At 38.2% G+C, this 118,660-nt stretch overlaps 13 protein-coding genes and 1 long non-coding RNA gene across 19 annotated transcripts in view; 10 read left to right on the top strand and 4 right to left on the bottom strand.

Annotated features, from left to right (window-relative positions):
• Positions 1-4,212: 4,212 nt before the first annotated feature.
• Positions 4,213-9,161, bottom strand: LOC131308873 (protein SODIUM POTASSIUM ROOT DEFECTIVE 2-like). 2 transcript variants are annotated; one of them, XR_009194587.1, is made up of 5 exons: positions 8,580-9,161; positions 7,435-7,510; positions 6,282-6,440; positions 4,868-4,913; positions 4,213-4,477 (listed from the first exon to the last, which is right to left on the bottom strand). XR_009194587.1 is itself a non-coding variant. In XM_058335914.1 (4 exons), exons 1-3 carry the CDS (start codon positions 8,955-8,957, stop codon positions 6,319-6,321), a joined length of 576 nt encoding a protein of 191 aa, XP_058191897.1. In that variant the 5' UTR covers positions 8,958-9,161; the 3' UTR covers positions 4,213-4,477; positions 6,282-6,318. The 2 variants fall into 2 exon arrangements, 1 of the variants encoding a protein (XP_058191897.1); XM_058335914.1 differs by lacking the exon at positions 4,868-4,913.
• An 8,205-nt stretch (positions 9,162-17,366) lies between these two features.
• Positions 17,367-20,519, top strand: LOC131308872 (uncharacterized). The gene is made up of 4 exons (XM_058335913.1): positions 17,367-17,949; positions 19,193-19,270; positions 19,844-19,915; positions 20,408-20,519. Exons 1-4 carry the CDS (start codon positions 17,861-17,863, stop codon positions 20,484-20,486), a joined length of 318 nt encoding a protein of 105 aa, XP_058191896.1. The 5' UTR covers positions 17,367-17,860; the 3' UTR covers positions 20,487-20,519.
• A 1,391-nt stretch (positions 20,520-21,910) lies between these two features.
• LOC131308869 (BRASSINOSTEROID INSENSITIVE 1-associated receptor kinase 1-like) lies at positions 21,911-30,441 on the bottom strand. The gene is made up of 5 exons (XM_058335909.1): positions 29,825-30,441; positions 28,930-29,061; positions 28,346-28,678; positions 23,006-23,400; positions 21,911-22,559 (listed from the first exon to the last, which is right to left on the bottom strand). Exons 2-5 carry the CDS (start codon positions 28,973-28,975, stop codon positions 22,125-22,127), a joined length of 1,209 nt encoding a protein of 402 aa, XP_058191892.1. The 5' UTR covers positions 28,976-29,061; positions 29,825-30,441; the 3' UTR covers positions 21,911-22,124.
• A 1,159-nt stretch (positions 30,442-31,600) lies between these two features.
• On the top strand, positions 31,601-38,288 carry LOC131307106 (uncharacterized). Its single transcript, XM_058333519.1, has 9 exons — positions 31,601-31,615; positions 32,538-32,606; positions 32,763-32,806; positions 33,088-33,380; positions 33,521-33,573; positions 33,659-33,968; positions 34,063-34,160; positions 34,269-34,373; positions 37,614-38,288. Exons 1-9 carry the CDS (start codon positions 31,601-31,603, stop codon positions 37,920-37,922), a joined length of 1,296 nt encoding a protein of 431 aa, XP_058189502.1. The 3' UTR covers positions 37,923-38,288.
• A 1,299-nt stretch (positions 38,289-39,587) lies between these two features.
• LOC131307104 (uncharacterized) lies at positions 39,588-41,790 on the top strand. Its single transcript, XM_058333518.1, has 2 exons — positions 39,588-41,646; positions 41,741-41,790. The coding sequence occupies exons 1-2, from the start codon at positions 39,588-39,590 to the stop codon at positions 41,788-41,790; spliced, it is 2,109 nt and encodes a 702-aa protein (XP_058189501.1).
• Positions 41,791-41,852: 62 nt separating this feature from the next.
• Positions 41,853-42,584, top strand: LOC131307103 (uncharacterized). Its single transcript, XM_058333517.1, has one exon. It carries the CDS (start codon positions 41,853-41,855, stop codon positions 42,582-42,584), a length of 732 nt encoding a protein of 243 aa, XP_058189500.1.
• A 238-nt stretch (positions 42,585-42,822) lies between these two features.
• LOC131308871 (replication protein A 70 kDa DNA-binding subunit D-like) lies at positions 42,823-43,826 on the top strand. The gene is made up of 5 exons (XM_058335912.1): positions 42,823-42,970; positions 43,062-43,332; positions 43,409-43,493; positions 43,573-43,696; positions 43,772-43,826. Exons 1-4 carry the CDS (start codon positions 42,824-42,826, stop codon positions 43,676-43,678), a joined length of 609 nt encoding a protein of 202 aa, XP_058191895.1. The 5' UTR covers position 42,823; the 3' UTR covers positions 43,679-43,696; positions 43,772-43,826.
• Positions 43,827-55,579: 11,753 nt separating this feature from the next.
• LOC131308866 (F-box/kelch-repeat protein At1g22040-like) lies at positions 55,580-58,475 on the top strand. Of its 3 annotated transcripts, none has more exons than XM_058335905.1 (2): positions 55,580-55,689; positions 56,612-58,475. In XM_058335905.1, exon 2 carries the CDS (start codon positions 56,747-56,749, stop codon positions 58,235-58,237), a length of 1,491 nt encoding a protein of 496 aa, XP_058191888.1. In that variant the 5' UTR covers positions 55,580-55,689; positions 56,612-56,746; the 3' UTR covers positions 58,238-58,475. The 3 variants fall into 3 exon arrangements, with proteins under 3 accessions (XP_058191888.1, XP_058191889.1, XP_058191890.1); XM_058335906.1 differs by having other exon boundaries at positions 55,626-55,689; positions 56,547-58,475; XM_058335907.1 differs by having other exon boundaries at positions 55,670-55,766.
• LOC131308868 (aminotransferase ALD1, chloroplastic) lies at positions 56,728-62,557 on the bottom strand. The gene is made up of 10 exons (XM_058335908.1): positions 62,444-62,557; positions 62,292-62,317; positions 62,132-62,211; positions 61,681-61,797; positions 61,452-61,514; positions 61,186-61,290; positions 60,943-60,993; positions 59,759-60,079; positions 59,113-59,319; positions 56,728-58,947 (listed from the first exon to the last, which is right to left on the bottom strand). Exons 1-10 carry the CDS (start codon positions 62,503-62,505, stop codon positions 58,654-58,656), a joined length of 1,326 nt encoding a protein of 441 aa, XP_058191891.1. The 5' UTR covers positions 62,506-62,557; the 3' UTR covers positions 56,728-58,653.
• An 11,411-nt stretch (positions 62,558-73,968) lies between these two features.
• Positions 73,969-82,875, top strand: LOC131308870 (protein RAE1). 2 transcript variants are annotated; one of them, XM_058335910.1, is made up of 12 exons: positions 73,969-74,041; positions 74,246-74,308; positions 76,947-77,033; positions 77,618-77,695; positions 77,802-77,989; positions 78,306-78,447; positions 79,052-79,132; positions 79,752-79,880; positions 81,092-81,169; positions 81,757-81,828; positions 82,296-82,376; positions 82,517-82,875. In XM_058335910.1, exons 2-12 carry the CDS (start codon positions 74,255-74,257, stop codon positions 82,565-82,567), a joined length of 1,041 nt encoding a protein of 346 aa, XP_058191893.1. In that variant the 5' UTR covers positions 73,969-74,041; positions 74,246-74,254; the 3' UTR covers positions 82,568-82,875. The 2 variants fall into 2 exon arrangements, with proteins under 2 accessions (XP_058191893.1, XP_058191894.1); XM_058335911.1 differs by having other exon boundaries at positions 73,977-74,308.
• A 436-nt stretch (positions 82,876-83,311) lies between these two features.
• Positions 83,312-91,862, bottom strand: LOC131308865 (BRASSINOSTEROID INSENSITIVE 1-associated receptor kinase 1-like). Of its 2 annotated transcripts, none has more exons than XM_058335903.1 (11): positions 91,494-91,862; positions 90,377-90,509; positions 90,184-90,255; positions 88,607-88,750; positions 86,924-86,995; positions 86,715-86,786; positions 86,546-86,625; positions 86,003-86,134; positions 85,404-85,745; positions 84,414-84,808; positions 83,312-83,967 (listed from the first exon to the last, which is right to left on the bottom strand). In XM_058335903.1, the coding sequence occupies exons 1-11, from the start codon at positions 91,573-91,575 to the stop codon at positions 83,632-83,634; spliced, it is 1,860 nt and encodes a 619-aa protein (XP_058191886.1). In that variant the 5' UTR covers positions 91,576-91,862; the 3' UTR covers positions 83,312-83,631. The 2 variants fall into 2 exon arrangements, with proteins under 2 accessions (XP_058191886.1, XP_058191887.1); XM_058335904.1 differs by having other exon boundaries at positions 86,003-86,131; positions 91,494-91,855.
• A 5,381-nt stretch (positions 91,863-97,243) lies between these two features.
• LOC131308864 (uncharacterized) lies at positions 97,244-101,274 on the top strand. The gene is made up of 5 exons (XR_009194586.1): positions 97,244-97,316; positions 98,264-98,417; positions 98,488-99,169; positions 100,385-100,454; positions 101,021-101,274. It is a non-coding gene; the product is annotated as an uncharacterized LOC131308864 (long non-coding RNA).
• Positions 101,275-111,966: 10,692 nt separating this feature from the next.
• On the top strand, positions 111,967-116,711 carry LOC131308861 (uncharacterized). The gene is made up of 2 exons (XM_058335897.1): positions 111,967-112,132; positions 114,311-116,711. Exon 2 carries the CDS (start codon positions 114,645-114,647, stop codon positions 116,511-116,513), a length of 1,869 nt encoding a protein of 622 aa, XP_058191880.1. The 5' UTR covers positions 111,967-112,132; positions 114,311-114,644; the 3' UTR covers positions 116,514-116,711.
• A 334-nt stretch (positions 116,712-117,045) lies between these two features.
• LOC131308862 (uncharacterized) overlaps positions 117,046-118,660 on the top strand; it is an 11,576-nt gene continuing 9,961 nt past the window's right edge. Inside the window, exon 1 of the mRNA XM_058335898.1 lies at positions 117,046-117,289. Coding sequence (XP_058191881.1) covers positions 117,271-117,289 — 19 coding nt within the window. The 5' untranslated portion in view covers positions 117,046-117,270. The remainder of the gene's footprint in view (positions 117,290-118,660) is intronic.

Here is a 118,660-nt window from a genome sequence, read left to right as displayed (position 1 = left end):
TCATTAACTTTTTAAAATGAAATTTATTATTATTGGCAAAATAAAAAATATACCAACTTTTACCGCTAGTTTGTTAAAAAATGAATACCTAGTAATTAAGAAGCAACCTAAAATTGAAAACTGAACTCTAAAAGGGACAATAGGGAATACATAAAATGCGTAAAGATCAAGACATTATGAAGAAAACCAAATAAAATAGGAACGCCAACCCTTCACTTGCGCGGCGTTTGGCCATAAATTAATTAGTACTCAGATTTGAGAAGCAAGAGGGATACCCAGATTGAGTCCAGGTTCATTGAATCTAATTAAAATCCTGCTGGATTTGTCGAGTTTTTCGTGGTTGAAGTTGTTGCACAATGCAGACTTCTTGTGGAACAATACTACTAAAATAGCTTTAAAATAGTACTGTAGGTGACAAGGCTCTCCATCGGCTGTATACCTTGAGCTCAGTTTGGATGGCATGAATCTTGATAAGGAATGAGAATGTGACACCATACTTCTATGATTCCGATTTCCAACATTTGGACTGAATAAGAATAGGAATATGATGTCACACTCTCAGGATTCCCATGTTTGGGAGAGACTGGAATGAGATTGTGATTTTTGACGACACATCCGATCAGGAATCACATTACTAAATTGAGTATGAATCCGATTCCTCCCTTACCCTATGGGAATATTAGATTCCTGCCTTAATCAATAAATAAATAAAAAATGTTGACTTTGATAAATTTTCAAAATAATTAATTCCTGTATAAGATTACTAAAGTAATCCAAACACTAGAATGAATTACTTCAGCCATTGTATTTTGAGGAATTTTATTTATAGTAATCATATTGTTATTCCCACTCAATAAAATTTCTAAAAATTTGATTTCTAGTAATCACATTTCTATTTCTACTGAAGATTTCGGTCATCCAAACTGAGCCTTAGTGTTAGAGTTGTTCTACTTGCATAGAAGTAGGAGCACATATTTTATGCACAAATGGTTTTGGAACCCGAAAAGGGTCTCACAACCATGATCAGAGCCGCTTATTTTGTTCAAAATATTTTGTTAATCTAAGGTTCGTGTAAAAAATTAATTCAACCGGATACTTGTAATGGTCTTTACGAAACATCCAACTTTGTCCCAGAATTCACGACAAAAATAGATGAATTCTTGGACAAAATTGGATGTTTCGTAAAGACCTTTACCGATACCCTAAACCACATATTTTGAACAAAATAATAGCAACTCCAATCATACTTGTGGGGCTCGAGATGGGTCCCAAAAACTATCTGTACATTGTCTATATCCTACGTCTGTGCAGATAGCATTTCTGTATAACTTCTCGGGGAAGTGATTAGGAAAAAAAAAGCTTTTTTTCAGTAGAAGAAAATTATATAATGAGAACGCGCATACAAAAAATAATAATAATTCAATGACATATCCAACCACAAGGATATATACAACAAACTCAAAAATCATAAGAGAAATCTCATAAATCAATAAGAGAAGACCCATTCATGGTGGGAATGCCAAACCCTAATCACTTCATCGTGAGAGGTATAAATTAAAATCTCTATGCCCAAGAAAGACCAACAAGCTAGAAATATTATTTGTTCTTATCTATGATACTTCTGTGTGAAATTTGTATCTTTATCGACCGGGTAACTATACTCCTCCGATATTCGTGGATGCATATGCAGGGTGTATTCTCAGTTTAAAAATTAATTAATGTGTCCTAGGTTTGACGTATCGCACACCTTTTGTATACGTCCCCAGGTCACGCATCCTGAATTTTAGCGAAATCAAAATCTTCAGGAGCGGCTGGAAAAAAACAAAAAACAAAGCAAAATCGTCAAGGTTGTTTTTGGATATGGATTTGATAATGACTTTACGGAGGAAAAAAGCTTTAATTAGTTTTCTTTCCGTTTCACTCTTCTTTCCTTGCCGTTCAAAAAAAAAAAAAACTCATCTTCCGATCAAAAAAAAAACTCTTCTTCCGATCAAAAAAAAAAAAAAAAACTCTTCTTTCCCTTGTCAAATCGGAACTAAAGAAAGAGAGAAGAGATACAAGATAAGGTTAATATTTTCTTGAACCACGAAGATTAGATTAAGAAAACATTTCCTCGGCCGCATTTCCAGTCATGTACTGATAGGATTACTAAGACGTTCAAAAGAATGATATAATAATTAGTATATATGTTTGTAAATTATTCAGAGAAGTGTTTGAGCCGAGCCGTCCAAAACACGCTCTCTCTCTCTCTCCCTCAACCGACCACTCTCTTCTCTTTCTCTCTCTCTCTCTCTCTCTCTCTCTCAAATTTTGGTCATCGAAAACACGTTTGGACGGCTCGAATGCGCGCTTCAATACCACGTGGACTATATCCTATTTGCACCAAAAAAATTCTGATCAATTATTCAACATTCAACTTGCATTATTCTAAGGAAAGGGAGTGTGAATGTACGTACGTACTTATCCAGCAAAAATGGATCCACCCACCATTCTGGTGTCTCGTGTGATTTATCTTTAGTGAAATTAACATTCACATCGTATTTGGTGTGTAAGCTTCTTCTTTTTTAAATATCAATTTATGTGCACCATGATTAAATCCTCAGGACGAATCCCTCCATCCATCGACATGATGTGTTAGGACCGGAGGGACACCACGCACGCAAACTCATGCAGTGATTTTAAAGAAAAAAACTCCCTTTGAATATAGATTTACACAATATACACAATGATGAACAAACTCTCCGAGAACCACACGCTGGTTCCTCTCTGGGACGCCACAGACCGGCCCTTCCACGCTCGTCTCACTCTCTCCCTCACATTATGTCACACACTAACCCTAATAAGGTTTATAACTATATATAAGGGACTCTAAGAGTAAATACGTTTAACATCCAACACTAAGGGTGTTATACAAAATAACCTAACCACTATGGGTGGACCCCAACAAGATGTCCAATTAAAGCGAAACAAAGCCCTAAATGAACTGGCCCTATAAGAGTAGTACTGCCTGGGAGGTTAGGAAATAAACTCCTAAGTCTTAGATTTTGACTATTAGGTCAACCATGCAATTTTAAGCTGGTTGAAAGGAAAATAAATCTATGATGAGCTCATAACATCTGATCTAGATAACAACTCATATTATACAAATATTATGAATCCTGCAAGGTTGAAGTTACAGACCTATGCACAAATATTGTGAATTTTTATACAGAAAATATGAATTCAAGATTGATTTATGAATCTATATTATGTAGTAGTATGTTTTATATAATTTTAAGAGTGCATACTACACACATTTAAATGTAAGCTGGACTGTTTTATGCAGCGCCGGTTTGGGAGCGGGTTTGGGCTTTATGGGGTTGGGTTTGCCGGGCAGGGTCTTCCTTAGCCTGTTTATTTTGTTTGGGCTTTATTGTATATTTGGGTTTCGGGTGGGCTAAATTGTAATATTTTTGGACTCCCATATCAGACCTTATGGGCTGGGTTTCGACCCTTGTGATGTACTATCCAAGTTTTTGTTAGATTCTCATTCCCCTCTTCTTGTTTTTAATAAAATTTTGCCTGTCAAAAATAAAAGCTGCCAAGCTGGACTGTATTGTTGAATTTTCCCATAAATAAGTATTCCTTTTGATCATTAACTGAAAAAGAGATCCAAGCATAAGGAATTAAAAGCAGTATCAGAACCAAAACAAGACTAATGAGCAATGCAACGCCCCATGGGTTATACTAATGTGAAGATAAAAATGCATGCTAGAGTGAAAAATGATATTCCCTCTGTTCCAAATTGGATGACAATTTTTAATATTCGTGCTAATTTCAATTCCTTATATTTTTTTTAATATGAATCTCAAAAAATATACAATATAGATCTTGTTTAAAAATTCTCAATTAGTTCTATTATACAAAGTTTTGAAACTTATGAAAAATACTATTGATTAAAAGATATAAGCAATGAAAAAATGGACAAATTTCAAAAATTATCTTCCTTTTTGAGACGAAGGGAGTACTAAAAAGTTCTATCCTGACCACTCGAACTGCCCAGCTATGTCAGCCATCCTAGTCGTCGCTGGTTTTTTAAGAGAGTGCTGACATGTCTTTTGCGGATTGGATATGTCACACTCTAAAATGAGAAGTGACTGGCCATGAACCACAAGACCAAAGCTCGTAGAACATGCAGCCTAAAAAGAAATTTTATAAAAACTCCCAAGCAAGGATCCACCAATCAGTCAACCGTTTTTTTATTTTTTCTAAACATCCTCAACCAATAAATTTCATAAAAATAATGGGGCACAAACATCCCATGAACAAAATAAAATCCAGCGATCCAACAGTAATAAAAGAATCCAGATGTTTGACAAAATATTTCAATGCGGAAGCGATGAAATAAAACACTAAGCTAGGATGAGACACTCTAAGGAGGTCAACAAACGGAATCTCCGAGATGCCGCCAGAGTCCTTTCCTAACTCTCCAACTTGCCTGAAAAAGAAGTTAGGGTAAATCTGTCAGCTGACGCGCTCAGTGAATGACAAAGCATGTATATTAGAATAAATTAAAGTTCTGAAACAGGGATCAAAATAATTTACAATGTCAATATAAATTTGGCATACAGGTGAACAACAAAATAATTATTTAATCCAATTAACGATTCATCTGAAATAAGTTCCAATGGTGATCACAATACAACCTCCAACAACAATGGGGAACCAAAAGTAATGCAAGTCGATTTCACCAAATGTTTTCCCGCGTGCCGATTTAAGTAACCAAATAAACAATTATGGGTTTCCAATTCCAATCATAAAATTTTCTAATCAATAATTTAAGGGACACGGGAAAGTTCGAAAATACGTAACATACTTAACCACTTACCTGGGTTCAAAAGTAATGCAAGTCGAACACGCAAAACAAGACTATCCTGTACAAAAATAGAGCATATGAATAACTAACTAATTTAAATATAATACTGACAACATAAACTAGGAACACTACTACTATAAAATTAATTTCCCAAACCTAAACATTCCTTAAGTTTCCTAAGCCAACATTAACCACCAAAAATCCACCTACAAACCCCTTCCAGATAATCACCTTTGTTCACTAATAAATTATGTACAAGGCATATGTAACTATATCAGTCCAAAACCAATTATCGAGCAACTTCGAAATCCTTTCTTCAGATCACCGGCCACCTCTTCACACAAATCCTCATGCTCAGCCACGCACACAAATCACGTCCAATCTCCATGGTCCAATAGAATGATGAGAAGAAAATAACTCTTGCAGAGAACTTTGACCAAAACTCGAACAAAACCCATTTATCCCATCATTATTAACTCCACTAATCTACTCCACCAATAAACCCAAGTTTTTCCATGACTGTGCATCTGTGCCGACCAACGGAAAAAAAAGAAACAGATTAAGAATTTAGCATTACCCTTAACTCCAATGTTTTATCCTACGTAGCGTATAAACATGAGGCTTTAAGTAGTACTTTTAAAACCACCAACTACTCACGTTGTACCCTAAATTATAGCTAACTAATTAATTAAAGTTTAGGTAAATAAATGGCATTATAAATTTACTTCATCTGACTTGTTATGAAATTCAATAATCCGACACGAACCACTAATTACCCAAAATCAATTTCATACTCCGAAGATTACAATCGCCTCAACAATACCCATAACGCGCACAAAATAATTAGAAGTAGTTGGGACCCAATCATAACACCAATTAATAACAGCCATATAATTAATTAAATAAATAAAAATGCTAGGCCGTAACAGGATACCCGAAAAAGATGTGGTGTTCGGGTAAGAGGTAGAATATCCTGTGCCGAAAATTCTTCTGCCTTATAAAAATGACACAATCCAACGGTCAAAAAATCTTTCGGTATAAGAGCTAGCACAAGAGTTTTGGAGACAGCGGAGATCAGACCCCATTTGGGCAGTCCGGATATTAACAATTTCTCGTGAAAAATATGTAGAAGATATTAATAATACATCGATAAAGGTATCCCTTGCGTTCATATGATTGAACCTCTGGGCACCCCATCAGTCTACATGTAGCTGCCAGTCACATGATCACTATTAATCTACCCATCTCTTTCCCCAGTTGTACTCTGGGACCACCAAATTGATTTCTGATTACCCATATACTTACCCATATATGGGTATAGGAGTAGAAGGTAAACTAGTACAATAAGAAAAAAAAGGAAAAAAAAAAAAAAAAACATTTCAAGCTTAATTTTGAACTTTAGCACCATGGGAATTAAGCATCCTACCATAATATTAAACTAAAAATCCAACTCCATAATCAGCTCAGCAGGGCCAGAACTCTGCTCTTTTCACCTTTGATATGCTCTCCAGCACTCCCACCGGTGACACGTGTCCCATCACTGTCACCCTCTTGCTCTCCAAATCTATGCTGAACGATGTCACCCCTGATAATAATATATTGATCCAAAAACCATTTTATTTACTGTATTTCAAACTTCAGACTTCAAAGAGAATTCATGAAATTTTTAAAAAAGAGTAGCTGTGAATTCATTTACTAGTTTACTACTGTGACAAATATTTAGTAGTGGTTGTTTTCGTTGGCACGAATAGTTGATTAATTTCAAATTAATATGAGCGAACCGATTGTGGGCATGGAGAGAGCGCTAATTCTAAAATCACACATAGATTTAAAGTGCTAGCGTGCGAAATTGCAAGGGGAGATTCAAATACCAATCGATATCGTGGTTTGAGCTACATGTCTCATCTTTTTTTACTGAGATATGTTCGTAAGATTACTCAATCAAAAACAGAAAGAACAAGTAAATATGCTCTCTAGCTTGCATGCCCTGACATAAAAGAGCAGAAATTAATGTCCCTACAATACCAGTAGTTCCTTTTGTTTGGCAGGGAAATCTGTTCCTTTTTTGTCACTTAAACTTGATTCTGGGCTAAAACCCTGGAAAGAATTCCTTGCAGAATAAGCTAGGCCTCTCGATTTCTATGCTTTCGGCGTGCTAATCAATTTCGAGCCGGTTACAGAAAAATTATCGCTACACAACTGCGTACAACATGCAGAAAAAAAAAAAAAAACATGAAAATTCTGAGGATTGAGCGATAATGTGTATTGTGAAATACAGGTTGTTCTAGCTTATTTTAGGGAATTTAGGTCAAAAGGTTAATTAATGGTCGGAACTCGGAAGGATGGTGAAATATTTCGATCATTCCTCACTTTTAAATTAGACTTAGACTAAGGATGGAGACTACATCTTTGTTGAGTTTTAATAAAATCTTTGTTGAGGATAAATAAAAAGAAAAAGGATGGAGACTACATGTATCAAGAGATTATTCGGGATAAAATTTCACACATGCCCGCGGCCGATAGGGGGAAAAAATAAAGAAAAGGTGAGCTATATTAAGTAGTAGAGGTGGCCATTTTACCTTCCATCTTGGATATATGTTTCTTCACTTTACCAGCACAGCCTTGGCAATGGAGAGAGACTCTCATAACCACAACCTTCAATCGTAAATACATTTCATAACACAAAATTAGTTTATTTTACTTTTAATCTTATTCCTATCTAGCCATAACAATCCTAGTGCATCCATATTATATATGCAGTAACATTTGCATAAAGAAAACAAAAAATTAGTTCTAATATATAAACTTACACAATGGACGAAAAGACACGGTTTGATTCGCAGAGCGCATGCAGATGTGGATATTGGACAAGATATTGCTATGAATTTTTTTTTTTTTCAAAGTTAGTCGTTTTTCACGTAACAATGTTAATTTGAAGATTTTTTTTTTCCGATGCCCATTCATAGGTAGTCACACATTTTAAAGCCAATAAATATATATATATATAGGGGAGTGTAAAAGACATAATTACGTGGCACTTTAATTGGAGACGGTCGATTTCGAGTTATTATAATTTCCATGTCATGATCTTATGGAGAGAGAAAAGTGGTAAGTTTTGTGACAAAAATTGACTGATCTCACTTTTTCCTACACAGGGGGTGGTCAAAGACTGCAAAAGTGGTGCTACCACAACCACCCGTATAGCTAGGAGCCCTGCTATTCGCGAGAAAGATTTACAGGAAATTACGCAAAGAAAAAAGTATTTGGATCCATTCTGGGTTCCATAAAAATTTAGAAAAATATTCATAAATTTTTGAATATTATTTTATGGGACCTTATAAAAAATCAGCTTCAACGGATATCAGTAAGTATTACTTTTGAATTCATAAAGGCGAATTGAGCAGTTTCAACATCGGTATTATTTTTAATTTGTGCATTTTCAAAATCCAAAAATATATCTTCTTTTTTTATTTTTTTATTTTGATGAGTACTTAAATTTCGTGTAAAAAAATAATATATATATATATATATATATATTTTTTTTTATGTTTTGAAAATGTACTAATTTCTGCCGGGTACATTAAAAGTGGGACGGAGGGAGCATTATATATACACAAGTTTGTTAATACATACCAATATTTTAATGTTTTTTTTCTTGATTTTTTATCTGCAAGTGCTGTTCTGATGAACTCCAATATTTTAATGTTCTCAAGCAATAGCTGACCTGAAAGACTTGGTCTGCAGATGAAGCCACTGCTGGAGCTGGTTTCTGGAGGGCCTTTCTGTCTCCGACCACGCCTGTATTCTTATGATCACCGCCGGGCCTCCTTTTGACAACCGGCGGCATTGGAACGGAATTAGTTAATTTCATTTTGGCAGCAGCATTGTTACCGAGTCTTTGAGGAGTTGACTCAACTAACCGAGCGTACTTGGCACTAGTACTGTTGTCGAGCGCCAATGCATTAGCACGGTCGACTAGGGTTCGGTCCGGCCGCCGCGGCACTATAACGGACAGAGGGTCTCCGGTCGTGCACCCTGCTGCTGACCCCGGGTACTGGCACATGAAACCCCTCCTCATCTTCACCCTTCTCTTCATGTTCATATTTCTAGAGAGAGAGAGAGAGAGAGAGAGAGAGAAAAAGAGAGAGAGGCGGAGGAGGAGGAGGTGGTGGTGGCAAAGGGTAGCGAGCAAAGTGAAGTGAAGTGAAGAGAGAGAGGGGAGATAGGAGTGGTATCTTTTATCACTTAGCTAACAGAACTGAGGTTGGGTGGCAGTGGGGGCAGAATCAGCTGTCCTATGTTACCTCATGTTTGGATAAAGCCAATTATAACCCCTCACCTCGGGGTCCGTGCAAGCGTGTGAAACGATCGTAGAGAGACTGTAGAGATTAGTCCGAAGTGCACGCAAACTGACCCGATACCTTGCATTATCCACACACAAAAAAAGAGCCAATAACCTGTTGCCACTAGATGCTATCTATAATTACCAAAATTGGTGTAAGAAAAATGGGAGCACGTGGGAATGCAACTTTGTTCACCCTCTTTTAAAGAGGATGAACATTTTCCTTCCTCTTATTAGTTGAAATGATGTAAGTTTCACACCTGCAATATATTTTTTGGTAAGCATATATGACACCACTCTGTGGCGGAATCCACATTATTTCAACCAATAGGAACGAGGGTAATATTAAAACTAAATTTGAGCACATGGGGTGGCTGCTAGGCACAACAGGCTGGGGTGTCCTTAAATGTTCAGGCCTTGTTCCACTAAGGCTTCTGTAATTTTTAGAAAAAATTTTAGTTTTGTCCTTATATAAATTTTTTTCGCGTTTGTTAGTTTTGTATCAAACTTTTTTTATTTATATTGGAAAAATAATTTTTTTTTACTTTTAGCCAATTATTTTGAATAAGGGCCACTTTTAAGTAAAAAAAAAAAATTGACTTTTTTTACTTAAAAGTAGTCCTTATTCAAAATATTTGGGTAAAAATAAAAAAAATATTCCGGATTCGTCTTGAAGAGATGAATCAAAAAACTAAAAAAAATAAGGCACAAAACTAACAAACGCAAAAAAAATAATTCAAATAAAGACAAATAAAAAAGTGAAAAAAGTTGTTATTGAAACGGGGAATGACTTGGCTTACAAATATAATTTGATTCAAACTGTTGACGACACAATTGTACAGCTAACCACACTCTTTTACTAGCTTGGACCTCGTTAACCACACTCTTGTACAGCTAATATTTGTGATCTACGTAAGTTGGTTTGGACATTTTAAAAAAACGGATGGAAACATTAACGGGATATCCAGTCCTGGTCACGAATAGAAAAGAAGCTACTTTAAACGCTATCAAAAGCTACACAGCCTCATTTCAAAAAACAAAAATAAAAAAAATAACTACATACACAGGCCTAGCTTCGCTAGGTAAAAGAACCAGAAAATTGAAGGGTTGGGGTCAGAGAGAAAAGGATGGTAGCATATAAAAAGCAGAGGTGCAAATAGGAAAAATTCAGTTAAAGTTGCAGTGCTTTTAATGAGCTTGTAATACGTAAGATTTCGGCCCCCCCCCCCCCCCCCCCCCAACGACAGAGCTCTGCCGAAAACAACTTTTGTCTCTGTCTTCACACCCCTCTCTCTCTCTCTCTCTCTCTCTCTCTCTCTAGACAAAGCTTAAAGTTGGATGTTTTTGCCCGAGCCTACTTTGGCCAAATTTCGCCATTATTTTTGGTTGTTTTACTCGAAAGTTACTCTGTCTATTACATGTTGAAAATCCAAGTTTTTGCTTCCTTCTGGTGTTCAAGTAGCCAAATTAAGTCCAGGGCTTAAGCTAAGTTACATAATAAATATGCTTAAAAAATAAGAATCTTAGCGAAGCAAAGTTTTAGTGGATTGTTTCATTCTTACTTCTCGAGAGAGAGGGAACGGTCCACATGGTTTACCTCGTGGCAAAGCTTTCTGTCAACCTAGTGACTACCAGTAAACAGTTGTACCTGCAACCAGCTAGATAGATAGGAGACTAGTTGGATAGAAGAAGAAGGGTCCACTCTAGCCTTCCCTCCCTATTTTCCTCGTGATGAGTCTATGAGTAGTACATATAACAACTACGGAGTAATTTACTATGGCCTGCTATGGAGAAATCATTTGGCCAGTGAATTAACACTGAATAATTACTGCCTCCTGTGACCCTTTTTAATTCCCCCTGCTTCAGCACTAGGGGTCCATATATCCCTCTCAAGCCCAACCTTCATCCTCTCACTTACCCCCTTTAGTACCCAACAAACGAAATGACAACAAAATAAGTAAGGGAACAAGCTAAGAAACAGTCCACTGGGCTGTTGTTAATGTTGAAAATGAGTATGTGATTTTTTACGAAGAGGGTACAAAAAGATGTGAAAATGTATTGAAAAATGCAAAAAATGTATTCGAGTATGTGTGTTTTTTTGTAATTTTCTTAACTTGTTGACAGCCTAGTAAACTAGTAAACTATCAACCATAAGAAGCCTTTTGAATCGTCAAACTACCCTGATCGTTTTATGGGCTTGGTATCGAAATTTGATGATTCTTAGAAGGTACCCTAACAATCAATTGTTATTGGAAGATGATTATGTTGGAAATTTGGTGAATGAACTTGGAAAATTCAAAGGGCCTCTAGAGACAACCAAAAAGATCCTCCAATACAGCTCAAAGGTCCAGTGGCTTTTTAATGGTTTTTTTTTTTACCAAAACATATTGTATACATCAACAGAGGTTAGTGGGAGGTGTTAGAGCTAGCACAGAGGGAGGGGGCAGAGGCTATTCATAACCCTAGCCCCCAAAGCCCCACCCTCTGTGGGACTCAAACCCTGGTCACCACTGAGGAAGGGAGATAAGCAACCAAATTCACTAGAAGTGGTTCTCTGTTAATGCTTGTTTTATGACCTCCATAATGTGAAATTTTTTGAATTCATTCCGACAGTTTTATGTATTTACTAGTTCCAAGCAACTCAAAGGTCTCAACTTGGTTGTAAGAGGACAGTCCCATTTTCTATCTAACACACTAATTTTTGTGGAAGGGAGGAAAACTTCATGGTGCACCTACCATCTTTAATTGTGAAAACTATGTGTGCTCATAGTACCGTACAACCTATCATTTGATGAACGAGAGATTTGGATACTAGCTAGGTAAAGATAATAAATAGGGTTCTGTTCTATTTTTTTTTGTTCTTTTTCCTTTTTTTTACGCTACTGTTATTATTACGAATATGACATGAGACAAAGGAGTTAGGTCTGGCCTTTAACGAGAGATTGGTCCTTTTATTTACTGTACAAATGGCATATGCATGCTATTTATGTCAGCTGCCCTACCAAAATTATTTAATTAGTGCAGGTGAAAATATATTGTCCATAGAGAGAGAGGGGAGAAAAAAAAAAGGATGGCAACGGCGCGTATCGTGGCATGAATATCAAATGATTGTAGTAATAATCGGATGTGGCGGTAGTGAATTTGTTGAAGTTGTAGTAATATTTTTTTACATCAAAACACTTGAAGCAGTCATTTATCTCGTAGCGGGCTGAATCGGAAAAAAAAAAGTCCGATATGAAGCGATTCATGATGGGAATCGGCGACAAGAGTGCAATTTTTTAGTAGCGCTAATACGTCAAAGTGTGATGGTAACGAAGGGTCGAAAAACTAATACGTGCCGACCAAATACATGTATATTGCAGCCACTATTTAAATCCTTGAAAGTTCCTTACATCTGTGCGCATATCCAGAGCTTCTATGGGAATGCTCTGTTTTCCTTCTTGTCTTCCACCTCAAGTGTAATTAGAGTATTTCAAGTTAATTTTCAGCAACAGAGGCTCCATTTTGTTAAGGTTTTTATTTTTTAAATACTTTTTTTTATTTTTTGAACGATGAAAAAGGATATTATATTAATAAAGAGATTAAGCACCAAAAATTGACAAGAGATCAATCTGAACAATGCCCAACAAGGCCACCCCCAAAAGGACCCAACGAAACCAAAACCAAAGGAAAACACACCCACAAACAAAAACACCCCCGCCTCCCACTTAGAATGAGACATCGCACCCACTCAAAAACCAAGACACACCCCACTAGGGCCCCACCCCAAGAAGCAAAAAAATCAGCATAGGCGACCTGCAATGAGATAGAAAGCTAGGCCTGTCCTGCCATTTTGTCAGCTCTGTCCAAGTCTTTAGCTATCATATCTGCAAATTTGCTTATGATTTCATCCTCTTCACCATCATACCCCAATCCCATGATCTTGTTGCAGGTCCAAATTGCTTGTGCTTCGTCTAGAATTATTCTGTTTCTGTTAATAACTCCATCTGAAGAGATAGATGCAGAGAGACCTCTTCTAACTTCATCTGAAGAGATAGATGCAGAGCTCTCCACCCCAAAGGTGTTTCTAGGCGTGTAAGGTATTCTTACGTATGTAACAACAGACCTCTTCTAATGTAAATCTAAAGGTCCTAATTTATAAGAACTATTATTCGTAGAGAGAGTGGGATGACTAAGGTCATTAAACGCATTAGATGCCACCATAATCTACACCGTTAAGTCCAAGGGATCTAATTCTAAAGCGATTCTACTTCTCAAACAGTTTTCAATTTAGTTATGCGGCTGCTGCTAATCGATTCCTTAAGCACTTATTCACACTATATACTTACAAATCTAAGTGGCTTAGGTATCGGAGAGGGGTTTGTTGGTGCCACTCCAATGTTCTAGTTCTTGCTTACAGGTTTGTTGGTCAATCTATAAAACTTTTTATGGAATCTTTTATGTGAATCTTAGGAATGGTAACGGGGTGGGGCGGGGTTTGCCATACCCCGACTCCGCTTTGAAACCGGACCGGATAATGTATGGGTACCTCCGCCGGTGCCCCCTATCGGGTTTACCCGCCCCGCTCTTTTTTCATTTATTGAGAATATATGTTCTAGACTCTGAAATAAGTGAGTACAAATAATAAAAGTTCACGAAAATAATTATTACTATTTGAAAGCAAAATGGAAGAAATAGTTAAAATTTTATGTGGTATTTAAGTTGTAAGGATAAAAACATGACAAGAATAAAAATAGATTTCCATGCATAAAATAATTTCGGGGCGGATACCGGGATGGAGTAATGCCTACTTGAACCCGACTGGATTTCTTCAATTTTCCCCCGACCCGATGCCCGGGAAATTTAACAAAAACCCACCATAATCAGAGCATTGGGGGAGCGGGAAATTTAACAAAAACCCACCATAATCAGAGCATTGGGTGGGAGAGAGAGAGAGAGAGAGAGAGAGAGAGAGAGAGAGAGAGAGAGAGAGAGAGAGAGAGAGAGAGAGAGAGAGAGAGAGAGAGAGAGAGAGAGAGAGAGAAGGATGGACTTTTTTTGTTCGATTATCCTATGAAAGTGCAGAAAAGTTATTTGAAAAGTGCTAAAATACACACCCTTTATTTGAGTGAGTATCATATGCACTCTCATTGATTACCATTGGATGTTTGAAAAATGATCTAGACCCTTCAAAATGTTACAATAGGTTACTAACAAATAACCTGTTACCAATGTAATAGGTAAACCCTATGAATTAACCAAAATGGAAAAAAAATCCCCTTAAGCCTCTCACTCTCTTCCCAATCAGCGTATATCTTTTTTTCCCTTCAAAAAATTTGGCCTAATTTTATTTTTAATAATTAATTTATGTTAAAAATAATAATTTTATTTTTTATTGAAGCTAAAATTATTTCAAGTGAAAATAATTTACTTCTTTAAAATATGTTGTTCTCAATAATTATTAAAGAAAAAAAGATACTATCATTATTATAATATAATAAAAAGTCAAGTTAAGGCATTTTTTTTTACAGGATTTTTAAAAGCCAATGATTTTGGCACTTCCCATTTTGTTAATAACACTCCCAAGGGGAGTGCCAAATTCAGCTCCGTCTTTAAAGTGTTTCATATATGTAGCCAATTTTTTTTTTGGAACTTTTTGAAATATTATGATGTTTAACATTTTTCACAATACCTCCAATTGCATAGTGAACTTTCACATGCATATCAAAAAAAAAAAAAATTTCACACAAATAGTCCAATTAAAAGGAATAGCGAAGTTGATCATCCGTATTAATCAAGTAGGAAACACTAACAAAGTTAATAGGTGATCAAGAGAGTGATGATGATGAGATAAATTTACCAATACATTTTAGAGTTATGTGTAAAAGACAACAATATTTAGGATGTGCTATTTATTTTTTGGTCAATAGACATACTACTAGAGTTTTGTAAATTAGTACTCACATCCAAATTACAAATAAGTAATACTCATATTTGATAATGTAATCGATTACAAGTATTATTGATATTAATCAATTACGCAATTGAAACCACAGAGAAATATAATCTATCATGTAATCAATTATTTGTTCGTGATATTCAGAACAATTGATTTTGAAATCTATTGCAATGTTGTTCTTAACTTATTTCGCAATTGATTAGAGTACTTACTGAGACCCATCAATTTGCAAATCAATTGAGTAATCGACTTCACATTTTTTCCCAATCGTACTCAATTCAATTACAAAATCGATTATATTGTCTGATCGATTACATAATTGAACATAATAGAATTGATTACATATTCGATTATGATGTCTAATTTATTATAATTTCTATTTACAAAATAGTAAAATCAATTATATATTTGATTATGATGTCTAATCAATTGAAAAATCAATTATAAAGTCTAATCGATTATGGAATTGAACACTGATATGGTAGATTACATATTTGATTAACTACCGTTAAAAAAATTGATTAAGTAATCGATTGCCCAATTGATTATACGTAATTAAAAAGTTATGAAATGGACTAAAATGTTACGATTCTGTAGTGAAAATGTTATGAACTGAAAAAGTTACGATTTTTTTTTTATAAAGTTATGAAACACACCAAAATGTTATGATTCTAAAAATGTTATGAATCTGTTGCTATAAAGTTACGATTGATTAGTGTAAAAGTTACGATATGCACTAAAAGGTTATGATTTGGAAGAAAAATATTATGAATGAAAAGTTACGAATTTTTTGTATAAAAGTTACGATAGACCTATAATGTTATGAATGACCGGTTTAGCAGGTAAGTTTTTATGGAGTGACATAATACGGATCATATAATAGGGGCATATGATACACACATTAAATAAGTGTGTATTGAAGATTTCCCACTTAATTTGAGCTACTATGGGGACTGTTCTTCCATGTGCTCCGCGTTTCTTCCCTTTTGATGAACACTTATGTTTTGTTTAATTTATTTTGCCGATTTCATTCTGTTCTGTGTCTCAAATGCTGTCTTGTACTTGTTAGTGTTCAAAATGCTGATATGCACTTATTCAGTTATTCTTCTCTTGTGCATTCATATAGGTGAGGCGGAATGGGACCACCGTTGGCAGTGTGCCCAAGGCATCAATGTCACATGACCAGCCGGTATGGCATCAAATCTCTCTAGGCCATATTGTTTGCAAATCATGCATCTGATTTTTTTAGTTTAAAGTGTGCATGGTAACTGATAAGTGTAAATCTATATCTGGATTAAAACTATTATGCGAAAAACAGATATAACAAGATCTTGAATTTAACACATCTCAAGAACAATAAATAGCGTACCTTTGTTGGCCATCAAGATTAGAAGGAATAAACCCCTTAATTAGAAACATCTTAATTATTGGCTCACCTTCTTTTCTCTGTTTCAACTTTTCTAAAATACCTCAATACTTTAATTGATGGAAAAACCGTAGAAATAAGGGGAGAGTATTCTACCTTTTATAGAGGAGAGAAGAGGGCCTTAGAGATAATTATTAAAAGACACCTAGCCCATCAAGGTCTCTTTTATTATCAAGAGTTTTCCTTCATCTATAATTCTAATTTGTTATCGTAATGAACCATATCACTTTACAAAAATGCTACTTGCACAACCGTTGTGTTGGTTGTGTGCGTAATTCTGACCGTCCAGATGTATTTGGACGGTCTAGATTTTAAAAAAACTCTTCCAAGGAAAAGTTTAACTTTTATGGGGAAGAATTTGAGCGAATTCTGACCATTTATTGCAGCAACGGACGGCTAGAGATTGGTTGTGTGTTGTATTTTACACAACCGTTGTGTGTGTAGCACTTTTGATCACTTTATTGGCTTATTTGACAGTAGAGTCCCTCATACACAAAACGTGAATGCTAGTGGGCCACACTAATGGGAAAAAAACTAACAATAAGTTCTTTTATTCTTATCTTTTGAAGGTTTTATGCTCAACTTGGAAGGATGACGGTACAACTGTTTTCTCTGGGGGATGCGACAAGCTAGCAAGTTAAAATGTGGCCGTTAGGTGCCCAACCAGTTACTTTGGCCATGCACGATGCACCTGTTAAGGATATTGCAGGGATCGGATCCCAGAGATGAACCTCTCTTAGTGAATGGAAGTTGGGACAAAACCCTAAGGTAAGCATTGCTTCCTGTACATTAATTTTCATAGCATGCCTATAAATGTTGCAAAGTGTATGCCAGACGGGTGTTGAACCAACCCTGCTGCAGAGGGCATAGAAAGATTCAGCTTTATCAGTGTTTCAGTAGTTCAATATGGGGATTAGGAACATCTTTGGTGCCAGAGAAATTTCAGTAGTTCAGTGGCTTGGTTTTCTAGTACTGACAGGTTATACACGTAGAATTATGTGTACAAATATCGTTAGTTATAAAACAGACATGTACAAATACTGCTAATTGAAGGCACATGTATCTTCTATGGTTCAATCCTGATATCATCGGTTCTTATGAGGGGAAATCAGATTTCACTTCGGGAAAGTGGGCATTTTTAAAGGGATGTGTACTTAGGATACCATCCCTGTAACTGTACTTCATCGAGACTCACTGTTCTTCACCAATCCTTGACTTTTGTACTATATTAATTTGAGCTTGGCATTGTTTCTTTTCAGGTTGGTTCAATTGAGGGCAGGGTTGGTGTACATCATCTTGATGAATCGCAGCAAGCTAAAAATTTTACTTTCAAATGTCATAGAGAGGGCAATGAGATATACTCAGTCAATTAACTGGACTTCCATCCTGTAAGATCTTACACCGCAACTGCAGTTTTTCCCTATAAAGTTGGTGATCTCAATTGCTAGTTAGCTTGCTGACACTTGCTACGTTGTAAATTTACATTTGTATTTATAGTGCATTGTGTTGCCTTACTAGGTCCACAAGTAGTTATATAAAGCATGCAGAGCTTTTCCATTAACTGAAAAAGTGGTTAGGTGAAATTTTATTAGCATGTCCATTTTAGATCTTATACTTTGGTCAATGTGCGAAAACGTTTTATGTGCATGTATATGATATAGTAATATGTCCCTGCAAAAGGACATGCGTAAATATGCATTTGACAGTCATCGGAATCTCACTTTTTATGAGCAAAGGTTAAACATTCTCTAGTTCTTTGCATCTTCAAATGGCACCCAAGAAATCGTATTTCTCATTTTATATAAGAACATAAATCGGTGGGAATCTTACTTTGGATGAAATGTTCCTGTCAATCTCTGAGAAAGGGGTATTGTACGTATTGCTATTCTCCATATCTGTATGTGAACTTCCGATTACATTTTAGGAGGCCAGCTAACTGCATTCCGTGTTTCATCGTGTTTCATGTCCACGCTGTCCAGCTATGCAGGTCCCGCCTTGTTCAACTCCTTATTTTGATCCATTGCCATACTCTTTCTCTTTGATCAGTTGCTATTCAAATTTAGGGGTGTTAACGAGATTTCATAATACCTAACATAAGATATGCTCAGAAGATAAACTTTGGCCAGAGTTTCTGAGCAATTAATTGTTAATAACTGGATTTTTGCTTGTGCATTCCTTTTCTTCAAATCAGAAACACGTCCATCGAAGCACCACCAATTACTGAGAAACTTGTTGCGATTGTTATGTAAGATCCTTGCATCTCAATCTACAGATATCGGGGTCGCTGGAACAAATTAGAAGTTAGAAATTGGCTGAGTTGAGTCAAAATTGATTTCTGGTTTCTCTGTGGGCTTTTGTAATTGCTCGTGGAAACTCCTCTCTTGTGTCGACAAGTTTGCCACCTTCACAATTTGTTTAATAGAACCAGAAGTTTATGAGATATTATGTCTCATGGATTTGTTATTTTCTAAACCTAAGTTATTGGATAAACCTATTTTTGTGTTTGTCATGCCAAGTGTGCAGGGCTTGAGCAGTGCAAATTCTTCAAGAATCTACTGTATTGGTTTCTGGTGTTGAATTGTTGTCCTCTTATGTGTATTTGAACTTTGAACGATCTGTTTCTTGTCCCAGGTCCATCACGCGTTCGCAACTGCAGGATCTGATGGTGCTTTTAACTTTTGAGATAAGGATAGCAAACAGAGGCTTAAGGTCTTTTCCTTTGAGGATTCATTACTTGCTTTGCTTTTTAACTGTCCTTTTGTTTTTCATGTACTTGTTTTGGTTTGACTAACCAATTTAAGATTGTATCTCTAAAGACTGATTATTCTCACAATTGTGCTGGGGTGAGAGATCTTTTGGATATCATTGCAAGCCTACACAAGTGACCAATTTTTTTTTTTTTTCAAATTATGAGCTGCTTATGTTTTTTCTATTTAGGCAAGTTATTATATTGGACGGACGTTTTGGGGTTATTTTGAAGGCCCATAGATTGGCATTCTCCAAACCTAAGAACAAATAATTCCATGTCAATATACTTGCCATTCGCTACACTTTCATGCTTATCAACCCCATTCGTTTTGAGAGAAAATGTCATTCTTTGGAGTTATTCACTCATTTTAAGAGAATGTAAAAAAAAGCAAGATTTACACATTGTGTAGTTGAATGCCCGGGGAAACTGTCATAACATGCTGTTATATTTGTTGTTTTCGTATAACGTCAATAGACGGCAGTTGTCGTGGGTATATTTTTAGTTTGTCTTATCTTGGTCTTGTTGATATCTAGGCAATGTCAAGATGCAGTCAACCTATACCTTGCAGTGCTTTCAATAGTGATGGCTCGATCTATGCCTACGCGGTGTGTTTCCTCTCGGTATGTTTCCTCTAAAATGTGTACCGTGTGTGTGTGTGTGACATTGTGAAATTGGATTACCATTGGACAAAGATCTGAAATCTTTATCCAATGCAATGATGTCATGGCTTTTTGAAACTTGGGGTGAAGTTATGTGGAGCATCGTAACCACATTACACGCTGCTTAATTTTTGCAAATGTACAATATCATTTTGTAAGCATGTGGGGATAAGCTAGCCCTACTAATTTTGTTTGACTTTGGGACTGGGTGTCTAAAAGCCTAATCACCAAAAAGGCTTGAGAAGGCTGCATTTCTTCTATTTATAATCTGATGTGGGTGTGAAAGCTGGATGTTTGCCTGGCATGGACCTGCTTCTTGTTATTCTCACGTGTGTTGTTACATACTATAAAATTCTGTGGAAATACTTCTGTATCAGTTTCTCCTCCGCCCCGGTTTGATTTGGCACTGGGATTTAACTGGATTTTGTTTGCCTACAGGTGTGTTACGATTGGAGTAAGGGTGCAGAAAACCATAACCCAGCCACCGCAAAGACCGACATTTTCCCGCACTTGCTAGATTTATAGACATCATCATGCATTATTCTCAAATATTTCCTTCCGTATTTAACGTCAGAACTTTCAAGAGGTCTAGATCCTTACTTGACGATTCATAATCAAGGTTATGTTTACTTGAATGTCGCAGGAGTCTGAGGTGAAAGGCAAACCACGAAACGGGAACCAGTGGCAGAAAGTGAAGCTGCTGCTTGTCAGCCTCGAGAAGAATACATAGTTGTTTCTGTAAATGGAGAACAGTTTTTTATCTTCCTTTTCCTACTTTACTTTTGGTCTATGAGTTCTTTTTTCTTTTTAGTTCTAGAAGTTAGGGGCAGAGATGAGGCCTCTCAGGTTTTTTCAATCTAAAATGTGAAGCTTCAGTCTCCTAGTAATATACTAGTTCTTTTCCCTTTTAGGTATGCAGTTCACCATTGTAACTTCATGAATTAGATTGTTACTTGTTGCAAGTACAGCGAATGCTTTTCTATGACCAGTTGGATTTCAAGTTAGTCGTGGATTGGGATTGCTTCTCTCTCTCTCTCTCTCTCTCTCTCTCTCTCTCTCTCTCTCTCTCTCTCTCTCTCTCTCTCTCTCTGTATATGCTTGCACGCATGCATGTATGTGTAAACTTTTATAATCCAACGGCCAACTTCAGTACGTTGGTTAAAAAAAGAACCTTGTGGTGGTTGTGTCTGTCCTACTGATGAAGATTTCCAGCAAATCTTTTGGAGACTGTTTATGTACAAACAGGCGGGATTTTGCTTTGTGGGTTCTAACAAACAAGGTGCAACACGGACACAGAGAGAGAGAGAGATTCCCACCCACACAAAAGATTAGTACTCAAATGCCTACAATCAAATGCCAGACATGATTTTTCCTGCACTAATCTTTCCTTGGCTTGAATCTTCCCAAAAGGAAAACAGCAAAAAAAGGACATACAACAATTGGACTTGTATTGTAGGTCGATGCAAACAAGTGTTATTCCCTAAGATTAAAAAAAAATTGCATTTTATTCGTGTACAAAACCTATACTATTCCGAAGCATTACAATAACATGTACTGGCACTACGGCATGACCAGACATGATTTTTCCTGCACCTGGAAATTTCATCATGCCACGCGATGACCTTATAAACATTACAGCAACCTAAAAACTCCGACATATACGTTGAGCTTTGGAAAAATGGATGCAAAAAGGAAGAAAAGCATATGCACAAAACCGATAAATGCCACATTTGAATAAGAGTGGTCGTCTGAAAACCACTGAAGATCATCCTTTGATGCAGCGGGAGCTAATGAAATACAAAACTACTAAATCGAGTCTGAAATCCGTTAATTCGTAACGAATACCCGAAGATCGAAATCCTTCTCTAAACCTATCTAGTCAAAAAATATCTAGGAATAAAGGCATCAAACACTTTGTTGATTCCGTAGAATACCAAAGAATTTGGCATAAAAGAGAACACTCTTTATCATTTCATTAATCATCAAAAACTGAATAGCCCTAAGACTTACAACTCAATTTATAGTAGGAGAAATCCTACACACTAGGAAATAAAGAAAAAGAAAACTACCAAAGTTAGAATCGAGTCTTCTTGATCAAATAATTCTTAAAAGGAAACTAAATAAACTAAATTGAAAAACTAAATAATGTAGACACTTATTTCTGTAATTGCAAGATTCCTAACAAAATAAATAAAACAAAAATAAAGAACTTTATATTCTTTTTTTTAAATAATATAATCTTTTCATTCTGTATCAATCTTGGACCGGATAATTCTTCTGGGCGGAGATTGGGAGTGGAATCGGGAGGGGCATTTCCATCAGCAATTATCCAATCATTATTTTGGTGGTGGGTATGGTTGAATTTTTGGCGGAAAAACTCTTCCTTCTGCCATCCTTCCCACCTCTCAGCTAATCCATCGCCTTCAAGCATTCTGACAACTTCAGACATCTTGGGACGTTCCCATGCGGTGCCCTGTGTGCAGAGTAAGGCCACCTGAATGAGTTTCTCCACTTCTACGTCAATGTAATTACCCTGCAGACCTGCGTCAACCACTGTTTCCAACTTCTTCTCTTTCAAAAGTCCTTTTACCTGAATTTTCAGAAACATTTATCAGGCAGTGAATTTGCATATGAAGTTAAATGCTTTTCTTACCAAGGAAGAGCAACCTCAATTTACATAAAAGCAATAAAAAGGCCTCATGATTTTCATTGTGTTTCTTCATTTCAGTACAAAATCCGTATCTTCAAGCAATTTGACTGTTTTTTACTTCTAAAAGTTCCAATATAGAATTTAAAAGTTTTCAGTATAGAATTTAACTGTTGAGATGCCTGGCCTTCAATTCTATCAAGCAATACATACTTTTCCCCATTAAATGTTTCATTTGATGCACTTCTAACACCTCCTATAGCCAATAACTAAAATACAGCTTTGACAGGAGGCCCTTAAGACGAATGTAGGAGTTGTAAAAAGATGGCCTATTTTAGAAATCTACTAACACCATGCAAACAACTCGAATGAGTGCAATAAAGGCTTACCCAATCAAGCAACATGACATCTCCGTCATTGTCAAGTCTAGCAAGATCAAAAGTCCTCTGTCCTGTGATGAGCTCCAGAAGCATGACCCCATAACCAAAAACATCAGTTTTCTCAGAACACTTTCCAGTTGAGAGGTACTCAGGAGCAATGTGCCCAATTGTCCCACGTACAGCAGTGGTAACATGAGTATCATCGTAATCCATTAGTTTAGCCAAGCCAAAGTCTCCAACAACTGCTTCGAATTCCTCATCCAACAATATATTTGCAGCTTTGACATCACGGTGAATAATCTTCGGGTCACAGTGATCATGCAAATATGCAAGACCTCTAGCGGATCCCAAAGCAATTCGCTTCCTTATTGGCCAATCAAGCGGGGGCTGTGTTTCAGATCGCTCTACAACAATGCACAAGCGAGATCATGCAAATATTTAGAGATTAAGCAGGTTAGGATTTAGGAATCAAGACTCTGAATATTGGTATTTATCGAAATTTCCCATTTTATCTGACATAGGGAAAACTACAATATATACAAATGGCATGTTTATTAGCATTAGCAAGCTTTGATATTCTTGTACAGAATTCCATAATGCAGAAAAATATTTCAAGCTTCCTTCACAGCATAAGCTGGGAAGTATGTTTGATCATGGTTTTTAAGTCTTAAGAATTTTCTTAGCATCAAAGCATCAATTGAAAGAGATTAAAGAAGATTTTTTTATTTTTTTTGACAAGTAAATAACTATATAGATGAAGGCATTAAGATAATGCCACCCGAATACAAATAGGCCACGAGACAAAAAGGCCCTATACACTTCCAAGAGAAAAGAAAAGCTCAAACCAATCTAAAAATTGGTGAAGAGAAGGATCACATTCTCTCTCGTCCCAACTAAACAAACTATTCACGAAAAAACTTTTGATTCTATATAAAGGTTTTTCCACCCCATCAAAGCATCTCAAATTTCTTTCCCACCAAATGATCCACATTAGACAAAGAGGGATCAAAAACCAAACTTGCTTCTGCTTCTTTCCAACTTTTGCACCTCTCCAAGCGATTAAGAGGTCCATCACACTCCTCGACATGACTCATCGCATAGCAAACCAAGAAAGAACCATAGTCCAAAGCTCTCAAGCCACCGGGCAATGAATGAGATGATCAACCGACTCCGCATCTCTTTTGCACATATAACACCAATTGACAATAATTCTCAACCTTCGGATCAAATTATCAATGGTAAGAATCTTGCTTTGAGCCGCACACCAAACGAAAAAACTCACCTTTAAAGGTGCCTTCGTCTTCCAGATTGCTTTCCAAGAAAAAGAAGTATCCCTTGCATGAAAAGATTCATAATAGGATTTCACCCGAAAGGAGCCATCTATGGATAAATTCCACCGAATTTCATACTCTCCTCCTCCTAGTCTTTGCAGACCATACACTATAGAAAGCAACGCCATCAAAGCCTCTTCCTCCCACTCATTCACATCCCTTCGCAAACGGGTGTCCCAAACCACAACTCCTTCACGAAAATGGAGATACTCGGAAACATTAACATTTGTGTCACTAGCCAAACTAAAAATACTCGGGAACTCTTCCCGCAAGGTCACTTCCCCACACCACACTTGCTCCCAAAACTTTACCCTTCTCCCATCACCAACCAAAAAATGGGTGTTCTTTACGAAGACATCCCACCCATTCATAATCCCCTTCCACAACGACACCCCATAAGGCGATCTCACACCCAAAGACGACCAATCTCCCCATCTGAAACCATATTTCGCAGCAACTACTTTCCTCCACCATCGCTCCCTTTCACTCGCAAACCTCCAAAGCCATTTGCCCAACAAAGCGTGATTGAAAAACTTTAAGCGCCTCACACCCAAACCTCCCTCTCTAATGGGAGCACAAACTGTATCCCAGTCAACGAGGTGACATTTGACCACAACCGCTACGCCGTTCCAAAGAAAGTCTCTTTGAATCTTTTCTAACCTCCTCGCCACCGAAACCGGAATGGTAAACAATGACATAAAATAAGTAGACAGATTTGAAAGGGAGCTTTTAATCAAAGTAACTTTACCTCCTTTTGTCATATCTTGGCGTTTCCAACCTGCCATTCTCTTCTCAAATCTTTCTACAACCGAATCCCACGCAGATTTAGATTTGAAAGAAGATCCCAAAGGCAAACCAAGATACACCGATGAGAGAGACGCCACCCAACAACCCAAAATTTGAGCAAGAGCACCAATATCCTCAACCGCCCCAATCGGAATCATTTCTAACTTTCCCAAATTCACTTTAAGGTCTAACACAGCCTCAAAGGACAAAAGAACACATCTAAGATAGCCCACTTGAGTTACCTCCGCATTGCAAAACACCAGCGTGTCGTCGGCATAAAAAATATGAGAGACCATCAACCCCGCACCGTCTGCCCTCCCAACTTCAACACCCTTCAAGAATCCCCCTACTTAGTACCTCCATGACCAAAATGAAAAGGAGGGATGAAAGGGGATCGCCTTGATGCGATCCTCTAGAAGTCTGAAAGAAACCGGCTGAAGACCCATTCACCAAGACTAACATGCTAACAGATGAGATGCAAAATTTTATCCATTTCCTCCACCGCTCTCTAAACCCCATTCGTTGCATAATATAGATCAAAAAGTCCCAGTTAACATGATCATAAGCCTTATCAATATCCAACTTGCACATGATACCAGGAATTCTGCACTTTAATCTCGAATTCACACACTCATTAGCAACCAGGGATGCATCAAGAATTTGCCTACCCTCAACAAAAGTATTTTGGGCTTCGCACACAGCCTTCCCTACTGTCTTCTTCAAACGAATTGCCATCACTTTAGCCAACAACTTGTATGCTCCCCCAAGTAAACTGATAGGTCTAAAGTTCTTGATGTCCTCCGCGCCTCCTTTTTTCGGGATCAAGGCCACAAAAGACGCGTTCAAACTCTCCAAACCTCCAAAAATAATGGAACATGCCCATCACTTCCTCCCTCACCACTCCCTAACAATGTTGAAAAAAGGCTAAAGACATACCATCTGGACCGGGCGCTTTATCTCCATTCATCGATTTAAGAGCAAGGACTTAGGATTCCTCAAACGGTCTTTCTAACCAATGAACCTCCTCCCCCGAGATAGATTCGAACTCCAAATTATCAACTCGAGACTGATACACTCCCTCCTCTTTGAACAAACTAGCGTAGAAGTTAGCAATACTTGTTCTTACCTCCTCTTCCTCCTCCAATAGACTATTGCCAATCTTGATCTTTCCAATAAAGTTCTTTCTCCTATTACAATTGACCATTCTGTGAAAGAATCTAGTATTTCTATCTCCCTATTTTAACCACAAGTTTCTAGATTTCTATCTCTAATTAATTTTTTCAAACTTTGCAATTTTTCCGAATTCATCTTTTGCCTTGGCTCTCCGAACCTTCTCTTCCTCCCTTAAATCCCAAACTTGTTCATCCAAATCCAAACGACTGATCTCATCAACCACCTTGGCCTTTTGAGCCGCCAAATTTCCAAAGATCTCGGTATTCCATATTCAGAAATCCTATTTTAACAATCTGAGCTTTTTAGCTAAGATAAAGCTTGGCTTCCCCACTACCTCATAACTATTCCACCATTCGCCCACTCTTTCTAAGAAGCCCTCGAACAACCATCACATATTCTCGAACCGGAAAGGGGTCCTTCCACGACAAATCCCTCCACTGTCTAATAAAATTGGGACATGATCTGAGGTAGGTCTTGGAAGCGCATGTTGAATCAGCTCCAGGCAAAGCTCCTCCCAAGAAGAAGAGATCAAGAATCGATCAATGCGAGACATACATCTATCATCCAAATTCCCGGACCATGTGAATCTACTACCATTACAAGCTCCAAATCATTGATAAAATCTGAGAATCTTCTCATGTTGCGCGAAATAGAATTACATCCCATTCTTTCATGAGGGAACCGAACTACGTTGAAATCTCCTCCCACACACCACGGAACGCCCCAACGAAATGCTACTACCAAAAGCTCTTCCCAGAAATCCTCCCTATGGCCATTAATCACTGGCCCATATACTCCTGTGATAGCCCATTCAATATCATCCTCCACTGTCTTGAACAAATAGGACACTGAAAAACACCATACTCCACATCAATTCTCTCCACCACTCTAGTATCCCACATCAACAAAATTCCCCTGCTGTCCCACACGCATCTAGATGGATCCACTTTACCCAACGACTCCCCCAAATCTCCTTAATTTTCTCCCTCAAAACCTCCTTTAACTTAGTTTCTTGAAGACAAACCACATCCGCCTTCCATTCCTGAAGAAGAGATTTAATGACCATCCTCTTCTCCCTAGCACTCAATCCTTTCACATTCCAACTAAGGATTTTAATTTTCATAGAAAGATACAAGGTTAACTCCTCCCACCCCTACGCTATCTCCCTCTCCCACCTTCTTACAACCCTCATAGTTAACAGAACTCTGTAACCTTTTTAATTCTCTAACTCTTTTGCTTACTTTGCTCCTCCCTTTTTTAACTTTCGATGCTGCCCCTTTCTTCCACTTTTCTTCAATTTTTGAGAATAACTGCATTGTTCTATCTTCAAAGCCATCAAAAGAAACACCCAAGAATTTACTGAAGCCTTTAATTATCTTTAGAACCCATCTAGAGACTTCCGCTTGAGACATTCCAGGGACCAGATTATCTCCCTCCTTCAACGTCCATTCAGGCTCCTTAACCGCCAACGGATTGGGCAACCCCTTACTCATTACCAGCATGTCATCAACTAGATCATGCACCCACCCCAAATGGTTGAGTAACTCCTCCTCACTTGCAACATCCCACGCCAAACCCTCCCTCTGATCCAAACCGGAAAAAGGAACTATTTCCAGCCCTACTGAGCTCGCACTCCCCTCCTCTACATCAGAAAAACAACCCCTAGACACCCTGCCCAAAACCAAATCACCCCTTGAAAAAACACCCCCATCAACGCAAGAATCTCCCACTTCACCTGCCTAAAGAAGATATAACCAAAGGAAACAATATTAACCAAATCCATCTAAGATTCACCCATAATAAAGGAAACAATATTAATGCTGCCCATTTGTGCACTCCCATTCCTTTTTGTCGTCTTTATTTAGGTGAAATCACAAAACTACCAATTCAAATAATGTAGTCCTCACCACAATTACTGCAAATTACAGGGCAACATTATAATTCACGTCAGTCGAGACCAAAAAAGGAGTGCAGTTCAAAAAAGAGGGGGCTAAATCATTCCCTGAAAAAAGCAACAGAGAAGAAAAGAAAAGCATATAAAGAGGCCACCAAGTATTACCTCTTAAACACGATGCAACACTGCCATTGGCCATATACGGATAGACAAGCAACCGTTCAGTTGGTGTCATGCAAAATCCACGTAAACGGAGTACATTTCGACCGACAGCCTTACTGATTATTTCCACTTCTGTTTGGAACTGCAGCTCCCCACCCTGAGTACGCTTCTCTTTTAGTCTTTTCACTGCCACAAGAGAGCCATCAGCCAAGCGCCCTTTGTAGACCTTACCGAATCCACCACTCCCTAAAATATTTTTGTTGCTAAAATTATCAGTTGCAACTTGTAGTTCACGCAAAGAAAACCGCTTGAGCTGTCCTAGATGAACCTCTTCGGCTGCAACAAGAAGGTAAAATGAATTAACTGCTCTTGTTTCTCTTTTCCGATTTGAGTATAGTTTGAATAGAGTTTTGATGGTTGCTACAATTGTTTCGCCAATGCAAGAATGATTTGCTAGTTTTTTGTTTGTAGTTCCAGGAGCATGTCCCCCTGTTGATCCTTTTGTAAGGTCTTGCATTCGTGAAACGAGTTTTAGTTACCAGAAAAAAAAACAACTTTATAAGCAATTTTCTGCTTAGCCCACTGACCAGGTTTATCAAAGAAATGATCCTGTGGTTTTCTTAGTCTCAACATAGCAAGTGCGATTGCAGGGGTAGTAAACAACAGGGCAGCACCAGCAGCAACTCCTTCAGCAATGGCTCCAGTGGTACCACTGCCTACTAGAAGAAAATTGGACAATGAAAAGTCAGTTTAACCATTTTAATTTATCTGAAATCGATTGACTGTTGACAATTTTGGTGAAAACAGAAACCCTACCCACGCTAGTTAAAGAATCAACCAGTTGACAATTTTGGTGAAAACCAAGCCCCACCAACACTAGTTAAAGAATCCAACCTCAAATACACTCTACTTCTGTTTAAATATGTCACGCCCTCAATTTTCAACATAAATAATAAACACTTTTAATAAATAAAGTCCTCGCTATTATACAAATAATAACCTAAAAGACTTTTCTGTTCACTGATCTCAAATAAAATTCAAAGAGTACATCCCTGGTTCAAGGCCCCAACTTACCAAAATACCAGTGTCTAAGGAATAACAATATTACTATTTACAATAATCAAATTTTCAAAATGGTCCTTCAAATTTTATGCTATGAAGTCCCTCTTGAATACCTTTTTAATGATATGTTCAATCAAGCACGTCCAGCACGCCATGTCAATTCCTTGATTTATACCTTAAAATGATAGGGTTGAGCATACACGTGCCCAGTAGAGAAATCCATACTCAAGTTAAATGAAAATGCGATAAAGTATGCACAAAGAGTGAAAGAATTTCGATAAGTGAACATGAGAAACATGGATTTATCACAACGGAAGGCAGACTACGGCCAAAAGGTTCCAAACATCTTATAAGTATTCCTAACAATTTGCATGTCATGTAGAAGCATTAATAAACTCACATCAATCAAAACGTACTCACAATAGGTTGTCAACCATTTCGATACTCCTCAAAATCTCAACACTCTGCATTTTCACCCATTGTGTTGTAGTCTGCATTACCACCCCTTGCGTTACAGTCAACATCACCTATTATTTAGGTCTCTGCACTACCACCCCTTGCATTGCAGTTTGCATTACCACCCCTTGCGTTGCAGTTACTTCCTCATCCAATTCTCAATTACAGCCACTCGAATTCCAATAATCATGCAACTCCAACAAACATTTCTCTAAACTCATGTCACAATAAAGCATGTCAATGAAACTGACTTACAGGTCAAACACGCGTCGACAATCACCTTTCAATGTATTCCAAACAATCAATCATAACAGAACATCAACTGATAAATGAGTACACGTCTTTTTCCCTTAGTATATCACAATACTGTACCAACCCCATAGCGACTCTACAACATACTACTCGCTAATATTGACACTTAGATCTCATGGAACGAGCGCCAAAAGAGTTTGAAGGATAAATGAGTCATGCGGACACACATTACTATGCTACTACTTGGATCACTAGAAAAGCTCACATCTACCAACTATACTCTCTACAATGCCCCACATAGCCTACGGTACTCCTAAACAACCTTACATCACGTATTCTGTTTACAATGACACTAAAATTATGCTTGACGAGTATCGAAGAAATTTGAATAATCATCGAATCATTGGAACCCGAGTAATCAAGCTTAGGGATGGGGGATGGTTTAACGATATTTAAAGGTGTTAGAAGTGATCGGGGGTCAAAACTGTCGAACGAAAATCAAACGGACCAAAACTGTCCCAAAGAGCATGGGGATCAATCCCCCACAACATGGGGATCAATACCCCAACAGCAAAAACAATCCAAGACAGCAGAGCAGTCAGTGTTCGAAAATTCATTAAAAATTACATACTCAATATTTTTCAATGATTCCAATGCCAAATCATCACTAACTTACCAATCTTTAAAACCCATAAGGACCCATAACCAATAGGGTTGTTCAACCATAACAAACGATGATAAACGCAACTCAGTAAACTGCCCAGATTTCCAGATTACAGAGCAATCTTTTAAAAATCTCTATAAATCGAGTTCTTAATATTTTTGAGCGATTCCAGTCCCAAAAGTTGCGCAATTGAACAAATTTTAAAAGACGCGAAGGAACCCTTGTCAAATCTGCACTCCAAAGATGGAAAATAGGCATTTTCAGTAGCTACATGAATCTGTCACGCAGCAACAACGTGACAAATTGCTTACCAATTTTCTAAAATCCACCTTTAATTCAATTCTCTCAACGGTTTTGGGTGATTCTTGCGGTATGAGAACAAGCTTTAAGTCTACTCTATTTCATATGAACGAACCAAAATTCAATTCCAAGTTTAAGAAGACAAAAAACCCCAAAAACCGAGACCCTATTCTGCAGATTTTCGAGATTGAAAGAAACAGCCTCAAACAACGAAACAAGACACGATCTAGGTACATAAACATTGCATAAATGCATAACAAGAGTAAGAAATCCCTACCTCTGTTTTGAGCAAAACCCCAAAGATCCGAGCGAAACCGAAACTCCAACGTGATCCGATCGTGAATTTTCTGGGATAGATAGGAAGCCCGCGCTCCATAGAACAATTTTAATTTTTGGACTTTGTCCGAAATCGCGCCCTAAGTAGATGAAATCGAGAAGAGAAAGTGAGGGAGAGTTTCGGAGGGAGAGAGCGCAGAGAATAGAGAGAGAGAGAGAGAAAGAGAAAAAAAAGTGAAAAAGGGAAAATGGGTTTTTCCCCTGTACGTCCACACGCACGCACACATATATAAATACACTTATCATACTTGTACCCCTGCACTTGTAATAATATCACATCAACCCGCTAATCATATAACCACGGCACTATTCGTATTTCCGCAATTTACACCTTTACTTGATAATTACAATATTTCTTAAAAAAAAATAATACGGACCAAAAATTTGGGTCTCTACCAAAATAATTCAGGCATATAATGGTAAGAAAGCAAGAAAATTCATAAAAGTGTATGTCTTCTGTCCCAATGTCTGATTCGTGGAAGACTTTAAGTTTGAGAAATGCAGAATTGGATGTTAGTAAATTGAATAGAACCCAATATCTCGAACAATTAAAGGGATTGCAACGACAACAAGCATAACCGTAGATATAACCATACCCAATAGCGCAACAACTAAGCGAGTACTGGTAATAAAAGTAACAGTAAATGCAACTAAACCTGGAGAAGTAGAAGGGGGTGTTTGCGAAACTGGATGAGGAGGAGCAGCCGGAGGACTTATCAACAGATTATTTTGAAAAATGAAAAACAGAGGTAAAGGCAGTCAGCATAAATAGAGACGAGACGTCTCGCCCAACTCTACTACCACATTTCAAGAAGCTAAGGTGTCATATTTCCATCCTCCTAAATAATAAGAACCAGGTTGTGGGATGCCAATTTTTGTCCAATTTTTCCAATAATGTTCCTAGAGGTTCTAGGCTTGAGGGTTTTGGGTGTCTAAAATTGTAATTTTGCGCGGGCCTGGGGCGGTGGGCTGTCTGGCGTGATCTGGGTGCTCTGCGGGATGCGTGCAAAATCTTGGCCGTTCGTTCGCCTGTCTTCCCTGTCCGCTCTCCCCCTTCCTTTGCATTTCGGTTCTTTTCTTGGAGCAAGCTCCGTTGATTTCTGGTTTTCTCCTCTGTGTTTCTAGAGATTTCGGCTGGGTGATTTTTCAGGTGACGGTTCTGCCTTGGTCTCTTTCTTCGTTTCTACGGCTCTGGTATGCTTTATGATGTTGTCGATTTTTTTTGGGTTCTGCTTGCTGTCGTGGGGGGCTCGGTTTGGTCATGCCTTCGGGATTCAGTCTGTGTTTTGGATTGTGGTGCGTTGTGGATATAGTGGTGAGAGGATGAGATAATGTGTTTCCCTTTTACAGGTCCAGAGTGTTTGTGTGATTTTGTTGCGTTTTCCATGTGAAAGGTGTTTCCTGGAGTTATCTCCTCTGCTAATTTCTGATTGTTGTTTGTGTTGTGTTGGCTTCTCAGCTTTAGTTATTATATAACATATATATATATATATATATCTGCTCGGAGTTGTTGTCTGCGTTCGTGCCCTCCGTGCGGTTGCCTCCGTTTGCAGTTTCGGGTTTATCTGCAGAGTTGTTTTTGTGATATCTCGACGTGGATAAATGTTGTTCGGTTTGACTCTGCTTTTCGTAGTTCGACGTGACTTTCTACTTTCTGATTGTGTTTTCATTGCAGGATGGTGGTTACTGTTCCGTTTCTGCGTTGGGATAAAATTCCCAACCCTTCGCCCTTATCTTCAACAGTGGCTTCGTATTATCTAGAAACTGCTGAAGGGCAGCAGGTGGTTGTTGCTTTTGCGGTGCGTCGTGCTGATAATCGTATGGTTTACCGGCTGTTTCATGAGTTTATTGAAAGCTACCACGGTGTTTTCAATTTGGGCGATGTTGGTGAGTGGGATTATGGCTTCCAGTTGAACGCATGGTTGGATGATCTTGTGTACCATTCATTTGTGAGGTACAGCGAGGAAGGTATATATTGATTGAGGCTATTTTTTTGCTTCGCGAATTTGGCGGTGTTTTCTATTCTATCAATTTTCATCTTGTGTTTACAAAGCCTTTCATTTCTGCGTTTTTTCTGTGGTATTTACTTTTCAAATTTTGCTACACAGTCGTTGATGAATGCTGGTATCTGAAGAAACTTTGCATGCCTGATATCACTGAGGTTAAGTACAGCATTCTCTTACCTTCCCAAATACCCCCCCCCCCCCCCGGGAATTATCCCTCGGGGTGCTTGCATACAGTAATAGAGTTGTCCGGCTTTTTCGCAGAGGTTGCCCCGTGGTCTTTGTCAGTACTTCTCCACTGATGGTTCAAGTGTGTGGGTTCTCCTACGCCATGGCAAAAAAGCTTGGTCAGTGGAAATTGTCGACCATGAGTTTCGCAAAAATTGGAATGAGTTCCGTCAGGCACATCAGTTGGAAGTTGACCATAGGATTGTTTTTTCATGTGAGCGTACGTGGATCTTCCATACGGCTATGTTTGATAAAGATGGCTATGAACTTTTGTTTGATTGGTCTAGCCCAGCTGGCCGTTGGCAGGATTTGCCCCCGCCTTCAGGTTAGCAGTGCAATCTTTTCAAGCAGATTGTCTTTGTGCATGATATCCCATTGGTTTTGGCTAATATTTATGTAATTTGTCTTTTCGGTTTTAGGTGATCTGCGCACTGCTTGCTTGCCTTCAATCCTTGTCAATTCTCATGTAGTGGTTAAGTTCATTTACTTTGATGTATATGGGCCTGACCTGCGCAGTGTATGTCCTGCCTTTCTTTTGTTTGTGTTCACTGCCATTCATTGTGTGCTACATTCAAAAGCTTATTCCTTTGTGTTGACCAGTATGTGTTCATTGCCCCCTCCCCAGGAGTTCAACTTTCGCCTTAGGCATGTTTTCAAGATGCTTGCGCTGGAGCAAATGGAGATCAAAATGGGTAGCCGAACTTGGATTGTCCCAATTCAAAATTTCCAGGTGAATGTTGAGGCATTCAATCAATTTGCTGCTGCGCTTTTTGTTCAGTGTCTCAATCATGTCATGGTTGTCATGCTGCCTACTGTCGAGTTCCGGGTAATTGTCTTCGATGGCCGCTATGACAGTGAGAGTTTATGGCTAGTTTTAGCTGGGCTGTTCTTTGCTTGATTTGCTGGTTTTTGCTTTCTTGGAGTTGCTGCATATATGTTATGTATGGACTATTTTGCACCTTTTTTGGGGTTTGGATCCTCTGTACGACTGGTTTCGGCTTGTTCTGGGCAGCTTCGGATGGGTTTGGTGTAAATTTGTGCTTCGTTGTAGCTTATGTATATGTGTGTGCATGTACTGGTTGTTGTTATCCTTTGTGATGGGTGTACGCTTTGTATATTCAGCCTCTCTTTCAGTGTGCTCAGCCTAGGAGAAATGGTGCCACAATCTCTTCTCATCTAATGATAAATCTATATATATTACTAGAATGCAGGTATTTTGGGGTGATCGTGCATTAGTGCAATGCTTTAGTTTACTGTCTTCTTTACACGATTTTCAGATTATTGTTTTGCCGTCCATGGCTGTTTTTGTCGCATGCAACACTTAGATTGTTCACTGGTCAACGATTTCGTGAATTTAAAAGTGATTAGGTCCATCTAGATTCTAAATTGACTATTTATGTGAATAGTTTAGATACTTGGGTTTTTGGCAAGTAGTATGTATATTCGGAAAATCTACGTTGCCGATTACTAGGTCGGACAAAAAATAAGGCAGTGCGAAAGTACTTACAGAACTTCCATAAAAAAAAAGGGCTTCTCTTTCGTGCTGTAACAGTTTTGCGCAAGCAAGAAGGGAACGATATTCCAGTTTTTGCCGATCGCAAAACCAAAAAGGACCATTCTTGATAAAGAAAAACAAAAAAGAGTGCGCACCAAAAAAACAAGAGATCTTAAGGGCCAAACTATGTGGTTTTTGTGTGCAGGACAGCGAACACCAAAACCGGCGGTGCAGGGCTTGCTTTTGCATTATGGTTGGCGTACTGTTCTATCAATATCGGTCTGGTTCGTTACCAAAGAAACCTTCCGTCCGCTTGGCTAACAAGCAAACTAGATTACACGTTTTCAGATGCTGCAAAATATGTGTTTCGTGGCAGGCTGAAAAAAATAATCATTATGTGCACTTCTCTAAACTGCCTACATCATTCACTCACAGCCAAGTGATGCCACCCACTTTCTTGAAATCTGCAATTAATTACATGCATGGTCGCATCATTGTCCCCGACAATATAGACATATAGACATATATACATAGTGCATTAGCAAATTAGTTTTAACACTCTGAGGCCCGTTCGAAAACCCTTCTTTTTCCTATCCTAAATAATAAACAGCTTCTTTCACGGTTTTAAACTTAAAAATGATATCAATAGAAAATAATTTTCCAATTTTTTTTAATTGTGTAGGGATCGCATCAATATATTACAAACAAGATCTATATTGTATATTTTTAAATTTTAATAGATCCACAATTTTTAAGCTTAAAATTGCCTTCTTAAAAAAATACAACTTAGAACCTATTTTACAGCAAGGCCTAAATCTTGATGGAGAAATTAGAAGATGGCATTCTTCTTCATATTCATATATAGTTCAATTTTGTAGTCCTTCCATTAATTTCAAGAATATCAAAATCGGAGTCCAATGCATATTTTACGCAAATCTTTAGCCCTTCCATCTTAATTTAATTATCCTTGCTGAAAATTTATAGATAATGTAAATAATATTTTATAAATTAAATTTTATTTTATTAAACAAAATCCAAAAAATTATGTAAAACGATGTTGATTAAAAAATATATGGAATTTAGAAATAAAACGCATGTCTTCAGAATGCAAAACATTTACTATATAAAACAAAAAAGTAATATTTTGCATTTCAGTGCATTTATTTTACAAATTTATTTGATATCTTATGTTGCCTAAACAAGAACAATACCAAAAAATGGATGATGCTATGGTGTCCCCGGTTATTTTGGGGACACCGTAATTTTTACCATAACTTTATCATTAGGAGCATAATTAAAATCAATTACAAGCATAACAGAACCCAAACAAGGCATAACCAAGGAATATCCAAAAAACCAACCAAGGCGTAACTAAATCCAACCAAGGCATAACAAATAAGTTATGCCTTGCTATGGTTTTGGTTATGCCTTGTTATAGTTCTGTTATGCTTGTAATGGGTTTTGGTTATACTCATAATGGTTTTGTTATGTCAAAAGTTACGGTGTCCCCAAAATGACCGGGGACACCGAAGTCATTCCCCCAAAAGGAATTGATCAAGCACTGTTGGACAACAGGTATATTAAGTCTGTAGTTCATTGCGCATTAATAACTAAAATGTTGGTTTTCACTCTGCTTTTACAAAAAGGTCTAAAACCAAAAAACCAAAGCATAGTGCTTCTGTCTTTTAATAATTTTGGTAACGTGTTAGAGGATTCTATAAACATGGTATTATTGAACTAATCATAAATTAGCGAACAAAATCTCAGCCAACTTAAAAAAAAATTGCAGATCAAATTAACATGAATCTTTATTTATATTCCTTTTCAGAAAAATTTTGATTTCTACCATCGCTTAAAACTTTCGCTCCTATTCCATAAACACCACACTGATTACGCAAAATAATGTTCAGCAAAAAAGGGCAAACCAAAAAATAAAACCGATGCTACACCAAACAAATCTTTTTTTTATTGTGCTTTCCCAACACTGTGTGTGCCTGGATTTTTTTTTTTTGAAGAGTGTGTGCCTGGATAATAGTGAGCCACCACCTACATCTCCCACGTACTTTCTCCACCAACCACAGTCAGCACCAAAGTACTGTGCCCGTTACCAAGTGCGGCTATAGCTCCAAGATCAGGGCCAGTTCTTCATCCACATTGGCTGCAGCATCCGGTTCATCCTTGATCATTGCTAGGAAAGACAACCTCTGGTACCTCTATCTCTTTCCTTAACTTATGAACATGCATATCTAAAGAGATCAAACATGTTTCCTGGTTTACATTGTCCTCTTATGTGCTGCATGCTTGCATATACCCATTTTTTCGGCATATTTATGGTTCCATTTGTGCACTGTTGTTTCTCCTTGGCATATGGTGTTTGTACTGCTAAAACATCTCCTGTGCCTTTGTCATGTACAAATGCTATACCATAACACAGAACTAAGACTCCAAACAAACCATGAACTTATTTGTGCACAGCAAAAAATGCCCGACAACAAACGTAAAAGAACACCATATTCACAGCTATCGCAAGAGCAAAAAGATAAAATAAATGCAAGAAAAAAAGCCTGGAGATCACGAAAGAAAAACAGGGAAGATGACCTCTTCACAGTTGAGATACAAGACCAAATCAGTGCAAACCAAAATACAGAGCCAGGCGTTTTCTCCGACAATTTGCCGCAGCGCATTCATGATCACCAGCAAATGTCACCCAACCACGCTGTTTTGCCTGCAGAAAATGCAGGTACAGTCCACAGATTTCAGTCATCCATACTATTGTTCGGTTAGTTTTAACAATCGAGGTACATTTTTCCCATCCATTCAGAAATTTTATAGCTGATAACAAATGATCTTCTCTATTTTCTGCAGGCCCTTCAGCATTACCATCAACTTCGATCTCCGATGAACCATGTATGTAAATTTCGCATTTTTTTAAACGCAATTTCCCACTTCCAGGTTGTTCTGTTTCGTGTTGATCGAATTCTAATGCTCCTCCTTTCATGTAGGTATGCTATTCGACATTTCCATAGGTATTTGTTCAGACTTATACCATATAACCAATACTTAAATTCCACTTTCTATCCCTGATTCCTAATCCATAAAAATATAGGTGTGACAGTTGGCAATCTAATGCTCGCACCAACTATTCAGCAGCGTCCCATACCAACAGAACCATTCATGTTGCCATCAATGCAAAACTGCAGATTTTGCGGAGCCATAAAATTCCCGCATGAAACACAAAAGTTTTGCTGCTCTGCCGGTGACATCTCACTTTATCCAATTCTTATTCCACAAGAACTCCAGCAGCTATACTCAGGTTCTGGGACAGACTCCGCCAACTTTCTGCAATATATCAAGCCATATAATGATATTTTTGCATTTACCTCAATGGGTGTCCATCTTGATCCCATCTACGCAAAGCGCACTAATGGCATTTATACTTTTCGTGCGCAAGGCCAAATTTATCATTTGCTTGATAGCCTCTATCCAGCTGGTCAGGTGTCATCATACTTACAACTTTACTTTTACGACACAAGCAATGAAGTCAGCAACAGAAAAGGCGACAAGGATAAATTGCTGCCACATGTTATAGAACAATTAATTGACGTGCTCAGGGCAAATCCATACTCCCAGTTCTTCCGGAGCCTCAGTCAGGTGCCAAATATTGATGAATATGAAATAAGGCTAAGAGCAAATCCTCAAATGCAAGACAAAACTGCACTTCCACCTACTGTTTCACAGGTTGCTGCCATGTGGATAGAAGATGAAGAGCTGGAAGAGCTGAGGGAACGTGATATAGTTGTGCAAAAACACAACGGTCATAGCAAACGAATTAGCTACTACTTTGGCTGTTATGATCCCCTCCAATATCCATTGCTTTTCCCCCTCGGTGAACCTGGATGGCATCAAGGAATTAAGAAGACCAAGACCACCACTGCATTAGAGCCTTCTCCAAGCCAAAGGAAGGTTTTTCCAAGGCATTCAGCAACAGCTGAACAGCTCCTTGCCAATGAAGCAGCAGGTAAAAAACAGTTCCTATGATTTCACAAACTAAACAATGCATCTCTGATTAACTTTTCTCTTTTATCCATGCAAACACTAACAAACTTTTGTATATTCAGTGCGTCAGGAAAATGGTGACAAAGCATATATGGTATCTGCTCGAGAATTTTATGCATATCGATTCCAGATCAGAAAAAGCACAAACTCAATCCTCCTCGAGTCAGGTCGACTTCTACAGCAATATGCTGTCGATATGTATGTTAAAATTGAAACATCAGGTTGGATTACTTCAAGAATCGACAGGAAGAAATCCGGGCAGACCTATACCAAGGCATTGTTGATAGCGTCAACCATGGCGAATCTGATGCCAACAAGATCGGTACAAGAGTCATCCTCCCAGCAACTTTTATTGGTGGCCCAAGAGATATGCGAAGACAGTACTTAGATGCAATGGCACTTGTTGGCAAATATGGCAAACCGGATCTTTTCTTGACCATGACCTGTAACCCAAATTGGGCAGAGATTAAAGCGCAGCTGAAACCACATGAAGAAGTACAGAATAGGCCTGACTTGGTTTCCAGAATTTTCCGGAGCAAATTCGAATACCTGCGCAAAGAAGTTATAAAGAACGAGCTTTTTGGGCCAGTAGCTGCGTACACATTTGCAGTTGAATTTCAGAAGAGAGGACTGCCCCATGTCCACATGTTGATAATATTAAAGAAGGCCTACAAGTTCAACACAGTTGAAAAGATTAATGCTTTCATTTCGGCAGAGATCCCAGACAAACGTCAATATCCACATTTATATGCAATGGTCATCAAGCATATGCTCCATGGACCATGCGGAGAATTCAATCCCCAGAACCCATGTATGCAAAAGGAAAAATGCAAAAACCATTACCCAAAGAGCTACTCAACAGAAACCAGTTTTTGCCCAGATGGATACCCTTTATACAGAAGACGACCAGATGGCCAGCAAGTCAAGATACATGGCCATATGATGGATAATAGATGGGTGGTCCCCTATAATCCTTACCTATTAGCTATGTTTGACTGCCATATTAATGTTGAGGTATGCTCGACTATCAAGGCAGTGAAATATCTTTACAAGTACATCTACAAGGGGCATGATAAGATCATCTATCAGTTAGTTACTGCAGATCAGACTGAACAAATTGATGAGATACGACAATTCCAAGATGCAAGATGGATATCGCCACCAGAGGCAATGTGGCGAATCTATCGTTTTCCTCTATACGAGATGCGCCCTGCTGTTATAAGCTTGCACTTGCATCTTGAAGGTTGCAACAAGATCAATTTTAAAAAGGATGCCAATCTGCAGAGCATAGCAGATAATGAATTCAAATCCAAGACAATGCTCACACAATTTTTTTGGATGAATGCTAATCATAAAAAAGCAAAGGAACAGAAGCTGCTCTATGCTAATTTTCCAGAAGAATATGTATGGGACTACCAATCAAAAACATGGCACGAACGCAAACTACAAGAGGTGATTGGAAGAATTATCACAGTAAATCCAAAAGAAGCTGAGAAATACTACTTCAGGCTCCTGTTAACTCATGTTCCAGGTCCTACTTCATTTGCTTATGTGAGGACTATCCAAGGAGTAACATATGATTCATACAGAGAGGCAGCAGTGGCTCATGGCCTCCTACAAACAGATGACAGCAATGAAAAATGCATGCAAGAAGCATGTACATATCGAATGCCAATGTCTCTGAGACAGTTGTTTTGCACAATTCTTGTGTACTGCACACCGGTAAATCCAGCAGAGTTATTGTTCAAGTTTGAAGATGACATGATGGAGGACTACATTTCAGTCCAAAAGTTCACAAAGGAAACTGCACGCCAGCAGCTGCTTGCAGCATTAAACTCCGAATTGCAATCAATGGGCAAGACTTTGCACGATTATCAATTGTCCTATCTTCTCACTCCATCGGCAAATGACGAATCAATTTGTAGGGAACTCCAAGATGAAATGAATCTTCATATTTCTGAAGAAGATATCCAAAGCTCAGCTCTGCTAAATACTGAACAGACCATAGCCTACAACCAAATCCTCGATGCAGTTTTCAGTAACAAATCACAGTGTTTTTTCATCGACGGACCCGGAGGAACAGGCAAAACATTCCTTTACCGTGCCATACTCGCGGCAGTCCGCTCACAGAGAAAAATTGCCTTGGCAACAGCTAGCTCTGGAGTAGTGGCATCGATTTTGCCCAATGGCCGAACTGCCCACTCCCGTTTCAAAATCCCAATACATGGAGAAGGTAAACTCTGTTGCAATGTCGGTAAACAAACTGGTTTGGCCACTCTATTAAGAAAAGCGGTCCTCATAATTTGGGATGAAGCTTCAATGGCCAAAAAACAGGCAATTGAAGCATTGGACAATCTATTGCGAGATATTACAGACAGTGATGTTCTCTTTGGAGGAAAAGTGGTGGTTCTTGGAGGTGACTTTAGGCAGGTGCTACCTGTTATACCAAGAGGTACAAAGCAAGATTGTATAAATGCAAGTTCGGTAAGATCTTACATTTGGCAATCATTGACGAAGCTTAAATTACAACAAAATATGCGTGCTAGAGCAGACCCTGCATTCAGTAGCTACATTCTTCGCGTCGGCAATGGCTTAGAACAAGAGGATGAGACTGGCCAGATCAAGCTTCCTCCCATCTTGGCTCTCAGGCCAACAAAAATGGTGCCAGCACTGAATGAACTGATCGAATTTGTATTCCCAGGTCTATCCACAGCTTCGTTTGACCTATTATCCTTCTCAAATTCAGCTATACTCACACCAAAAAATAGTGCAGTCGATGAAATCAATGAAGTCATCACTTCCAAATTTCCTGGGCAAGAGCATACATACCTAAGTTTTGATGAAACAACTGACCCTGCGCAACAGGGATTGTATATTGATTTCCTGCACTCCTTGCTACCCACAGGAATGCCAGCACACCAATTGCTTTTGAAGAAAAATATTCCAATTCTGCTACTACGAAACATTAACGCATCAAAGGGGTTGTGCAACGGAACAAGATTAATATGCAAGGAATTCAGCAAACACTTGATTACTGCTCAAATCACCGCTGGTGAGAAAAAAGGCACAATTGTTTTCATTCCTAGGATTCCACTCCAGCCAAGCAATCCTCAGCAATACCCAGTCCAGTTCACGCGTCGTCAGTTCCCAATAAGGCCATGCTTTGCTATGACAATAAACAAAGCTCAAGGACAAACGCTCAACAAAGTTGGTGTATACTTGCCAGAGCCAGTATTCTCTCATGGCCAGCTTTATGTTGCATTATCGCGGGCAACAACAGCTGAAAAAATAAGAGTACATCTGAAGCACTCAGAAAATGATCCATTAGCTTATTTTTGCACCAAAAATATAGTATACAAAGAGCTACTACATGAAGCAAACTGCTCTTGACGATATATAAACTAAACAATACTGTTCTATGTACATGTATAGCCAAATAAACTCACCTGCGAACAGGTATATATCTTGCCATACATTCAGCAACAAAGCCCTATCACACACGAAACAAAAAAACAACAAAGAGAAAAAAAAATGACCAAAAAACCCACTCAAACAATATTCATGCATGCAATACTTTTCCTGTAGTTCTTGGCTTATGAAGTACTAACATGTGCACGTTGCAGGAACAAATGGCACCAAATATTTTGCCGCTCAAGGAAGTGAACCTTGACTCCAAGAATTACACAATCCAAGCAATCATTGTTGAAAAGAGTATGCCAAAGCAGTCAACCAAGGGTTCTTCGCAATACCAGCGCTTCATGCTACAAGATAAAGAGGTAAAAAATCTGCCCCCTAGATCACACAAAATACTGATTATATGCACGCAAATTAATGCCACTTTTAATGAGAAAAACTTACAACCACCAGGGAACAAAAATTCAAGCAACAGTCTTTGGCACCAACATTCGTATCCTAGAGGACACGCTGAAGCTGTACCACACCTACTCCATAAGCAACGATGTTGTCACCGCTACCCCAGAACAGTTCCGCTTCCTTGAGCAAAAATGTCAGCTGACTATCAATGCCCATACACCGGTAGAGGCAATCAAAATTGATGGCTTGACACAAAGATCTATTAAGTATGACTTCACTCCACTCGCTAGCCTCGGCCAAATCAACGATCCAGATCCCAATTTAGGTAACTTTTCTTCCTCTCTCCTGCACTATTTACGCTACCCAAATTCCAACTCACGCATTACTCATTGTTTTGCTAGATGTGCTGTTTGCCATTCTTGAAGTTGGCACCCGAAAGCCAGCAAATCAATCGCATGTTACAGATGTTCGTGTCATAGATCAAAGGTAAAAACAAACAAAAACTCAATAACCCTCCCAATTCTTTGCCAAAAGTAATCTATGCTAAAAATGCTACAATTCTCAGCTTCCAACCAACCATCATATCTCTCTGGGATCAATTTAGCGATTATGAGGCACTCGCAATGCAAACTTTGCCTGGCACGTTCCGGTCGCACTTGGACACAGGCTGAAGACCTCGACATACTACGGTAATCATCACTTCCTGCGTATATCGTTATGCTTCCATCAACTGCATAAACAGCCAAATTCATTTTCTTTTTCAGGTGTTTCCCTTGCCACCAAAATTACCTCATCGTTTATCCTCAATCCACAGATCCCAGAAAATGTGCCTTGCAAATGCCAAAAAAATAAAACAATTACCACCAATGACATCAATGCAAGCTCTCATGGTCAAATCTGCTGCCCCTCCACCAACTGATGCAATCAACATTATCAATCTTCCCACATCAGTGGACAAGGTAATACTAATGCAAAACTATCCACACCTCTTTTGTCTTTACTATCCCTATGCATCAAAATATTCGTAATGCAAACACACCATTTGTCCACTCCCAGTACATGTCAGCTCCTACTCATACATCATTCACATACACAATTTAGCATTTCATTGCTTTCCCGTTAAAGCCATTCTTCCTTTTTGTTCTTTCCAATGCAATGAACTTCTTCCAACGAGATGTATGCTCTTCATCTTTTCTTTCTTGTGCCAAATTAATTCAAGGCCACCCGACAAAGTTATCACTAAAATTTCACAAAATTCTCAAAATTTATGTTTCCTGGCATTCATACTAACTCATAGGTTTCGCTCCACTTTACCCAAAAAAAAAAAAACCATGCTTATATTACAAGCCCATTGCAGGTCCAACTCATAAATGTCAAAGGCATAGCAAGGGTCACCAATTTCAATCAGCGTTTCCATTACTTGGCTTGCTCACTGTGCAACAAAGCATCAAATGCCTATGAAAATGATGAACTCTGGTGCAATTATTGTTCCCGACGAGTTTCGCCAGTGACAAGGTAACAAGTTTTCATTCAAAAAAAAAAATATCTGTGCAGTGTACAATCCGCATTTAACCTTCCTGCTATGTCACAAAATCACAGGGTCAAATTCAACGTTCAAGTCAGCGATCCAACGGCATCAATCGACGCAACAATTCTATGGCATTACAGGAGCCAACATAGACACAACTGAGCCTGATGTAAGAATGCTATTCCTCTTTCCACCAAACATACCTTAAACATACTGCCTTTCCCACACAAAATAAATAAATAGCTGCTGCTTCTTCAATACATGATTCAGGCCCCGCTCTCGCCTGAACTCCTTGACCAGCTTGCTGAGCCAAAGAAATGCAATGTCACCCTCAAAGCTTACATGAGTACACCTACGCTGGAATTTCCCAGTGCAAGTTCAATGTCTATTCAATGTCCACCATCGCAGAACCAACATTGGATCACCATCAGAATCTGGAACAACCGCTGGCTTTACCTCCTGCAACACCCATCAAAAACGAAAAAAGCGCCACTGCATCAGCATCCACCCATGTCGCCGAACAAAATCCGGGCAAAAAACCCAACCTAAACTGAAACCACAAAAGATTGGAAAGACAATATTTTGCTATCAAAGGCTCTCCTTCTAGCTGCTTTTGCACTCCTGTATATGACTGCTCCAACCGCAGCTGATGTAATATATCTACCTGTGTGGATCAGCCAAACACTCTGTTCTCCCTATCCGAAACAACTGCTGCTTTTAATGCTTTGATCAATCTGTATAATATATCTACATATCTAGATCAACCAATGCTTTTGGTGCTTTCAACAATCTATGTAATATACCTACCTGTCTATTCGGGTGCTCTACCTATTTGCAGGCTCTTCTATTGCTTCCAACTCTAAAACTGCAAACAATATATACCTAACTTATCTCAAAACTTATTCTCTTTGACGGGCATCCATTCGTGCTGTGCACGAAGGAGCACCTAGTTTGTAGTATAAAAGGCATTAGTAAAAGGCATAATTAAAAGAGATTGAGGAAAGGAAACGCCTTAACTAGACATCAAAATCATAAAAGAACAAGAACACATCCACTTGATACTCACAGGAGTTTAAGGGATTCGATAGTAGTCAATACCATAGGAATTGGTCCCGACAGTGTGTTGTTGTTAAGCCGCCTGTCCTTGCAAACAAATACAGAACCAGACATCAGTAAACACCGTATAACCATAGTGGTCATTCATGGGAAAAATTCACGTGATCAACGCGAGTTGCCCATAACACATCCAACATGTGATCCAATGGAGGACTCCGCATAACAATTTTTTGTTTTTTTTGCTCGGCGAAAGTCCGTATTGTTAGTATAGTTATATTAGCACCTTTAGAGGAGTTGAACTCCTGACCTCCTTACTCCTAGCACCTAAGTGCGGCCCCTGATGCCATTGGGCCAAAGGCCTCTTGGCAACTCAGCGTAACAATTAATCCAGTATGGAAGAGTTAATCCACAAACTAATAGTAGATGCATGAGTTAGTTGTTACAAGTATATATGACCAAAACAAGGCTGTTTTGGTGCGGCCAGCGTGCTTCATATCAAGACAGCTAAATCTTGGGTAATGATCATCCACAATCCAAGTATAGGATCTTTATCGAACATGAACCTGATTTTGCTAGGAAAAAGGGACTTAATACAGTACATCTACTCTTGAATTCCTGAATGACCCCAAGATTTGTACACAGTAAAGTGGGAAGAGAACGACGCCTGTGTACTGAGCCTAGATGCTGGGCGGCAGGTCTAAAGCATTGAGAGAGTGGAGAGAACCAAGTTTAGCAACCTAGTATTTCTCTGTCTTCGAAATTAAAGTTGAGGCTTCTTTTGTATTACAAGTCAAAGAAAAGATACTGGAGGAATTTCAGAGAGCACAAGAGCACAAAAAGAAGTCTGCTTCGAAATTAAAGTTGAGGCTTCTTTTGTATTACAAGTCAAAGAAAGATACTGAAGGAATTTCAGAGAGCACGAGAGCACAAAAAGAAGTCTGCTTCCATTACAACGGACTACTACTTAAGAAAATTTACCTAGACAGCTAGACTTGAAATAGACGCTGAAAATGTTTCACAAAATACAATGCATAGCCACAAACCAATAATTGTAAAAGCTTAAGGGATGTCATTATTTTCAGTCAGTACATGTATGACTTCGGATTCCAGGTACTTTCAGTTTTCATTTGAAGTTGGTTGTTTGACAAAACTGTAACCGTTGATTTAAATTAGAAATTCCCCAGTGGTTACAAAAGAAGAATAGCACGCAATAAGTTACCACTCCACAATGATTTGAGAGCATGTATTCCCCCAATCTGTGAAATTGAATGATGAGAAACATGAAGGTAATGAGACTGCCATGAGTGCCATAGATTTCCCTAGACATCACTCATTTCTTTTCATTTCCCCTTCCCTGTGATAACCATCCATCCCCTTTCTTGTGATCCTCGACCAGTAAGTGGAACTATAGCACGTAACAATGACAGTTTTGGTAAAGATGCATAAAAGTAATATGCAAAGATCAGATTCATGCGGAGTTATTTAGACCAGTATTTTCTGGAAAAAGATGACCTGCTCGCTATCAGGAATTATGCCTCTCGAATGCCACGAAAAAATTAAGGTAGGAATTGTGCTTCTTGATCGATTATGGCGTGTTGCCTAAATTGCTTTTCCAAGTTTTTTTTTTTTTTGAACGGCAAAAAAATTTCATTAATCTTTGAAATAGATACAAAGACCAATAGGAACAAGGAGAATGGCATCAAATTCCTAACAAAGGTAAGAAAAATTGCTTTTCCAAGTAACACTCCAATTTTGTTACTATGCTCCTTTTTCAGCTCCTTTTTGCCACTCTATGTTTCTCATCATCTCGCATCCTGAGCAAGGTGTCACAGGCCCCTAGTTTTCGTGGCAATGGAAGTTTGAACGTCCCACACCATGCACAAGTGAAGGAAGTCCTTCTGCATGTTGTCAATCAACACTTGATGTTTGCTTGTCAAATTGTCATCATGAGTTTCAAACACTTTGTTCACTTTCAAGTTTTAAGAATTTTTTTTTTTACTTTCTACACGATTCTCAATAAATTTCTCTCTCCACTCATTACATCAAAAAAAATTCTCAAAACAAAAAACCAAACAAAGTCAAACTCGCTCCCATCTTCTTTCCATAAAACATTTTGGGGCATTTAATGTTCCATGTTCTGGCATGAAATCATAGACCTCATTATGTCATGCTCAAAACTCGATCAAATAACCATATTCTATAGGCTTCAATCCAAACCCAACTCATCCAGATTCATCATCAACTGCATATTCCAGGTACGTTGTGTTCTCGCCCTACTAGCTCCTTTACTTACAAGCCTTCACTTTTCCAAAGATTCTCCACCCATTGGCCTTTCTATTGCCATGTCACCCTTCAAGCAGAATCCATGATCAAGCATTTCAGTCCGTTGCTCTAGCAATGATAAGCAAGATTTCAATCCAAAAAAGGGGCAAGTGCAATAAATAAATAAATAAATAAACTTCCAGAGAATTGGCGCTGCAGGTGAACCTAAAGATATGCATTCTTTGCCTTTCTTTAAATGTAAAGAGAATGCAACATCAGGATAGCTGGATCAAAGCGGATGTTAATTCTTAACCAATAATCTGTTTGCACATAGAGTATTTAGCAAAGCACTAACAATCAACGTCACTCTCAAAAGAAATAGACATTTTGATCTTTGAGCTTGATATCTTGAACTGTATGAGACCGTCTTCCTTTGAAAGCAAGAAAAATATGGAGATTTCATTCTCAAACGGTAATGAAAAACTTGAACGCTTCTAACTAAATCCATATTCGACATATCAATGCCCAAACAAGCCTCTTCGCTCAAAACCTTGTCATAAAAAACTAACATCAACAAGACAGAAAACTTAACACACGTACAATAATATTAATAACGAGTAAATAAAAGGAAGATTGTACATGCATGAAACGTAATCTCTGAAGGTTGCCCAGTGTGTCTGGAATGGGACCGTTCAAAACGTTCAAGTAAAGATCAAAGCTCGTTGGGAACTCTCCCACTTATGTTGTTACTGTAAAGTTCCCTGTCATTGAAACGTATTAAAACAATATCCAGAGCAAAGGCAATGCAAAAAGGTTGAAAACAAGTAAGAAGAAGGAAAATAAATAAGGCAATACAAACGTCTACAAGCCAAACAACTTATACAACCAAGTCAGAGATTAATAGTAGATTGAAATTTCGAGGCAGGGGCACGAGGTTGAGGATGTTTCAGAGTTCCACATACACATTCCACAGTCAAGTCTTGAACATATCTACTCATGGGACGAAAACTATGCAACAACATTAAGATAGAACAAGGGAAGGGAAAAGCACGACAAACAACAACAAATAAATCTTCCAGACCAATAATAGCTTACCTCATGGCAAAGCTTTCTGTCAACCTCCAGTGACTAACAGTATAGCTCACGGAATTTTAGGATTCCAAAATCAGCCGAAGTGCGCACAAGCTGGCCTAAACATTTCGTAAAAAAAAAAAAAAAAAACTTGAGAAAGATTGTATCGTTCATACAATGGGCTGTGCTAAAGACAAAGAAAATTGGCAAAAAAAAAGACCCTTAAAGTGTACATGAACGGCTCAGATTCACTGCACAATAAATTTGAGCCGTTCATGTACACTTTAAGGGTCTTTTCTTGTGCAGTGAATCTGAACCGTTCATGTACACTTTAAAGGTCTGTTCTTTGCCTATTTTCTTTACACTTAGCATTCTCTTCATACAATATTGTCAAACTAGCTTCTCTCCGGGTAGAGTATGATTTTGTTCAGTGGGTCCTAAAGAGAATACACTCTACCCCGAGATTAACTTGTTTACAATAGGGGTGTAAACTCCAAGTTTACACCTTCGCCATGTGTGGGCCCCATCAACAATTTATCGCAATAATCTGAGCCGTTCATTTTGTAGGACCCATAAAATAGTGTACACGCAAGCAAAAAATCAGCTTGACTCAACATCTGTAGGTATATCAAAACTTAAATTTTGGTTTATATATTCAATGGCCTAGATCATTTTAACTTAAAAACTATTGACAGAATCCAAGCCGTGCATTTTATAAATCAAAATTTAATTTTTGATATAACTACCGATGCTGGGTCAAGCTGATTTTTTACTTATATACACTATTTTATAGACCCTACAAAATGAATGATTCAAATTATTACGATAAACTATCAATTGAGCCCACACATGGTGAGGGTGTAAACTTGAGTTTACACCTCTACTGTAAACAAGTTAATCTCTACTCCATGGTTCAACGTTGTAGAGAAGCAAAAATCAGAACAGTAGTACTAGCTACCAGCTTGATAGGAGACTAGTTGGATAGAAGAAGAAGGGTCCACTCTAGCCCTCCCTCTCTATTTTCCTCGTGATTAGTCTATGAGTAGTACATATAACAACTAATTTACAAAGGCCTGCTATGGAGAAATCATTCGGCCAGTGAAAACTGAATAACCTTTTTAATTCCCTCTGCTTCAGCACTAGGGGACCATATATCCCTCCCAAGCCCAACCTTCATCCTCTCACTTACCCTTTAGTACCCAACAAAACGAAATGACAACAAAATAAGTAAGGGAACAAGCTACAGTCCACTGGGCTGTTGTTAATGTTGAAAATGAGTATGTGATTTTACGAAGAGGGTATAAAAAGATGTGAAAATGTATTGAAAAATACAAAAAGTGTATTCGAGTATGTGTGGTTTTTGTCATTTTCTTAACGTATTGACAGCCCAGTAAACTTTCAAACAGAAGAAGCCTTTTGAATCGTCATACTACCCTGATCGTTTTATGGGCTTGGTATCGAATTTTGATGATTCTAAGAAGGTACCTTAACAATCAATTGTTATTGGAAGATGATTATGTTGGAAATTTGGTGAATGAACTTGGGAAATTCGGAGGGTCTCTAGAAACAACCGAAAGGATCCTCCAATACAACACAAAGGTCCAGTGGCCTATTAATGGTTTTTTTTCCCAAATATTGTATCCATTAGTGGGGGTTAGTGAAGGTGTTAGAGTTAGCCACTATAAGAAAAATTACATTGGGTGACGAATAAAAATCATCACAAATTGCATATTTTTCTTCACAAATAATATAGGTGACGAAAAAAAATTTGTCGACTAAAGGTTGTCGATAATTCTTACCTGGTGACGAAATCTATTTTTCGTCACCTATAGTGCCTTTTGGCGATGAAAATTTTCATCACGGAAAAATGACTTGATGACGAAATTTTCTTCGTCACCTATTGTGCTTTTTGACGACAAAAAATTTCGTCACAAATTATTCCCTTTGGATAGTCAAAGGTGACCCATCGGTCAAGGCCGTCTTATGGCAAAAGCAGGAGAAGCCTGCACTTCCGGCCCCCCAAAAAAATTTAAAATGAGGGCCCCCAAAATTCTAAGATCTCTCTATATATATACATGGCCCCAAAAAATTTGCACTAGCCTCCTTTAAATTGAAATTTAGGAGCTACGAAATAGGCCCAAACGGTAAAATCACTCATTAGAAACACTAAGGCATTAAAAAAAGAAAGAAAGAAAATAAGGGAGGCCGGAAGAATATATTGCGCTGGTCCAAAAAAGAAGAAGAAAGAAACACAGCAAGCTGCAAACGCTTCATGCTTCACGCTTGAGGAGTCGAAGGAAAGAGAAGACAACGACCGAAAATAGTGGATGGAAAATACTTGCATACGGAATTCCTTGATTAAAAATTATCTTCGGTCAACCATGTCTCAAGAAAGATTAAATGGTTTGGCTATATTGTCTATCGAGAAGGAGTTGGTAAATCAGCTTGACTATAAAGACTTAATTAGTACATTTGCACCAAAAAGTGTGAGAAAACTAATTTTCAAATGATGGATTTTGAGGTATTGTAGTAATAGTTGCATTTTTTGGGGGGATGATTATATATATGCTTCTATTTTGTAATGGTTTTTTTTATGAGACTCTATGTAGACCACTTTTGTATAAAAAATATAAGGAGACCTCATTCAAGAGATTCGCTTTCGGCCTCCAAAACTTATGAGCCGGCACTATCATTGGTTGCGAAATTTTTCGTTGCCAATATAATAAATAGGTGACGAAATTTTTCGTTGCAAAAGACATTCTCATATGTGAAAAAAATCAACTTTCTTGCTCCAACTAGGTTTCAAACCCGAGTCTACTAAATTTTGCGCGCAAGCTTTAATCAATTACACCACACACACTTTTCAACATATGTTTGAAATATCAAACATATAACACATACATTTAACATTAAAATATATTTTGAACGGCATTTTGAACTATTAAACATTAAAATTAGAAATTTTGATAAACATGAAAGTCATAACTCTTTATGTTATTGTTCAAACCCAATTTAAATTATCTCAATCGCAGTTCTGAGCAAAGAGTTATGCCTGAAATATATTGGTGACAAAGCGTAATTCATAAATTTCGTCACCAAAGGTATTCATTTGGCAATGAAATAAATTTTTCATCGCTGAAAACATAAAAAAGAAGACGAAAATATTTTTTGTCACCAAATTGGTCCATTTGGCGACGAAATATTTTTTTCGTCACCGAATAGTTATCTTTGGCAACAAAAAATAATTTTGTCTCCTTTTTTACTCTTTTGGCGACGAAAATATCTTTTTCGTCGCTAAATAGTTATAATTGGTGACGAAATAATTTTGTCGCCACTTTTTTGTCACTGAACATACTTTTTCTTGTAGTGAGCACAGGGGTCCAGAGGCTATCCATAGCTCTGGCCCTCAAAGCTCCGCCCCTGTGGGACTCGAACCTGGTCACCACTAGGGGAGGGAGACAAGCAACCAACTTCACAAGAAGTGGTTCTCTGTAATGGTTGTTTTATAACCTCCATAATGTAACGCCCCGCTAATTTCTAAAAATAAACTCCAAAATACACCACATTTCAAACACTTCTAAGCCCCTATTTTCTCCATAAATAAATTACATCACCAAAATAAACTTAACCCGCCTTCTAAATAATCTTCTAGATGCTCTAAAATTATCAACTTTTCCAAGACCTCTCCAAATTAATCCTTATATGCTTCAATTCAATTTTCACTAATCCAACTCCATACCTGAAAAAGAAATTATCCGGGAAGTATACGATATAACAGAATAACAAAGCTCATGTTCAAGTGGAATCAATAAACGATAATTGACTACCAAGTCGAAGCAACAATCACAAGAGACTTCATACCATGTCCTCCTCAGTACATGACCAGTGACCCTCCTCCAATACCTTCCTCACCGAGTCATCCTCGACCCATCTTGGATATTGGATAGGTTATTGGTGCATGAGTTCACTCGATCCCTGTACTAAACAGTTCTATAGTACTCAGCCAACAACATCATATTTGATACCAATTATTCCACTTTCCAATGATATCCACAAGATTGAACAAATATCACGAGATAATCAAAAGAAGTACAAAAATGAGAGTGAAGAAAGGATTCCGGAAGTGGAAAGTATATCGTATACTTCCCGGATTACCTCAAATATGACCGGCCATTTTGTCTACGAATCAACTCCTTAAACTATTTTTCCACATTTGGACTAAATACATCACTATCTTACTAATATCCACCGTTCAAAACATCACTAATAATTTTTCAAGCTTTTTCCCTCTCCTCTTTCTCCCCTTCTATTCTCTCTTTCTTTTCTCTCTTGGTGGTGTGTGGAGGGGAGAGGGCCTATTTATACTAATGAAGGAAGGATCTAGATCATATCTACAATATCCTAATTATATATTATATAATCCTATAAAATTTAACAATATCTAGCAAAATCTATATAATATCTAATAGAATCCAATCCAATCTTATCCTAATCATATCTATAAAATCCAATCTAATTTTATCCTAATCATATCTAATAAAATCCAATCTAATCTTATCCTAGATTTTTAGGATTATGAAGTAGGGCTAGGGTTTCCTAGAAAGTCTAAGTTTAGATTTATCTATTACAGTAACACAATCAATTATATCTACAAAAACACTTCAATAAAATATTTAATTTTATTCAGAAAAAATATTGGCCCAAGATTCGGGTTATTACACATAATGTGAAATTTTTGAATTCATTCTGACACTTTTGTGTATTTACTAGTTGCAAGCAACTCAAAGGTCTCAACTTGGTTATAGTCCCATTTTCTGCCTAGCACACTAATTTCCAGATTCCATACAACATATTCTAAGTATATTTCTTTGTATAAGAGAGGTAGACCGTAGACATACGTACGGTTCACCAAGGCGACAAAAGTGCAATTTTTTAGTAGCACTTATACGTCAAAGTGTGATGGTAACGGAGGGTCGAAAAACTAATACGTGCCGACCAAATACACGTATGTTGCGGCCACTATTTAAATCCTTGAAAGTTCCTTACTTTGTGTGCATATCCAGAGCTTCAATGGGAAAGCTCTGTTTTCCTTCTTGTCTTCCACCACAAGTGTAATTAGAGTATTTCAAATTAATTTCCAGCGACGGAGGCTCCATTCCGTTATAGTTCTTATTTTTTAAATACTTATTTTTCATTTTTCGAGACAAATTATTCTTTCACAATATATTACATTTAATTCAACAAAAAAAATACTTATTTCTCTTAACAAAACGGGGCCGGATTTATGTAGTTTTCGCTGGGTTGAGAGTTTGGTTTCGGCAAGTTTAGTAGTACCACCTTTCCCGGACTTGAGCCCTTTTTCTATTGGTTAATTCGAAGCCCAAAGTCTTTGGGCTTTCAATTAATTGTTGGGCCTTCTGTAGTCCAATGTTTTATTAGGCCACCCATAATAAATTTGAGATTGTTCTGAATTTTTTCCCCAAATAGCTATAGGATTCGAAGTATTTTATTTATTTTTCCCAATCCCAAATAGCTACGAATTCTATATAGAGTCCAAGATCAAAACAACAAAAAAATGGATTCACAAGTACCGACGACAAATCAGACCTACCCTACTCCACTCGGGAAGAGTTAAGTGGTGACTGACTAGCTCTCCATCCAAAGGTATTTTTAGGCATGTAAGGCATTCTTACGCAACAACAGACCTCTTCTAATGTAAGTCTAAAGGTCCTAATTTACAAGAACTATTGCCCGTAGAGAGAGTGGGATGACTACGGTCATTGAACGCCTTAGATGCCAACATAATCTGCACTATTAAGTCCACGGGATCTAATCCTAAAGCGATTCTACTTCTCAAACAGTTTTCAATTTAGTTTATGCAACTGTTGCTAATCGATTCCTTAAGCACTTATTCACACTATATACTTACAAATCTAGGTGGCTTAGGTATTGGAGAGGGGTTTGTTGGTGCCACTCCAATGTTTTAGTTCTTGCTTACAGGTTTGTCAGTCAATCTATAGAATTTTTATGGAGTCTTTTACGTGAATCTTAGGAATGGTAACGGGACGGGCCGGGGTTTGCTATTCTCTGACTCCGCTTCGAAACCCGACCGGATAATGTATGGGTACCTCTGCCCGGCACCCCCCATCAGGTTTACCCGCCCCGCCCCGCTCTTTATTTATTTATTTATTGAGAATATATGTTCTAGACTCCAAAACAAGTGAGCACAAATAATAAAAGTTCACGAAAATAATTATTACTATCTTAAAGCAAAATGGAAGAAATAGTTAAAATTTCATGTGGTATTTAAGTTGTAAAGATAAAAACACAAGAATAAAAACAAATTTTCATGTATAAAATAATTTCAGGACTGGTACCGGGACGAGGTAATGCCTACTTGAACCCGACTGGATTTATTCAATTTTCCCCGGACCCAATGCCCGGAGAATTTAACAAAAACCCACCTAATCGAAGCATCGAGGCGGGTTGAATTGCCATATCTAAATTGGGATCGTAATCATCTTTGAAGCTTTTACGAGGTAAAACTGTTATATTTAAATATAGGAAGGTTAGAATTTGACAGTAAAATCTAGGAACATTTATCTTTGTCGGGTTAGAATTGGTAAAAGTAAAATCTAGGATTATTTTGTCTTTGTCAGCCCAAAAATAGAAATAGTATTCGATCAAAATACTTAAATAAGAATTACACCAAAATCGTAAACCTATTCGGACAAAGCTCTGCTGGGGTTGCGTCAACGAGAACAGGTCTCCCCTCTCTCTCTCTCTCTCTCTCTCTCTCTCTCTCTGGCCATCGATCCATCCTTCAGCTTTTTGTTATCAAGGTTAATTGAGATGCTCAAACATCAATTTTTATTTGTATGTGTATGTGTATGTGTATAGGCATGTCTGAATTTGCATGAATTTGATTTGTAATTTTATGTTTTTGATCGTCACTTTGATCTGAATTTATTAACCTAATTGTGTTTTCGTTTGACGCTTTGTGTTCATATTAACGGTATTCGCCTTGCTTTGCTTCTTTCTGACGTTTATACGTCTCCTGTGATTGATGAGTTTGGGGAATTTTTTGTTGATTAGGATTTTTTTTGTCCTTCTGTTTTCTCTGCCATCTGAACTCTTGTTGTTTGACTATCGTACTTATGAATTTACTGTTATTTAGTTGCTAAGCAATGGTTATTATTTCTATTATGTGGAGAGAGAATAATCAAAAGCACTTTGCCCTATTGTTCTGATGGAGAGAAGAACTTTGATGAGCTTTTCGGGAAATTTCCAAATAAATGATTTCAGTGAAATCTTTCAGTTTCTTATCTTACTAATTACTATGTTTAACTCTATGTATTCGTCTATCCAATTCATTAGCTCGGTATTTAGTACGAATTGGTGAAATGACAGAATCTATAGAAACTATTCAATAGGCTCTGGAAGCAATTCCGTGATTGAGATATGAGAATGCTAATTGCTGTTTGGTTTTAATTAAAAGCATCAAAATTTTAGTTTTGTTAGTTTATGCCTGAGGTATCCCTTTTTGGGATGCTACAAATGTAGGAATATCTCTGTTTCGTGGTATAATTGCAATTTTTATTATTATGGTATTTCCCTTTCAGTTTCAATGCGATTGATACCAGGATCTTCCATGCTAACACTCCTTTCCTCACTGTTGCGAGCTCAGCTTTTCCAGAGGTGATATCATTTTCAATGATACGTCTTATGAGGAAAAAACCTATTCCTAGGCAAGAAAAATCGACTTTCAAAGCTAAGAGGCCTGTTCTTTTAATCTGGATTTGAAGGGGCAAGAAAGTTTCTGATGGGAGCTGTATTGAGTTGTAGTCGTAGGGGCAGAAGTAGTGGGTTCTATGAGGTTCCAAGTGGTGAGACCAGGAAAAGGCAAAGGACATCTTCGAGCTTTTACGAGGCTAATCAACGACTATTTCCCAGCCTTCCGGATGAGATATCAATCCAGATTCTTGCCAGAGTTCCTAGAAGTTGCTACTTGAGTGCAAAATTGGTCTCGCAGAGCTGGAAATCTGCCATTTTGAGTACTGAACTCTATGAAGTCAGAAAAGAGCTCGGGACAACAGAAGAGTGGCTCTATATTTTGACCAAGGTTGAAGATGACAAGCTTATGTGGTATGCTTTGGACCCCTTGTCTGGAAAATGGCAAAGGCTTCCACCAATGCCCAATTTTGCTGGAGAAGACGGCTCTAAAAGGAGCCTATCTGGTCTTCGGATGTGGAATATGATGGGATCAAGCATCAGGATTGCAGATGTCATAAAGGGATGGCTTGGGAGGAAGGACGCTTTGGACCGAATGCCTTTTTGTGGTTGTGCTGCTGGTGTCATTGACGGCTGCATATATGTGCTAGGGGGATTTTCTAGGGCAACAGCCATGAGTTGCGTCTGGCGTTATCACCCAATTCTTAACAGGTGGATTGAAGTGAGTCCTATGTCCATTGGTAGGGCATACTGTAAGACAGGTGTCTTAAACAACAAGCTTTATGTCGTTGGAGGGGTCACCAGGGGTCGTGGAGGTCTGACACCTCTTCGGACTGCTGAAGTGTTTGATCCTTGTACTGGCCTCTGGTCCCAAATCCCAAGCATGCCATTTTCTCAGTTGCTTCCAACTGCTTTTCTGGCTGATTTGCTTAAGCCCATTGCAACTGGAATGACATCCTACAAGGGGAAATTATATGTCGCGCAGAGTTTGTATTGTTGGCCATTTTTTGTTGATGTTGGAGGAGAGGTTTATGATCCGGATACAAATTCATGGGTTGATATGCCGATTGGAATGGGGGAGGGGTGGCCTGCTAGGCAGGCAGGAACCAAATTGAGTGCCACTGTCGATGGCGAATTGTACGCCTTGGATCCTTCGAGTTCTTTGAATAGTTCTAAGATCAAATCATATGACCATGAAAATGATGCTTGGAAAGTTGTTTCCGGAGACGTTCCCGTCCGTGACTTTGATTCTGAGTCTCCTTATTTACTTGCTGGTTTTCTTGGTAAGCTTCACGTTATCACGAAAGATGTGAATCATAATATTGCGGTTATGCAGACTGAAAGACAAAATCTTTCGAGTTCGGTTGCTTCAACTTCAACAATTCCTTTGGATGATTCCCATAATATTGCGGTTATGCAGACTGAAAGGCAAAATCGTTCGAGTTCGGTTGCTTCAACTTCAACAATTCCTTTGGATGATTCCCATTTGGAAGAACAAACTGAAACAAACATTTGGAAAGTCATTGCCACTAAGAATGCTGGTTCCGAAGAACTGCTCAACTGTCAAATCCTTGAGTTGTAGATGTACAATATACGTGAAGGCTCTGCTCCTTTTTTTTTCTTTTCCGAACTCCGCATTTCATACACCAGTTTATTTGGAGGCCATCAAGTTTATCACCTTATTGTCTCCGGAGGTATTTATATCCCTAATTTTATGTTCTTGTAAAAAAATCCATTTTCTGCTTATGTACACAGTACTGCTTGAGAGATTGGCTGCATTTTAGATACATTATACTTATATGGGATTGTGTGGACTCAAATGATATTGTGAATTGTTCGGCAAATTTTGTTAACATGTAGCATAATAATATTGGACATATGAAATCATCAAAAACCTGAGCTCAATTACAAACCTGAGCTCAATTACAAACCTGAGTTGCTTTATTTAGTAATTAGTACAGATGTGAGATGTTATTAGAAAACATATGAATCATTTGTCTAAAGAAAAAGGCTCTTTAGCCTTGTTGAGGCTTCCAGGATGGTTTCTCTGTGTCCAAAAGCTGTAACCCTTATGAACTCTTCACCTCCTGGACCAAACCCACTCCCCGGAACTGTAATTATGTGCGTCTTTCCAAGAATCTCACTGAACACATCCCAAGATCTCAAACCTGGAAAATGAACCCAAACATACGGCGCATTTACACCCCCATATGCCTTCAATCCCAGATAAGAAAAAGTGTCGAGCAGTATTTGAGCATTCTCCTTGTAGTAGTCTACCACAGAGCGCCTCGCCTGGAACGGGGATGACAGATAGTTCAGAATCGTTAGAAATTTGTTGTTAGCATTAAAAAGGCATTTTGGCAGATGATATCAAATAAAAAAAGTCGAGTGTGGCTTATCGTTACTTGTTCTTTCTGGAGGTTGCTTATAACATGATCCCAGATATAGGAAACTTACACTGACACCTTCTGGGGAAAGACATGCTAAACCACCAGCCTGAGCTATGTTGGAAGCGCCATTAAAGCAGGTGCATATAATGCGATTGAAGTCATTCACAACTGGAAAACCATTGGAATATAAGAGCTCGTCTGGTACCACAGTCCAGCCGAGACGAACACCTGTGAATCCAGCACTTTTGGAGAACGATGAAACTTCTATCGCAACCTATAAAGTAGTCGAAGCTAAGTTAGACAACAATATTCAGAATGTTTCGTTGGTTTTGTAGCAAACTGATGAATTCTGACCCACGAACCCGGACCAAGCATAAATGCCTGTCTTAGATACTGAAAATGATCCATAGAAAGGGTGATAGATAGGACTGCGAGGAATGCTCGAGGTTTTGGATACCGTTTTGGTGAATTTGTTACTTTTCGTGAGAAGTTGTACCATCTTCGGTCGGGGTTAACACAAGGAAGGTTGGTAGTTATGACAGATGATATACCAACCCTTGAATAAGGAAATTATCTCCCAATTGGTTCTTCAAGACCATATAAGTAAAATGGGTGTAAGGGCAATGATATTTGATTATACACAGAATAACGTAAATAACATAAACATGAATATCGAATAAAATGGGGCAAGTATGATCCAAGGAAGTGCATACCTCTCTGGCTCCGGGAATTTCATATATTGATCGCGGGCTTCCGTCCGTGATGTAAGCAGCGTAGGCAGTGTCATACACGATGATAGATCCGTTTTCCCTGGCGAATTCTACGAGAAGCTCCAACTGCTCCCTCGATGCTGCGTGGCCCGTTGGATTGTTCGGAGAGCAGAAGAAGATGATGTCTGTTCTCGGAGTGTTCCACAAATCGGGAAAGAAATGATTCTGAGGCCCACATTTCATGTACTCGATGCTCCGGTACTTCCCTGTTTTAGGGTGGAAATCACCAGCCTGGCCTATAATGACGCTTGAATCTATGTAGGCCTGTTTCAAAGAAATCTTTGTCATGAATCCAGCAGTGGTTTGCGTTAGTTACAAATAAATAACAGAAAAGCCACGACTTTAATGTATGCTGGTGGCCTAGGGTGCAAACGAGCCGGGCTTTATAGTGTTCGAGCTCGACTCGTTTACTAAACGAGCGTAAAATTCGAGCTCGAGCTCAACTCGTTTGAAAATGAGTCGAGCCCTTAACGAGCCGAGCCGGGCTAATTTACTTAACGAGCCTCTTTAAACAAGCCAAGCTTTTGAATGTTGAGCTTGGCTCAATTAGTAAACAAGTTGAAAACTCAAGGTCGGCTTGATTACTTAACGAATCAAGCCGAACCGAGCCTTAACGAGCCGAGTCAAGAGCTTCTCGTGAGCAGCTCAACTCATTTGCAGGGAACCGGGGATCCTGTAGTGACTCTGGGGTGAGGCATCCGACCATCCGTTTCCACAATCGATGGTTTAGGTTACCGATCAAAGTTTACTCTTAGCGGTAAGAGGTAACAAATATATCTGAACCATCGATTGCAAAAACGGATGGCCGGATGCTCACCACAGGGTCACTACAAGGGACCTTACAAGACCCGTTGCCCTTGGCCATGAGGATAATTCAATTATTACCGTTTATACCGTGGAAGTGCTTTCTTTTCCTCTTTTTTTTGCACAAAAATTTGGAAACTTGACATGGGAAAACCAAAGAGAAATAATTGCTAGTTCTTGAACATTCAATTGGTAAGGATGTTTACATAATCAAAAGTTTCATCAATTGCGCAGTTCTAATTAAGAGAATGGTTGTATTATCACAAATAGAAACATGTAAATGAAGGAAGTTTAGAAGGAGAAAATGAAAATGATCACGATACCGGAAATGAAGGATCTTGTACAGCAATTGTCATTTCGGAACCCAGAAGCAACTGTAAAACAGAAATACAGAAACCATGAGCATAACTTCTGTCATACGCCGAACTTCATCAAGATCAATTACACCCAGTTGTATTGGGGGGGGGGGGGGGGGGGGGAGAGAGAGAGAGAGAGAGAGAGAGAGAGAGAGAGAGAGAGAGAGAGAGAGAGAGAGAGCAAACTTGGTATGACTTCAGCCCGATTACCTGAATGCGAGAGATATCACATTGTGAACCATCTGATACAAAAACCTCTGTACCTTTCACTGCTAGATCTCCATAGAATGCTTGCGCAATCGCTTGCCTTAATGCCTGGAAACAAACAGAAGTTAACCATAACCTGAATTTACCATATATCAACTCCTTCAAATACCTTTTACCCCAACCAAGTTGAGGAAATCACAAATCTAATTATAGCTTGTGCAAACAAATTAGAAAAGAACTATAAGCAAAGAAGCACCACATAACATTACCTGGTTTCCTTGCTCAGCTCCATACCCTCTATAACCTTCCGGTGTCGAAAGGGAACGCGCATACTGCAATATAACACATCAGTTGTCCAAAATCAAACTTCACATAATCCTCTTCCGTTTTGAGCCAAAATGGGTATAGAGTTACAGGTCCTATTTCTCCATCTCTTGAAAAAACAAACTGGAGATTGCAACATGTACGATCAAACTGAAACCCATAAGTGATACTTACATCAGACATGGCTGAAGCAATAATATCTGGTATTGGCTCGGTGGTATCGCCTATTCCGAGGCTTATCACTTCTGCGTTTGGGTACTTCTTGATGTGTTCCATTTCACGCGATGATATCTGTATCGCAACGAGTTCCATCAGTACAGTAAGAAATTGAGTGAATCCATTTTCAACTCTGCCTCGACAAACAAGATATATACTTAACCTGTAGAATGCTAAGACTTACCAAACCATTTATACCAGCAAAGGTGATAACTTTTTTGTAAAAGATTCGTAGTTTTCAGTTTTCGACTATCAAATTAAACCAGCAACGATGAAGATGGAGGAAGGAGAAAAATGTAAAACGAAACAGTATATTCGTGTTGGCGAGGGGGGGGCGGGGGAAACCAAAAAAATGGTGAAAGAAGAATGTCAATCAACAAGCATAACAAGATGTTAGGAGGCCACCAACCTCAGGAAACAAGTAGTTATTTCGCAACCTTTCCATGTTTGGATTGCGGGCTACCTTTGTACAGCGACCGTGCATTTTACCTATTAGCAAAAATCGAATATTTCATTCGTAACACAAGAAGCAAAAACTAGCCTCTGATAATTGAAAAGTGTTCACGTACCAATCCCTTCCTTTTGGACCAGCAAACTGCACAACAATTACCAAACAAACAAAGAACAACGTAAGTCCAATGCAAGTGTAATCCGCGGTGAGTTGGGATTTCACGCGAGAGCATAACAGACCCGGTTAAGGTCGTTGAATTGGATTATTTACCTAGCCCTGGGCTGCAAGAGATTCGGACAAGGCATGAGACTGTGACATGAAACCTTAAACATCTTACTTCCTGCTCAAATGACAGTACTCCACCAAAGGTTTCTTCTTTTTTCGGCTTTTGCTAGACAAGTAGTAACAACAATACCCCCTAAGTCGACCATTATATAGGCTCATGTCAAAGTGTTAGAAAAAAAAAACAGTGGGTGTGGGGGTGGGTTGGTCATTGAACTGAACAACTAGAAAAAGCGCGGAATATTCAAGTATCTGAACGAGCGGGCACCCTCAGCCTGGACCTGACCAAAATGTCAAAAGTGAGTCGGAAGTATGATCAGGTCCTCAGATGCAAACACATGTGAAATCTGTCGGTTCACACACCACTGACCACCCATGAATGTCTGGGGGGGGGGGGGGGGGGGGGGGGTTGGGTTGTGGTGTTTTCATCCTAATTTTCCACAAATCTACCTAATTTCTTTGCTTTTCCTAATTTTCCCCCAAGGTATATTTACTTCTGCAATGCATGGAAAGTTAAATGAGGTTTCCTTGATACTACTACTACTACCTTTTTCCATGACTAGCGACTGATCATTGCGATATCCATAGTGTGCTTAAAAAATATTGAAAGTAACAATTCACGATAGTACGTAATCCTTGATCAGAGAATAGACCAGACACAACTCTTACCGCTATAGGACACATAACTAGCCTCGATCGGTTACTCAAGCGTATGCAACTACGATTGAGCAATGCTACATGCAGAGAAAGTGTATAGATCTGTGCACACAGATGTGTTCGGAACCGTCCAATGCACGAGTGACTGAGGCCAGTACGTACTCATTAAACGTCCACGTGTATCGGACGGTTAAGAAGAAAATGTCCAGATTTGTGCGCACTCACAAATCTGGACATTTGTGCGCACACACAAACTAAACACAACACGAATCAAGAAGAAAATGTCATCGTGACTGTTCGATCGATAATCAGCAGGCCTAACAGATGCTTCCGTAGTTTGTGAAACTTGTCAAACTTTTTCATGTCCCTTTCTGTTAAACTTCCATGTGCCTGCAGGTGAGAATTCATGTCCAAGATGATGTATGTTGTTAATTAAGATCGTAAGCTTCATCTTCTATTCCTGTGTGAATTGTGCTCAATGTAATAGTACTATTGTAATGGAACAAGGATTTTCCAAGAAAATGCGAAACTCACCAACCCTTTCTGATCTGCTAGAGATACCAAAAGCGAAAAACAAGAAGGAACGTGTGGTAAATGAGAAAAACTACTTTGCGGAGCAACCAGTAAATGAAGTTTATGGCACTAAATCGCGCGCCCAAAAGTGTTTTGGACAGTCCGGATTTTTAAAAAAACTATATACTATTCTACGAATAGTTTTTTTTAAATCCGGACCATTAATTGCCGAAACGGATGCGGAGCCGTGAATAACTTTTCTTTCATGGAAAATTCATAATGGTAGTGGACGGTGGGATTGGCTCCTCAAAAAATCGTTGGAAAATGCAATGGGATTTTCTTTGCCTGGTACAATAAGTCGCAATAAAATTCATCTAGATACTCCCCTGATCTCTCTTCTAAAACAAACAAGAGTTTTAATGAAGTTCTTAGGTAGCAATTAATTCAACTTGACCAATGCACAAAGTCTGCCCAGACACAAAGAGTACTTAGGAAAATGCTAAAAATGGTTCAGTGGGCTACCATTAAGATTTAAAAAATGTATTAAAATATGTGAAGAATATATAAAAGTGTGGTGAAAATATATTGAAAAGTATATGAAGATGCATTGGACTATGTGTTTTTCCTATCTTTTTCCTAACTTATTGGTAGCAGAAGGAGCCAAATGCAATGAAACCGAATCCATTTGGTAAAAAAATATTGTCTCCCTCTTAGTTCCCTAGAAAAATATGTGCAATTTTTAAACTTACAAATAATGCATTTACTAAAATAGTTTTTGTTTTTTTTTTTTTCATCGTTTAAAAGATCTCATCGAAATCTATCAAACAATATCCATATTGAATAAAAAAAAATATTTCATTATAAGTGCATTATTTTAAGCTAAAAAATTACACATAATTCCGACGGAGACTAACTTTATGGGATAATAAGTAGACGATGATAGAATAGAATAGAATGGTTTAGGATTCGTGTAATTGTAAGCAACTGTGTAGTGCGTACCAATAAAATTCCATTTTGACCGATGGGGTCGTGAGACTCGTGACAAAAAGACAAAAAATATTTAAACGAGTTTGACAACTATAGCTATAAAACAATGTGCTCTCCATTGATGATAGGGAGGAAAACAAAAGAAGAAACAAGAAGGAAATTGACCATCCATAAAAATTGGAAAAGGGAGCAAAAAGCATTTAATTCTTGGAAATGTCATGACTTCATACTTATTATTAAACACATGCATCTGACAAAGATATGGAAACACCTAAACACCAGGGATTTTAATCAAAGTGGATATGAGAAAAGAAAATAAAAAAGTGTTTGTACTCTACGAGTTAGGCTATATGTTTGACTTACGCGGAGGAGGACAGACATACCAAATGGTGGGACATTGAAAGATTTGTCTCGTCGTTAAAATTCAGGGCCTTATAATTAGTTGAGGTGCGCGCAAACTGGCTTAGACATTCGGTTATTAACTCCCCCAAAAAAAAGCTACGATACACCTGTACGACACAATGTTATATGTTTTTTGTGTGTGTATGTTATGAGTAATTTTGATGTATGTTACACATGCTTATTTTTAGTTGGTTACAAAATGGGTGTGTCTTGGAAGTGTTAACCAAACACAGTTCCAGCTCAACAGCTCACACTGAAGCTGAGTCAGCAGATGAGTCAGAAGACACAGCTCACCTCTCTACTCGAGTAGTGCTAGGGACACATCAAGTGTGGCACACCTCAGCCACACTCCTCTCACATACAAGTGGGGCCTGTTTCAGTGGGCTTCACTTGTATGTGAGAAGGGTGTGGCTGAGGTGTGCCCCACCCGATGTGCCTCTAGCATTTTTGTCCACTCCACTCCACTAATTCAGTTAAGAGAATTAGTTAGAGAAAAATTAGTTTGTTACACTAAGTGGTTGTTGCTTAATTAGTGGTTGTTGCTGTGATTAGTTAGTGGCTAATGAGAGTCTGAGTTGTATAAATAGCTGTAATCTCTTAGTGTATTGGCACGATGGATTCATTTGAGTAAAATCTTTCATTTCTACTACATGGCACGAATAAGTTAGGAATATGGTACGCATTGCTCTAATCTCTTAGAGCATCTGCAATGGTAATAATCAAAAATCAATAACCCAAAATGTGTCACGTCAGCATTTGATTATTCATTTAGTTTATAATCAAACTTAACAACATCTACCTCCACATTGGTTATTTTTGCATTCCTAATCAAAAAAAATCCCACAATACACAATGTACATTTATCCAATCGCAAACGAGTTCCAATCACGTACCCGACCACACCAAATTATTCATCTCGATGAGATGATTCTAATGTGGGGTGTTTTTTGAGTTTTTGAGTTTTGAGTTTGATTATTGAGTTTGGTTATTGAGTTTTTGGTTATTGGTAAAAGTTGTTAAGTTTGGTTATAGAATGGGTGGAATTTGGTTATTTGCTAAAATACTTGTAATTTTGCTTATTACAATGTGGGGTGTTTTTTGAGCATTGTTGTTAAATTTGTTTATCCACGCTCATTTGCTTATTATAATGTGGATACTCTCAGTTGTATAAGTTTGTTACATGGCACGCATATTTTTTGAAATATGGTACGCATATTTTTTGTGACATTTACGAGTATTTTTAGTGTATGATTGACATAATTTTTGCTTCATTAGTTACGTATTTTTTTTAAACAAATTTTTCGATATCAGGTTCGTTTTTTTGTTTTTTGAAGTTACGAATATGAATACATGTACGGTACACCCCAAAATAACTACGCATTTTTTTGCGTTAGTTACGCATCCGTCTTCAATGCAAGAGACAAAAAAAATAAAAGTCCTTTCTCTCAACCGACTGGACCCAAGCTGTTTTTCAACAATAAATTAAAGAACCAACTTTTTTGAAGAATCCCAGCACTAGCTAGGAATTAGCTAAAGGGTCTGAACGTGTATTATGTGTATGTAAAGAGTCAATGAAATGAAAGAATCAAACCAAAGTCCCATGCAGAATAACACGTACGTACATCTCTCTGAACAAAGATTTGATCAATTTGTTGAAATCAACCAATGTTCAATGGTCTTGTAAAAGAGTCGATGAAGACATAAATAGTACCAAGAAAGCTACCAGCTGGCAGACCAAAATCCTTGGACCGTAACTTTTTAATTTAATAATATGGTTGAAAACCAACAAATGTTCAAATGGACGCATGTTACGTGCGTACATGGCTATGTACGTACTGTATATATATGCGTAGTACGTCAGTCATATGCTTTCATAAGCAAATAAAAGGAGTCGGTTGATCGCGCTTACGTCTAAGTGTTGAGAGGTTCAGCGTTCGAGCGGATGCTGATAGAACAAACACTGACTCTCTCTTCGTATAGAGTACATTAAATCCACAACTTGTATGAAAAAATACCCGCATAAAGGAGTCGGTGAAGTCTTCAAATCGAGAAGCCTGGTCGTCCCATTCCTGAGTTTCCAACTTTTTTTTTAAAAAGAGAAGACTATGGTATATATAATATATACACCTCCCACCAAAAAAAATGCATGGCCGTTGATAACAAAGAAAAGCGTAACCAACCTAAAAAATGCGTACTTTATAACATAAAAATGCGTGACAAATGAACCAAACAATGTGCGTACCATAAATACACCAAAAACATTCGTACTAGGCAAAAAATATGCATACATACACCCTTTTTGTAACTACAATAATAATAAAAAATATGTGTAACATACAACAAAATCTTACGTACTAGTAACATTCTCTGGTAACGAGCATCCGAAAACTTCTTATTTAGTTTCAGAACTTTCTTAGGGTGCTCATTGAAAGGCCTTAGAGCCAAAAATCCATTATGACCATTTAAGATAAAATGATTAGAAAAATAAGATTTTCGCACCAATTCAAACGGATTGAAAATTGGAACCCTTATTTTTTTACACCATTTATATATATATTAAAAAATATAGTTAAAAAAATATTTTTTGATATAAATTTTTTAGAATAGACATTTATATACTTACTTTAATACATAATCAAATTTAACACTGCACATGGGCAAAATAGTCATTTGATAGCTTTTTCCATCATCCACTCCTTCTTATCCTCCCATTCTATAAACCATCCAAACAAAGTCAAATTTTATCCACCTTTTTAATATCTCATCCAAACCACATAATATTGTATCCCCCCTCCATAAACATCAAATCGATGTGGGCTAACCCATCAAAATTAATACCCCCTGCTATCTTATCTCCCATCATATTTTTTACCCCTGATGTTTTACCCGCATCCAAGCGGGCCTAAATCATAACTTCTCCTTTTTGAAATCCACCGATGTTGAATTGAAAGCATTATTGAAATGGAAACTAATCACCAAACAACAACATATTCAACAGATTTCCGGAAACAACTCAGAATTGATTGAATTAGTCGAGGTGTGCCTAAATTAGCCCGAACACCTGAATTGTGAAAAAACAAAATTGGAAAGAACTTCGGAAGTGATCATTCTTAATCAGTGCCAATTTGATAATGCCCATCAAAAGCAAGATTTGCTTAATCCGATCATATCAAACCAATTAAAGTCCCGAACGAAATAACATCTTTTGGCTATTTTTCCATTTGTTGATCGATATCAACCAATGTACATTGGTCCTATTTATGTTTAACGTACAGACAGACACTTAGGCTCCGATTGTTTGGGCGTAAAATATTTTTGTGTTTGGTTGTGTAATTTTTCATTAATTGGATGAAAATGACTTACCATTAAATCTTCCGTAAGTTATTTTTTGAAATGAACTTTCTGCCTTCTACTGCAATTCTCATTGTTCAACTTTCTCAGAGCTCTCCACAATTTAGCCCCCCCCCCCCCCCCCCCCCCCCCCCCCCCCCCCTCTACACTATTTTGTCAATTTTTGAATATATTTTTCAAGTGTCAACTAAACACCGAAAAATAAAAGTTTGAAGTTTATTTTCTAAAAAAATATTTTACATCAAAACGAACAGAGCCTTAAACTATTTTTTTTTTATAACTGAATATCCGAGTCAGCTTGCGCGCCCCGCACCTCGACTAATTCCAAGGCCCTGAAGGTAATGATCAAACATAACCCCCTGTGGCCCCAAGATTTAGAATGTTTGACCTCCGTGGGAATGAAACATATGACCTCATGAATGAGCACTGATTGCTTTCTTATAACCACTTAACCAAATCCCTAGGGTTGACACTTATACTTTGTAATGTTGAAAGAGTCAATTGGGAATTTCCGACGTACCAAAAAAACAGAAAAAGAAAGAGTCAATTGGAGAAATCAAACCCAGGAAATACCAGGCAGAACCACATCTTTGGACTTCAACTTTGTATTTGCTGAAATCAACCAACTATATATGTATGTATACACATACGGGAAAGACTACAATACACTCTTTATTTGTGTGTGTATCATATGCACCTCCGAAAATGTTATGAATTATAGAGAAAATGTTACGAATCATATTGCTAAAAAGTTACGAATCCTATAAAGGTTACGAAAGATACACCAAAATGTTATGAATCGTACTGCTGAAAAGTTATGAATTCTAGAACAAAAGTTACAAAACACGCTAAAATGTTATGAATGAACCATAAAATATGTGCATATAGTACACCTTTTTAAGAGATGTGTATTGTAGACTTTCCCTATACGATTAATATCTAATACATACACAGAAAGGAAGCAGCGTCTTCAAAACCAAGAAGCCTCAGCTGCCTAAGCCCCATTCCAATTAATCTTCAGTTTCTTTTCTGGAATCAACTAATTTTGAATTGACAGGATTAATTTTGCACTCTCAGTAGCAAAAATAATCCATGGAGCTGCAGACCGAAACTAATCGCATTGCATGCCAAAACAATGAAATTCACAAATACCCAGTAAGAATCCACCAATTTTGATAACTGTGTGTGTTCGTGTCTCAATGTACAATGAAGCCCCAGCTTAGACCGTGAGTTAATCCGCACAAACAAAGATTAACCCAAATATATACTTTCCTAATACTCAAAGATTCAAAACCCATTCTTGAAAATCTTTCAACGATTCTGCTACTGTAACCCTTCCCTTGTTCACAATTAATGCATGTGTAAGTGAGAAAATCAGGCAAATGCTGATGATGACTGTAAACAGATAATGCTTGCTGAATCTCTTTGCCACAAGTTGTGGTAGGTTGGGACATTTTTGTTCCCCAAGATTTGATGACGCCAAGCACCCAACCACTTCACACTAGCTAGTGCTAGTGGGGGTTAATTGAGTAGTATTATCAAGAGATGTGGTGGTGCATCGAGAGTCAGAATCAATAAAGATTTTAATTGGCGCAATAACAATCCTATGTCTTCGATAACTCCATGTGTTCGGATTTGGATTTGTCAGATTCGGCCCATACATTGACAGGCCTAGGGGTCAACTCACTCGCACATTTATATGAACTCCATGTGTTCTGATTCGGATCGGATTTGGATTTGTCAGATTCGGCCCATACATTGATAGGCCTAGGTCAACTCACTCGCACATTTATATGAATTAGTCTAGTAATAAATAGCACCCGAAAAGTTCAACGGATTCGACGTGAGACCTAATTCAGATGCGTTATCAGCAAATACAGATTAATTACATATGGCAATGCAAGAAAAGAATTTGGGGAGTGCTCGTTCTTAGTCAATTCAACTTTGAATAAAGTCGAAATTCACATGCATTTCTAGCGTATTGCGGGTGGCAATACGAACGGGCTTTTGAGTCAAGTTTAAAAAATTATGGAGGAAAATTTTCTCTTGTATCTTTATTTAATTCTTAGGGAGTGCTTGGGAACTTCTATCGTATTACAGGTGGCAATATATACCAACGGGCTTTTGAGTCAAGTTTGAAAAATTATGAGGGAAAGTTTTCTCTTGTATCTTTATTTAATTCTTAGGGAGTGCTTGGGAACTTCTATCGTATTACAGGTGGCAATACCAACGGGCTTTTGAGTCAAGTTTGAAAAATTATGAGGGAAAGTTTTCTCTTGTATCTTTATTTAATTCTTAGGGAGTGCTTGGGAACTTCTATCGTATTACCGGTGGCAATACCACCGGGCTTCTGAGTCAAGTTTGAAAAATTATGGGGAAAAATTTTCTCTTGTATCTTTATTTAATTCTTAGGGAGTGCTTGGGAACTTCTATCGTATTGCGGGTGGCAAATAAGAACGTGCTTTTGAGTCAAGTTTGAAAAATTATGGGGGAAAGTTTTCTCTCTAGTGCTTGGGGAGTCTGGACTTGTAATAAAGCAAAGAAGAGAAGAAAGTGTGGAGAAATTGTAGAGAACATGCATTCATATATGTGTAGTTGTTTTCTTTTAACTTTCTTCTCATTTTCTTTAGGTTTCAAACAAAAGGGATAACTATTTTCCCTTCTTTAATTCTCTATGTTTCAAACACACCCTTTTATCAGGAACATCTTGGCAATTTCCTCTTATGCCTTGTTTGGTTCTTAGGGACGGGGGAGGGGGAAAGAGAAAAAAGGAAAAATACTACTAATTAAGAAAAAAAAAAAAGATGGAGGAAAATATGTTAATGTGTACGTACTTTGTTTGGTTATTTCTTTTAAGGGAGAGTCTTGCTTATTTTTCCTAACGTTCCCGTCCTAAAAGGATTTGTTTAGAATTTGTGGGGAAAATAAGGGGATAGAGCGTGCAAAAAAAAAATTAAAAAATTATCCTACATTATTTGGTTTGTGAAGAAGGAGAAGAGAAAATAACAAAATCAACTATAAAGCACAGTAATTTTTTTTAAAATACATTTTCCTTCCCTTCTCTTCTTTTGTTTTCCACAAGTTCCAAACGTAGGCTCTATTTGTTTCGATGTAAAATGTTTTACAATGTAAAATATTTTTTCAGAAAATAAACTTTAAACTTTTATTTTCCAGTGTTTGGTCGGCAGATAAAAAATATTTTCAAAAGTCGACAAAATAGTGTAGAGGGAGAGAGATGGCTTAGATAAGAATCATAAGATGGTGGAATTCAATTCCGAAAATCATCAAAATAATGTAAAGGGAGAGGGCTTAGGCCCAAATAAGAACTTATTTTTTGTTGAATAAGAAGGCTTGTTCCCCAAAAAATAAGAAGGAGGTGCTTATTTTTCAGAATTTATATAGGAACCAATGGGCACCGGAGAGGGAAATCGTATCAGCGGCCGCGCCGGGCCATCTCCGGCCACTGGACGGCCGATCCGAGCCGTCCAAAAATTCTAAAAAAAAAAACCAAGGGGGCCATCGCGGGAATCAACGGCATCCGAAGTGTGTAGGGTGCTTGATCCGAGCACTACTTTTCCGTGTATATATGATCATCATATATGATCATCACATATACACGGAAAAAGGGTGCTCGAATCAAGCACCCTACACACTTTGGATGCCGTTGATTCCCGCAATAGCCCCCTTGGTTTTTTTTTTAAGAATTTTTGGACGGCTGGGATCAGCCGTCCGGTGGCCGGAGACGGCCCTGCGCGGCTGCCGGTACGATTTCCCTCCGCCGGCGCCCATTATCATAGCAACAGTCTTATTTTTTGTATAAGGCAACTTCAAGCTCAAAAATCATGTGTTTACGCAAATAATTTTCCTATTACTATGGATCTTGTTTGATAGATCTCATTGAGATCTTTAATACGGTGCAAAAAAAATTGATTTTTTTTTTCATTTACATGATTTTTGAGTTTGAAAATGTGAAAGGAACTTTTTATTTGGGTTTTGTGGAATGACCCTTCTTATTTTTGAATAAGAAGTGGCAAAATAAGTACTTATTTTTTAAGAAGGTTTCCGGAACGGGGCCTTAGATAAGATGGTGGAATTCGATTCCGAAAATCGACAAAATAATGTAAAGAGAGATTGTGTTCTCCTGTTAGTAGTGGGGTACTTTAGAGAGAGAGAGAGAGAGAGAGAGAGAGAGAGAGAGGGAGGGAGAGTTCTGTGGGTAAATTAAAGGGGAAACAATAGGAATTGATTGCGAGAATTTCACATGGAAGACGGGAAAGGAATCATGAAAACAACTTACAGCCAATTACGTGGTAAGTCATTTTACGCCCATTGATGGAAATTATTTTACACTTGAAAATGTTTTACTTGTTATTCATCTAACCAAACACTGGAAAATAAGTAAAATATTTTTGGAAAAAACATTTTACGTTGAAACAAATGGAGCCGTAGTGTTAATTAGTAGTATTTATTTTTTGTTCAGCAACGTAATTTTAAGTTCCAAGCAACAGCTAGTGTTATTATATCCATGAATGACAGCGGGTTAAATCCTCTCTCTTTAGATTTCATCTCGAAGAATAATCCATACTTCCTCGAACCGTCAATCCATCATTCACCCGTATCTCCATATTTTTACTCTTCCAAAAAGGTGTTTTGGAGGATGTATTAATTACTCCAATTCATCCTTTATTAATTCCTCCATACCTTTCATATTTTGGTCCTTCAAACCTTTTTCATCCTATATTTACCTTTTTTGGAAGAGTAACATATATATAGAGATATGGTGAAATGGAGGGTGCACTAATAGAGATGCTCATAAACGGATGGTAAGTAGTAGGGGTGTTAATAAAAACCGAGCCAACTGGAAAAAACCCGAAAAAAAATAACAGTTTGGTCTGGTTTTTAATAAGAACTGGTTCGGTTCGGTTTTATTTTTAGACTAATTTTGGCTTCGGTTTGGTTTATGTTTTATTGGAAAAGAACCGATTTCAGACCAAACTGAACCGAACACGTGTTTTTGGTTTCAACGTATATGATACACGGCTACACCTAATAAAATCTCTAAAATCTCAAACTCTTCTCAACCGACTTCCGTCTCAACTCGTCTCACTTCATCTCTCTCAGACTATCGGTCTCTCAGCAATCAGCATCTCTCTCTCACTCTCTCCATCATCCAAAATCACAAGGTAAACTACTAAGTACTAAACATAAACTCTGGTTCCTTAGGTATGTTATGTGTGTGTGTGTGTCGATTTAAGTATATTTAATTGTTAGAAAGTCGGATTTTTATCTAAGTTTGTGAGGTTTTTTTTGTCTCAATCAGGCCCATTATTCAATTTTTAGCCCTAAGCGTTCCAAACGGAAAAAAAACCGGGCCGAAACCAAATGAAACCGAACCAAATAAACAAAATTGACATGTACTTGGGCTCATGGCCCAAATATCGAAAGAAAGAAAAGATTGTTTTTCAGCCCACAGTTCGCGTCGGCCCACAAGGGCAGAGTTTGGGCCCAACTCTAGCGTTGCCGGAACGCTCCCGTAGCGTTCTCGAAACGCAGGTTGGCTCGGCGAACAAACCGTACTTATATATATACATTCCCTCCTCCTCTCTCTTCCCTCTCCTCCGTTTCAAAACTCTCTCTCTCTCTCTCTCTCTCTCTCTCTCTCCTCTCTACCTACAGGTACTCTTCTGTCTCACTTGTACGCAATATGTATATACATATATAATTGCATACGTATTCGCCTGTATATTCTGAACCTTTCTGGATCCTTCGTTTTGACAAATTAGGGCTTCTCGCTCCGCGAGTATCGAAAAGTAGTACTAGTAGTGTTTCGTTGATTTAGATTCAGCTGTTGATACGGATTTCTCGGATACTATTGATTAGGCAGCTTCAATGGCCACTTTCGGTGCCGCTTCGAATGCTAATAATCCCAACAAGTCGGCTGAGGTAAATTCGATTTGCCCTCCCTCAACTTCATTCACTGCATTTTTTTTCATTCTCGTTGATTTTATTGTTATTTTTTTTGGGTAAGTGTACCATTTTTTAACCAACCAAACCAGAAAACAAAGGGAATAAATCCCAATACAAGTACCTATACACAGAAGTATAACCTCACTACAATCTACATTTGTAGAAACAAAGAGAAAACAAAATTCCGGGGTAGCATTCCAAAGGACTCTACTTGAGATATTCCATTGGCTACAAAGCCTTTGATTCTCAAGTGAGTTTGGGAAGTGCTTCCAAGTACAGACCCTTAGCCTTATATTTTCATCAAGATGAGCTAGCACTTCATTGGCACTTCTAGGCCTTCCCCCAAATACTATGGAATTCCTTTCAGCCCCCAGATGAAATACACTCCTGCAGCAAAAGCTAATTTGAACAGCATGGAACGGAAACTTTTGCCTTGACAGAAACTAGTTGCGCAAGTCACTTCCATGTTCCAAGCCTCAGCTCCCCGGTGAATCTGGAATCTATGTAAGATCACTTCCCAAATAGAGCTGGAAAAACCACACTCAAAAAACAAATGTTGCAATGTCTCATCGCATTGGGAACACAAAACACAACCAGGTTCAATGTCCATGCCCCATTTGCAAAGCCTTTCCTTAGTTACCAGCCGCTTCAAACATGCTAACCATAAAATAAAAGACCATTTGGAAACATTATTTGAAGACCAAACAAGAGAGACCCATGGAACCTTTGGTCCTTTGTGTGTAATAGCCTCCCACGTGTGTTTTGTAGTATAAGCACCAGTCGGAGAGAGAGTCCTCACCACTTCATCACATCTGTCCCTTTGAGGCTTCAAAGAGTCTGGAATTGAAAGCTGAATCTGTTGCATCAGATTGGATTAGGCCTAGGCCAGTGCCATTCACCATTAAGAATAACAGAACTCACTTTTGCAAATAAAGATCTTCCCATGGTAGCAACTGAGCGATCATCATGAAGTTTGTACAGGGGGCCTTTGGGATGCCAGTTGTCAAACCATTATAAAAGTATTGCGACCATCTCCTATAATATGTTTCACAAAAGGCTGACCCACACGTCTAAGTTTCAACAATTTTCAAACAGTCCATGAACAGTCTTGAGGCACCTTCATAGCCCATATATTTTGATCTCTTATCATATAACTGTGAACCCACTTGACCCACAAGGTGTCCTCTTTCTTGCAAATGGCCTTGTTCCAAACCTGCAGGGACTTCAAGCCCAAACCACCCTCAGCTTTGGGAGAGCAAACTTCTAACCAACTAACTTTAGCCCCAATTTTTTTGAGATGAATACCAGACCACAAAAAGGCTCTCAGCATAGCCTCAATTTCCTTAATAATTTTCTGTGGTAGAATAAACAATGAACACCAATAAGTTTGCATACTTAACTGATTGTATCAAGAGAGCTCTTCCACCATAAGATAGGCGACTATTAGTCCAGCTGGCAATCCTCTGTTGGGTTCTATCCTTCAACTGAACACAATCCTCATATCAAAGCCTAGTGGAAATAAGGGGCACACCCAAATAACAAACTGGTAAAGTACCCTCAGGAATTGGAAGAAGATTCAGAATGTCAGCCTGACAGATTCCTCAACCCCAGAAAAAAAGATCTGACTTTTGTGAAGATTAGGTTTTAAACCAGAAGAATGATAAAATTCCTCCAAAGTAGATTTTATAACCCCAATAGAAGAGATATCAGCCCCAGCCAGTAGAAAAAGATCATCAGCAAAGGCTAAATATGATATGCTCAAATTGCTACACTTGGGGTGGAATGTAAACTGACCTTGAGAGATTTTCTTTTGAAGAATGGCATACAGACCCTCCATTACCATAAGTAATAGGTAGGGAGAGGTGGGATCTCCCTGTCGAAGCCGTTTTTCTCCCTTAAAGTATCCCTTTAGCTCCCCATTAATTACCACAGAGAACATAGCAGAGGTTATACATGTCCTAATCCAAGAGATAAACAGGGGAGGAAAGTCCATGGCACTCATAACCTCAAGCAAGAAATCCCAATCAACTGAGTCGTACGCCTTCATTAAGTCTATTTTTGAACTTAATTGGACCTTTAATGTATTTAGTGATTAGACAGTTTCGTTGTATCGTTCGGTTGTTGTCGTGTATGCATCTGTATGTACGCTGGTGTTTGTGTTTATGCTTGCAATTCTGTTTGGATATATGTGGATTTCTCAAGTGAAGGGTTTTCATGTTACTTCTCGTTGAGTTTTGAACTTGATTGAACCTTGAATATGGTTTCGTCATATGGTTCCGTTGTCATGTACGCATCTGTGTTTCTTTATGGTTGCAATTCTGTTTCGATAGATTCGGATTTCATGTGGAGGGACATACTTTGTTGGGATCCTTGTGTAAATACAACCCTAATGTCGCGATAAAGCTCCCAAACTCAATGTAGAGATGCATATATAAGCTATCGTACTTAAATTGAGGTATTCGGATTGGATATTAACAGCAAATTTGTTCATTTGAAATCCACATCTTTTCGCTCGAGCCTTTAGTATTGGTTATACTTCGAAGCTTGAAGATGGAATGTGAGCTTCTGGTAATTTTTTTATTTATTTAACGTTTGTTTCTTTATTAATGCATAGGTAGCACAACCTCCAAGTGATTCTGTATCAAGTCTTGCTTTCAGTCCCAAGGGTAATTTCCTTGTGGCAACTTCGTGGGATAACCAGGTTTGTTTTAGTTAATTGCATTTTGTTGCTCTTTCATTCCTTGTTGCATTATTTTAAGTATCTTGAAGTAGCGATACAAATAAAGTGTTCACTTAGGCTCGTTTATAAGCTTGTCTGTTTGGGTTTGTAAGTGAGGCCAGATTAAACGTTTTGTAACTGTTTCTTTTGGTCATGTGAAACAAAACCGAGCTGGGCCAGATCAGATACACATATGAAAGGTGTGGTTTGTTTCGGAGAGAGAGAGAGAGAGAGAGAGAGAGAGAGAGAGAGAGAGAGAGAGAGAGAGAGAGAGAGAGAGAGAGAGAGAGAGAGAGAGAGAGAGCGCTAAAAGGATGGACTTTTTTTGTTCGATTATCCAATGAAAGTGCAGAAAAGTTGTTTATTTGAACTTAATTTGAGCTACTATGGGGACTGTTCTTCCATGTGCTCCACGTTTCTTCCCTTTTCATGAACACTTATGTTTTGTTTAATTTATTTTGCCAATTTCCTTTTGTTCTGTGTCTCAAATGCTGTCTTGTACTTGTTAGTGTTCAAAATGCTGATATCCACTTATTCAGTTATTCTTCTCTTGTGCATTCATATAGGTGAGATGTTGGGAGATAATGCGGAATGGGACCACCATTGGCAGTGTGCCCAAGGCATCAATGTCACATGACCAGCCGGTATGACATCAAATCTCCCTAGGCCATATTGTTTGCAAATCATGCATCTGATTTTTTAGTTTGAAGTGTGGTAACTGATAAGTTCTTTTATTCTTATCTTTTGAAGGTTTTATGCTCAACTTGGAAGGATGACGGTACAACTGTTTTCTCTGGGGGATGCGACAAGCAAGTTAAAATGTGGCCGTTAGGTGCCCAACCAGTTACTGTGGCCATGCACGATGCACCTGTTAAGGATATTGCATGGATCCCAGAGATGAACCTCTTAGTGAGTGGAAGTTGGGACAAAACCCTGAGGTAAGCATTACTTCCTGTACATTAAGAGGCATATATTTCCACATGTCCCATTGTAGCATTTTTCTTGCTTGTTTATGCTCTTCCTTATTCTAATTATGAATTATCACACTTTTTTGGTCTTGGCTGCATGGGAACTTTGAAGTTCTCTTAGCATTTTTTTCGTTTATATTTAACCATGTGCTCTTTCACACACTATATGATTTCTTATGCTATCAATTCTTCATTTTTAAGACTTCTTGTTAGATATTTCCACGGTGATATGCATATGTATAATTTGTCAAGTTTGTGGTTTGAGTTGTCCATCATCTGATCTCAGGTATTGGGATCTGAGACAGTCAACTCCAGTGCATACGCAACAACTTCCTGAGCGCTGCTATTCAATTTCAGTGAGACATCCACTGATGGTCGTCGGAACTGCGGATAGGAATCTTATCGTTTTCAACTTACAAAACCCTCAGGTACTTTTTGTTGCATCACGAAATGATTGAAATCAATAAACATTTTTTATTCCAATATGTTGGATCCTTTGCAAATATGTTAAATCTAGTCAGCTTTTTTTCTGTCTTCTTTACCAAAGGCTAGTCATCGATTGATATGGGAGAAATTTTTCTACTTTTTATTTGTTTTCCCCATTTAGTTTTTGGTCCTTGGCGGCGCTGGTTGAGTTTTGCACCACAAAATGTCTCTGTCATGGTTAGTCTGGTGACATGAGTAATTCACCATTACCTGCTCCTCATGGCGCATGTTCAACTTGGATTTAAAAGGCTAATGTCTAGGTCCACGTCGCGATGGTAGACTTATGCGGGTTCATGGTTTGTGGTATGTTATGGTCTACCTTAACAAAATGGATAATGCTTCCTTGCACCAAAAAAGAAAACAACTGCTTTTAATAAATAAGGATGCTCAAGGAACACAATCTTGCTTCAACTATTCAACCTTTTCTCGATCATGTTTTTGAGTTCCATTTGGTTCCAGTAGAGTGCTGGGACTGTTTCTTGATTTCTTCTTTGTTACCTTAAAATTGCACTACATTAATAATCTTTCTTCCTTTGCATATGCCAGACTGAATTTAAAAGGATCACCTCACCCTTGAAGTATCAAACAAGGTGTGTTGCTGCCTTTCCTGATCAGCAAGGTTTCTTGGTAAGTATCCCTTCTGCTTTGTACCTCTCTTTCACTCTCTCTCCACACAGACAAGTATGTTTACTTTGACCTCATTTTTGTTTTAAATGTTCTGATTCACATATATGCAAAATCCTAGTCCAAGTTTTGTGTCTTCTCTAAAGATGAACTTAATTTTCATAGCATGCCTATAAATGTTGCAAAGTGTATGCCAGACGGGTGTTGAACCAACCCTGCTGCAGAGGGCATAGAAAGATTCAGCTTTATCAGTGTTTCAGTGGTTCAATATGGGGATGAGGAACATCTTTGGTGCCAGAGAAATTTCAGTAGTTCAGTGGCTTGGTTTTCCAGTACTGACAGGTTATACACGTAGAATTATGTGTACAAATATCGTTAGTTATAAAACAGACATGTACAAATACTGTTAATTGAAGGCATATGTATCTTCTATGGTTCAATCCTGATATCATCGGTTTTTATGAGGGGAAATCAGATTTCACTTCGGGAAAGTGGGCATTTTTAAAGGGATGTGTACTTAGGATACCATCCCTGTAACTGTGCTTCATCGAGACTCACTGTTCTTCACCAATCCTTGACTTTTGTGCTATATTAATTTGATCTTGGCATTGTTTCTTTTCAGGTTGGTTCAATTGAGGGCAGGGTTGGTGTACATCATCTTGATGAATCGCAGCAAGCTAAAAATTTTACTTTCAAATGTCATAGAGAGGGCAATGAGATATACTCAGTCAACTCGCTGGACTTCCATCCTGTAAGATCTTACACTGCAACTGCAGTTTTTCCCTATAAAGTTGGTGATCTCAATTGCTAGTTAGCTTGTTGACTCTTGCTACGTTGTAAATTACATTTGTATTTATAGTGCATTGTGTTGCCTTACTAGGTCCACTAGTAGACTAGTAGTTATATAAAGCATGCACATCTTTTCCATTAACTGAAAAAGTGGTTTGGTGAAATTTTATTAGCATTTCTTTTCCATTTTAGATCTTATATGTGCAAAAACGTTTTATGTGCATGTATATGATATAGTAATATGTCCCTGCAAAAGGATATGCATAAATATGCATTTGACAGTCATCGGAATCTCACTTTTTATGAGCAAAGGTTAATCATTCTCTAGTTCTTTGCATCTTCAAATGGCACCCAAGAAATCGTATTTCTCATTTTAAGAACATAAATCAGTGGGAATCTTACTTTGGATGAAATGTTCCTGTCAATCTCTGAGAAAGGGGTGTAATATTGCTATTCTCCATATCTGTATGTGAACTTCCGATTACATTTTAGGAGGCCAGCTAACTGCATTCCGTGTTTCATCGTGTTTCATGTCCAGGCTGTCCAGCTATTCAGGTCCCGCCTTGTTCAACTCCTTATTTTGATCCATTGCTATTCAAATTTAGGGGTGTTAACGAGATTTCATAATACCTAAGTAACCTAACATAAGATATGCTCAGAAGATAAACTTTGGCCAGAGTTTCTGAGCAATTAATTGTTAATAACTGGATTTTTGCTTGTGCATTCCTTTTCTTCAAATCAGAAACATCCATCGAAGCACCACCAATTACTAAGAAACTAGTTGCAATTGTTATGTAAGATCCTTGCATCTCAATCTACAGATATCGGGGTCGCTGGAACAAATTAGAAGTTAGAAATTGGCTGAGTTGAGTCAAAATTGATTTCTCGTTTCTCTGTGGGCTTTTGTAATTGCTCGTGGAAACTCCTCTCTTGTGTCTACAAGTTTGCCGCCTTCACTATTTGTTTAATAGAACCAGAAGTTTATGAGATATTATGTCTCATGGATTTGTTATTTTCTAAACCTAAGTTATTGGATAAACCTGTTTTTGTGTTTGTCATGCCAAGTGTGCAGGGCTTGAGCGGTGCAAATTCTTCGAGAATCTACTGTATTGGTTTTTGGTGTTGAGTTGTTGTCCTCTTATGTGTATTTGAACGATCTGTTTCTTGTCCCAGGTCCATCACACGTTCGCAACTGCAGGATCTGATGGTGCTTTTAACTTTTGGGACAAGGATAGCAAACAGAGGCTTAAGGTCTTTTCCTTTGAGGATTCATTACTTGCTTTGCTTTTTAACTGTCCTTTTGTTTTTCATGTACTTGTTTTGGTTTGACTAACCAATTAAAGACGATACAATCATCTCTAAAGACTGATTATTCTCACAATTGTGCTGGGGTGAGAGATCTTTTTGATATCATTGCATGCCTACACAAGTGACCAATTTTTTTTGTTGCAAATTACAAGCTGCTTAAGTTTTTTCTATTTAGGCAAGTTATTATATTGGAGGGACGTTTTGGGGTTATTTTGAAGGCCCATGGATTGGCATTCTCCAAACCTAAGAACAAATAATTCCATGTCAATATACTTGCCATTTGCTACACTTTCATGCTTATCAACCCCATTCGGCCATTCGTCTTGAGAGAAAATGTCATTCTTTGGAGTTATTCACTCATTTTAAGAGACAATGTAAAAAAACGCAAGATTTACACATTGTGTAGTTGAATGCCCGGGGAAACTGTCATAACATGCTGTTGTATTTGTTGTTTTCGTATAACGTCAATAGATGGCAGTTGTCATGGGTATATTTTTAGTTTGTCTTATCTTGGTCTTGTTGATATCTAGGCAATGTCAAGATGCAGTCAACCTATACCTTGCAGTGCTTTCAACAGTGATGGCTCGATCTATGCCTACGCGGTATGTTTCCTCTAAAATGTGTACTGTGTGTGTGTGTGACATTGTGAAATTGGATTACCATAGGACAAAGATCTGAAATCTTTATCCAATGCAATGATGTCATGGCTTTTTGAAACTTGGGGTGAAGTTATGTGGAGCATCATAACCACATTACACGCTGCTTAATTTTTGCAAATGTACATTATCATTTTGTAAGCATGTGGGGATAAGGCTAATTTTGTTTGAGTTTGGGACTGGGTGTCTAAAAGCCTAATCACCAAAAAGGCTTGAGAAGGCTGCATTTCTTCTATTTCTAATCTGATGTGGGTGTGAAAGCTGGATGTTTGCTCGGCATGGACCTGCTTCTTGTTATTCTCACGTGTGTTGTTACATACTATAAAATTCTGTGGAAATACTTCTGTATCAGTTTCTCCTCCGCCCAGGTTTGATTTGGCACTGGGATTTAACTGGATTTTATTTGCCTACAGGTGTGTTACGATTGGAGTAAGGGTGCAGAAAATCATAACCCAGCCACCGCAAAGACCAACATTTTCCTGCACTTGCCACAGGTAGATTTATAGACATCATCATTCATTCTTCTCAAATATTTCCTTCCGTAGTTAACGTCAGAACTTTCAAGAGGTCTCAAGAGGTCTAGATCCTTACTTGACGATTCATAATCAAGGTTATGTTTACTCGAATGTTGCAGGAGTCTGAGGTGAAAGGCAAACCACGAACGGGAACCAGTGGCAGAAAGTGAAGCTGCTGCTTGTCAGCCTCGAGAAGAATACATCGTTGTTTCTGTAAATGGAGAACAGTTTTTCATCTTCCTTTTCCTACTTTACTTTTGGTCTATGAGTTCTTTTTTCTTGTTAATTCTAGAAGTTAGGGGCAGAGATGAGGCCGCTCAGGTTTTTTCAATCTAGATTGTGAATCTTCAGTCTCCTAGTAATATAGTTCTTTTCCCTTTTAGGTATGCAGTTCACCATTGTAACTTCACGAATTAGCTTGTTACTTGTTGCAAGTACAGCGAATGTTTTTCTCTATGACCAGTTGGATTTCAAGTTAGTCGTGGATTCTCTCTCTCTCTCTCTCTCTCTCCCTCTCTCTCTGTATATGCATGCACGTATGTGTAAACTTTTATAATCCAACGGTCAGCTTCAGTACGTTGGTTAAAAAAATAACCTTTGTGGTGGTTGTCTGTCCTACTGATGAAGATTTCCAGCAAATCTTTTGGAGACTGTTTATGTACAAACAGGCGGGATTTTGCTTTGTGGGTTCTAACAAACAAGGTGCAACACACACACACACAGATTCCCACCCACACTAAAGATTAGTAAACACAGAGAGAGAGAGAGAGATTCCCACCCACACAAAAGAGTAGTAAATGATACTCAAATGCCTACAATCAAATGCCAGACCTGATTTTTCCTGCACTAATCTTTCCTTGGCTTGAATCTTCCCAAAAGGAAAACAGCAAACAAAGGACATACAACATATGGACTTTTATTGTAGGTCGATGCAAACAAGTGTTATTCACTGAGATTAAAAAAAAAATGCATTTTATTCGTGTACACAACCTATACTATTCCGAAGCATTAAAATAATGTGTACTGGCACTACGGCATGACCAGACATGATTTTTCCTGCACCTGGAAATTTCATCATGCCACGCGGTGACCTTATAAACATTACAGCAACCTAAAAACTCCCGACATATACGCTGGGCTTTGGAAAAATGGATGCAAAAAAGAAGAAAAGCATATGCACAAAACCGATAAATACCACATTTGAATAAGAGTGGTCGTTTAAAACCACTGAAGATCATCTCGGACCGGATAATTCTTCTGGGCGGAGATTGGGAGTGGAATCAGGAAGGGCATTTCCATCAGTAATTATCCATTCATCATTTTGGTGGTGGGTATGGTTGAATTCTTGGCGGAAAATCTCTTCCTTCTGCCATTCTTCCCACTTCTCAGCTAATCCATCGCCTTCAAGCATTCTGACAACTTCAGACATCTTGGGACGTTCCATTGCGGTGCCCTGTGTGCAGAGTAAGGCCACCTGAATGAGTTGCTCCACTTCTTCGTCAATGTAATTACCCTGCAGATCTGCGTCAACCAGTGTTTCCAACTTCTTCTCTTTCAAAAGTCCTTTTACCTGAATTTTCAGAAACATTTATCAGGCAGTGAATTTGCATATGAAGTTAAATGCTTTTCTTACCAAGGAAGAGCAACCTCAATTTACATAAAAGCAATAAAAAGGCCTCATGATTTTCATTGTGTTTCTTCATTTCAGTACAAAATCCGTATCTTCAAGCAATTTAACTGTTTTTTACTTCCAAAAGTTCCAATATAGAATTTAAAAGTTTTCAGTATAGAATTTAACTGTTGAGATGCCTGGCCTTCAATTCTATCAAGCAATACATACTTTTCCCGATTAAATGTTTCATTTGATGCACTTCTAACACCTCCTATAGCCAATAACTAAAATACAGCTTTGACAGGAGGCCCTTAAGACGAATGTAGGAGTCGTAAAAAGATGGCCAATTTTAGAAATCTACTAACACCATGCAAACAAATCGAATGAGTGCAATAAAGGTTTACCCAATCAAGCAACATGACATCATCGTCATTGGCAAGTCTAGCAAGATCAAATGCCCTCTGTCCTGTGATGAGCTCCAGAAGCATGACCCCATAACCAAAAACATCAGTTTTCTCAGAGGACTTTCCAGTTGAGAGGTACTCAGGAGCAATGTGCCCAATGGTCCCACGTACAGCAGTGGTAACATGAGTATCCTTGTAATCCATTAGTTTAGCCAAGCCAAAGTCTCCAACAACTGCTTCGAATTCCTCATCCAACAATATATTTGCAGCTTTGACATCACGGTGAATAATCTTCGGGTCACAGTGATCATGCAAATATGCAAGACCTCTAGCGGATCCCAAAGCAATTCGCTTCCTTATTGGCCAATCAAGCGGGGGCTGCGTTTCAGATCGCTCTACACAATGCACCAGCAAGATCATGCAAATATTTAGAGATTAAGCAGGTTAGGATTTAGGAATCAAGACTCTGAATATTGGTATTTATTGAAATTTCCCGTATTATCTGACATAGGGAAAACTATAATATATACAAATGGCAAGTTTATTAGCAAGCTTTGATATTCTTGTACAGAATTCCATAATGCAGAAAAATTCAAGCTTCCTTCACAGCATAAGCTGGGAAGTATTTTTGATCATGGTTTTTAAGTCTTACGAATTTTCTTAGCATCAAAGCAGAAATTGAAAGGGATTAAAGAAGATATAACCAAATCCATCTAAGATTCACCCATAATAAAGGAAACGATATTAACACTGCCCATTTGTGCACTCCCATTCCTTTTTGTCGTCTTTATTTAGGTGAAATCACTAAACTGCCAATTCAAATAATGTAGTCCTCACCACAATTACTGCAAATTACAGGGCAACATTATAATTCACGTCAGTAGAGCCCAAAAAGGGAGTGCAGTTAAAAAAAAAGGGGGGCTAAATCATTCCCTGAAAAAAGCAACAGAGAAGAAAAGAAAAGCATATAAAGAGGCCACCAAGTATTACCTCTTAAACACGATGCAACACTGCCATTGGCCATATACGGATAGACAAGCAACCGTTCAGTTGGTGTCATGCAAAATCCACGTAAACGGAGTAGATTTCGATGGACAGCCATACTGATCATTTCCACTTCTGTTTGGAACTGCAGCTCCCCACCCTGAGTACGCTCCTCTTTTAGTCTTTTCACTGCCACGAGAGAGCCATCAGCCAAGCGTCCTTTGTAGACCTTACCAAATCCACCTCTCCCTAAAATATTTTTGTTGCTAAAATTATCGGTTGCAACTTGTAGTTCACGCAAAGAAAACCGCTTGAGCTGTCCTAGATGAACTTCTGGGTCCTCTTCGGCTGCAATGATAAGGTAAAATGAATTAACTTCACTGGTTTCTCTTTACCGATTTGAGTATAGTTTGAATAGAGTTTTGATGGTTGCTACAATTGTTTCGCCATGTAAGAATGATTTGCTAGTTTTTTGTTTGTGGTTCCAGGAGCATGTCCAGATGTCCCCCTGTTGATCCTTTTGTAAGGTCTTGCATTCGTGAAACGAGTTTTAGTTACCAGAAAAAAAACATCTTTATAAGCAATTTTCTGCTTAGCCCACTGACCAGGTACATCAAAGAAATGATCCTGTGGTTTTCTTCGTCTCCACATAGCAAGTGCGATTGCAGGGGCAGCAAACAACAGGGCAGCACCAGCAGCAACTCCTCCAGCAATGGCTCCAGTGGTACCACTGCCTACTGGAAGAAAATTGGACAATGAAAAGTCAGTTTAACCATTTTAATTTATCTGAAATCGATTGAGTGTTGACAATTTTGGTGAAAACTGAAACCCTACCCACGCTAGTTAAAGAATCAACCAGTTGACAATTTTGGTGAAAACCAAAACCCCACCAACACTAGTTAAAGAATCCAACCTCAAATACACTCTACTTCCGTTTAAATAATTCAGGCATATAAAGCTAAGAAAGCAAGAAAATTCATAAAAGTGTATGTCTTCTGTCCCAAAATCTGATTCGTAGAAGACTTCAAGTTTGAGGAATGCAGAATTGGGTTGCAACGATAACAAGCATAACCGTAGATATAACCATACCCAATAGCGCAACAACTAAGCGAGTACTGGAAATAAAAGTAACAGTAAATGCAACTAACCTGGAGAAGGAGAAGGGGGTGTTTGCGAAACAGGAGGAGGAGGAGCAGCTGGAGGAGTTATCAACAGATTATTTTGAAAACTGAAAAACAGAGGTAAGGCAGTCAGCATACATAGAGATGAGACACCCAACTCCACTACCTTGGAAAAGAGATGTTACTAGGAACAAACCTAATGGGAGTAAAAAGCGAAAAGGAGCCATTAATTGGGATGTCTCCTGTTAACCGATTATTCGATAGATCACTGCACACCACATTTCAAGAAGCTAAGGTGTCATATTTTTGTAGTAAAAGGCACAATTAAAAGAGAATGAGGAAAGGAAATGCCTTAACTAGACATTAAATCATAAAAGAACAAGAACACATCCACTTGATACTCACAGGACTTGAAGGGATTCGATAGTAGTCAATATCATAGGAATTGTTCCCGACAGAGTGTTGTTGTTAAGCCGCCTATCCTTGCAAACAAGTACAGAACCAGACATCAGTAAACACCATATAACCATAGTGGTCATTCGTGGGAAAAATTCACCTGATCAACGCTAGATGCCCATAACACATCCAACATGTGATCCAATGGAGGACTCCGCATAACAATTTTTTTCTTTGCTCGGCGAAAGTTCATATTGTTAGTATAGTTATATTAGCACCTTAGAGGAGTTGAACTCCTGACCTCCTTACTCCTAGCACCTAAGTGCACCCCCCGATGCTATTGGGCCAAAGGCCTCTTGGCAACTCTGCGTAACAATTAATCCATTATGGAAGAGTTAATCCACAAACTAATAGTAGATGCATGAGTTAGTTGTTACAAGTATATATGACCAAAACAAGGCTGTTTTGGTGTGGCCAGCGTGCTTCATATCAAGATGGCTAAATCTTGGGTAATCATCATCCACAGTCCAAGTATAGGATCTTTATAGAACACGAAACTGATTTTGCTGGGAAAGAGGGACTTAATACAGTACATCTACTCTTGAATTCCTGAATGACCCCAAGATTTGTATGTAGTAAAGTGGGAAGAGAACGACGCCTGTGTACTGAGCCTAGATGCTAGGCGGCAGGTCTAAAGCATTGAGAGAGTGGAGAGAACCAAGTTTAGCAACCTAGTATTTCTTTGTCTTCGAAATTAAAGTTGAGGCTTCTTTTGTATTACAAGACAGAGAAAGATACTGGAGGAATTTCAGCGAGCACGAGAGCACATAAAAAAAAACCAAACAAAGTCAAACTCGCTCCCATCTTCTTTCCATAAAACATTTGAGGGCATTTAATGTTCCATGTTCTGGCATGAAATCATAGACCTCATTATGTCATGCTCAAAACTCGATCAAATAACCATATTCTATAGGCTTCAATCCACTATGCAAAACCCAACTCATCCAGATTCATCATCAACTGCATATTCCAGGTACGTTGTGTTCTCGCCCTACTAGCTCCTTTACTTACAAGCCTACACTTTTCCAAAGATTCTCCACCCATTGGCCTTTCTATTGCCATGTCACCCTTCAAGCAGAATCTCACTTTATGATCAAGCATTTCAGTCCGTTGCTCTAGCAATGATAAGCAAGATTTCAATCCAAAAAAGGGGGCAAGTGCAATAAAAAAAAAATAACATCCAGAGAATTGGCGCTGCAGGTGAACCTAGAGATACGCACTCTTTGCCTTTCTTTAAATGTAAAGAGAATGCAACATCAGGATAGCTGGATCAAAGCGGATGTTAATTCTTAACCAATAATCTGTTTGCATATAGAGTATTTAGCAAAGCACTAACAATCAACGTAACTCTCAAAAGAAATAGACATTTTGATCTTTGAGCTTGATATCTTGAACTGTATGAGACTGTCTTCCTTTGAAAGCAAGAAAAATATGGAGATTTCATTCTCAAACGGTAATGAAAAACTTGAACGATTCTAACTAAATCCATATTCGACATATCAATGCCCAAACAAGCCACTTTGTTCAAAACCTTGGCATAAAAAACTAACATCAACAAGACAGAAAACTTAACACATGTACAATAATAATAATAACGAGTAAATAAAAGGAAGAATGATGTGTTGTACATACAGGAAACGTAATCTCTGAAGGTTGCCCAGTGTGTCTGGAATGGGACCGCTCAAAACGTTCAAGTAAAGATCCAAACTCACCAAATTTGTCAAGTTCCCAAGCTCGTTGGGAACTCTCCCACTTATGTTGTTACTGTAAAGTTCCCTGTCATTGAAACATATTAAAACAATATCCAGAGCACAGGCAATGCAAAAAGGTTGAAAACAAGTAAGAAGAAGAAAAATAAATAAGGCAATACAAACGTCTACAAGCCAAACAACTTAGACAACCAAGACAGAGATTAATAGTAGATTGAAATTTCGAGCCAGGGGCATGAGGTTGAGGATGTTTCAGAGTTCCACATACACATTCCACAGTCAAGTCTTGAACATATCTACTCATGGGACGAAAACTATGCAACAACATTAAGATAGAACAAGGGAAGGGAAAAGCACAACAAACAACAACAAATAAATCTTCCAGACCAATAATAGCTTAGTTGTTTGAAAGCATAGCATGCCCCTCAATCACTTATTACTTTATAGTTTATACCCAGGAAGAGGATAAATATACGAAGTATTCTCCATACGCACATAGAAGATGAAAGTAAGAAACTGCATGTTTTCAGCCACTTACATATACGTTCACAATATAGACAAAGCAAGGAAACTAAACTAAGGTCTCAAGTATGTTGAATTCACCACAACGAAAAATCCAAGAGAGGATTCAAAAACTGTACGTGTTAGATATAGAAAGTAATGAAGCTTTACCAAACAAAAGTTGCTTTGCATATACACTGAGACTACAAGTGCATGGCGAAAAGTAATACCTACAATAATTAGATTTATAGAGATGGAAGAAGTTTACAAGTCAAAACTTGTTACATTCATGAGCCTATGCGATCAACTATTAGTACCTTACACACAACCTGTTACCTTATGCAATCAATTATCAAGAGCCCCAAAGAGTTTCTCTACTATACTTTTCAGATAAGGACATGGTTTTTTCAAGCAAATGCTCATATCCTCTTAAGGGACAAAGAATTCACTGGGATTATGTTTTGCTTGTGTGAACACAGGGGTGAGTAATTTAGTCTCCCAGCAGTGCGCCAATCCATCACATAAAGCAAATCTTATCAAATACAATTGCTGGAGATGTTACATTTCACTCTACATCCACGGAAGCAACATGAGATATAAAAAAAACAAGGAGCTTGAGCAACCATTTACCAATCCTGGAAAAAGCACATAGGAAGAACCTAGCAAATCAGGTTCTTGAAATTATGGCGAGGATAAGATGTCGCATGGGTGTTTGTATGCGAGGCTAGAGATTTCTGGTAAAAACCCTAGCCCTGCTTAGCTAACAAGGAGAATATTCTATTTCAAGCCCATGTATTCTCGTTATGCAGTGAGGTGGTATAGATATATATATATATATATATATATAGAGAGAGAGAGAGAGAGAGAGAGAGAGAGAGAGAGAGAGAGAGAGAGAGAGAGCAGCAGCAGCAGCAGCAGAAGAAGAAGACGAGTCATCCACCAACACCATAAAAGTATACATAATTGAAACTACTTTTTCAACAATGATGCAGAACTTACAAGTACTGCAAATTTGGAAGCTGCCCGAGTTGTGGAACCAGTTGACCAGATAAGTTAGCATTTCCAAGATCACTGGAGTATATAAATGGAATAAAAATATGTCATCGCACCACCAAAAATGTATCCCCAATGCAACAATAGTTTCAAGAGCCAAGTTATGTAAGAAGAACTATCACAGAAGTTAGCAGCTTACACTCTTGTTACGCTGTTATCACTGTTGCACGTGACGTGAAACCAAGTACAGGGATTGACAAGTGTAGGATCCCAACTTTGCAGAACGTTATTAGGATCAGCCAAGTTAGTCTTCAGTGCATTCAAAGCATCACCTGTTCTCCATGTAAATGACAATCATCAGGTGCTCAACAGTAGCATCAACATCGTTAACCCATATGTTTAAACCAATAGGAGGTAAGCTACTAAGTTGCCTAAAGGCCCTAAACGGCACACACTCATACCAGAACATCTTCATTTCATCAATTCCTAATGCCAAACACAAAACTAAGATGGTTCTCAAATTAAGCAACTTAATTCAAAGCCACCAAGACCTTTGTCGAATCTGAACTCCAGATAAAAGCTGATCGCTAAAAAGCAGCATTAAATTAGATCTTCTCAAAAATAAGTTGTTTTAGCTTTTTAAAGGTGGTTTTGGCCCATAAAAGTATAAGTGATGCCGAACAGGTTGAAATAGCTTCCAAGGCAAAGCAACCACGAGTGCGGCACTTAACTGCAGTAATTCCGTTCGCAGACTTAAGGCCTGTTTGGCAGCGACGTTAACTCTTTTTGGATTACTCTTTTTGGTTTTGGGCTGTTCAGATTGGGGAAGGGATTCTGACAAAACGCATTATCAGAAATGAACTAAGACTAGCTTTATGGATTTTGATTATACTTTTACTCACAAAATCCTTCTACAAAATAAATTCTGTACATCTCGTCCAAAAACTTTTGCAGATTCTTGTTGTCATCCAAAATCTGTAATCTACAATACATACATATCAGAATCTAAAAGTTAACAGACTCCCAAACACCTCCTTAGTAATTCAACTTCTAAAAGAATAGAATCATTCTCTGTACACGATGGTATGAATATGAAAGAATCAAGTAATCCATTCAAGTCTACAAACCAACTAGAATCCACTTTCAAGTTTCAATAATTATCAAATAATCACTTCGAAGCCTAACACTAAGCGAAATTTATCACTGCAACGACTCAGCAAGAAAGCCAATACTAGCAAAACAATCAAAATAGAAGCAACTATTGACTCCAATTGACCCAAAAATAACGACCCTAACTAAAATCAATCGATTCGCACCTTCCGAGTTACCGTGCGCCCCTAGTAACAGAGAAACCACCAGAACAAAGCAGAGCGAGATCGCCCACGCCGCCCGATCCATCGCCTCAGCTAGAAACCTAGGTTCCTCATTCAAGTCTTCGCTCCGAATCGAAGTCTTCGACGCAAGGACAGTCAAATCCGCGTATTCCTAACGGATTAAGCCGTCGGAGAGGAAGTGAGCTGAGTTATTACTCGGGCTGGACGTAGTCGTCGGGCTTCGTGAAGGTCAGAAGCCGACCAGAGGGGAGAGAGAGAGAGAGAGAGAGAGAGAGAGAGAGTTGAAATGGGGGTAGTCAAAGGTTCTGTTTCTCTCTCTCTCTCCACTGGTAGTCTAAAGTGGAATAAATTATTTCAATTGTTAATGGAGTACTACTGATGTGTTTAGTGCGTAATTAATTCTTTGTTCTAATTTTGCTGCTCTAATTAAAGAATGAGAGATTAGAGAGGTGTATTAAAAGTCGAGTCAAAGACGCACGCTCGGAGGAGTGGGGCCCGGTGCCGCCGCCAATTAGGACAGGGAAGAAACATGTGAGGTACAGATAAGAGGAGCAGTATCTCTCTCCGTAGGCTGTAACTGTAGGACCCGGGATGCTCTTAAGCACCCAGTGCCAAACGGGGTGCCGATACTATTCATCTTGACATAGACAGTTCGGATTAAAATTAAGCACATATATATTTGAATTATCCATTGGTGTTGATATATTTGAATTATCCATTGGTGTTGCCAAGTACCCTCCCTTGGTAGCATATCCCAATCCATAATTGTATAGCCCCATGGCCCGGAAAATGGCCTGTGTATCACGTTGGACCAGGCCTAGGAGAGGAGTAATTGTTTGGAAAAATGACCGTCAATGACATGTTTTGATAATTAATACTGTCAATGACATTTTCAGTATTAACAAATATTCTCAACATATTCTTGGCGAATATTAATTATTAAAACACGTCCTGGACCGTCATTTTCCCTAATTGTTTAAGTGTCCTACTAACTTCCGTATGGTAAGCGATGGATAATATACAAATAATGTCTCCATAAGTTTCAATTCCAATACACACCTTTTACATACTATATTATCACATATGTGAATATTTTTGCTAATTACCTCCCCGATGTTAATATATTTTTACCGGATATCGATGCACTTTTTACACACTATTACCCTCCGGTATTAGAATTGTGGTTTGCATTTTTAATTGTTTTGAATATTTTAAAAATTGCTAATGATTTTTCCATTTTCCTATTTGTTAATGTCACTCCCTTTTTTGTTTTATTATGGTGAATTTATTAAAACACCATTGCACTTTATGATGCTAGCTTTTTCTCACTTTCAAGTGCAAAGGTATTTTAGTAAATTCACTCTAATAAAAACAAAAGGGGAGTGACATTAACAAATAGGGGAGTGGCAAAATTAGTTGCCTTAAGAATATACAGTAATAAGTTTAATTTATATTTTTTAATTCAAATTCTATTTAAATGTCTTACGAGTCGAGCCAAATTTAAAAGGATCTTTAATTTTGCTAATCTCGAATGGGCTGGAACTTCAAAAATTATACTATTGCGGATTGTACATCGTTCGAGTTTGGTTTAAAAGGTATATGAGCTTCAAGAATGTTTCAAGTTTGATTTGTTTATGTGAAAAATCGATCTTGAATGAAATTTAAACACGGGAATGCAAGCTCAAACTTGAATAAATTGATTCGTTAATGAATTCTAATACTTATTTCTGTCCACACATCCACTGTGAACTGAAAGTGTCCTGAGTCTATGGGCCAAATCATAGGGCCTAGTTTTAAAAGATCCATTTCATTTGGGTTATAGTAAATTGCAATGAAAACACTAGCTTAATCCAATAAGAGAATAAATTCCTTACACCGATGGTGTAAAACCCTTCTTTTTCTCCAAACCAATAAAAACATGCCACATCAGCAAAAAGGGTACGGAAGTGAAAAAATTCACGCCTTCTCCTCTCCTCTGGTTACCAGGGTTAACTTGAAAGGGTTAACTTCACTTTTGGGAGCAAAGTTTGAATAATTACAAAAAAAACCCATCATTGCATAAAGACCCCTGCCCCATTATCAAGAATTCTACTCCGTCTATACACCGAATCGTCAACTTCGGCCTTTTCCTCTCTGTGCGTGGAAACAACTACCGATCGTCGTATAGCTTCCATTGCTCCATCAAGTGAGTATTTTATTCTTGTAGACTTTTTCCTTATTGTTTTCTATACAATAACATACATGTATACACATATTTTCATGCCTATGTCTAAAGATTGATTGGGTATTCGAGATTTAACTTTGTTTTTAAAACCACTAAAATTTCTTCATACCTCCAAATACATATAGGGCTTGTACGTGAAATCCCCTTTCCAACTCAAACTTTAGTCTCCTAACTCAAAATCTATAACCCCATAACAAAAAAACCCTAGATATTTATTTCCCTGAAAAATTAGGTTTTGTTCCTTATGTTATTTTTCCCCCTTATTTGCAATTGTTTGCTTGTAATGTATATGTGCATTTTATTTATATTGTAGAATTGATATGGAAAACACATCCAGTGGAGAAAATTTGGGAGAAGTGTACTGTATAGAGGAAAATTCAATAGATGGTTTCAAGAATCTAGATTTCGAGAAAGAGCACTTTGTAGACACTAATTCAATGGAAGGTTTGGAGGGTATAGAATTTGCAGAAAATGAAAAAGATCAACCTATGAAATCATCTTTGTATAAGGGTCCTCCAGAGCCATGTATAGGCTTGATTTTTGAGGAATGGGAAGATGCTCTGAGTTGTTACACAGCATATGCGAGAAGAAAGGGTTTTAGCGTTCGAAAAAATCGTGCTCGCCGATCTCGTACGGATATATAATTCAGTGATTGGGGTAGAATTTTGTTGTTACAGAGAAGGATTTCGTCGTCCAAGTTATTACAAGAAGCAAAAGGATGCTTCACATTGCTCTGAAACTATGATTGGGTGTAAAGCAACAATGAATGTGACAAAAGATGATGAAAAATGGGTTGTAAGTAAGTTTGTAACCGAACATAATCATGAGTTGTGTTCTCCGAAAAGTACACTTTTGCTTCGGGGAAATAGAGGAATAACTCGTGCTTAGAAAAATCTCATTGATGTTCTTAATGATGCCGGTGTACCGCCTCGAAAAATAGTATCCGTGTTAGAGCAAGAAAATGGTGTTCATAGTCAAATTGGCTGCATGACAATGGACGTGCAAAACTATTTGGGAAACAAGAGAAGGAAGCTCTTAAAGGATGGTGATGCACAAAGAATGTATATAATTATTTCAAAACCTGCCAATCGAAAAGTCCAGGATTTGTGTATGCAATTCAAGTGGACCAAAACAATTGTATGGGAAATTGTTTTTGGGCAGATACAAGATCAAGGCTCGCGTGCCAATATTTTGGGGATGTTATTACTTTTGATGCTACATATTTAACCAATCGGTATAGCATGCCTTTTGTTCCTTTCACTGGAGTTAACCACCACCACCAATCAATCATGTTCGGATGTGCTTTACTTGTGAACGAGACTACTGAATCTTACAAATGGTTGTTGCAAACTTGGGTAGAACTAACTGTCCCACACAAAAGGAAGCAAGGTAAGTATTACTCTTTATATATAATTACATGGTCCGTATAGAAAGTTATATCCTTCGTAAACTTTTTCATTTCATTCAGGGATAATATTGGTGGTACAAGTTCGTCTCCTACTATCTTAAATTCGTCTACCAATCAAGCTTTGCATGAGGTATTGTAATTTTACTCACTTGTAGATATGCATGTCATTATATGAATAGTTCTTGTATATGAGAGATTAATTTAATGTCAATTTTTTGACAGGAAAATTTGGATTTCAATAGCCCTATTATTGTATCTCAAGATCCTCAGCATTCAACATTTATGGTACTAAATTGATTAGCTTGGATAAATTTTTAAATGGCAGCATTTTTTTTTATTTTGCAACTACGTATGACTTTATTTTTACTGCATTGCTCATTCTTTATGCATACACATCCTCGTTTTGATATTTTCGGGATGAATTTTGAGAAGGACAACAAAAGCTTAATTTTAATTGAGATTATTATGTGGATTATGAGATTTGATTCAATGACTCCTCCCTTTTAGAACTTTGGAATTGTATTTTGTTATATTTGGGAGTGGAATCCAACGCAGGATTTATGTTTAGTGTGGGCGCAAATCATGTGTATCTTCATATTGATAATACAAACATGTTTTTCATTGTCACATCTCTTCCCAACTCCTAAATAAGATTAATTAGGAGGCTAAGAGAGTTGGAGGTGAACTAGAATTTTGCTGGAATTATGGACTTAATGGAAGCTGATACTAATACTTGTACCACTTCGTTTCAAGTGGGGTTGTATCAACCTACATGTCAATTTCCTTTGGGATAGGATCAGGTGAAGTGGGATCATATGGTTATCGTGGAATTTTCAGGATGAGTGCTGGATTGGTTCTTTGGGCCATTTTAACATTAGGCTCATTCAAAGATTAATAAAATTTTCTTTTTTCGCCATTCAAAAATATATATATTGCTACTAGTGAGATCCGAATAAGAGACAATATTATGTATATGTGCACAGTTATCGTCTTATTTTATATTGGATTTTGAAAAATCTTTGCAAATGAATGACGGCTCATAAGAGTGAGACTCGATGCAAGACCCACATGCCTCAATAAAATGCTCCCATCCGCACTCTTTTAACACGAGTAACGTGTTACCAATTTATGATAGGGGAGTGAGATCTGAAAAGTTTTGGTTTAAAAATATTGTTATTTAAGTTGAAATTTAGCCGAACTCACAAATCCAGTTTGGATTGGACTAGGCGAAATAACACCGCCTTGCCCCCGTGAGGACGTCAATTAGTCTGAATGCCATTTTGTTGGTAATGAAGTATCAAAGGCTAATTTTCGTGTACATTCAAGCTTCCTATTTTAAAGTGAACACCTAATACACTTCTTGAATTTATTTTTATCCATCCTCCTAAATAATAAGAACGGGATTGGGGGATGCCATTTTTCAATTGGGACAATTTTGCCCTTCCTCCTAAATAATAAGAACGGGATTGGGGGATGCCATTTTTCAATTGGGACAATTTTGCCCTTTGATTTCGGCCATTTTACCAATTGCCCAGGTCTTTCAGATGCTCTCTTTTTTTCAATTATGCCCCTTGATTTATGGGGGCTCACTTTTGTTGGATATCTACGTGGATGTTATTAGCCCACGTCTCCTCCACTTCCTTTTCTTTTCGAAAAAACTACAGTCATCGACCGGGAGGGTCGGTTACCGGCCACCGACCCTGTGTGGGGTCCACTCCGGGCCCCGCACGAATGATCTGAGCCGCTCAATAATTTTTTTTTAAAAAACCGAGTGGGGCGATGTGTGAAATAAGCTCAATCCGATGTGTATATGTGCTCGATCCCAGCTGTTCCAAAATCAGATGATCCGAGCCGTTCAAAAATAAAAGTTTGGAACGAGCACGTACACACATCGGATTGAGCTTATTTCTCATGTAACCCACTCGGTTTTTTTTTTTTAAAATTATTGAGCGGCTCGGATCATTCGTGCGGGGCCCGGAGTGGACCCCACACGCGGTCGGTGACTGTAGCACTGCTGCTTTTCTTTTCTCCATCTGGTTCAAACGTAAACAGAGAGAGAGAGAGAGAGAGAGAGAGAGAGAGAGAGAGAGAGAGACACACACACACACACACAAATTTTGGGGCGATTTCCGGCTTCCTAGCCTTCGACTGCGTTGCCGCTTGCTATCCAGAGGTAACTGTTGCAACTGTGCTTCTTTTTGGTTCTTTTCTTCCCATTTTTTTTTCCGCACTTTCTCCTTGTGCTCTGTGGCTCCTGCGGTATGCTTATTGGGAGGAGATGTCTGTTGCCGTTGGTTTCTGGCTTTCCGCTTAGTTACCTGGGTTTTTCGGGATCATTTGGTCTTGCGGCTTGCGTTGATTTTGCCTCTTGTTTGTGGTTGTGTTACATCCCTTGGGGTTGGTTTGGTGGGGTTTTTTTGGTAAGTCTTGGTTTTCGATTTGAGATTTTTGGGTTTCGATTTGTATTTGACTGTTTATCTAGCGTAATTTTGAATTTTTGGACTAGATTCAGATTTTTGCTCACAATCTTTGATTTCTGAATTACGGTTTTTGGTCACAAAGTTTGATTTCCGGATTCAGAATTTTTGGATTAGGGTTTTGATCAAGGACTTTGATTTTTAGTTAGGGTTTTGATTTTGGGTTTTAATTTTTGGTTGGGATTATTACTATATATAAAGAGTGACTCTATGTAAATCGAATTTTGGATTAATAGTAAGACTCGAACTCTGGTATCACACTCGCTAATGGAGTACATCCTCATATTTATATGGTGTGATTCCTCTTAGTCAAGAGGTATTCCTTTAAAGCTTGCTATCAATCCGTGCTTGGTTTTGTTGCTCCTGCTGTGCTGTGTGTCGCTGGATGTGTTTTTTGGAAACCCTTTTGAACCGTAAGACTTATCTATAGCTTGTTTATATTTTGACTTATATGGTTGTGTTGTGCTTACGGCTAGGACTGCTTATGAACTTAATGTGTAAACATACAATTTGTGTTGGCAGGTGATTGTGTATATATGCACAAGAGTACTACAACTGGCCAGTTGAAAAACCTAGCTTTAATCTAAACATCTAGCATAAACGATATATCATCTATAGCTTAACAAACATCACCATGTTGTAGTGTCAAATTCAATGTTCAAATCACAGATCCAACTAGATCTATTAAAGCAACAGTCTTTCCTTTCCTGAGGTTGCAGGACAATTTTATGCAATTACAGCATCCTAAATGGCACCAAATGCAACTGGCATCCCAAATGGCACCAAATGCAACTGGTGTAAGCATATTTTTAGGCCATTAATACTGAACCATTCCGTTTACATATATATTGTACTGGTTCTTTTCAGTTTTCGCATGGTGCTTTCAAGAAAGAGAACATGATTTATTTCGATGTCATGAAATTCACCTACATCAATCTACCATTTGCTTCCCTTTGTAAGGGAAAGACAAAAAACTAAAGCTCATGTCTTCAATTTTACTGATCAACTTGAATTTTTCCCTCATGCAATAGGTTATAAACTGCTTCTGTCAAGTACTACCATAGGACCTCTGCAAATACCAGGACATATTTGTTTAAAACAAAGGACTAACTATCCTCTCTAAGAAAACTTCATGTCTGGTCATTTTAGGGACTAAGAATTAAACATAAGGATTTAGTAGGCAACAAATGAAAATAAGGAATGAAAGGAGTATGGAAATTGGTACCAAAGGCCAAAGGTTTCTTTTCCTTCCATTTTTTAAATTCTCAATATTCTGCTTTGCTAGAAGAGTTTAGGTTTATGTACATGTTCAAGCAATGAGAAAAACAAAGAACCAAAACTAATTGCTATCTACTTAATGCAGGAAGCCAGCAACACTTCCACTCTCGTTGCTCCACAACTTAGCTGAATCCAAAAAGTGCCACGTGACACTTAAGGCCTGCATGTGCAAAACCTATGCAGCAATCGGCAAGTGCAGATTCAACGTCCACTCAATCTCCAGCTAAGGCACTGTCAAGGATTTGTGACCAATTTTCAAGTGGCCAAATAGGTAAAAAAAAAAAAAATCGACTGACTGATTTTATTCACCAGTTTCATTTGTTGTCTTTGTTCGTTAGACATAGGTACAACTTTATGTGATAATTCTATACATCTCTTTGTCCGTGGTGGTATCTGAAAGTGTCAAGCTCTACGAATAAGGGAAAAGGAAAAGCCACCTATGCCAAGGATTCCTTCATGTCTCTTTTTGGTGGTTTGTGTTTGGAGTATACAAAATTTTAGCTAATTGAAAATTGGGTGAAATAGTTATGGTATTTCTGCCTACATTTGCTATCTTAGTCTCTTTTTTTTAAATTTAACAAAAAAGTTCTTACAATTAAGTTTGATACCTATCTGTCACCTCTCCATTTATGGGGTTTCTTGACCAAATTTATTGATTAACAACGATAGTTTGTATGTGATCAAGAGAAGAATCCATAACAAAGAATTGCTTAGCTGTAGATGTCATTTTGAATCCCACAGTCACTTTCAAAGAACATAAATTAAACTTATCAATTCGCTCTATAATAGGGGCAACCAATGAAAGAGACAAACATTGGGGTAGTGATCTGTGATAGAAATGAAAGTGTCAACAACTAACCCTTTCCAAAAGATCCTTTTTTGTTCATGGTCATTTTTCTATAATCTATTGCGATCATCATAATAGGCGCAGAGAAAAAATTCGGGATTATTATCTCAACGTATGCAATTTTAGATGGCTATATTTAGTTTCTTGAATATGTGCACCTTTGCAGAAGCACATAGATGCAGTCTACTGTTTCATTTTCGTCTAGAAGAGTGGATGACATGAATTAGAAACCAATCAAAACCATACTAATATTTAGCTTAATCCATAAGGGAATGGATTTCATGGAACAATTAAAGTTCAAAGTTCAAACTGACTTCTTTTTGAATCTACTATGAGAAGGTCATTCGATTTTTTTTGTTCCAACCTTGATTTTGATTATTACTTAATCGACTTATTCTGGCTAAGTTGCTGAATTAGGTCATTGACATCTATTTTTGGTTGGTTGGATTCTTATTTTTCCTCCTGTAAAAGTTTGAAGGATTAACAAATTTAACGCCTCCAAATGTTTCTGTTATATTTTGAAATGTACGTTCTAAAATATATTTCGCTGGTAATGTAATAGTTTCTTTATCCCTTAATTTGAGTTAACTTTTATCCGATTGGTTGATGTTGAAGCTTTTGAATGTGTTCCTGGACCAGATACAAGACTGTTTTTGTAGACAAAATTTTAGTATTCCGGAGGGCATGCTGTCCGCTTTTTGGTCACAAGGTATTCATCTCTACTCTCTTGTTGGTTATCCTTATTGGTAACAGATGAGGTCTTACTTTCAAAATTCTTAGCTTTTAGTTTTTTTTTTTGTTTTTTTTTTATTTTTCCTCTTCACAATCCCTAGCTGATCTGATAATGAGGAATGGAAAAGAATCCAAAATCATAGTATACTCTTACAATCTTGATTCTTGAAGTAAATACCGAGAATAGGCCAGCTAAGAAATGCTTAATAGGAGCTTTTGCTTCCTAACACCATATTTATGGCCGAATAAGTTTATGTACTCTCACAGTTTTTCGCCTTCCCAAAAAGGGGTCCTTTTGAAAAAAAAAAAAAATTTGCCCTAAGAATGGACTCTTACTGAAATGAAATCACTAATTCTTGCTCCAAGGATAGTGGAAGCATTTATTTTGAAGATGGGTTTTGGAAATCCTGTGAGGGTCACTTAAGGAATGGTACTAAGTTGTTAGAGATAAATTAATGAATCTTCAGTTTAAAGACAGGTGAAGATATTAATTTTGCAAGTCATATTAAGGTTTGGTAATTGTATTGTCTTACTCATAAATAGAGCACATGAAAATGGATTCTTTTGGAGCTGCAGATGCATCAATGCTTCTCAATAGAAAAGGCAGATGAAGAGCTTGCAGGAGAGGAATGAGGGGTTTAATATAACTACTGCTATCTATGACTACTGCGAGCTTTACTGGTGTTATGCTCCTTCAGCGTCTATAAATAGACTACGCACTATGTGGTTTGTATGTAAATCATCTAATCCTTTTGCTACTTTGATCAATCTATATAATATATATTTCTACTTGTTTCCATACTCTTCTATTACTTCTGGCTCTAAAATTACAATCAAGACATATCTAGCCTATATCAAAACTTGTTTCCTTCAATGGGCATGCATTCGTGCTGTGCACGAAGGTGCACCTAGTAAGGGGGAAAAAAAGGAAAAGAAAGGATGGACTGATTACCTACCTTAGTCATTGGACCGACTCTATTCGATTTGGAATTTGAGAATAATGAGAGAAGAAAAAAAGATAGAGAAAATTTATTGAAAACCGTGGCTAGAAAATTTGAGACCTGAAAACGAACCAGGAAAGTATCATTCAGCTGCAATTTTGGGCTGGACTTAGCTGCACAACTAGCTTAAGAAGTACGGGCATTCCCTTCACTAGTTAGGCAAGTTTTAACTACCAGGGGAGCCATCAGAATTTGTACTCCAATGCTTCAGATCCTCCAGTAGTTTACGCCAGCATTTCTTGTCTTCGGAATCCATTTCCTGAAAGATTCTGGTTTTCTTGCTTTCCTAGGTTTCTAAGATCCTTCCAAAATCACCAATAATTGTTTTTTTTGAAAGGCACCAATAATTGTTGAAGAAGGAATATATAGCCACTTACTATTATTTATCTCCCTTAGGGGTCGTTTGGATGCATCCATGAGAGGAGGGATTAGCTTTCACCCCTTCATAAGACCTGGGGCCCAGGCTTTACCCCCGTTTGGGAACAAAAAATAGAGGGGTTTTCAAGAAGACCGGTTCTTGGCCAAGACCAGAGGAAGGGGGCATCGGGGGTCTTATATTCGGATAGGGTCTGAGGTCTCCATAAGTTATACCCCCTAATCCCCTCGAAATCTGACGATTTTACCCTTCTTTATCCCCCTTCCCTCACCCCCAATCTTCCATTTCTGTAGCCCACTTTATCACACACATGCATAGCCAGATTGGGGAAAATGGAAAATAGAGAGGGGGGGGGGGGTGTACAGTGACAACGGCAAGGAGCCGCCGACGATCGACGACGATCTGGGACGACGGCTGCTGCTGCTGCGCTTCTTCTTCTTCTTTTCTTCTTCTTCCGTCATTCTCTGACTTACCCTCTCTCTGTCTCTCTCTCTCTCTCTACAACAATAACAATGTGATAATAAAAAGGACTGGAAAAATTATTCAGTGCATGTGTGCCCATGTAACCCCACCCATCCACTATGCTTAAAAGAACGAAATTATTGCTTACCTTTGATCCAAAATAAACGAAATTATAAAATAAAACACTTTAAAAAAAATTATAATTTTTGATACTCATTACATTGATTAAATTATAAGTAAAATAAATTATTGCGGCTTAAATTGTGAAAGAATAATTAAATTTGTAATTATATACAAAACGTAATACATAATTAATTTAGGGACTGTACAAGGGCAAAAAGGCCATTTGACAACTTTTTACATCATCCACCATTCCTTATACCCTCTATTAATCCTCCATCCAAACAAAATATTATTTAATCCCCCTTCTCTAATACCTCATCTAAACAACATATTATTTAATCCCCCTCCATAAATATCACATCAATGTGGGTCCTCCCTTATTAACTAATACCTCCTACTATCTTATCCCCCTTATTAACTAATACCCTCTATTCTTTACCCGCATCCAAACGGGCCGTTATGGCTATAACAGTAATGAAGGTCAACTCTCAACAAGTGGTAATATTTTATATGAGTCCTTCTACCACCACACTCATTCACACACTCATATTCACAACAAAGGTGGAGCCCGCACACACTACACACCTAGTGTGTGTGGACCCACCCTTTTTATGAGTGTGGGTGTGTAAATAGATGTGGTGTTAGAATTATTGATTTTATATACCATAATTCATACCGTGCTTTGCCGATAAATAACGGAATCTTCACCTCAACTATGCGAGTGGCAAGCACAACCATGGGCGAATAGAACCGAACGCGTTTGGGAGGGGTTGTGGTTGCGGTTAATAAAATTTTCACAAAAAAAAAAGTTTTCGCAGACATTACTTTCAATAGATTTGGGCTAGCCTAAGTGGGCCGAAAACTGTGAATAAATGGGCTGAGCTTCAACCTACATGACTTGTGTGAAGTGGATCAGACCCAAAGTCAGCCGACAAGAGCCGAAAAGGTTTCGACACCAAACCAACCAAAAACAAGGCTATCATCCCACACTTCAAAATGGCATGCGCTCCCGTTCTCAATTTTTGCTCTCGCAAATCTTAGCATTAGGAACCCTCGCATTTGCGCTCATGTACGCGCACGCAAATTATGTGACTTAGATCCCACATGACAATATGACATTAAAGAACCAATAGCTTACAATTTGTTCGGAAGTTGTGGAGATAAAAGGAAAGGAAAATAAAATAATTGAAAGAGAAAATTGAAGGTCATTTCATACGTATTTTTTTGCTGCTTGTTCTTTTTTTTTTAAGTTCCAAACAACAGAAGGAAAGAAATTAATAATATTTTATTTTAGCATTTCTCTTTCTTTCCTCATATATTTCAAACAAAGGGTAAATTTTCGGGGTATTAGATCTCTGTGGAATTTCCAGGGCAATCCGAATCCAATTTTCTTTTCCCTAAACTTATTACAATTGTTTACAAAGATACTTCTAAAGGCAAGCTCTAAAAACCATACCATAGGTGTGTTTTGAAGGAAGTATATACTATGTAGCATGTGCTCGGTCCAAGCTAGTCCAATGAAATGAATAAGCGCCATCCTAAAAAGAAAAAAAAAAAACAAAAACAAATAGTAAACGCTTAATATAAGATACTCCGTGATTTATGTCTTCTCGAATCTCTCGCCATAAAATTATTGAGCAAAAGTGGATCTCGCCAAAAAATTCTAGATCACTTAATCCATTGAGTTAAAAGGATTGTTTTTATAATGCATTTATTGGATTTTGACATATTTGATCCCACCTAAATGTGAAAATACCTTAAAGGACCTTAGTATAAATCCATTTCTGCTTCTTATCATTGTTAAACGCTACCAAATCCTTAATGGCTTTAGGTATTTGGCCTCACTACTTATAAATTCCAAACTCCAGATCATACGATGGCCGAACTAAGTCCTTTTTTATTTATTTAATCCACAACCGAACTAAGTCCTTTATCTGATACTATATCTAACTTAAAGAGAGAAAGAGAATTTCGTGGGTATCTTTTGGCACTACTAATTTAGCAATTTGATTGGCCAAGTTGATTCCGCATATTCCACCTCTGTGTGGCACCGGGCCAAGATCGCTCTCTGATCTTATGACGACCGAATTTAGATTCGAATCATAAAATTTTGTCTTGAATTGAGCCCGACTGAGTCCTCTATTAGACACCCGAGAGAGAGAGAGAGAGAGAGAGAGAGAGAGAGAGAGAGAGAGTATTTCTTGTTTTGATATCTCTTTGCACTAATAATTTGATTGGCCATGGTCAATTCCATATATTCCACCTCTCTATGGCGGCCGGGATAAGATCGCTGGCAGCCCTGGCATAAAATAATGACATAGAACATTATTAAATTGCCATATATAATAATATATGTGTGTTGTATATACCACTTCTTTGCACTAAGCTCACTTAGTATTGGCCACCCCTAATCCCGTTTCACTGTCACACTCCATTATATGTTGCTTAGATCCCATCACGCCCAACTTAATTAATCACGCCTTTTTTTAAAACCGGATTAGTCGGCTCGTAGCGTAACAATTAGTAGTACTAATTGGGAACCAGTAGTATGACTTCCCTATTACTATTTTATTGTCTTTCTTCTCTTTCTGACAGTTTTTTAGTTTTGGCATCATCGATTACAATACAGTATATGTGTTGCCAACGGGCTCGTAGCCTAATGACACTTTCTCATCTCTTTTACAGAGGAGGTGAGGGTTCGATTATCGCCAAAGGTGCGCGTGTTCGGTGTGGTAGTTTATGCCATTTGAGGTTTGCCCCACCTGTAGGCCGTTTAGTGGTAGCGGTATCCCTTCTTCATCATCTAAGGAGTAGGCTAGACATCTATCGAGTGACAACAAAATCATTACGTGTGTTTTGTATTAATATTTATATATTCTCTAATATATAAAGAGTGTGCACTAATTTGGTGTCATCTATTTTTGAAGCCCTATCACAAAAGTAATTTTCATAATTGCCGCTCTAAAAATGTATTTATGACTATTTTAACTTGTCACTAAATAATTGTTATGGGCAACACGGTAATCAATTTAAAACCACCTATCATAACCACCAACCCATGATCTCCAGAGGTTTTGCCAAGTGGGCATGAGAAAACTAATACTAAGTGTTTGTCCTTTATGAAAATCACATATTCGAATCTCATATAGGCCAAATATTCTGAATCTTGAGGCCATTGAAGGGTTTACTTGGTCATTAGCTTTAGGACTTCAGAATTAATCGAAGTGCACACAAGCTAGTCTAAACATTCATAGAGGCGTTAGTTGGGGTAAACAATGACAAGCACGCGCCTCACCCATAGAGGTTTTTTTTTTTTTTTTTCCCAAAATGGTAGAAGTTGTATTACTATCATAAAACAACCGAATACATCGAAGTTGGATATCGTCCCAAGGGGAATAAATAACCAAACAAGAGGCCTAGTTATCCAAGATCACCCACAAGAGCCTTGCAACCAGGTTTTGCCAGCTAATCGGTCATGACTGATCTCCAAACAGAAAGAGCAACACAAACCCTCAACTGTGTCAAAGACAATCAAAAGAACACCAAAAACTCCACACAGGAGAGGAAAAACTCACATTAAAGGAAGAGAACCAAACCAACAAAATTCAAAATAAATGAAACCAAACAAAGAGAGAGGAAAATTATTAAAAAAAAAAAAAAACGGCCGATTTCACTGAAAATAAAAACGAAACCATAGAGTTTGCAACCAGTAAAAAATATATTGTACTGGATTTAACTAGTGATTTTTCTTCTGGAAAGAGTGTGAAAAGAATCAAGAAGTATTATTGGTTCTGCATCCTCTTGAATATTCTGAAACTTTTGGAATTAACCAATGAGTGATATCAATGCTTAAAATATATACTGTATTGGATTTAACTAACGATTTCCTTCTCGCAAGAGTGACCAAAAAAAAATCAAGTATTCTTGGTTCTGAATCCTTTTGAAGATTCTGGAACTTGGAATTAACCAATGAGTGATACTTCTGCTTAGGTCGGCAATCTATTTGAGATTAAATAAAGAGTTGAAGGTGATGTATGGTGACAAAACGACCTGTCTCGTAAAGCGAAAAAGTACTAAAAAAATAAGATCTTTAACGAAACGAGACCTGAGTGATATTTATGCTTAGGCGGCAAACTATTTGTCTGCCTTGGCTAATCTCCAAATTGAAACAAGGAACTATGTGTAATTAATGTTCTCATTTAAATTAGTCTTCGTTTCTGAAGCATTGCTTCACCTAATCTTCTTCTAAGAAATTGTGCCAACCCCACCACGGAATATGTGAGCCCGATCGAATAATATTACTCCAAAGTCGCATATAATTTTTTGGATAGTACTCTCCTTTTAATTCTTGTTTTAAGTCCGTCCAGAGCCGGGTCCTGATTTTATGGAGGCTTAAAGAGAAAACCAAAAGAATGTCCTTTTCGAAATCTTAATGAACAAAATGTAAGTAGGTAAATTACCCTTCCAAGAACAAATACTATCATTAAGAATAACACTAAAGCAATAACCAAATATTCCAAGATTTCAAACTCGTCACTTATATATCACTAATCGTAAAATTAAAAAAGAAAAAGAAAAGACCATTACAAGATTTTAAAAGCATCATCTAAATATCAATCTCCTTGCAGTTTTAGTAGCAAAGTACTAATTATGTCCGAACAATCAATCGTATTCACCATCTCATGTTCAATAGATAGAATGGAGAGTCCATTCAACTTTTCTTGTGACATAGTTGAGTGAAGGTAAGACTTAATCAACTTCAACTTTGAAAAGTTTCGTCGTTCTCTAGTGGCAATTGTAACGGGAACAGTTAATATATGGTACTCTATAAGCAATCCATGTATTTGGAAAACAATTTTCCATCCATTTCAAATATGAGCACAAATTTTCTTTTGAGTTTGAAATTGGGCCTTTATACTATGTACATTTATTTTTGGTATTACAAAAGTTACACAAGGGTACTAAAATATGAAGGGGTCCTTAAAATTTGCACTTTTGGCAGGACTTAAAGCAATCGCAACGCTTGCTTTAGCTCAGTGCTGGCTCTGAGTCCGTCGTTCTTAATTTTTGCTCTTGCAAATTAAATCATGATTTCACTTCCAGTTTTTTTACACAATTTTTTGGTGAATCATTTTTCAAAAAAATGCTCCAGTGAAGCCCATGCATGGGCTCCATTGTTGACTTGAGTTGCATCTACTACCCACTTTCCGCCATGTAAGTGCATTCGCATCCGTTCTTTTTTTTTTACTTTGTCACTCATCACACAGACAATCACGATTTCGAAACGCGGCAGAAACACGGATTGAAATTGAACGTTTGGACTCTCCCCACGTCCGCATCTCTATCTACAACAATAAGGCTAGGTTTCACCGGTTGTCTAAACAGACTAAACGGGCTACAGCCCACAAAAATATGAATTTCGAAACAAGTCATTCTCGTAACATGCATCAACTAATTAAAAGTCATTTTATCGAAAATAACTTGTCGAAAGCCCTTAAGCTAGAGACAGACTTTTTAGGAAAAACCCATCCTAGTTTAACTAATCAGTCGAAGTCAATATTGGTGGCTTTAAGTCCTCAAATTAGTACACGATGCCGTATGGATTGGAAAGATGCAGAAGCCTTTCTTTTTCAGTGGAGAGGAGAGATGTAGTTTTCACTCTACACGCCATGCCGGACCCCTAAGATTTAACCTAGATAGGGGCAGTCCAATGATCATAGTGATTGTACTTTGACTTAAAAACTTTCATAAGTTCATTCCTACCCCACAAATAGCTTATACTCCGTTTAGGATTGGGTCTTTAAAAAATAAATATTTATTGACAATTTTCAAGCTAAAAATAGTAGACTTATTGAAATAAAAAAATATGTAATATGGATCTTGTTTGATAGATTTTGATGAGATTTATTAAACTCTGCAAAAAAAATTAAAAAATTATTTTTGTAAGTCTATTATTTTTAAATTTGAAATTAGGTCATTATTTTTTAAGTACTTTTTTGAAAAAGCGGAACGGGACTAGTACAAAACATAATTTCGAGATTTTTCGGAAAAGTTTGACTTACGTACCTTAAGTTATCCTCGTTATAACAATTTATTGGCAAATTGAAAGAGTATAAAGTTATGATCTACTAGCATTAATAAAAGATCATTCTTTTTACTTCGATTAATCCACGCTCAGTCATTGCTAATCAAGTCATTACAGATCAGACATCCAATCAACTTCAATTTTTCTCATAAATTTTTCGAAGAATTCTAAAGGAGAAATTACTAGTTGAATCATCAACCATGTCTCAACATCACACTAGGGCAAAGTTCCAAACCTTACTTACGAGTTACGACCCTTGAATAGAGAATCCACTCTCATAGACGCAAGAACAAATTAAGACCGTAGGCCATGTGTAATCATTTAAGTGTTTCTGGGGCACTGTCACGCGGTGCCTCAAATTCTTGTCTATTATATACTGTGATGGAGTCCATAAACTTTGAGTTAGGCCACCCCCACTGCAATATATGGCGGAAAAGAGGTCTATATATCACATGACGGTGTCCCGTGGGCATAAAACCATTTTTCGTGGGGTAGTCGTTTGGGGGAACCAACCACAATTATTGATGTGGGGAAGCCAATAAAGCAGTGCCACGTGTGGGTCGAATAGATGCCTTTAAAAGTTCTAGATTTTTTGTTTAGAGAGGGACGCAGCGAATGGAGAGCGAAGCAGCCTCGCGCGACACAGCTGGTTAGTACTCCGTCGCATACGTACGTGAGTTTCGTTGGTCGTTGAGCCGGTATTTTGGTCAAGGCTCAAGCTGACCCAACCATGTGTAAATCCGTTTTCGACGCCGCAACCCGTTTCAGAATATTCCCTTTCCCTTTCCCTTCCAATTTTTTTTAAATTTTTTTTAACAAGTTACCTTTCTCTTGATTAGGGAATTTTATTTTTTTGTGGTGAGTCCTTGATGAGGATATTTTGTTTGCACTTAGTATTTTATATTAGTGATTTGAGAATGTTCTTTCTATCTCATATACAGAAAAGACCATTCATATTGAAAGTAATATTGTTCGGACGTTAACGGTTACTCCGTACGAATTATGAAAATTTTTGGGATTTTGTTTTTTAAATTACTTTATTGTTCATTTCTTTTTTTCTTCTTAAAAGAATGATTTAAACACATAGCCACGGATGAAAAATCAATACTATAATTTATAGGGTGGACGATCTTTTGAACGTAAATAACGTAACATACTAGATGACTATGAGATGATCAATCTAAAACGTCGCAAGCTTGACGATCCAGTTTCTATTTAGAGATGCTCTCGCCGTTAAAGATAAAAAAGATTGAGCTTGGGCCTCTCTTACACAAGCAATTTGCAATCTAAAAAAAAAACTTATCGAAATGACCTTTTTAAAAAAGAATTCTGAAAAATAAACGGACCGATGTTGCACTGGAAGAAGGCAAATTTAGATGCAAACTACAAATGCGTGAGCAAGAAGGAGGCAACCATTGAATTTTTTGTTTTGTTCTTAAAAAACATGTTACTTCTGTACGTATTTTTGAAAATAGACTGTCGTATTTAGATACTTTAGGCATTTCGTATTCCTCTTTTTTTGAAGATTAATTGGAGCAATGATACAAATGTACTATGCCATATGAGACAGTCTTGTCCCAATCAAACACTATTGAACGATTAACGATTTGTGTCCCAATCATTGGTAATATTAATTTAGTAATAGTACTAGAATACAACCCAACCCAACTCAACACGAGCCGAGCCGAGCCAAATAATACTAACAGTCATGGCTGGCTGGCTAGCTCAGCTTCACTGCCCCACAGAAAATGACATATTCAGGGGTCGATGATATTGAACCACGCCACGCCACGCCGACTCCATCTTGTCCACTTATTTCCCTACCCCATATTCTGTCATTATTACGTCATTATGAAAATGACAATTAGTAAGCCGGAAGTCCGAATTACCCTCGCCTTCACAACAAAAAAAAACCAACTACTCCAGTAATATTTCAGGACAATCTTGGTAGTGTTTGGTTGGGAGTTTAGTTTAGTTTAGTTTTGGTAGTGGGTAGAGAGAGAAATAGAGTAATGATTGAAGATAGGGGTAATGATTGGAGAGAGATAGAGAGAGATGTGAAAGTAATAATTGGAGAAATAGGGTAATGATTGAAGAAAAAAGTAGGGTAATGATTGAAAACAAAACTAAAACTAAAACTAAGTTGAGAACCGAACAAAGCCAAGTCTTTTTAGTTTCTGTAATTGTTGTCGCTCAAAAGTATGCAACGTCCAAATCTGGGTAGTCGCGACTCGTGAGCCCGAAACGGTCGGTCAGTCGTCAGACTTCCGCCAGCTGTAAATAAAATCGAAATAAAATGCCGATAAAAGAAGAAAATTCTAAAATCAGCTCAATGGATTGACAATAGTAAGTATGTGAATATGTATCAAAGAATATAAAAAGTACACAGAATTTTTTTTTGTCTTCTACTGTGCTTATCGTCAGCCCAGTGAGCTGACAATAGCAAGACCGAAAAGAAGAAAGCTTTTTCAGTTGAGTTAGGTTTATGGTGTGTTCCACCAACTAAAATAAATATTTATTTTTAAATTAAATATTTATTTTTTAAATTAAATATGATATATTGTGAAGGAATAATATGTTTCGTAAAATAAAAAATAAGTACTTAAAAAAATTTAAATCTTATCAAAACTGGGCCTAGTCTAATTTTTTAGACCTTTTGGAATGATTTTATTCGACAAGTATAAATGAAACTTGAACACTTTTGTGAACCTTCATTAAATTTTCAAATCAAACTCGAAAAATTTATTATTCAAATTATTTGATTTATATTTGTATAAATATTTCAAGGTAATAGAAATTTTCTCGCGTTCGGTTTAATTGGAAATTCGTTGGTGATTTCCTTGTCTCATAAAAAGCAAAACTTTACTGTATTATGTTTTGAAGTTCGTCAAAGTTTTCAAATCGAACTTGAACAACTACCTACATGCTCGGCTCATTTTGCTCGTTCATCACCCCTCTAAAGGGGAGGCGGGGGAGCTGCTGCCCCTTAGCTTGCTGTCCGGGGCCGAATGGGGTCCGCATCTGTCTCGCTCCAACGATCGGAAACATTCATTTCGTAGAGTTCGTCGAGTAGAAAAAGTGTATCAAAAATCAGCTTGATTGGTTATTATTAAGTGCTTGATCAGAACATATATAACTTGTCAATAATGGGGTTCCAATGGATTGGATCCAGTGTTTCGGATCCATATTTTTCAAGATAAAACTGTTTTGATAAGGCTCTTAATGATATCCGTTCAAGCTGATTTTTGGTATACTTGTTCTACTCGACAAGCTTTACGAAGTGAACATTTCCGATTATTGGAGCGAGACCGATACGGACCCCATTTGGCCCGGGACAGCAGAGCTGGGGCAGCAGCTCCCCCGCCTCCCTCTAAAGGATACTCTAGGTATTTCACCTCAAAGCCAAATTATCGGCTGCTCCAATCATTTTTCCACTTATAATTTCCATTTCCATTATTATTTGCGTCATTGCTTCATTTCCCCTCTCTCTCTCTCTCTACACTTGTTCTTCCTCGGCTCGCCTCTGTTGAGACTCGGTGGGGTTTGGCGTCTCATATGGCTTCACAGATCTCCCAACTACGCCGGAATTTCTTCGGAGTCTCGTCACGGTACTTCTATTACTCCGATTGCGATATTTCGTGTTAGTAATTGTTTCGTTTCTTCTTCTTCTTCTTCTTTTGCTTTAAATGTTCCCAAAATCAATTGATGGGTTTTGCGTTTTATGTTTTGATTCTTATTTTTTTTTCCAGTTTTTCAATTAGTATGATTTAATTGTTCTGATCGTTCTGTTTTAATTGGTTGGTAAACTACGACTTTTGCATTTTTGACCAAATTTTGTTCATAAACTGCATATGAATGCTATATTTTGTTAATGATAGGGTTTGCAATCTTGTTTGAAGAAGTGATGACTTTTAATCTGTCTGATAATTTCTGATATTTTATTAATAGTGTTTCCTCTTCGTTTACTATTTTTTTGGAGCTGAAACCGATCTGGGTATGTTGGTCTTAGGAATTAAGAGAAAATACTTTTAGATTCGAGTAAATTCTGTTACAAGTTTGGAAGTTTGACTCACCAGCCTTTGTATCATGTTCTTGCCTTCATCTTGAAATCTCGTTTTGCTTCTACCTCTTCCTTGGATTCTTCATGGTCTATTTAACTTTGCTATTTCAGAATTTGTCATCTGTTATTTGCTATCTCCTGAAACAAGGATGAAAGCCCTTTTATTTGTCTGCTCCTGATTTAGTTTGAAAAGATTCAGGGTTATGCCCACTTAATCTTTTACATTCTTCAAGGGTAACACACAACATGACTAACCATATAGCGAAACGATTGCCAATATTTTTACTTAGTTATGGGTAGATTATTAGATTGAGTCGAAAGCCTAACAACGTGGGGACTAGATGGGTTTTGTTATTGCTGTTGTACTATGGGTTTGGGTAGCGTTCTAAAAATCGCTAGGCGCTAGTCGGGCAGAAGAGAGGCGCGACTAGCCGGCCAATTAGCTCCCTAGGCAGCCGACTTGTCGGCGCCTTGGCCGATTTTTATCTACGCATTGGACCCCTGCCTATCGCCTAGGCGCCGACTAGGCTGATATTTAGAACATGGGTGAATGGAAACTGGCCTGCAGAGGAAATGGATGAGAGTGGAAATTTAGAGAATAGAGATATTGGTGAATTCAATTTTATGTGTTTGTAGGATTCGTGTAGTGTCAATACATTTGCATCACTTTTGACATTTACATTGTTAGTTCTCAGTGTCTTATGTTCCTAGTGAATGTTTTGTATTTAGAGGAAGGTATCGCAAAGTATATGGTCATAGAGCGATAATTTAATCTGGTCAAACGATCCTTGGTGTAGGCAAAGCTCAATGGTTTTACTTGTCGAGGATAGATGTGCTTTTACTTTTAATCTAGTAGATGCTGGTTGTAGTCACTACATCTGTGGAGGCCTTTGGTTCACCTCAAGTGTTAATAAAACTCTGTTAAAGCTTGTGGGTTCTAAAACTTTGGAAGCAGGAGTGGAATCCGTTACTTGGCTATGTAATAATAGGAAGAATCGAAGACAGAGGAGAACGTAAATGGCTGCACCTTAAGTTTGTGGACGTGGTTGAAAAAATTGGGGTAGGTCAAGGAGGACATGAGTCGAGGTTATAAGATAGGACATAATTGCTTTGAAGTGAGGATATGACTCCAAAATCGAAAACCTGGAGGAAAATGGATTCATGTCCCGAACCCGAAGCATTTAGAACATTGAAGTAAACTTGGCTATGTAATCTTTCTGTTAACAGCTTCTGGCTATCTAATCAATCAGGTGTTGTGGAAATCTTCGTAAACGTGAGGTATACATGCTGAATATGGATTGTTGGCAGTTTATGTTTCACAAGCTCTTTTTTAATTTCAAAATATTTCGGAATAAGTGCCCCTTGGGCATTCTAGTGACCTATGCACTTTGTTTAATTCATTGATAACTTTACACATCAGTTGTTTTTTTCTGGTTTATATTATCTTTTACCTGTATCATACTGGACCCATCATAGTAGAGTGTACTCTAACCATTCAACAACATTTTTTCCTCCTCTTTTGAAGTCATATATTTGAGTTAGTTATTGACAGGTAGCGGATTATGCCGCAGAAAATATTTTCTTGCAGTTCTTATCTTTCCTCTACTTTACTTGACGGAATATTCATGAATTGGTTAATCATAGTTTATATTTGTGACTTCCTTGTGATTTGAGATTAACTAAACATTGCAAGGTGTGGTTTCCATTTTCCCTTTTATTTTTCTAGCAAGGTGAATGAGGCTTGAGGATTTGTCAACGAGGAGCATAAGACACTGCACAACAATTTCTGCAGCTTTCATAATAGGGTTTTATCCAAGAAACGTCATCAGATATATTTTGTGATCTAAGTTCTTCCTGATCTTATCCAGTGCCCCCGGTGTAGATATTGGATAAATATGGACAGGAAGGACACATCTGGGTTCGTTAGCGGGGGATGTAGCTCATTAGAATTTCTTCTACCTTCCCTTTTCTATTTTAAAATATAGAAAGCATGTAGTATAGGTTGCTCTGCTAGTTTAGTCTCCTCTCCCTCGGCACTTTAGTACTCAGCAACTCTAGAGATGGATCTCAACAAAAGTGGCGTGTTGTCCTGCAACGGTGAGCTCACAAAGAACGCTTACGGTGATACCACTTTGCGTTTGGAGTGCTTTGGTTATGGAAGCATTGATGCTGGATTTGGGGGTGCTCGATCTGATCCAGGAGACATGCTTTTTCCTTCCAATGCCCCTGACGATGGTTGCGGATTGGTACTTGGATTAGGTCCAACACCAAGTACATATTCTGGTGGTAAATGCAAAAGTTTGGTCCCTATCGTGCATCATGGTTTGTTCTCAGAAAGTGATTCCACCCTAAAACTAGGCCTTTTTGGTGGGAATGAGGAAGTTTCAGCCACAATTGAGCATTCAGTTTCCACACGGACTAATCCAAATCTACCTCATCTCCGTAACCACGTATCCAAAGATGGAAAAAGACTTGGAATTCCCATTGTAGACGAGGGTTCTTCCTCAGCCAAGAAATCAGGTGGATATATGCCTTCCCTTCTTTTGGCTCCAAGAATTGATCCAACCAAAAATCTCTTCCAAGCTCAAGAACTTCTAGAACCAAGGACCAAATACAATTTCAGTCCTTCCCAGCTAAGCTGTGAGCCTTCAGCCATCACAGAATACTCAATCAGCACTTTCTCTGGGGTATCATCCGATCGCAGAACCAGCAATCCCAAGAAATGCAAATTTGAGGGGTGTTCAAAAGTGGCGCGAGGAGCAACAGGTCTTTGTATTGGCCATGGAGGCGGACAGAGGTGCCAGAAACCTGGGTGTAATAAAGGTGCTGAGAGCAGAACCGCCTACTGTAAGGCTCATGGAGGTGGTAAGAGGTGCCAGCGACTGGGTTGTACCAAAAGTGCAGAGGGTAGGACAGAATTTTGCATAGCACATGGCGGTGGAAGGAGGTGTGGGCATAAAGACGGGTGCACAAAGGCAGCACGGGGGAAATCAGGACTTTGCATTAAACATGGTGGTGGGAAAAGGTGTAAAGTAGAAGGCTGCACAAGAAGTGCCGAAGGACAAATTGGCCTTTGCATTTCCCACGGTGGGGGCCGCCGCTGCCACTTCATTGGTTGTACCAAGGGGGCTCAGGGGAGCACCGTGTATTGTAAAGCACACGGTGGCGGAAAGCGGTGCGTGTTCGCTGGGTGCACCAAAGGTGCTGAAGGGAGCACACCGTTATGCAAAGGACATGGTGGAGGTAAGCGTTGCCTTCATGATGGTGGTGGGATTTGCCCTAAGAGTGTACACGGAGGCACGAATTTCTGCGTTGCCCACGGTGGTGGAAAGAGGTGTAGTATCCCAGGGTGCGGTAAGAGTGCGCGGGGACGAACAGATTGCTGTGTGAAGCACGGTGGAGGGAAGCGTTGTAAGGTTGAAAACTGTGGGAAGAGTGCCCAAGGTAGCACGGAATTCTGTAAGGCCCACGGCGGGGGGAAACGGTGCAACTGGGGAGATGGGAAATGCGAAAAGTTTGCCAGAGGGAAGAGCGGACTTTGTGCTGCTCACTGCAGTTTGGTTCAAGAGAGGGAGGTGAACAAGGGAGGGATGCTTGGGCCTGGACTCTTCCACGGTCTTGTCTCTTCGTCATCAACTGGTGCGAGCAACTATTCTTCCTCTGGAGCGAGCGTTGTCTCGGATTCTATCGACTCGACGGAGAAGCCGGCTAAAAAACAGTGTCTCATGCCTCCTCAGGTATTGGTTCCTCTGTCGATGATGTCCTCACTGCGTCACTCGAGTTCTGATAAACAAGCGGAAGGAAGCATTGGTAGCAGCGGCGACGCGAGAAAGGGTTTGGATTTTGTGATGACAGAAGGGAGGGTGCATGGTGGGGGACTCATGTCATTTATGGGTGGGAATTTGAACAATGCAATTGATGGGATCTGAAGGTGTTTTGACCGATGATGCTGTGTGCCGGGGGGGTTTTTTGTTTTGGTAAATTGTTGTTGAATTTTCAAGGATTTTGAATTTGTGTATAAAAAGTTTGTAATGTGACTGTCTATGTGTTTTTTGTGTGCAAGTTGTCTTGTGTGATAAGCTTGTTGTGAACCCTATTCCGGAAATGTAATTATGCTCTTCATCTTTCGGGCGTTATGGTTATCTTCAAACACAGTAGCATCATCTCTCTGGTTTCTTTGCCAGTGAGAAATTATTTGAGTGATTCTGAAGCAAGCAGAGGGTGTTCCCATTTTTTTGGGCACAAATCTTTTGCCTTCGCCTTCGCCTTCATCCGTTTATCTTGTTGTTCTTTTATGCTTCGAGTTAATAAAATTTCTTTCGCTGTGAAAAATTCTCAAACAAGCGCCTTCGTGTAGAGGCTGGCGTAACAAACATGACGAGTGACATTTTGTAATTGGGCTGGAGTGGATACATCATGTAGTGCTTAAATTGGTGTAGAGCAGAGAGGCATGTAGTTGACATTTTTCATCTACTATCGAGGGTATTTCCTTCCTTTCGACATAGACAGGAAACGCTTTCACTTTGCTTGCTTTTGGAGGAACTCTGGGACCCTGTCGTCCTTGGTTCTCTAGTCCCCTTCAAGAATTGGACGGTCTTAGGTCACTTTGCGAGTCCTTCTTCAGGCTCATCTCGATGAATTATTCATTTCTACAGTTCATCGAAATCATCAACAAATGCTAAATTCATGAATCGGATTCTATTGAGTACACTATCGCAACATATTTATCTTCATTCAAAAGTAAAACCAACTACTTTTCTGAAGGTAAATATATTTTGAAATCATAGAATTATAGTACTTTTCTTGCTCCACCACTGTGTAGGTAGGGTTTCCGCTAAGGGGTGCTTATATGTAAGTCTATGTGACCTGGAGAGGTGCGATTGGTTGATGATTAGTGAGGGGAAAGAGGAAGTAATCTTGCGGGGTGAGAGAAGGAGCAAGAGGTGCAGAGGAGACAAAGGCAGCGTGTCCCTTGTTTTCTTCCGCGGGGGCAATAATTGACTTTTCCTAGATTGACTGGCTGAGATCACATTTTCTTTGAGGAAGAATGTTCTCTTTCCTCAAATTCAGTGCTTACCACTCTCTCTCTAGAAAAAGTTAGCTCTGTCAAATCAGGGGGAATGTCGGGGGTATTTATAGGGCACCTGGGCCTGGGTCAGGCCCATGACGGCGTCCCTATAAAACCCCGACACGTGTCTCTTCTGTACCTCTAGGTCTTGGGGAAAACTCGGTCTCTCGCGGAAGGTTTCCGCGGGAGAGCCCAAATCCCCACGACGCAACCTCCTTTCCAAGCCACCAAGCCACAAGAATCTCCTTTATTCCTGCTTGAGCAAGGTCGCGACCTGCGGCGATCGTTATCTCGTCGCAGAGTCCTTCCGAACCCTGCCTCATGGTCCGGATGGAACTCCAGAAATTACTTGAGTTTCCCTCTTGTAATTCTGAAATTGCATCGTCTTGCGGGACTTTGCCCATGGTCTTCCATAGCAATAGGCCATTCTTGCAATTGAGGCTTGTCTAGATTCCGCGAGATGAAGCGGACTTCCGCGGAGGCTACTTCCCTGCGGAAACCTTCCACGGACACCTCCCTGCGCTTTTGTACAATGTTCTCCTGCAATTGGGTAGTCAACCATCTCTTCTAGGTCAAGATTTTGACCAAAGCTTTCTGCCGCGTGGGCCAGATGCCATGTGCCCATAGCTGATTGGCGAGTCAAATAGTCCTCTGTGGTCAAAGGTTAATAATTTTGACCGCACCTACATATGCCCTTCGCGTGCGTACGGCGGGTGCATGTCGTGTGTGTGCGTATTTTGTTTCTTGCAGATTTCCGTGGATGCCCACCAGCCATTCCGCGAAACGGCGGTTTTTTTTTTTTTGGCCCGTTGGCGGTGCCATTTCGTGTACTAAGATGACCCTTGGGGTACAATCGCCATCAATGCTCATTAATTGCCCTACTATATAAGGGTCTCATTCTTTATTCCTTTTCATCTACCATTCTTGTCTCTCTCTCTCTCTCTCTACAATCAACAATTCTCTCCCTCTTTCTTATCTGCTCTACAGAAGCCACTTCTCTCCCCATAC

The sequence above is a fragment of the Rhododendron vialii genome, chromosome 11a, assembly GCF_030253575.1.
Source record: "Rhododendron vialii isolate Sample 1 chromosome 11a, ASM3025357v1".
NCBI classification, from domain to species: domain Eukaryota; kingdom Viridiplantae; phylum Streptophyta; class Magnoliopsida; order Ericales; family Ericaceae; genus Rhododendron; species Rhododendron vialii.
This window is presented reverse-complemented; position numbering and strand designations above follow the sequence as displayed.

Excerpts from the sequence above, each read along its gene's own strand:
- LOC131308873 (XM_058335914.1), bottom strand. The coding sequence starts at position 8,957 with ATGAACATGAAGAGAAGGGTGAAGATGAGGAGGGGTTTCATGTGCCAG. Across the intron at positions 7,511-8,579 it reads CTGCAGACCAAGTCTTTCAG|GTTGTGGTTATGAGAGTCTC; the intron begins GTCAGCTATTGC and ends TTACGATTGAAG. Across the intron at positions 6,441-7,434 it reads ACATATATCCAAGATGGAAG|GGGTGACATCGTTCAGCATA; the intron begins GTAAAATGGCCA and ends TATTATTATCAG.
- LOC131308872 (XM_058335913.1), top strand. The coding sequence starts at position 17,861 with ATGAATCGCAGCAAGCTAAAAATTTTACTTTCAAATGTCATAGAGAGG. Across the intron at positions 19,271-19,843 it reads ATAGCAAACAGAGGCTTAAG|GCAATGTCAAGATGCAGTCA; the intron begins GTCTTTTCCTTT and ends GTTGATATCTAG. Across the intron at positions 19,916-20,407 it reads GCTCGATCTATGCCTACGCG|GTGTGTTACGATTGGAGTAA; the intron begins GTGTGTTTCCTC and ends GTTTGCCTACAG.
- LOC131308869 (XM_058335909.1), bottom strand. The coding sequence starts at position 28,975 with ATGTTGAGACTAAGAAAACCACAGGATCATTTCTTTGATAAACCTG. Across the intron at positions 28,679-28,929 it reads TCATTTCTTTGATAAACCTG|CCGAAGAGGTTCATCTAGGA; the intron begins GTCAGTGGGCTA and ends TTCTTGTTGCAG. Across the intron at positions 22,560-23,005 it reads ATGTCATGTTGCTTGATTGG|GTAAAAGGACTTTTGAAAGA; the intron begins GTAAGCCTTTAT and ends CTGAAAATTCAG.
- LOC131307106 (XM_058333519.1), top strand. Across the intron at positions 33,381-33,520 it reads TGTGAGGTACAGCGAGGAAG|TCGTTGATGAATGCTGGTAT; the intron begins GTATATATTGAT and ends TTTGCTACACAG. Across the intron at positions 34,374-37,613 it reads TCCCAATTCAAAATTTCCAG|CAAAAAATGCCCGACAACAA; the intron begins GTGAATGTTGAG and ends ATTTGTGCACAG.
- LOC131307104 (XM_058333518.1), top strand. The coding sequence starts at position 39,588 with ATGGCACTTGTTGGCAAATATGGCAAACCGGATCTTTTCTTGACCATG. Across the intron at positions 41,647-41,740 it reads GCTACCTGTTATACCAAGAG|AGCAGACCCTGCATTCAGTA; the intron begins GTACAAAGCAAG and ends TATGCGTGCTAG.
- LOC131307103 (XM_058333517.1), top strand. The coding sequence starts at position 41,853 with ATGGTGCCAGCACTGAATGAACTGATCGAATTTGTATTCCCAGGTCTA.
- LOC131308871 (XM_058335912.1), top strand. The coding sequence starts at position 42,824 with ATGGCACCAAATATTTTGCCGCTCAAGGAAGTGAACCTTGACTCCAAG. Across the intron at positions 42,971-43,061 it reads TCATGCTACAAGATAAAGAG|GGAACAAAAATTCAAGCAAC; the intron begins GTAAAAAATCTG and ends TACAACCACCAG. Across the intron at positions 43,333-43,408 it reads CGATCCAGATCCCAATTTAG|ATGTGCTGTTTGCCATTCTT; the intron begins GTAACTTTTCTT and ends TTGTTTTGCTAG.
- LOC131308866 (XM_058335905.1), top strand. The coding sequence starts at position 56,747 with ATGGGAGCTGTATTGAGTTGTAGTCGTAGGGGCAGAAGTAGTGGGTTC.
- LOC131308868 (XM_058335908.1), bottom strand. The coding sequence starts at position 62,505 with ATGTTTAAGGTTTCATGTCACAGTCTCATGCCTTGTCCGAATCTCTTG. Across the intron at positions 62,318-62,443 it reads CTCTTGCAGCCCAGGGCTAG|TTTGCTGGTCCAAAAGGAAG; the intron begins GTAAATAATCCA and ends ATTGTTGTGCAG. Across the intron at positions 58,948-59,112 it reads TTTCCCCAGAAGGTGTCAGT|GCGAGGCGCTCTGTGGTAGA; the intron begins GTAAGTTTCCTA and ends TCCCCGTTCCAG.
- LOC131308870 (XM_058335910.1), top strand. The coding sequence starts at position 74,255 with ATGGCCACTTTCGGTGCCGCTTCGAATGCTAATAATCCCAACAAGTCG. Across the intron at positions 79,133-79,751 it reads CTGATCAGCAAGGTTTCTTG|GTTGGTTCAATTGAGGGCAG; the intron begins GTAAGTATCCCT and ends GTTTCTTTTCAG. Across the intron at positions 82,377-82,516 it reads TTTTCCTGCACTTGCCACAG|GAGTCTGAGGTGAAAGGCAA; the intron begins GTAGATTTATAG and ends CGAATGTTGCAG.
- LOC131308865 (XM_058335903.1), bottom strand. The coding sequence starts at position 91,575 with ATGGATCGGGCGGCGTGGGCGATCTCGCTCTGCTTTGTTCTGGTGGTT. Across the intron at positions 86,787-86,923 it reads ATCGAATCCCTTCAAGTCCT|TGATCTATCGAATAATCGGT; the intron begins GTGAGTATCAAG and ends TGTGGTGTGCAG. Across the intron at positions 85,746-86,002 it reads TCATTTCTTTGATGTACCTG|CCGAAGAGGACCCAGAAGTT; the intron begins GTCAGTGGGCTA and ends TTATCATTGCAG.
- LOC131308861 (XM_058335897.1), top strand. The coding sequence starts at position 114,645 with ATGGATCTCAACAAAAGTGGCGTGTTGTCCTGCAACGGTGAGCTCACA.